Source organism: Siphateles boraxobius, unplaced genomic scaffold (assembly GCF_051911475.1).
Source record: "Siphateles boraxobius isolate OS27281-9 unplaced genomic scaffold, OSU_SipBor_1 25, whole genome shotgun sequence".
In the NCBI taxonomy this organism is placed as follows: domain Eukaryota; kingdom Metazoa; phylum Chordata; class Actinopteri; order Cypriniformes; family Leuciscidae; genus Siphateles; species Siphateles boraxobius.
The window spans coordinates 8,271,192-8,415,000 of NW_027508866.1; the positions used below are offsets into that span (position 1 = coordinate 8,271,192).

A 143,809-nucleotide genomic window follows, 5' to 3' on the forward strand; every position below is an offset into this window, starting at 1 on the left:
AAAACAATTGAACAGTCCAATACCAAGTGCAAGGCCTACACTGTCACTCCGTGACAAAGTCCTTTAAGTAAGCAGGGCGGACCCTGGCCCTTACGGGTCGACCCTGCTCAACCTCAGGCTGCGGCCATTACAGAACCGCTGGCCAGTTCCCCATAGCTGGTCTTGTGGCACAGCCCGACCCTGGGTCTGACTGACGGCCAGGGGAAAGCAGGTGAGATTGCAGATCAGGGGCAGGTTGCTGGGGCGCTGGTGACAGTGCGGCCCGAGGAGTATGGGAAGCCTGCTGTTACCCTGTACATATCGGCACCGGTGGAGGAGGAGCCGATGGCAGTGGAGCCACCATTTCCTCCCCTGGGTTCCGCACTTTCCTCAGTATTTTAGCATGCCATCGTGATCCGTCATTAAGCACGAATGTGGCTGGGCCCAGCTGGCTGTGCACCTGACAGGGCTGGCTCCAGTATGAAGCCATCTTGTTGCCCCGATGCAGCCTACGTGCTCGAACCCAGTCACCTGCGGTAATAGCCGTGGCCTTGACCCTGTGTTTCCGGTCAAAATACTGTCGCATCCGTTGCTGGTGTCTGTTTACAGCGGCTTTGGTCCGAGCCTGAGTGCTGCCGGCTGTAGGCACTGCCATGCCTTGTGGCTTAAGTCTGTCCAGTGGCAGTTCTATCTCCCGGCCCAGCATGAGGAGTGCTGGAGAGGCCCCGGTTGTAGCGTGTTGGCTGGCCCTGTAGTGCATTAAGGTTTGGTTGAGTGCTGTCCGGAATGTACACCCCTGAGCCAGGTGGGCCCGGACGCCATTCTTTAGGCTCTGGTTGAACCGCTCCACACCGCCATTTGCTTGTGGATTGTAGTATGCTGTGCGGATGTGTTTGATTCCCCTATCACTGAGGAACTGGGAAAAGTCTGCAGAGATGAACTGGGGTCCATTATCTGTCATGATGGCGCGAGGCATGCCCCAACGCGCGAACACGACTTCTAGAATGTCTGTGATTACCTGCGTTGTGACGGTCAGTCAGGACCACTTCAGGCCATTTCGAATGGAGGTCGTACAGCACCACAAGGAAACGCTGATGATGGGGAATTCCACGGCCATGGATCTCTCCACAGATGTCAAGCTGGAGATGTTCCCATGGACGGGACGACCATGGAACCGGCTGCAGAGGGGTTGCCACTGGAGGACAAGTTTTCCCACTAAGGAGGCATGGCACACAATCTTTAACAAGGGCTTCAATATTGCGATCGATGCCTGGCCACCAGATGAGATCTCGGCATCGCTGTTTGAGTTTAACAATGCCTAGGTGCCCCTCGTGTGCCATGGATAGCACACGGGCCCGCAGGCTACAGGGCACAACGGTGCACGAGCCCCTGGAGACACAAACATCACCCCAACATGAAAGTTCATCACGCACCCTTGTGAATGGTATGAGCTCTTCACAAACCTTTGCTGGCCATTCAGAGCGAATGTACGTGCGTAGCGAGGACAGTGTGAGGTCACGCTCCGACTCATGCTGCAATTCCTCCAATGACATGGCTGACTTCAAAGGCGTGTGAAGCATGTGAATTAATTCAGTCTCTGTGTCCTCGTCAGGGGAGACCATGGGTGTGGGGGCATCGATGGAACGAGAGAGTAAGTCGGCGACTACATTGTCCCTTCCGGGGGTAAATTTCAGCTCATAGTCATATTGCCTCAGCCTTTCCCCCCATCTGTGCAGGCGCAGGGGTTTATGACCGGATCCAGATGCCGTCAGCAATGCGGTCAGAGCCTGATGGTCAGTCCTAAGGGTGAAACGCCGTCCGTAGAGGTAAAGGTGCCACCTCTCTGAAGCCCAAACACAGGCAAGCGCCTCACGTTCACCCACAGAGTAGCGCTGTTCTGTTGGTGTTAATGCCCTGGAGGCGAAGGCTACCGGTCTCTCCATCCCGTCCTGCACCTGTGAAAGGACTGCACCGATAGCCCGATCTGAAGCATCACAGGTGACTAGAGTCAGACATTCAGGGTTGAAGTGGGCTAGTACAGCAGGTGTTGTGAGCTGGGCTTTCAGTGTTTGTATGGCCTCAGAACATGCTGTAGTCCAGTGCCATTGCTCTTCTTTTTTAAGCAGCTGGCAGAGGGGTGCAGTGGTCTGTGAGTAGTGGGGCAGAAAACGGAGGTAGTAGGCCGTCATGCCTAAAAATGAGGCCACTTGGGAGGCTGAGGTCGGCTCTGGAATCCTGTGTATGGCATCGACATTTGACTGCAGAGGGGAAATCCCTTTGGCTGACAAGCGGAACCCAACGAAGTCGATGGCTGGGGCAGCGAAGCAGCATTTTTCTGGATTCAGAGTCAGGTTGTTCTGAAGAAGGGCGTGAGCCACCCTCTGGAGGTGCTTGTTGTGTGTCTCGATGTCTTGAGCATGCCAACCAGTATTGTGCTCATCACCTTCTGAAAGCAGCTATGGGGGAGCTTAATCCAAAGGCCATTCGAGTGTACCGGAACACCCCAGCATGCGTCACGAAAGCAGTGAGGTCCCTGCTGGCTGGGTGGAGTGGTACCTGCAGGTAGCCCTGACGTAAGTCAAGCTTTGTGAAGACTGTTGAGCCGTGAAAGTGTGCGGTGAGCTCCTCTGAGGTGGGCAAAGGATATCTGTCTGGAATAACTGCCTTATTCACCAAACGTAAGTCCACGCATATTCTTATTCCCCCAGATTTTTTCTTTGCAATGACTAGGTTTGAAATCCAGGGAGCAGCACTGACTGGTTCAATAATTCCCATGTCCAGGAATGTCCCAAGTTCGCGGGTGACCTCGTCTCTCAAGGCAAAGGGGATCCTGCGCAGGGGCTGGATGACAGGTGACACGTCTGGGTTCACCAGAGGCCTGTGTATAAAGGCTGAAAGACAACCTAGGCTATCGAACAGACCCGGTCACCTTTGCTGCCAAGTGGAGGTTATGTGGTGACTGTCGGAGCCCGCATCATCCCGGAGCGTGAACCCCAGGCCTGTGAACAGGTCCAGGCCTAGAAGGTTGGCTCCCCAGCTCGCAATGTGAAAGGGAAAATATGGTAGGTGCTTGGAGCCATAGTGGACTGGCACGTGGAGCACACCTAGGATGTCAATCCTGGAGCTGTCATAGCCGCATAGAGCGGTGGCAGGATGATCTAATGGCAGATGAGAGAAAAACTTAAAGTAAGTGCTTGAATTTAGGAGCAATGCAGCCGCACCAGTGTCCACTAATAAGGGTAAGGTTACTCCGGCTAACTGGACGGTACATGTTTTGAACGCCACCTGACCAGCAGTCACATTTCTGATCTCTGTATAGTTGTGCTGAGCTGGTGGAGGTCCAGTGTGTTGTGGGAGCATGGCCGGGGCTGAACGGCACATCTTGGCAAAATGGTTTTGCTTCAGACAATTTCTACATTGTTGTCCTTTGGCAGGACAATGCTGTGCCTTAGAATTGTGTGATTTAGAACCACAAGTACCACATACCTCTGCAGTTCGCCTATTGTTCTGTCTCTGTGTGAATTGTACTGGGAAACCTTGCTCTGAACCCCGACTGTCATTGGCGGAGTGCATGTTGGTGTGATAGGCAGGCTGTAACTGCTCTGTAGCTTTGTCCGCGAGTGGCCGCGCGCCTGCTAGCTCAGACGTGCATTCCATGGCTGTCTCGATCTCCAGCGCTATCTCCACCGTTCTGCTTAGAGTCAAATCGTCTGCTTCTAGTAACAGCTTTTCTCTTCTTTTCTCACACGATGTCCCCTCAATGAACTGGTTCCGAAGTATTTGATCTTGCAAAGCCCCATAATCACACAAGCGCGCCATGTCTTTCAAGTTTGTCACGAAGCTTCGAACAGACTCACCGGGTCGTTGCAGGCGCTTCCGAAGTTTATACCGATGGAGTAAAGTCCTTTGGTGGCCAGTGAAATGGGTCGTCAAGAGGGAAACTGCTGCATCATAGTCGTTGGGTGTCCCGAGATTGCGAAAAATGCGTTTCCCCTCCACTTCCAGACAATGGCGGAGGAGCGCCATTTTCCTCTTGTCGGTAATGTCATCAAAGCCTAAAGCATCCAGGTAGACTGTGAAACTCTCCAGCCAGTTTGCCCATGGAACTGGAGGATCTCCGGGGACAGCAAGAAAGTGTGGAGGTGGGGGTAAACCAAATTCAGCCATCCTCGTCGCCTCTTATGTTTACAAAAGAGCCGAGACACACAGAAACCGTATTACATGTTTTTTACTGAACTCCCCTCTTTTCCCACACGCATGCGCACCATAAACATCGCGCAGCTGAATCTATCACAACCAACACAGCTAGTTTACTTCATAATAGTAGCCCCCTTGTTATTTTCCTAGCAGTGTGTAAATAAATGATTTTAGTTAATTATGTAAACACAACACTTACATAGCGTGGATATATCAGATAAAGGACCGCAAAGCTGTGGCATAAGTGCATTTCACCATGTCACGACTTGATGAACCACTGAAACGATTTTGGAAACATTATTTTAAGGTAAAAAATCTTACTTAGTGTTGCTTTAATACCTATAATTGCTAGCAGAATAAACGAAGTAAAATATGAAACCTACGAGATGGTAATTCCAAAGTATTTTATAAATATATTGGTACTGAACCATATTCATATAATATAAGTCAAATGTCACATAATACCATGTACCAATGCATGTCCAAACAGATGGTGTTAAATGTCCAAAAACATGGTAAAAGCAGTGTAGCTAAACATAATAATTGGAAGAATTATTAAAATCTATCCAAGCTGCGGTTCTAGAATTTCCAGAATTTATCAAGCAGCTAATAACTCACATGCGCTGTTTTGCTTCACTATCTTAGAATTCCTAGAATTATCCTCTGCATGGAACTTGTTTTTAGGATTCTGATTTCCTTGGAGAAATCGGAAAGGAATATATGTTTCTATTTTGTCTCCTGGTCTAAGGATTCAGGTCTATCTTTCAGCTCCATTTTAAGTTGTTCAAATTTTTCGCTAATAACATTTGCTTATCATGCTAGTCCACAGGACAAAGCTTGTTTTATAATCACTCTATTTCATATTTTGTATTGTAGAGCCAAAGCAAAGTGATTAATGTAAATTTTCCTCTTGATATTTTAATAAATGAGTCTTTCAGCTTTGCCAGGACTTCTCTCGTCTTGTTAGCGTAGATGGAGAAGAAACAGCTGTTACGGTGTACCGATCATTACTCAATCTGTGAGAGGTATAATTGGTTCTGACTACAAGCCAAGGTAAAGCTGGACAAGCTCCACTGACTTATTGTCCAGGTTGACTCTGTTGATGTAGACTTCTCCAAACATGGTCTCATTTCCTTGTTGTAAAGCCTCGGCCCGGTCAACCCACAGCTATGCTTAAGTCCATTACATATCACCTAATGTCTTGAGTTGAACCTTGTGCTGTAAACGTGCAGTTCTTAATCTCTGCTAAATAAAATCATTGTTTGTTTTTGACAATCATCTATTTCTCAAAGCCTCAGCCAAAGTTTTCTGCAATCTCTTTTCAGTCTTATAAGACTGGTCAGAAAATGTATTTTAAGATTCGAAATTTGTTCTCTTTACCCTTGTAAATTTTGACATTTATTTTGGTATTTGAAGGTTTACATGAAATAAATTTTCAATTTGAAATATGTATTTCCTTCCTTAACCTACAGTTTACAACCTACATCTTTTATATTTGAAATATATTTTAATAAAATTATAAGCAAATTCTGCACCAACTGAAATGTTCCATTTTTGAGCCAAACGTTCCACCAAAACTCATGATATTTGTGGAGCTAATGTCACTGTCGAGGCCAAGAGGACTAGGTTTGGCTGATTAACATAAGTTAGCATTAGCCCCCTGCCAATGCAAGTGTCATATTTACCCCATTCTGATCCCAAAAAGCAAGTTTTGAAGATTGCGTCCACGTGTATGATATACTGTAAACCTGTCACAGCAGTCGCTGATGATGAGCAGCAGAAATCCCTCCAACAAAATATGTGGACAGTGTAGGAATGTTAGCTTTGAGTTTGAACCCCTTAGACTCAAACACCCTACTCTATTGGGGAACATGTGACCAGCCGTGGAATGTTTCGGCCAGGAGTGAGCCATTTTAAGGGCGGCTGGGCAAGGGATTTGCCTGTAGTGCTAATCTCTATTTGGCAAGGCAGCCGGTGGACATTACATGAAAAGGACTATTGAAAAATAGATTAATGAGTGGAGCAATAAAGAGAGAGTAAAAGAAAGAATGAAAACGATTCATCATTTGTCTCGCTCTACATCAGAGAGTAATTGCACTTGGATGGAACTCTTGAACCCCTAGAAAGGGCAGAGTTTAGACGACATCAATCTACTTAGTGTAAAGTCAGTCAGACCTGTATACACTCCTGTTGGCCACATAGACAGACACAGTCATCTTTTCTTCAGTCTATCCCCTTCTGATCTGTGCAGATTTTGTTTCCATATTTATTTAATATCTATTCATCATTCGCGGATTGCGTTGTGATGAATGATGTTATTACATTTGTTTGGACAAACATTCCTTTTCATTTTGCTGTTTTATAAGCTTCCACATACTTTCGGTCAATGACGATTCAAAAGGTACATGTGTAGGCATATGAATTCCCACTCTAGTTCCAACCCGCCCATATTCACTGAATGCATAGTCACACTAGAGAGATTATTATTATTTTTTCCCTGCTTGTTTTTGTTCTATATAACCATTCAATGGTTGGATCACTTAATCGCCTGCATTGAAGTGCAATAAAAGCTGCTGTCAGTCTATACAGCTACACACAGCACATAGTTGTACAGTAAAAAAGCATATCTTTGTCATACTGTCCTTCGAGAAGCCTAGAATTAATGACAGTATCAGTTAGAGTGCTGATGGTAAAAGCATACACTATGCCCGAACTTGAAGCCGAGAGTAAATATTAGGACACGCAATGCAAAATGAGCAGGAAACATCGTGACATGCATAGAGGTGCGTAAATGTGGATTTGTGCGGGAGTGTGTTTTAGTGTATGGAAGCAGAAGAACCTCTTTGACACCAAGGTGTGTTTGTTTAGCTTCAGGCGGTTGTCGATTGAAGGAGTTTTCCTCAGTTAATGGATCCAGGGCTGATTAGTGGACTGACAAAGCTGATGGAAAACATAATGAAGGAAAAAGGCAGCTGGGTCATTCTACAAAACAGGTGAAATTTATAGCCTTCATAGTTCATACTGTACATACGTCCAGAACAACAAACAAAAACTTTATTTTTATATTATATTACATTATATTATATTATATTATATTATATTATATTATATTATATTATATTAGTAGAAATGTTGACATTGAATACCTTGAGACACAATTAGGCTACTTATCTGGTCCTTGGTGATTGCAAGTCAATGGCTACCGTCAATTTTAGAGTCAAAAAATATATATGGGCAAAACCAAATTAATACCTGTGGCTCTTGACAATTCATTGAGGTTTTATGAAGCGAAATGGATGATCTGTGCAAGAAACTGAAAATTATTTTCAACATTATTAGGCCTACTACCTGTAATACACAGCCTCTGCAGCGCAAGCTTCCAGTCGCATACTGTAGGAGCTCATAAACGTTGGGAATTTGTGAAAAGTCAATCTTTCCGATTGAGATCGCGCCAGCGAACGTAATCTTATTATTTTTATATAACTTAGATTGCGGCATCCAGGATAAGCATAAGTATGTATCACTTGAAAGAACAATACTGCACCCGCGTCTTCCCACTCTGTTGTAAGCAAACACAGCGTCAGCTCACGTGTGAGGAAGCTCGCGCTCCAGACTGCCATTAACATCAGGAACGTTTGCTGAGGCTGTGGATTACAGGTAATAATGTTGTAATGTAAATAATGTAAATTTTCTTGCACAGATCGATCATTTTGCTCCATAAGACCTCAATGAATCACCAGGAGCCACGGATATTAATTTTGTTTTGCCTACGTTTTTTTTCCTCTCTCAAATTGACAGTGTCCGTTGACTTGCATTATATGATTCACCAAGGACCATGGTTCAGCTAAAAATGTTCTTTACTGTTCTACTGATGAAAAAAGACACCTAAATCTTTGATGGCCTGAGGGTGATCACATGAACAGCACATTTTAAATTTTGGGTAAACTATTCCTTTAATAGGCTACTTATATGTCTAATAGAATGTTTAATCAAGTATAAACAATACTATTACACTGAAAAGGCCCCCATTTCATACAATGAGCCGGTTTGCGTTTCCGAAAGCATCGTAAGCCTGAGTTGATTGTCGAGACCAACGGTGGCAATTCTACTATTAAGATGGTTTTAGGAAATGAAGCCCAGGCTGTTATAAGGAAAGACTAGACCTTAATGGCTTCCATGCCAGAGATGAGCTTCAATCATTGGTTAATGCTGTAGACATGATGCTCTCAACCTGCAACAAAGATCTGATTCTCTCTCTCTCTCTCTCTCTCTCTCTCTCTCTCTCTCTCTCTCTCTCTCTCAAACGTTCAGAACAGCTGCTCTGTTTCTCTGACATTCTTTCATCTCTTTACTATGCCCAAGCTAGAGCAAGATGGATATCCCCCCCCCCCCCCCCCCCTTCTCTGCCACACAATCCCAAGTGAAATTAAGATTGATCACCATATTTGTCATCAGTTACAGCTGTGTTATCCTGGTGAAAATAAAGATTAATACTTCAAAATTACACATGATGTTGGGTTCTTCAAATGGCCAACTGGTTTTCATTTATCTTCTGTCCTGGGTTGAGATGTCATTGTTCTGAAAGCCCAACTGCTAACATCTTTATTCATATCCAGCCAAATAAACATGTCATTCATTCATTCCAGTTTAGCATAATATCTAAGTTTAGAATAGGCGCACAACATACATTCAAACTCATTCAATACTGTTTATATGTATCCCAGGATGCGTTTCATGAATTTGGCTAAGCTGTATATATTTTTTTTTGGCAAAATTTTAAAATAATTTAATTTTTTGACAATGTACCATAATTCCCATACTTCTGTTTGTTATTTAATAGTTTTGATGACTTTACTTGTATTCTATATATTTTATAATTATTCTATATTTATAGTTATATAATACATTTTGAAGGTTTTTAGTTGAGTGTGAGCTGAATTTTTTGTGCTCACACATTTTTTTTATTTTTTGGATTTTTCTTAAATGGAAAAAAAAATTCACTAATAAAAAATGATGTGTGTATAGACTTTTAACTGGTAGTGTAAATTGAGGAGCCAAAGTAAGTGCTTTCTTTCATGCTGAACAGTGTGTTTGGGTTTCATTTCCAAACACTCAGCTGAGTCCTTACAAAAAAGACTTTACCATCAACCTCTTACAGTGTCTCCAAATATAGATGGAGACTGAACTGGAATGCAAATAATGATTATTACAGTCCAAGCAGAAGACAGGAATGTTTGGGTGAGCCGTAGGGTGAAATCGAGGTGAAGTCAAAGGATTTGTGAGGGTTTTCTCAGAACATTAGATGGTCTTCCTTCTCATATTCAACTGATACAGTTCAGTCCTCTCAGGGGTTTAATGGGCTACAATCTGTGCTTATTAAGTGCCAGTTCACAGCTCTGAGTCTAGAGTTAGTTCTCCCTCCAGATTTACCCACAGAGTTGTTTTAGCAGCCCAGGTGGAGGTTTAACACATTACTGTGCTATAATATAAGACTGTAAATCAGGTTTCTGTCAGGTCTGGGTATGATATATGCAGCCTATGAATGGGATCAGCTGCCCGAGATGTGATAGACTGCTCGCCCTGTCAAAACCCAGCTCTGCTCAAATGAACAGAAGAACGATGGATCCACTAATGTATAAATCAAAGCACACGCAGGGAACCTTCACCTAAAATATAATTTACCGTGATAGATGAGTGGGGGGTGCATGGCGTGTCACTTAATTATAATAAGAAAAATAAGTATATGACTGTTTAATGATATGTCAAAATGTTTTTTGCTAGGGGAGAAGAATCAACCCTGATTCCTGATGGGACGAGCCACAATCAGACCGTTCTCAAGCACTTCGGCCAATACTCTCCTGTAAGCACTCATAATCAGTTGTAATGAGTTTGACTGCTGCCATTTGCTCTCAGTCAGGTCTAAATACATGGAATTACCTCATCCATGCTGAAATATATGGAAGCAATTAACAATTACTTGTGCTTTCAGTGGCAGGAGATAGATTGATGCAAACGTACATGTGTGTATGTTTTAATTTCGCCCTAATCAAATGGAATCTGATGTTTTCCTTGCCTTACAAAAACGTTAAAAATGGATCGAGATTCCAAGGCCGCATTATTTATTTACAGTGTCATTCGGATGTCAGAGGCTGCCGTACTTCCTGTACTGGAATTAAAATCTAATTTTTATGGTTTCTCCATTTGCAGGTGCATCGCTGAACGTTTTACACTTATAATTATACCATATTAAGTTTACAAGGTAATGTCTGTGACCCAAAGACTTGTATTTCTGTCAGATGGTGATGGCACAATGAAATACATGTGAATTAAATGACCCATGTGACTAGGCCTTACTTTATTTTAATTAGCTTCAAATGCATTGTTCGTTCTGAAAAACAAACGGTTTTGTAAATTAATGAGTGTGCAAATTTGTTGCAAATCTAAGCCGTTTTTTTATTACTAAATTAGAGGCTGTGATAGTTTAGTATTTACTATTTAGTAACAAGAATCAAACTGGACTTTGCACTCCAGCCAAGTTATTTGAAACCAAACTCATCCTTCGGAAATTGGGAGATGGGAACAAAATGCTATTAGAGTGAACGGCTGAGGAATTTAATATGGCACATTTACAAGAGCCCTCTTCTGCCAGATTATCAGAGCACGCCTGGCTGTATATTAGATTAAAGAAAACAGCACAAATCCATCACACGCTGCGTTGACATGAGAATATGTACAGCTGACCGCACTCACTCTCAGCTGAGGTCAGATTCAAGCACTAGTTCATCCATTTCGTCGGATTATCGACGCTGATCTCTGCCCTGGCCAAACCGTGGCCACCACATTGGCTCTGGAGCGATAGACCAGACTAGTTTATGTTGGCTAGCAACAGTGTGTTAAGTATGTGTGTTCATAGTTGACAGCGGCCATAACATGATAAGCAAAATAATTTATTGGTTTGAAGCCTGTTTGAGAGCAGAGGACATAGGGAAATGTGGGGAGTCTGTATGAGCAGCTGGCCTTGAAAATTACTCTCGGCAATCACAGGGTGCAACATAAGCCAAACGTGATTAAGTTCAATCCCATTCTAATAAAGGCACACATATGGAACCCTAGATGGGGTTGGCAGAGGCCCCAGTCAAACAGTGCCCATTTAAAAACACTCCCAGGGTCGCCTCCCCTTTCACCAGTCTCAGATACTAATACCCCTCACAGTGATTGTGCTGGTGTTTGTTGACTCCATTATTTAGTGAAACCTTTCTCTCCCTCCTCGGCCGTTCAGATTTGCAGCAATTACAGAGACTCGTGTTGACTTTTCCCAAAGTGCTTAACTCCAGATTTTATACTGTAGAAACATAATTCCATTACTGTATACCTTAGTCTCCTTAGGTCAGTGTTATCCTATTTAGGAGCTATTGGGCTGGGATACAACTGCCAATAGTTAATTAATTGAAACTTTAACACTTTGTTTCTGGGCTGAATTTATCAAAGCCATATTTTTTATTTTATTTTATAATATTTTGTAATTTATACAGTACTGTGCAAAAGTCTTAGACACGTTAGTATTTTTCACCCCACAAAAAGGGTTTTAAGCAAGTTATTTATATATTTTTCTATAGTGTGTCAGTAGGAAATATCAGTTAACATTCCTTTTGCCATTAATTGTAATAATCCACTGAGGTTTTTGTCTGACAACAGCCGGTGTGCTCCACACGGATATCTGATCTCACCATCATTGAGATTACATGAAGAAACAGAAAAAAACGGGACAGACAAGAAGAACGGTGATAACGTCTTTAAGACGCTTCAAGAAATCTTCCTCCAAAGCTACCTGAAAGACTACCCTTAAAACTGGACAAAAGCTGTTTTAAACACAAAGGGTGGTCACACCAAATATTAATTTGACTTAGTTAATAGAAGTTAATTGATAAATAAAAGCTATTTAAGACATTATTTTTGAAAGCATCCTCACTTAACAGCATTTTTACACAAGTACTGTAGCTTTAGAGGAGGTTTTATCTCTTTTTTTCCATGTAATCACAGAAAGACTCGATTATGGTGAGATCAGATCTTCGTGTGGAGCACCGGCTATTGTCAGACTCGATGTGCATACAAAAATGTCATTGGATTATTACAATTAATGGCAAAATGAATGTTTGCAAATGTAAACTGATATTTCGTACTAACACTACAGCAAAAGATATTAAGAACTGGTTTAAAACCATTTTTTGGGGGGTGAAAATACTGACATGACTTTTACACAGTAGTGTATATATTAGAGGTGTAGCGGATCGTTGTTGATCTGTGATCCGTACGGACCAGGCCCCACAATTCAGCATTGGATTATAGCGGATTTGCAAAGCTGAACCATTATAGAGTTTATCATTAAAGGGTTAGTTCACCCAAAAATGAAAATGATGTCATTAATGACTCACCCTTATGTCGTTCAAAGCCCGTAAGACCTCCGTTCATCTTCAGAACACAGTTTAAGATATTTTAGATTCAGTCCGAGAGCTTTTTGTCCCTCCATTGAAAATCTATGTATGGTATACTGTCCTTGTCCAGAAAGGCAATAAAGACATCATCAAATTAGTCCATGTGACCCCAGTGGGTTAGTTAGAATTTTTTGAAGCATCGAAAATACATTTTGTTCCAAAAATAACAAAAATGACGACTTTATTCAGCATTGTATTCTCTTCCGGTTCTGTTGTCAATCCGCTTTCATGAGTCCGCTGACGTAAGACGAGCTGACGTGTTATCTGGTGCGCCCGAGCTTCGTTTACAGTCTGAGGGAGACGCACGCTGTAAACAAAACAATCTTTGCAAACATGTCTAAGGATTTCGACACAGGGGAAGACTTGCATTTTTTTTAACCAGACATATTTATTTGAACCCGAATACACGGACGCACCAGATAACACGTCAGCAGCGTCTTACGTCAGCAGCGTCACTGGCCTCGTGAACGCGGATCCCCAACAGAACTTGGAGAGAATACAATGCTGAATAAAGTCGTCGTTTTTGTTATTTTTGGAACAAAATGTATTTCCGATGCTTCAAAAAATTCTAACTAACCCACTGAGGTCACGTGGACTACTTTGATGATGTCTTTATTGCCTTTCTGGACAAGGACAGTATACCATACATAGATTTTCAATGGAGGGACTAAAAGCTCTAGGACTGAATCTAAAATATCTTAAACTGTGTTCTGAAGATGAACGGAGGTCTTACGGGCTTGGAACGACATGAGGGTGAGTCATTAATGACATCATTTTCATTTTTGGGTGAACTAACCCTTTAAGGTTTATCATTTGCAAAATTTTTTGTCTAATCAATTTACACATTCACACGATTTTAAACCATTCCAACGCAAGAAGAGGCAACAAGAACACGGTAGTCACGCGCTGTATATATGTGTGTGTGTGTGTGTGTGTGTAGGGAGAGAGAGTTTTTAAAGGGACTATATTTATCCTCACGTTGTAACATTAAAATTCTTTGCATAGTTAACTAATGTGTTTAACTCAAAACCATTTCCAACAAAAATGTTGTCATGAAAGAACCCTGTAAATGTATAACTAAATTCAACAAACCAACAAATCACTGCTTTCAACAGACTCATTTGAGAGGTGCAGACTACAACAGAACTTCTAGAATGGAAATACATTCTCAGACTCGTTCAGTGATCTAGGATTCTTCAGCCTGGTTGTTCCCGGTTGCAAATCCATGGCCACTTTTAATGCCCCAGCCCCTTTAGCAGAGAGAATAGGGAAGGATGGGAATGCTTGCATCAACCTTCTCCATGGCAACATGCCTGAAGCCTGTCCTGAACAGCCTGAGGGTCACAATGATGACAAAACAGAATTTAACTGAGCACACTGCTCCCACTATTTACAAAAGTGTTGGAGGCTGGGGAGAGAGCAGCTTCACAAAAGTCCATTTACAGTACGGGTCAGTACATCTCAATACCTTTACAATTCCAGTCAAATTCTTTGTTTCCCCCCCACTGACAATAAGTATCTAGCCTCACGCCACACACAAAAGGCCGACCGGGGGTTTATGGTCTCTACTGACATTAACCCAACAGATTCTGGCTCCTCTCCATTAAACTGCTCTTTCTGTTCTCTATCAAGCCATTAAACTTCTCCCTTTCTTTTTCCGTGACACGGATCATTTCGAGTGTGAAGCAATCTGAGAGCAAGATGCGGCAACTTGCCTTTAACAATAATTAGTTCCTCTGTATGATGGAACAATCAGCCTTTTTCAGACCACCAAAAGGATTCTGCTGTTAAGGAGACATTAGCTGCCGTAACAAAGGGGGTCCCGGCCTTTGGAGCCATTCGCCTCACATTAGCTCATAGTCCCGCTTCCGTTTCAGCTTGGCTTTGAGTCAGGACACAGCGATTGGAGAAATCTCCCTGTGAGTTTGAGCTGCATGCATTATGCTTCCATCCCTGCCTAATCCTGCTTTTACAGGGGTCAAAATGAGGTCAATCCTCAGAGTATCCACACAGGACATGATGCTGGGGTTAGTGCAAACATCTAAAGATGGGAAATCTCTCACAGGGACTTGCTTTTAAAGAGAAACTAGTTGAACTGACAGAATTTTTACTGACTAACTAAAATCTTACACATTTTTTGATCAACAGCTCAAACATTTTTAAATTACAAAATGTTTCTGTACCTTTCTAATTTGAATGCAGAGTTTAGATATGAACAGTTAATAGTAATTGAATTACAAATTATTCATAAAGCCAAAATAGTCTTAAATATCAGCTTGTGCATAGCAGGAAACCAATTACAAGACATAATTAATATAAAATATATAAATGTATCTTGGCTATCCCATTTTCAAGGTGATTAGGTCAAAACTGGAGTAATAACATTCCTAAACTCCTGAATTGAATTAAATCTAATCTGCTGGAGCGAAGCAATGCTATTCAAGCCAAATCAAATATATTTATTTTGGTGATGTTATTTTTAGAAGAAGGTGCATCCATATTTAGGCATACAGTGCACAGTACATCCTCTTGCACAAGTAATAAAATATGATATAAATTAGATAAAATTGTGGTTTTAGCCAAGCATACACCCTTATAAATTAAAACCATTTTGGTTTGGATGTACAATATATTAATATATGACAATATCAGTATCAGCCAATGTTATTGTCTAAAACTATCAGCACAAGTCTGAATTTGCTGATACTGTAAAAGTTGATATTTGTAAAAGTATTTAATCTATATTAGGTTGAAAAATCTCGTTGCTATGTGGTTGCATTGAGTGTTTTAGCATATTTTGGCATATGCACGCAAAGTTTAATATAGGTCCTACTAGGGGTGTGCGATATCACAATTTTTGACCGTGGATGATTAAAATGTCTCACAATCTGCTTTTGAAGTAATATCGTAGTATCTTGCATTCTATCAGTTGCACTCCTGGCGCCTCCATCTCAAGTCAAGTCAAGTCACCTTCATTTATAAAGCGCTTTTAATAGTATGGATTGTTTCAAAGCAGCTTTACAGTGATAATATAAATTACCGTAACAGATTGTTTAGGCTTTACCACAGCTCTAGGATAAAGTCATTGTCCAGCTAAAGTTTGCTTTGATAGATTCACTTCTGTTGCGAAGATCATTAGTTATTAACTTAGGGGCCGCTAACACGACACCGTTCTAACAGAAAAACCCTTAACGCGCTCTGGGCACCCATCCGCATAAAACAGTGCCTGGTGTCTCGAGAACGCACTCCCTGAAATAGGTTCAAAGGTGCAAATGATTATCCGTTATCTCTGCGCAAACCTCAAAAACGCAAACCCGCAAAAATGCAGCGCGTCAAGTCTTCAGTCGATAGGTATGCACGTTTGAATATATATGTGTAAAGTCTTGTAGTCCTTCTCAAATCAACGCTCGACAAACTACTTGTCTGGCCTTATTTATAATACAGAAATTTTTGTCGTGTCTGCGTAGCCACGCGAACCGGAATTATCTCGAAAATGTTTTATCTGTACAGAGGTAAAGAGAAAGAGGCCTTCCCAGGGGCGAGGCTAGTGACACTTCAGGACTGCGTTGTCGTCGTGTCCAGGCGCTGGTCCTTCATCAGATCTGGATACGCCTGGATCTGGCGGACTACGGTAAACCTTGGGATAAACAGAGAGACTAATATTAGTGTAGACGCCATCCTTCTTATGATGTAACAAGTACATCAGGATTTATGGGAAGTGTTCCCGGTTCCAGCTGATCTAAACTATGCAGCCTAACATTGAATTATAGAAGTCTATAATGTGTTATGCGTTTGCTAGGCCAAAGAGATGTGTTTTTAGTCTAGATTTGAACTGACAGAGTGTGTCTGCTTCCCAGACAATCTTAGGAAGATTGTTCCAAAGTTTTGGTGCTAAATAGGAAAAGGATTTACCGCCAGCAGACGATTTTGATATTCTAGGTATTATCAACTGGCCGTAGTTTTGAGATCGCAATAGACGTGAAGGACTATAATGCGTTAAGAGCTCGCTCAAGTACTGGGGAGCTAAACCATTTAGTGCTTTGTAAGTAATCAGCAGTATTTCAAAATGTATATAATATATACATTTTAATTTAATCATAATTTTCGAGTCTATTTAAAAGAATTTTGTGGTCAATAGTGTTAAATGCAGCACTAAGATTGAGTATAGAGATACAACCACGATCGGATGATAGGAGCAAATCATTTGTGACTCTGATGAGAGCTGTCTCAGTACTCTGGTATGGTCTAAATCCTGATTGAAAATCCTCGCAGATAACATTTCTTTCTAAAAAAGGAACATAGTTGTGAAGATACTGCCTTTTCTAGTATCTTAGACAGAAAGGGTAGATTCGAGATCGGCCTGTAATTGACTAATTCTGTAGGATCAAGTTGCGTTTTTTTAACAAGGGGTTTAATCATAGCCAGCTTAAAAGTTTTTGGTGTCCTAATGACGAAGATGAATTAATGATATTAAGAAGAGGATCTATGACCTCTGGAAGCATCTCTTTCAGTAGCTTAGTTGGTATAGGGTCTAACATACATGTTGTCAATTTAGATGATTTAAGAGTTTAGAAAATTCTTCCTCTCCTATAGCAATAGGCTACTGTACAATGCGACGTATATTCACATCAAATGTTTACGCAGAGTAACGGGTCACTGCAGTTCACAAAAGTTCATTATTTGCATGTGCTTTTCTATTTCTAAATTTCTATTTCAGTTTTGTTCCCATTATACCTGTCCCATTATGATTAGTTGGCCATACTTCCCCCTCATGACATGATGACCTTCACACTTCTTTAAAGGTGTGTGTGACAGGTATGGCTATTGGCTGAGAGAGTGCGTGAGAAAAGGACGGCTGGACCTCCAAGATCTTTGTGTTTGCTGTCCTCTTTTAACAGGGTACCCGGTCATGCGTCTTCTCACTCATCATTTGAGAGTCCCTGGTGTTGGTGATAGCTCAAGCCTCTCTGACAGAGAGAGGGCAGGGGTGACTAACACCCCAAACCCCCACCTCCAGCTGCCAGGATAGGGCACACAACTGACAGAGGCGTCCTTGAGTCTGTCGACAGAACTAGCTGTGGGCGCTGAAGTACCCCTCCCACCTGCATAAGATGGCTATTTCCTCTCTTTTCCCTACCTGCCCCCGCAAACAGGCCCAAACTTAGACTTATACATAGACAACTAATGCCAGCTCAACCCCATGACTGACTTTGTTCATGCTAACCCAGTATGTCATTTTGATTTGGCATATGAACTTATAGAGGAAGATAAAGTCTGTGTGTTGCTTATTCTGGTGAAGAATTTCCCATTTAGACAGGAAGAGACCATCTCAAGACTGGAATTACACTAACACAACTTTTGCCCAAATTGTCACCCTGATTTGCAGTCTGGAGTAGTCAATGCTAGTTGCAGAAATTAGATCCACTCTGCAGATATTGGGCAGTCGGAGTTGACATTTTTACAGAAAATCATGTAGTGTATAATGGCAAAGACATTTTTCTTCACTTCAAATTATGAATCCATCCAGTCTGAGGATATAAAACACATTTGATATTTTGAGCCGATTGTTTTTATTTGTCATGCGCTTCATAGCAGTAAGGTGCATGTTTCTGAGTGAGTTAGTTTTAATTGGAAAGACTTGAAAGTCTGATATCTTTGGATCTTTATCTTCCACATCCATATCACCCTGTAGCCCAAGACTGGTTGCCCACTGAAGCTAAGCAGGGTTGAGCCTTGTCAGTACCTGGATGGGAAACCTCCTGAGAAAACCAGGTTGCTGCTGGAAGAGGTGTTAGTGAGGCCAGCAGGGGTGTGCTCACCCTGTGGTCTGTGTGGGTCCTAACGCCCCAGTAGAGTGATGGGGACACTATACTGTCAAAGAGCACCGTCCTTCGGATGAGACATTAAACTGAGGTCCTGACTCTCTGTGGTCATTAAAAACCCTAGGATTTCCTTTGAAAAATTTCCTGGGCAAATTTGCCCCTTGGCCTCTATCCATCATGGCCACGGTCAGACTGTCTTGTAAATTGTCTGAGGTTGTTTTAGTTAAATTTACAAGAAGAAATGTAGACCCTGTAGCATAGACTCATCACTTGAAAACACTTATCTGTGTTGAAAGTCTGGTTCAACGCTGATAGGGAAAACAGGAAGTAATGAGCTTGCTGCTACTATCTGCAAGTGTGTTTTAGGGTCGTAATCGACTTGAAATGTGATGTACGGGCATGTTGCTTCCTTCTCAGCGGTCCCACTTAACAAATGATTTTCTGTTACAGGATTTTCCTCGGCATGGATAAAAACACTAATGTTGTTCTTGGCCCAAGAAGTGTCTCAGCATGAAAAACCTATATGAGTCCATGACAACAGCTTGGCCAGCTAACAAGGCAGAACTTTTCTGTATACGAACTGTGCACTTTCATCATTAAAATCCTCTCAAAATACGTGCTAATCACCCGCACACTGATTTCTTGACTACCGCAAACAAACGAAACACTGTAAAACCTCCAAAATCTTACCGGCCTCCCTGTCTGGTGTTGCGTTGCGCTGTCTGCTTTCCTGGCCGAGTTTGCTCTCTTACAAACTTACAATGTCAGTCAACATGTGAAGAACATGTGCTTGCCCGGTGGTGCTCATGACCTCAAAGTGTTAAAACAGAGCTAAAGCAAAGAGGCTTGTCTTAATGCTAACCCCTTGAAAATCTGTTCTGGTCATACCAGGAGAAGCAATTTGAAAATGATAAGGAATTGAGCCTGGACTGTTTTCATGTAAGGTTTCAGTCCATCTCATCTTCTCTGTTGTTGTAAAACCTGAATAAAACAACAGTCATTCAGGCCCCTGAGTAATGGACAATTAAACGCTGGAAAGAGTTGAGCACATTGTGCCAAGCACCGAGGTTTTGCTAGTGCTAGTTTGCTACGTTGCTATTTATTGGGCTACGATGTCCAAACAAACACTTCCCCAGGGTTTTTGAGTTTGAGAGACCAGTTCTTGTGTGCCCTTTAATCGGAACAATAACAAGTGTGAGATGATTAATAGAAATGTCATGTGTAATTGTGCTAAACTGTTATTTGCTCAAGACAAGGAACTTAAATTAATGACAACTATGTTAAAACTTTGGATATACCGGTCAAGAAATAATTAGCCAGTGTGGTTTTGTTTTTGCAGTCAATCTTGCTCAACATGTCACGAAAGTCCTTGTGAATGAAAAGAAAAAAGGGAGTCTTAGAGGTTTAAATGGTAAAGAATTTTAATTAGTTTATAAATATTTCTTTTTTTTAAATTCAGCATACAAAAATGACAGTATCTACATCCACAGATAAGTGGTTCACGAAGGCCGTAATGGGTGACCCACATACTCTGTTCACATGCTCAGAGAGGTTTGGCATTTGAATGTCAGCATTTTTTTATGTTGGGTAAAAATATAACAAGGCACAACACATATAGTCCAATGTCCTTGCTGATATACGTGGAATAAATACAGGTATTCTTTCTCTAGAATTGAAGTAACCAACCAACAGATGGCAGCCATTGCAATGTTCCTCATCCAAGAGCCGCATTTGAAATTCCCTTTGCGTGTTCAGCACTTTCTTTATCTCGTCAGTCTCTTTAACAGTCCTAACTGGTGAAAGTAAAGTACCATCTGAGTTTTGAGGCCTGTATCCCTTAGAACTTGGAATGTGGAATCCTCTAGAACGTCAAGCAATTCCAATGGTTCTAAGAAGAGTGCTTAAAAATCAATGCCATGTCAAAAATAGGGAAAATGTACCTTTTAAAAAAGGGACCATGTACTGTGTAAGAAAATAGACTTAAAATCTGGATAAAAGAGCATATGCTTTTATGTTTAAAAAAAGAGGAAAAATCCTCTTGAGGACGGTGAGTTGGGTGTTTTTAACAACAAAAAAAAACATGTTCATTTGTGCAGTAAAAAAATAAAGTTGATATTTCTTAATAAAAGTTCATATAGCCAAAAATAAACCATGTCTTCCCAAAAGCATAGGCTACAAGCTGGAAAAGCATAAGACAAAAGTAAGCCTCGTTGGTAACATGCTTTGGTTATCTGTGGCCGAGTATGTCAGGTAGACAGAGGTTATGCTCCACACCCAGGCTGAATATATCTAGAAGAGAATCAAGTCTTGACATTTTCAGCTTGTTCAACCACAATGTCTGGGAATTCGAATGAGAATTCAGTCCAGTTCTGTTAAAATGAGTAGAGCGCATTCCAGATCTCCTTTAGATTAGTTTAGCTGAGAATAGGTACATGTGATGGGGGTCAGCACAATTATCGGAGCAGACCGCAGAGATGGATAGCAGACTCATTTGCACACATATTTCTCCACAGTCCTCTCGCACTTTTTGCACGTGACGTAGCAGCACCAGTGGTATTTGCAGTGGCAGCGCTCCACCACTCTCTCTGAATAAGGGTTGTAGCCTCTGCCACAGCACATCAGATCACAGCTGTCACTGCCGCTGGAGGTCTTATTGCACTGCCTGCAGAACAAACAGACAAAAACAACTTTATAGTACAGACTGTACCAACCATTCAACTCTGAAACATTATAAAAACTAAGGCTATGCAAATTAAAAAATAAACTAGACTAAGTAATGGGTTGACGACAACTAGTTATACGAGTATAGTATACAGGTGCTGGTCATATAATTAGAATATCATCAAAAATTTAATTAATTTCAAGAATTCAACTTAACAGGTGAAACTAATATATTATATAGACTCATTACATAAAAAGTGAGATATTTCAAGACTTTATTTGTTATAATTTTGATGATTATGGCCTTCAGCTTATGAAAGCCACAAAATCAAAATCCCAGAAAATTAGAATATTACATGAAATCACACAGTAATTACACAGGAATACCATGGTCATTGAACCAGGTTTTGGTTATTTTGGCAGTGTGGGCAGGTGCAAATACTGCTGGAAATCCTGCTATTTCTGATTAAATAGTACTTTTTATTACAGTTTTTCATAAAAAGTATTTTTAAAAACATATAAAGTTCATTATATATGTACTAAAACATGTATTATGTGACTATTTTTTTATCAACACACTTAAATATTAAGGAATATACATTTTTATTTAAAAAATCTTTCTATTTTCACAGTTTATTTTATTTATTATTTTAAACCATTTTTATCCAGACATTTTAATATTGAATGAATGATAAATTATATAAATATTTTCAGAACTATTTTCTATATTTATCTATCATTATCTTTTTTTACATTTGTAAAATATAAAACAGCCAATTTGTCTCACTGATTAAAAATAAATCAAACTTTTTAATAATGAACGGGAAAACACACACACACACACACACACACACACACACACACACACACACACACACACACACGCACACACACACACACACACAAAATGAGATAAATGTACTAACTGACTAGTCAGTTGTTGGACAAGTAACTCCTACCCCATCCAGGAACAAGACTTCAAAAATACATTTACCCAAATAGATGACCAAACATCTCTCTGTGACCATAAGAGCCATTACTAAATATAAGCGTCTTTTCAAACCAAGGTAAACATTTAGCTGAGCCACATATTAAACCAACAGCACTAAAACTTCTTATAGCTCGTTTAAGACCCAGTTGATTCGTACCCAGGGAACATTTTCTTCTCTTACATTTAAATCTAGCAGGAGTGGATCTTGCAGACGCCCTCGTGTACTGAAGCCTGAAGCATCTGAGCAATGAATAGCCCTGTCATAAATCACACACTATACACTAGGGGTCGGCCTGTGTGTAGCCCTCTCCGTGTAAGTGCATTGTTTTATAATTGTGTGGTGTTAATGGTCAGGGTGCTGAGAGACAGACAGAGAGCATGGCGACTATGAGAAGGAGAGAGAAGTGAAGAATGCTGTTATTTAAAACTAAAGTAAAAGTCTCTCCCAGGTCAATGCTGAAAAGCAGGCAAATATGCTTTAGGACTCGATGAGTAGCATATATTCAAATGCTGACCTGCACCAACGTGGAGTCAAAAGTCAAAAAGTTTATAATTTATGAAGAGTAGGGGGAAAAAAGCCTAAATTTAGTACACTTTCCTCCTAAACTGCTTATGTTCTTAAAGTGATCTGGTTTTACCATCAGTTTCACAATTTAACAGCTGTGAGCAGAACTTTCAATTTGACCTCCAAGTGAAAACACATTTTAAAACACATCTTTTAAACAGCGCTCACAGATTGTTTCTTTAGCGATACTGATCATCTCTAAGCCTTTGGGATTTTGTTCTGTTTGAACTTCTAATGTGCCAATTTCATTAATCACAGTCTTGTGGCCCACAAAGCAGCACGGGGGAACCCGGAGAGCAATGTAACTATAGATGAGACAGATGAGATACGCTTGTCATTTGGTCTCTACCCATCTCTCATCGCCAAATCAAGATTAGAGAACCCAACTCTGCAGGTCTAGTTAGGGTAACACTTACGGCTCATTATCTTAAGACCTTCAAAATCACAAAGAGAGGATGTGCAATGATAGCAGCTTCCTGACTGCTTCCTGACTTCATGGGTGAATCTCACATTTCACCCCCAAAATCAAATAAAAAATCAAAATAAAATTTTATTATAAATTTTTATAGTGCTGATTTTGGTGTGGAATATGACCTGGTCTTGTTCTACACAGGTTTTATGGTATTATGCTAATTGACAGCAATTGATAGAACTGACAGCAAATCAAATCAATTAAATGTGAGGACAGGAGATGTTGTAGTCACATGTTTTAGAGACAGGTATAGGGTGATGGGTTCAACAGAGGAGCTGAACCCTCTACATACCAGAGACCACCATGGAAGCAACATATGTGACACACACAGTTCCCTGTTGACATTCTCTAATGATTACAAAACACACCAGTGTCTTGTGACCAAGTGCAAAGCACTAAATATATGAACAGAGAGCGCATGTGAGTGGTCTTATCAGGACTAAGGCTGAGGATGCATACTGTGTGTTGAGTGCACCTGACATACAGCATGTCTCTAGGTTATTTGTGCACTGACTTATAATACCTATATGTAAAGCCTAAACGGTTACAATGTTCAACTGAAAATATTAAGTTTAAGAATTATAAAACATAAAGTTCCAACTCTAAATTCTGACCGGATGAGCCACGTTCAAAGACATTGTGATATAACCGAGACCGAAGAATCTATGACAAATGTACTCAGTGGGCATCTTGGTGACATCTAGGCAGATATTATTATGCAAACATTATTTAATGTTAAAATGTTATGTTAGAAACATTATAAATATTTATTCTGTAGCTCAAATCACGCAAAACACTATAGAAAAAATAAGTAAAATACTTGTATTATTACTATATATAATTATTAATACTATATATTAGTGGGCAAACTCCAATCGGAAGTGAGCATCCCTATGCCCTACTCACTCCGAAGGGCAGAGCCCTTGACGTGTAGGCAGTAGGGCACTTCTGTCATGAAGCCGTCTGGATCGCACTTGGGAAAGGGAGCAATGAAAGACCAAGTCATTTCCTCATTAGCTTCACATGGAATGTTACCACGACAAAGCTAGCTAACAACAGGAATATCTTATTATTGCTGTTAATATGATAAATGCACATTTATAATGACATTTTTCAAATATGCTTTATATGTGTGTGTGTTCCCAATCTGTTAAGCATTAAACACATTTCTTACCTATGAAACTTTTTTAAACATATCAAATGCATGACGGAAATGTGTGTAATATATCACAAGAAAACAACTTGAATTAGTCTGTTCATACGTTAACTCTAACTCACCCTCCATATCCAGATTTAAAATGAATCGTGAGGACATTACCATGAACGATTCAATTACTTCCTTGAAGTGACCATCGCATGTTCCCTTCGCTAACGGACTCGTGAAAAGATTTAGTTGTTTAGTTGTTTAGCCCCTACAAATGGGTTTGTACCTTTAAGGGTGCAAAAACACTTGCCCAGTGTCTTTTACTTTTGTTGCCGCCATTTTTGGTGGTGTTTTTGGCGATAGTCTTTTCTTCCCTATTGTGATGTATATCAAAGAAAAACAGCTTCTCAAACAAGAAACAATTTAGGGCAGGGCTTGATTTTGTCAATCAGGAATTGATTGGATGGTTGGATGTTTGTGGTTTGCAATTGCTGTGATGTCATGTGAGTGACAGGATTTCCTGCCCTCGCACCAGTACATCATCAGAGAAGAGAAAGGGGGAGTTATTTTTAATATAAATTATGAGGGCACATGAAATTAAAAATAAGAATTGTCAATTTCATGGTGACTTTAAGACTGTGAATTGCACACAGTTGCAGAAAAATCATGTAATATGATCCAATAATTCCATGTATCTTATCCAAAAACAACATTACAGAGCACATTTAGATGCAAACATAACAAAAGCAAGGAAGCTGAGGTTACTCCATTCTTACCTAAATCTATACCTGAGTCTCCACTGATAAAGCAATAGGAAATAAGCAGGAAGAATTCATTGTCGTGCTAATCTGTGTGTGCAGTGCTGGTATCAGCTGGGAGCTCTTAGCTCTGTGAATAGCTGCATTACTCACAGACTGACTCTGATAACGGTAAAGAGGACACAGTCACTTTGGAGACATGTCAAAGACACGTGTGTGCACACACAGACTGATCCTCTATGCTTTATCAGGGCTTTTTTAACAACAAAATGGTGCCACCAGAAGGAAGAGAAGAGACAGTAAAAGAGGGACAAAATAAACCTTATGAAGTGACACGCTAAAAGGCTGCATCCCATCTAATGACATGAGCATTGTGTTTATAAACAACCTAATTTAAGTTAAAATAGTTTTAAAATTTTGCATTTCTTATCAGCAACAAATCAGCATTTTATTTTATGTAATATAATATTAAAGATTTTTAAAAAATCTCAAGTTATATGATATTAGAAATATACTTTTTGCTTTAGGGCCTGTGAAAATATTGGCGGGGCATTTATAAATTTGACTCTGAGCTACCAAATAGCACATGAGCACTTGTATGAGCACTGAAGTATGTAATCTGTTAATTAGTTAGTCTCACCTGTCCTGAGTACCAAAAGAGCCCATCTTGTCATTCCTCATGCAAAAGTCTGGTGAACTCTGAAGATAAACCAGCTCGTTCTCTCGGACTGGCCTGATGTCGATGTCTTTGGGGACGAGTTGCTTGCGTGTGCCCATAGGCCGATGGACCACCTTAGTGGCTGACAAGTACTTGGTCTTCAGATCCATTGCGATGTCTTTCAGGTCCTGTAAGCCTCTCCAACAGGTCCGAATGGAGCAGGATCCAGAAACACCGTGGCATTTGCACTTCATGACCAGAGCGTCTCGCAAAGCCTGCGTAGGGGGGTTTGGGATGGATTCAGATGAAGTCAATAGTAAAATTACATTATGACAATCTACACAGAATGCAACATACTCGTGAATTTGCCATCATGTACACATTGTGTCCCAAATAAAGAAAAAAATCTACTTTGAAAACAGACCATACTCAAACTAATACCAAAAACCCCATTTCAAACCCCAAGTTTAAGAACTTGGTTTGAATCAAGTTTATAATTCGAATCAGATTCCTTGACCGATTGCCTGTCAGGTTAAGGGTGTGGTCACATGGCAGTATTTCAGTGAAATTTCGAAGCCAAAAAAGTAGATCGTCAATAGTGTAGGATTTAATAAGAACAGCTCACGGAAGTGACTGTCAAACCAAGCAGCTTTCTGTCGACCAATGCAGCAAATAAGTGTCTAGTGTCACCAACTCAAACACTAGCGAAATCTCGTGGAAACCTTTCGCCCTTATGCAAAACTCTCATGTAAATTCTTGTTGTAATGTCCCGTGAAAGTTTGCCAAGCAACAATACATGGGAACGCACCTTAAAGGGTTAGTCTACCCAAAAATTCAAATGAATTTAGGCTTTTATTCACATTTAAACATTCATAAACTCACACATCAGTTGTGGTAAACGGAGGCTCAAGCACGTTCGCTTGACGTGTGAGAACCAATGAGGTTCATTCTTGTGTTACGCAGCACGTTTGAGCTTCAGCAAGAACCAATGAGGTTTGTTGAGATTTGAGATTCTGTTTATGTTCGCTGATCAATGTTTATATCTGAATAAAAAAAAATTAAATCTGTTTATATAAACTGATCGAAATTTGGACTAAACCACTCAATTCATATGGATTAGTTTATCTCTTAAAAATTTTTTTTTTTTAAATCCACATTTGAGTACCGAAGATGAATGAAAGTCTTAAGGGTTTGGAACGACATGAGGGAGAGTAATTAATGACAGAATTTTCATTTTTGGGACAACTAACCCTTTAAGGCTTGTGTCTTTCATGGTGAATAATTGATTCCATGTGATTTCTGTGAGGTACCGCTTACCTGTCTGCCCACTTCGCTATTGTGAAGATGCATCAGCTTGTTGGCATGAGTGCCAGACTTCTTCTTAAACTTCATCGGTGCATCAGAAAACTTGGAGCCCATAAGGATACCATAATGCAGGTTATCAGCACAGCCGCCCCACCTGTACCCAGGCTCTGGTATTTCACCTGGAATCGGACCACACGAGCACAACCTCAGGTCTCCGGAGGTGCACGCCCGTGCTATAGTGTGACTTATAGCGGCTGCAGAGAGGGCGTATACAAATGCAGATTCCCTCGTTCCTTAAAAAGAAAAAAAAGCCAGATTAAAATTATTTGCTAGTATAAAAAAACATGAATTCTGAATCCTTATCACTGACTTTTTTCCCTTATAGAAAAGCAAAGCAACATGAGAAAGCCGTCAGAATGCAGTATGAAAGGATAATGGCGGAGATTACTGAACTGTTCTCACAGTGCACATATGTCATGACAAGATAATAGGTGTAGAAACTGGAGAGGCTCAGCTTGACCCCGTACAAGGTACATCAAAGACCATCTCCTTAGCGGTGCACTTATGAGAAGCAGGAGCGCTTTAACTCTTGACAAATGCGAACGGTCTATGGGGAAGGAGGGCAGTACTCTAGAACGTCAACCAGATTTAGTTTGACCATCTCCGGCATTTGGATCATGCTAAAAGCTCTTAATAAGCAAATAGGGAGGATGATTAAACCATCCGTCAAAGCGAAGCATGCATGTGTCAGCACAATGTGGAAATTCAAGACGTGACGCCACAACATTAATCCATGGAAAAGCAATGAAATTGAAATAAGTGGACAACACGATATCTCATTCTTGACTATTTTATTTAATTGATTTCATATTTCTTTAATTTGTTGACAGCTAAAAAAAATCACATCTGTGCTACAGGGGTCAGAAACAGGGTAAAAGTGTAGGATTTAAAAGACTGTGAAACTAGCAACAACAAAAAAAGGCAATTATCTGTCCATTACTGACTAACTCACTCAATAGCATCTCTCATTGAATAGAATGGATCCTATTGTTAGTCCTCACAGTAAACGCTGCTCCTCCGAGAAGCCTCACATCAAACGGAGCAAAAGAAAGAAGAGCGATGTGCAAGAATTCCATGGGTCGGAGATTTCCGGGAGAGCAGGGGTACAATTTCTTTTATCATGCAGCGAGGCACTTAGGCCCAATTGCAGCATTTAACTGGCATAGTCTTCGTTACCCGGAGCGAGAGAGTTTAAGGATCACCGTAGGCTGCTTTTTAAACCATTGCCCTCATAAAGTTTTCCCTCAACAATTAGATGGGTTCCTCAGACCTATTAATGCCTGAATGGAAACCACACTCGGGTATAAAGAGAGGTGTGTGGTCACTTAAGTTGCCTTGAAGGAACTGGCAATAGACGGACAGTGACCCTTTCGGATATTTAGGGCTTACTGTGTCTAAACAGAACATCTGTGCATAGATTTCAGAAACGGTTCACACAAAATAGGCTTGACTTGGAAATAATCCTCTTTGGACATGATTTTCTTCTGTAACTCACCTCGTTCCAGGTCCGGGAGGAATTTTTGAGTATCAATAGAGGAACAGTTCCAGCGCATGTCTCCGAAGGTCTTTTGGCAGACCTTTTTAACCTCCCGTGCTGCTTGGATGATGGTTTGCATGAGTTCCAGGTTACTCCTACAGAGCTGAGCCTGAGAGGAGACGAGGCCTGGCAAAGTCTTGCAATGCTGGGTCTTGTTGATGTGTTGTGTGGTCTGTGATAGTGCCCTGGATGAGGAAAGGCGCATGTTTCAGTGAACACTTGATGTCTGTAAACTCTATTCGTTCATTTAAATGTCTTTTGAGGTGAAGATGTTTAATCAAATTTTAAGCTAAACATGATTCAAATGTTTGGTGGTGTGAAAAGTGATCAAAATATTTGTGGCAAGTCTTGAGTTTAAACTCAAATAAACATGGTTAAAGCCAACTCTAAAATATTAAGAGTAACATCAACGTTTGCGAAATCGCTCTCGCACGCATTTAAGCTGCGGGCTAAAATTGTTCAGTGTTTCGCTCGCAAAGGCATGCAAACAACAACCCATTCCCAGAGATAATCAATCAAGATTAGACCAAATGGAAGAAGATTATTTCTGCATCACTTGGAAGCAAGAAAAGAACCACAAAAAGCAACTGCAAATGGAAAAATATGTTGTTTATCCGCAAGATGATTTGTTCATTGTTAAAACTTTAGAGAATGTACCATGGTAAAGCTGCTGTCATACAATACTAGAAGAATTTTTGCAAGATTAAATCATAGTATAAAACACAAGTCACAGATATAATCTTAGAAAATGATCTAATAGGTTGAAAGTTTTCAGTTACAAGAAATTATTGCAAAACTTCTGTGACCAAAATCATTAAAGATAAACAATATTCATTTCAGTAAGACTTTGTAGTGAAACCTGTTGAATACAAGCGTTGTTTTAATGATTCCTGTTCTATTTTACTAAAACACACACGTATTACTATTCGTGAGAACCAACCAATGCCCGCTCTACCTTTGCCTGTTTCAGATTAGGGGCCGCCACTTTATGTTCCATGATATGCTGTGACTGACAGACCGCTGTCTTAACCTCCGCACTCACACACATACACCCTCTGTCTTTGTTATCCAGGGAACACAGGTGTTTATGGCAGCATCTGTTTTGTATTTCTTGCCATGCAATATCAAGACTTTGGAAACCTCTACCAGTTTCCTGTGCATGCGAAATGACCTCTTCACATCACCGTCATGTTTTCCATTCCAATTTATCAATTATGCGAATACAAAAAATTCTGCAGAAATTACAAGTTACCTGGAAATAAGTGTTGAACTGGATTTACTTTTGACTTAAAGTACTCTGTGATGCGACTTTTTAGATTTTTTTCCTAATTAAAAGCCATTCCACTGTCAAGAAAATGTTGATTCCCAGGTTCAATTTTTTGTTACACATATTTTGACAAATCAACTTGAAAAAACTTCTTGAATGCGTTTGAAACAGTTTCAGTATATATAGAGAGAAAGGAGCAACTCACAGCCATTTGATTCCTGTGCACTGCTGAGACAGGAGCAGGAATGTGAGAAGACAGAGCAGGAGTGAAGGGAAGGTTCGCTTCATGCTGTATAATAAGATCCAGCTCGATCAGAAGACAATGATGCAGGTGCTCACTGACCCCACTGCTTCTTGACACAATTGTAATTAAAAGCCAAAAGCCATGACACTTGTTCCTTCTTTCTGTCCCTCTCCTGCTTTAAAAAAAAAAAAAAAGATTCAGATTACATCGATCACACACATCTGATGGTTGCTATGCAAGTGCACTTGACATACTTTGAAGAATTTCTTTACACACCGCTATCCTATTACTCCAAATAGTAATTTTGTATTTTATGGCTGTATTGTTATTATATTAGCCAATTCCATTGCATTACCGTTTTTTCTTGTTGTGCGGGTTTACATTTTTTTTTTTTTAAATAGCCTACATTTTAGTTTTTGTATCTCCTTGTGAGAAGCAGTTAAGAAAATACTAATTACAAAAGATAAATTATTCTAAAGCAAAACTTTATTTTTTAATAGTACGTTACAATATTTTTTGTGTTTTAAAATTGCAAAGTGTTTTCAAATACTCTGCATGCAAATTTCGGAAATATAGGTGTGGCAATTTTTGGAATGTTATCAAATGTTTTCATATTATTCCATTTGCTGGAACAGGAGGGCAATAAACAGATACTACCTCCCAGTGGACATGCTGTTTGGCCTCAGGCATGATGCTTTCACATACAGACAGTGATTGTCCAGATAGCAGAGTTGTTGTTTTTTCCCCCTCCTGGCTATAGACCTAGCCAGACAACTATACATTAAAAGTGCTATTACAGCTACAGATTTACCTAATGTATCAAATTATAGTACTTGTTATATATATTACACTTAAAATGTTTTCTGCGGTTGAACTTGCCACTATAATTTCTACTCTAATAATTTAAACGGTTTCATTTATGTAGGCTATTAGTGCTTTTATCAACAACAGATTTCAAAGTGGAGATTGTAACTTGGATACAACTTTGAATTTACAAACAATTTTAATGCAGCAGTTTAGCTTTTTTTTTATTAAAAAAATGTTTTGACTTAAAGAAGTGTAGTTTTCATCCCATGCATTATCTATAGCCTAATCTATATCCCATTAGGACAGATATAGCTACGCTTATACGTGGTTTGATTTTAATAGTTTTCAGAGCTCATATACAGCCTACATAATTAAACAAACAAATGTATGATATAGACAACGCCTATTTAAAGATATGAGCGATAAGATTATATTGTAGGCTAGGCTATGCAATAAATAGCCTAAGCAAAAGCAATAAAACAGCTGTTTTACTCTTTTAGGCTGTGCATTCGCAAATATTGCACTTTATCTTTTATCTCCTGTATTTTCACCTGGGGGGAACCGAAGTAAACTTAAAATGTAATTAGATCACACGATATAACCCCTTTGGGTGGTCTACAATATATGCACTATTGCAGAATATTGCCCTGTCAATTGATTTTAATTTGCACCAGGGATATTTAAAAACTACGACATCTTTGTATATCAAGTGTAAAAAAAAAAATGTGCACAATAAAACGGAATGCACTTTCATCCTCACCTTTATCAGACAGAGGCTGGCGTCAAAAAAATGCCGATTGTGCAAATTAATCCAAAAGTGCGTTTTATTTAAATCCAGCCAAACTTCTGCAGTTAATCCGTTTTTGTGAAGTCCGAGTGAGAAAGCATCATGCAACAGTCCAGTGATAAAGAGAAGTGTCTTGATTTTGCTGTGCTGTGCTGCTCGCGCGCTGGAGTCTGCTGGACTGACGCTGCACACGGAGGTCGAGTCTATATGAGCCCTCGCGCCACTTTGATCTCGCGCTGATGTCAGGGACCATTAGCATAACAAAGTGGTTAAGGTTACGAAGCCAAAGAAAACGTTGAAAATATGATCTGTGACACTCAGACACCTCGCTACTTTTGATACGGAATTTTAGTTTTTGTTTTTTTCAAGGCTATTTGCATTGTGGGTCATTCTTTCCTCGAAAAAGGTGCGTTTTGTGTCCCTCATGAATATGTGTGTAAACGATGACTTTAACAATGAAAATCTGACACAACATTTTATTAAATATGATATTGAAGGCAAATATTTTATTGTATTTTATTTTAATTTCCTCTTCTGTTTCCAAATTATTCTTAATTATCCAAATATCTTTACACATTTCGATGGGGAAAAAAATGTATTTATTATCTCTAGCCTATATATCATTTAGTTGTTCGTAAGTGTGCTTTATTAAAATGATTTGCAATTCCATACAAGGCTAAAAAAACGGTCATGATGACATCATCATCCGTGCAGGATATGAAATAAGCGTATAGAGGTGTGATTTATCATCACATCTTGTTATTTTGTCAGGGCATGATTTTAAATAGGCTAGTCCATCCTGTCACCATTATTATGAACAGTAGCCTAATGATTATTGAAAACGGAATATTTGTTGAAATATCAGCATTACATTTCCTTCTTATAAACCACACATAGGCTAATATCATGCAATTGGCTAGCATATAATTTAAAAACTGATACTTTGGGAAAGACAAAAGTCTTTTCTGAACAGCAATCCACGAGAGCATCAATTTCGGCATAAAATCACAGAATTCGCTACAAAGTTGGAAATATGGCAATTCCAGTGTTTGCATGGTCCATAAAATTATAGGCTATGCGGCTGTAAGCCAGAGTTTCCACACTCATGCCATTTACAGTGCTGTACACGGCCCATATTGGCCACTCCAAAAACGTCAAAGGCAATTTTCCAAGCACGCTAATAATGATTTCCACGTGATGAATACATCCCGATGCACGTTTCATATGAGCCACTATATGACAAAGGTTCTTCTACATTTCACACAATAAATGATTTAACCCTCAGAAATACTCCCAGTAGCCCATTGAAGTCCACATCTGAGCAAAGATATTTCCTAATTTATAATAATGAGCTATTAAATTATCTTGTAATTTTTTGGTCTATCAAGCAGTATAAAAGAGTCCATTAAAGGATTCATTATCCTTACAGATTGCTAATAATAAATATAAATGTGTTGAGAAAATATTTTTATAGAATAAAAAATAGTCCACTACGAGTTGTTACAGTTCCCACCACACACGCAATGGCCAAGTTAATATTTTAACCATCTAAGGTAACTGTCATTTTAATAGTGTCTATGGTGTAATAAATGTCAAGATGTTCTCTGGCCATATGCTTCTCTTATTAACCTGCGTGGCTCTCTGGTCCAAAAACGCCTCCTGCAGTGAATTCCGTAACACTCACAAGATTCCCCTGTAAAACACACCACACAACCCAATTTTCAAATAACGACGCAATTAAAATAGGACCATTAAGAGTTTTTCCACTGTTAACAGTAGCCTATCTGTTTTATATAAAGCAGGCAATTCCACTGATTTTGTGGTTAAGTGTGTGAACGTAGGGCTGTGACTGTGATTATGAATTTGAGACAAATGAGGAAGAAAGAAAAAAACAAGAAAAACAAACATCAAAGCTACAGTGCAAGAAGAAAAACAAGGCACATATGGAAAGATTAACTTGACATTTAGGGAAAATTACTGTAAAGTACTACATAACAATACAGCATTACAATAGGTAAATAGATACTTAAATGAACAATAATCTGCTCATTTATTAAATAATACGCTTTTTCAGAACAAAATACATTTCTGCAAATGTTTGAATGAGCTTATTCTGTGATGCCTCTCAAAATCCAAAGAAACTGAGTGGATGTTTCTCGCCTATTAAGTTGAATGTAACTGCGCAGATCCCTTTTGTTCGAGGTCTTGCGTGTATGAGTAAATGCCTGCCGCTACTTATTTTCCTGAACTGCATTTACTTATGTGCAGTATAACCTCGATTGAACCACTGAATGCCATTCCTTACACGTCTTATTTCATAATAAGGCGTACCGAGGGATGTTGGGAAGAACCAAATGTCATACAGACTTATATCATTCACTTCAACGAGGTATGTGAGATGGGCATGGTATTGGAAGCTGTAGGCACGACTATTTTAGTTTAATTGATTTAAGAAATAATCTAATAAAGTAATCTTTCTCTCACAGCTGAAACCAAAGCAGCGAAGAGCAGAAAAGAGGGCAGCGTGTATATTTAGAGCTAATCTGATACTCTTAAGAGGTACCACCGCCGATTGCCGAAGCATGACATTTTCATTCACCGCCAAGCTGCACCATTTCAGCTCAATATAACGTGAAATGCCCGTGGAGCTCTAATCTCGACCCAAAGCAATGGGAAAGCAAATATATGTGTCGTTTCGCTAAACTCATCTACCCACAGCAAATTATATGCAGGAATGGGAATTAGCCAAGCCGAGGGGGACGTGCCGGAGATAATAGACTTTGGACATGAATAAAAACCACAGACCTTACATTTCAGAGATTCAGTGCAATCTGACCATTGTGAATAGATGGCAGCCATCAATAAATGGGACTTATCTTAATGATAAAACCAACTGATTTATGATATGTTATAAAGTAAACAAAAATATGCATTCACATCTTTCAAAGAGCTTATTTTCAGGCAGTGAGGAGCCATAACAGGAGCGTGTTTATGGATACTTACACCCTTTTTATGAGGGACGTGAAAAGCATCTAGTAGCAGTGAGATGTGAATGGGCATGAACTCTTAATATCAGGTTAAACCAGACTGAAGACTGACTAACAGAGCTGTGACCTCCCTAGAGTGTCTCTGTTTGAGGTTTTAACATGCAGATTCTCAATTCCTCCCCATACCAGGATCAACACCACAGACACTTTGATCTTCAAGCCGAAAGTCTTACATAGCCTTAGGCTGGTTCATAGAGGGCAAGAAAGCGACTTCGGTTTATGTAACTGAAATTATGCATGGGGCAGAAAATACATGTGCTTTGAATGAGAAAATTTCTTTTTTTGATATTTCTCGTTTGAAATGTTAACTCAATTGAGTAATTTTAGATATTTTGTGGTGGGGATCCACGTGTGAAGTTTAATGCCGTTACTGATACTAATGATTTAAGGTTTGCATAATGAATCATTTGCGGCAGCTGTGCCAACTGGCCCACGCTATTTGTCTTCTATCTGAGACATCATCAGACACATTGTACATTTACCCAGACACATATTCAGATCATTCATTCTGAGCTTGTTGAAGGAGTACAGAGACACAGTGCCCCCCGTCCCCTGACGTCTCGGGTCTCTGCCCTGTTAACAGCTGTCTCCTGTCTCAGCGACTGTCAGCGGCGCAGAGCTAGAACTGCACGGATAGATCTGAGCAGCACGTCTCAGTAAAGATGTAGAGTTACCTGAACAAATAAACTTCAGTTGAAAGCAAATGTATATCTGTCTTAATGCGTCTTAGTTTAGAAAAATCCCTGAATATTGTCAACATCAGTGATGAGGTTTTATTGTCTTTTGATGCTGATTCTATAATAAAACCTGTGATCAACATTATTTACAACTTTGGAGTAGACTTATTTTTGTTTGACAACTTTATTCAATATCTTTTTCATCTTTTGCTTTGAGCTGATCTAAGTGCAACAAGATTTTAAAACAAATTGAAATGAGTCTCTTGCTCTAAAATTATACATTATAAAAAAAATTAAAGATGTATAATTATATATAGACTATATAGATAGATAAATATATACAGATGTTCATTTATTAACATATACATGTCTATTTTATTATTATATTTCATTATATTATAGTATACACATATCACATATGTATAAAATATCAGTAACACTTTTGAATAAGTTTAACATTAGTTAATGTATTAACTAAATGAACAATACATTTGTTACAGTATTTATTAATCTTAATGTTACTTGTTAATGTTAATGTTAGTTAATAAAAAAGCTGTTCATTGTTTGTTCATGTTAGTTCACAGTGCATTAACTAATTTTAACTAATACAACCTTTGATTTCAATAATGTATTAGTAAATGTTGAAATTAATATTTACTAATAAATTCTGTAGTATTGTTCATTCTTAGTTCATGTTAACTAATGAACCTTATTGTAAAGTGTTACCAAAATATCTTCATGAATGCAAAAATATCTATGTTGATTAACTACTGGTAGACCACCACAAAGAGAATATTGAAATGATACAAAATTATCATAGCTTCTTGTTTCGGTTAGCAATATATATTGACTTTTAGACAAAGTCAAACTTGTTATAGAAAAATTGAGACACATTGCTCTGCATGAATACATGGTGCCAGCAACAAATGGGTGGAATCATTACCCGTTTGAGGGAAAACATCTACACAGTACAAACAGAACACAGCAACAATGTTGATTTGAAACATTGTTCAGCAGCTCTGCGTCTCCAACAAATACGAAATCCATTTGTTTGAGACACAAGAAAGGCGGCAGCGTCTGTTTAGTGATGTCTGGTGCTCTGTGATGGAGAGTCTGTCATTGACTGGCTGTTTAAACTAAGAGGAAATGCATCATTTTGGCTCCAGCACTGTGTCCAATCAGTTTATTTAAGCTAAGGTGGGAGAAGCTTTGTTTTGGCTGTTCTTTTGAAACCTGTTTTAATTAGGCAATCTCATAAAAACAAATCATGATTTAATAGGCCGAACGAAGAGAGACCTGACAAACAGCTTATGTCGGCATGCCAGTATCCTGAGGTTTTGTTTCTATTGCAAGCATGGTGGTGCTAAAGTTCAAATGGCTTGAATGTAAACAAATTACTGTTTAGGAGAACATTTTAGGAAGTTTACATACACTAAACATCAAGAATGAGAACTTAAAAACCGCTCCCCGCAATTAAGATTCCTATGCAGAAACTTGTCAAAATTACTTCATTTTAAATTCCACGCACACTTGTTTTCAGTTCACACACACAAAAAAGCGCAGAACATGCTTTTGTGTCAAGGTGTGTGTGTGTGTGTGTGTTCTCAGGTGCTTTTTGCTGTAAAAACACTGGGACAGTCACACTCAGCAGGAGAACCCAGAGAGAAAACGTTCAGCGTCCAATTCAGACTGTTAAGAGAGTTTGGACCTGTTCTTCAGAAAGGACCATTTGTTTAGGACTGGCCCTCTCTCCCCTCTTTGAAGGCGATGGCCCCTTTCATGTACCAGATGGGAGGTACTTTCAAAAACACAAGTGACTTGTCTCACTGTATGGGTACATGCACCCGTTTGTTTTATGCTATTGGAGTCTGGTAACATTTGCTACTTCAAAGAAGTCTCACAGATATGGTTATATGCAAAGTGATTTGGAAAATGACAAAACTTGCTACAAGGAGGTCGACCTTTCATGAAAGCAAATTGTATAATCATTAACAAACATGCAGGGAACTCGATGCTCTGTGGCTTGTCACTGCAGTGTTGTAGCTGTGTGGGGTTTGATCTCTCCACTTGTAAATGATAAAATAGGTGGGAAAGACAAGGAAGTGAAGGGGAGGAACAATGAACGCTTGTTCACAAGCCAGCATGAAACATGGAAGGAGAATTAAGCTATGGCTACAAACAGCAGAAGCATGAAAGGCCTTACAGACATCGCCTTGTGTGCATCCGTGTTGTCCTGTCCACATTTGAGAGAGCGTTATTTTTCCCTCAGTACAAGATCAAAGTCTTAACCCATCAGCCGAGGAGTATGCTGGGACAGGCGATACAGATGAGATCAAATCAGCTACTTTATCAGTCAGAAGAGACACTCTTGTGGTAAGAGCATTTTCTGCTCGAAACAAGATCAAAAGAAGCTGCTCATCAACCAAAGCGAGCGAGTTATGGAGGTTTATACAGATGAGATATAACCACTGTCATTGGAAATGAGACGGCAGGCGGAATAAACTGTTCCAGCATTCCTAGCAAAAGCGAGACCAAAGGCAACTATGCAACACAAGAGCTAGAGGAATACAGTTGGCCTTAAATCAATACACAATAATCATAGTTGTATTTCACATATGCCTATAAAATAGCATTTCGCATATAGTGCTCACTTCTATTTCAGAAGAAATGGTTAGGAGTATCTATTTTAGACGTTCACAAAGCCAGCATTTGGGATTGACAACAGGTGTGTGACTCTCGTTGGATCGAATCTCTATGCCAGGAATATTGGATCCAGTTTCTTTACTAAATCCCATCAGAAGATATCCATTTTTTTTCTGTTATCCAAAACCAGTCAGCCTGTTTTGTCTGATACCCAAAATCTGTAACATTGCATTATGTCTGGTATCCAAAACTGTATTAACTAAAAATCTTCCAGCCTGAGAAGCTAACAGAAGAATCCAGGGAAAAGAAGAAAGCAGGAGACAAAGGGATGTTGATCAAAATTCAGATTTCACAATGTTCCGTCTGACCAGCACAAATCCAACAAGTGTTTTATAACAAGCTTTACAACAACATCCCAAAAAAACCTCTTATCTCTCATTAGTGATCAATAAGATTAAACAACAATTGCAAGCATCAAGGAAGAGCAAGGAAAATATGTAATATAAAATATAGAAATATAATAAAAAATGATATACATAAATAAATGATTGAATGGTATAAATTATTAATTTATAAATAATTGAAATGATATAATAAAATGAAGAAATAATGAAAAAAACAACAACAAAGATGGATGGGTTCTCTCTTGAAGCTGCACACACACATAGGTCGTCCTAGGGTTCCAACACCAACATCATGCCCAAATATGCAACATTATGGAAATAAACCATAAAAAAAACCTGCAACTGGACAAATCTATAAGCGACCAAAAATGTAAAATTTAAAAATAAATTCCATAGTCACTTATAATAAGAGGACTTACCGCATTCTGCTGCTGTGTGAACATGGCCTATTATAATAGCCTTTCACCTGATTTGCAGATTTTGTCCTATATATCCGTTTCTGAAGAACTTGATCCAAATGAAAGAATGGATTGAGCTGTCTGGGTGGTAAGGGCACAGACTTGGCAAAAGTTTTGGGTCTAGATGAACACTGATCTACTAAGGCGGCAGAGATTAACAGGGCAGAAAGAGGTAACAAGTAGAACAATAGATAAACTGTACGGACACATCTGTTTTTGATCAATAGCTTGCTGTAGGATTAAAGCAAAAAGAAACCAGAGTACCGGGTCGGTTATAAGAACTATAGACACTCCGATCTGAAAGCAAAGTAGTTGGGAGAAAAGGCTGCCAGAGCGGTAACCTAATCACTCCGAATCACAAGGTAATCCTACTTGCCCTCCACTCTTACAGCAGGGCATTATTCATATCGGCAGGCACTCAGACCTCCAACTCTCATAAGCAAATTAATCAGTGACACACATTCCTAATACTCTTGATTTAGAAAGCCAAAAAGTTCAGTTATTTCAAGAATTCTAATAGCCATATTAATGTCAGAGATATGCCCATTTTACTTCCAAAATACTCAAGTTCATTTTAAGAGTAGGGGGGGAGAAAGCCGAAACACTAAAACTGCTTGAAAACTCACAGGTTAATCCATGGCATTTAAATACATGAGAGATCTGATATTAAGGTCTAGACTTACATGCATGCAGAATACACAGAACGAAAGAAAAATAAAAATTAAGTGTTTCCGGATCTGACCAACATATTTGACATTGGAAATAACTCAAACCAAATGCGTTATTTGTTGGTGGTTCTGAGATTTTGGCTAGGGATTGCCGGCATGGAAACCTTGAAATAAAATCCTGTTAAGCCTTCTGCTTCTCTCTCAGGAGTATAGTTAAAACCATGCTCTGCATGGACATGATTATGCACCGGCACAGGTCCTACGGCATGGCCCAGCCTTGACTTCCAGCAGGAAACAAGCTCAGGAGTTCAATTAGGGCAATTCTCAGTTTGGCCAGGAGATTAGTAAGCGATTTAATATAATCAAACTGAGAGCGATGAAATATGTAAAAATAAATAAATAATAGAAATTCAGCCATTTGAAAGATTAAATCTGATTTTACAACATATTATAAGATTACAGACGAAACTTAGAATTAACAGATAAAGGAATTACAAATATTTGAAATAAAATGGTTATGACAAAAGCGGATGGTGGGAGAGTCTGAGAGCTAGAAGACCAGAGGACTCAGACGTAATCCTGTCTGCAAACAGCGCTGCTGGGCTGCCCTGTCTACAGATCCGTTTGCTCTGTGGATGAGCAGGGGAAACACGAAGAGATAGTTCTTTCACACCGGGCTGAGCAGACACAATCAGACCCTTGTTCTGAGAGGAGGGAGAGGGCAGCTCTGTTTCGGCCTACAGACAGAGAATACATGAGCCCTCTTCAGTGATCAGAGTGGAGGATGCTCCAGATGAACACACAGAGTGAAACAACGTTCAGACTGAGTGCTTTTGGAGGAGAGAGAGAGGAAATGTACTAATCCCAGATAGCAGATCACAAGAGAAAAGGTATCTTGGCATTTCAGCTGCGGCTAATGGCTCCAGGGGTTTTAAGGCTCATGTTATTAGCCTGGAAAAGGCTGACAAAGGAACAAGAATTCAGTCCTGAAAGATAGGCTAGTTGTTCATTGCTTATAATGAATAGTCACAAAATAATCTGAAAACATAAGATCGACAGTGTTAACTGACAATTAGAGGTCTATTCCGTGGCAGGAAAAATAATATAAAAATTCACCTAACTCGATGTTCACCTGAACTCTTTGGGGGTTTCTGAAGATGAGAAAGAAGTTGAACATCTAAATGTAGCATTTAACTTTGTATTTGAGTACAATGAATATCCCAAAGCATTCACAACAATCTGGCCAGATCATCCCACAAATAATAAGTTATTGCTTGTGGAAAAATGGGGAGAAAATCAAAACCACTGTGGTACGCGAAACGCATCGGTCGATAAAGACGGACAAGGACTTGGCTTGTCAGTGGATTTTTTTTTTATGTGCCCTTGGATAGTGTGATGTGAACTGACCAAACAAGCAATTGTTTTCGGGATAGATATATTTTGCACACTATTTTCTAAACACGTCGCTTTCCTAATTAACAACAGAGAAGAATAAGAGTATGAATGTATTAAAATGGTTTGATGAAAGCATTTATGAAATCATTTTAAAAAATCATGCATTTGTCTTGATACAAACTTAAACCTAAGCTCTTGGAAAAAAACGTGGTAATCCTACCCCAGGGGAGAAAAGAAAGAAAAATACATACATTCTTTGGAATTGTCTTCATTGGTCTCAGAACCGATACTCTCCTACTTTCTCTTGATTGCAAGTCATAGATTCAGTCAGACACAATAAAGTAATAAACCAGGCCTTGATTGATTTGTAGTTGCAATTACTGTGGCGTTGTCTTTTTAATAGCTTTATTTTCTTGCCTTTCCAACCATGTATACTGCCGCTCTCACAAGAAATGACCTCAAAAGGTTAAAGACTCAAGCCCCAAAGGGTGAATCATAGGTCCAAGGTTACATGGAAATGGGAGACTGATTGCTTCTCAACGACATCTCGAAATCTACTCCTGAAAACAATATTCTATGATGGATCTGCAGTCTATGAACCAAAAGACTAAAGAATGGCTGCAAATCATCGATAGGCTACAGGGGGGCAAAGTTACTTTGTGAAAAGCCTGAACTCTTAGAAAACAGCATTAAAAAGTGAAGACATTAATCATTAACTACCTTTGACTCAGTGGGAGAGTAGAGGACACTGACAGGAAGTGGTAAACAGAAGCAGGATACTTCTCCTTAGCTTTAAAAAAAAAAGAAGAAGAATCAAGGCTATAAAGACTATGTATTATTATGACTAAAGCAATTAAAACAAGGAACTAAATAAATATTTGAACAGACTGCACAACCAGCTAATGACATCAACTGTTAACTGCCAACACAATACTGCACCAATAACAAACTTCATTAATGTTACATACATTCATTACATATTTTGTATTTTTATTTATTGCAATTTTATATTACTGGCCAATTATTCAAATCATTAAAAAAAATTATACAGTTAAATTAGTTTCTATAATGTATGAAAAATCATCTAGGGAAAAAAAGTCTTGGGCATAAAGCTAAACAAAAAGATTACAGGATTGAAATGCTTACCCACAAGTAGTCCCCAAACTTTGAAAAGGTGTACACTGCCATCTTGTGGACAGCTTTAAATGTTTTGACTTTGAATTGAGCAGAGATTCAGATAAAACACTTCTATTCAATGATTTTATTTATTTTAGTCAAATATATATGGATGCTTCCTTCAAGAGGAGGGCTTCTGGGAGAAATGTTTACAGAAAAAAAAACCATTCATCTAAATAAAACTGCAAACAAATCAACATTTGTAACACGCTTAATGATACAGGGACAGACCATTTTTAGTTTGTGCCGTGGGATGACATTTTGACAGTATAACAACCATCATAATTTATTGTGATAAAACATGATTTTCTTAACCCCCCAAATGCATCTCAGAGGATTTACATGATTTGAAGTCTTTAAAAGTTCCTGAAGATATTAGGAAATTTGCAGAAAGTCTGGTCTGAAAGCGTCCATCCAGACTTTTGTCTCGTGATTCAGAGTTATGTAGGGTTTTTGCATAAAGGCACAAAGCAGTAAGGCCCCCCCAAGGGCATCCTATTCTCATTTTTTTTGGCAAGACATTGGTCCCAATTGGCAGTCCTCTTTTTCCATGCCACTTACGTAAAAGGAAAATAAAAAAGACAAAACATCAATAAAACCATTATGTGATTATACTTAAAGTGTACAGGTATAATTCATTATTATTAAGTAATAAAATAAACATACTGAAACCTACAATCAGATGTGATCTACAGTTTAGAGAATACAGAGGGACATTCTGAAGTTTCAGCAGTGTATGACAACTTAACAGAGAGCTTGTTTGGGGGAAGTTAAGTCAAACCTACTACAGAGGGTACAGCTCAGATTTCATCTTTCCCTGTCTGAGGCTACTGTGCATGCTGGAGAAGGGCAGAACTGCCAGGAGCCTAAGAATGGTTGAAATGTTGGGAAATAACTGGATGTCAGAAACTTTGAGAGTTCCAAGAACAGTTTCGGGTAGGTGTTGATGAGAGGCAGAAGGATCTTGCCACCTGTCCCTCCACCTCTGCAGCTCAGAGTGGAAGGAGTGTAGGTCAGGTAAGTCATCTTGAAACACCTTGACAAACTCAGTGTCCTTGCAGCATCCCTCCACGTTTGACATGACATAAGGCACAACCTGCAAGCAGCGAAGAGCAGACAGAACATCCTGGGAGATCCCTTCCACCTCCGCAATATAGTGCTCAATGGCCCCTTTACTGAGGTCCTCTCTGTAGTGCACATTTAAGGGTGGTTGTAGTGACGGTACCTGCAGCTTAGAAGCTAGTGCAACTGCCTCTTGAAACCAGGTTTGATGGTGCATGTCAATACTGTTCTTCGTTTCACTAAGATAGGGCAGGAGATCAGACAGGCGGTTAACAGTTTGATACACGTCATATGAATTTCCCTGAAGACTCAGACTTAGGTTTTTGGTGAGGCTCAAGATGTTTTTCATAATTACAACTGTCAATATGAAATCAAAGTTTTGGAGAGCAGAGAGGAAGCTCTGGGCCTGTGCTGTAGTTGCCTCATTATCTTGGTTTCCTTTCATCTCATTCAAGCAAAGGACGATGGCCTCTAGAATGTCTGCAGTAATTTCCAGAACCTCATGACTCAATGCCAATTGATTGCTGCTGATTTTGGCTTTCAGCTCACTGGCTTTCCTTTCGTCCTTCTGGAACAAATGTACAATAGCATCCTCTAGTCTTACCCGTCGTTGAACATCTTCAGAGAACCACATAAACAGCTGCTCTAAGCACTCAAAACTGTGAGTTATCTCTCTCAGGGAGGACAATCTGGCTAGCAAAGACTTCAGAGTTACAGGGTTCGGGAAAATGAAAGCATGAGGGAGTCTCTGGGAAAGCAAAGCTGAAGCCTGTGTCATCTGAGAGAGTGAGGCACCTGTTCTTGCCAAGGTTTGACTTCTACAGAGGGCCAAGTTCAAACCCCACTTCTCAGAGAGGACAATGGTGAGAGTATCCACAAATAAAGCAATATTTGTGGAAAGGGGGATAAATGCTAATATATTTTCACTCTGAATGTCTTGTTTGTCAAGGTAGTGTATTCCTACAGGGATATACAGTTGGCCATCAATTGCAACCTCTTCCTCAGTGACTATGGAAAAGAATTTTATCTTACATAGTTCTTTGAGCAATTCCTCTCGAGCATCAGCATTGTAGGGGGTAAAAACATTTTTTTCAGGTCCAGTGCCATCCAGGGTAATTACTTGGTCTGCACCATCATGAGCCTTTACTTCAGACTCGTCTGTGCCTTCTGATTCTGCTGCTATGGGATGATCAGTAATATCCTCAGGGGAAACAGGTGTGCGGCGGTCAGTAACACTCTGAGTAATTTCAGAGGGCTGATAAAGGCAAACGTGTACTGCCGCAGTTTCTTGGTCTGAGCCATCTGGAGCCGCTGAATTGAACTGATTTGTGCCACCTTCTGCAGCTACTTTAGGCTGGTCAGGGCCAAACTGATCAATTTCATTTTGATTCCCTGGTACTATCTGGTCAGTTCCAACTTGACTAAGTTCCACAGACTGATCTGGTACACTTTGATTCAATGCAGTTGCAAGAACAGTTCCACCTTGAACTTCTGCTACAGATTGATTATTTCCACAGGGTACATCTGCCACAAGCTGATCAGTTCCACTTTGTTCCCCGGATGCTACCTGCCAAGTTCCAACATTATCTGCTAACCCAGACCCACTTTGATCTTCTACTATAGGCTGATGAGTTGAATCTTCCACAAATACATCAGTTACAGTTTGATCTGCTGATGACTGTCCAGTTCTACTTTGATTTGCTGTTATAGACTGATCAGACTCCACTACCATGAGCTGATCAGAGCCACATTGTTCCCCCAAAACTAGCTGACTAGTTCCAACTTCATTTGGTAATATAGACTGACCAGTTCCACCTTGATCTGCTATTACAGACTGATCCTTTCCAGAGTCAACTACCATGAACTGCATTGATCTACATTGATCCCCCAAAATTAACTGACTAGTTCCAACTTCATTTGGAAATACAGTTTCTGTCTGACCGGCTTCACTTTTACCATCAACAATAGACTGATCTGACTCAACTTGACCAACTGCTATAAACTGATCAGGTACACTTTGATCTTCTGTTACTGACTGACAGGTTACATCTTGATCTTCAGTTCCAGACTGATCATTTCCAGAGTCATCATCTACCATGAGCTGATCAGATATACTTTGATCTCCTGATACTAACTGACTAGTTTCACCTTCACTTGGAAAGCCATTTCCTGTCTGAGCAGCGTCATCTTGACCCTCTATTAAAGAATGATCATTTTCAACTTGACCGACTACCATGAACTGTTCAGTTACACTTGGATCTACTATTTCTGACTGACCAGTTACACTTTGATCTGCTGTTAAGGACTGATCATTTCCAGAGTCAACTACCATGAGCTGATCGGATCCACTTTGATCTCCTGATACTAACTGACTAGTTTCACCTTCACTTGGAAAGCCATTTTCTGTCTGAGCAGCGTCATCTTGACCCTCTATTAAAGAATGATCATTTTCAACTTGACCGACTACCATGACCTGTTCAGTTACACTTGGATCTACTATTTCTGACTCACCAGTTACAATTTGATCTGCTGTTAAGGACTGATCATTTCCAGAGTCAACTACCATGAGCTGATCGGATCCACTTTGATCTCCTGATACTAACTGACTAGTTTCACCTTCACTTGGAAAGCCATTTTCTGTCTGAGCAGCGTCATCTTGACCCTCTATTAAAGAATGATCATTTTCAACTTGACCGACTACCATGACCTGTTCAGTTACACTTGGCTCTACTATTTCTGACTCACCAGTTACAATTTGATCTGCTGTTAAGGACTGATCATTTCCAGAGTCAACTACCATGAGCTGATTGGATCCACTTAGCTCTCCTGATACTAACTGACTAGTTTCACCTTCACTTGGAAAGCCATTTTCTGTCTGTGCAGCGTCATCTTGACCCTCTATTAAAGAATGATCATTTTCAACTTGACCAACTACAATGAACTGTTGAGTTATACTTGGATCTACAATTTCTGACCTACCCGTTACACTTTGATCTGCTGTTATACTTGGATCTACTATTTCTGACTGACCCGTTACACTTTGATCTGCTGTTAAGGACTGTTCATTTCCAGAGTCAAGAACCATAAGCTGATCGGATCCACTTTGATCTCCTGATACTAACTGACTAGTTTCACCTTCACTTGGAAAGCCATTTTCTGTCTGAGCAGCATCATTCTGACCCTCTACTACAGAATGATTGTTTTCAACTTGACCAACTACAATGAACTGTTGAGTTATACTTGGATCTACTATTTCTGACTGACCTGTTACACTTTGATCTGCTGTTATACTTGGATCTACTATTTCTGACTGACCCGTTACACTTTGATCTGCTGTTAAGGACTGTTCATTTCCAGAGTCAACAACCATAAGCTGATCGGATCCACTTTGATCTCCGGATACTAACTGACTAGTTTCACCTTCACTTGAAATCTTGGTTTCTATCTGAGCAGCGTCATCTTGACCCTCTACAGCGGAATGATCATTTTCAACTTGACCAACTACCATTAACTGTTGAGTTACACTGGGAGCTACTATTTCTGACTTGCCCATTACACTTTGATCTGCTGTTAAGGAGTGTTCATTTCCAGATTCAACTACCATGACCTGATTAGATTCACTTTGATCCCCTGGTATAAACTCCCCTTCATTTGCTAACCTAGTTTCTTTCTGACCAGCCTCATCTTGATTTTCTACTACTGACAGATCCATTTCAAATTGTCCATCTGACATGAACTGATCATTTACAGTCTGATCTTTGGTTACTGACTGATCAGTTTCACTCTGACCTGATGTTGCAGAATGTTCATCTCGAGAGCAATCAACAGCCTCAAATTCATGAGATTCAATTTGATCCCCTGGTACCAACGGACCAATTTTACCCTCATCGTCTATCTCTGTAACTATCTGACAAGCTTCATCCTGACCTTTTACTGTAGACTGATCAGTTTCAACTGGACTAACTGTCAACTGCTCAACTACACATTGTTCCCCTGTTGCTGTCCGGTCATTTCCAACTTGATCTTCAACTGCACATGTATCATTACCACTCTCATCAATTTCCATGACTTGATCAGTTTCGCTTTGATCTACTGACACCAACTGCTCATTTACACTGTAATCAACTGCAATGAGCTGAACAGATTCAGTCTGATCCTCTGATATTAACTGACCATCTGCTAACCCTGTTACTGTGTGACAACCTACATCTTGAACATTTATAGATGAATCACTTTGTTTCTCTATTGCTTGCTGTTGCTGCTGGTTGTTTTCTGTTTGAATTGGTTCTGTTGCTACAAACTGATCAACTTCCATGGGTTGCTCAGTTTCACTTTGGTCAACTGATACTAACTGAACAATGCTAACTGGCCGTTCTTCATTAGACTGCTCAGTTACACTTTGATTAGTTACAATTTGATCTCCTGTTACTAGCAGACTAATTCCACACTGATCAATTACTTCAGACCTATCATTTACATCTTGAACAAGTGCGATCAGTTGATCACTTCTATCATGTTCTACTGTTGTGGTTTGCATAGTGGCATCTTGGACAGATTCTGTTGGTTGGTCAGTTGTGCTGGTCGGCAGAGAGCTGCAAGCAGGGATAACTTGGGCTGCAGTGGTGGTTTTGTCTGAACTGATGTGCATTAAAGATGATGGCTGGTCAGGTGTACTTATGATGTGTATTTCTTCAGCCCTTTCTATTTCACTGGTTTCTACTGGAATTTTCTCAGGAGCAACAGTTTTAACATCTAAAAAAAAGAGACATGATTGTGAAAGAAAAATCAGAGATATTTACATCCATGTACCTAGGTTATTACTTATACTTCACATTTAGTATTACTGACCGATTCCAGCATCCTTTGCCTCTTGTGGATAACCAGAACCATTTGTATCCACAGCCATCTCCTGTGGAGCCATGGCAATCACCTCTGAGAAAGGATAGGAAAGAGGGTGTCAGAATAAAAACACAACAGCTTATTACAATACTTTGAGGGCCCATTTCAACTACTTCAGCTAAAAACAACTTTTCAACAACCATATCAATAATAAATTTTTCTTCTGCATATTTTATTTTTTTAATAATTAGTTTTACTTACCGCCTTCCATTCTCAGGTGATTAACTCTTGCTTTGACCTACATGTATAAATACAATCAAAAATAAAACAGAACAGGGTTTTCAGGAACATTACTTATTTATCAGTTTACAAAAATACTAATTAGAACATACAGCAAAACACACTGATTAGGGCTGGGCAATTTTTTTCGCCTAAAAAAAATCCCCTTTCCCCTTCCGGGATCTGATCTGGATTTCCCCCTTGGGGTTAAAGGGATAGTTCACCCAAAAATGAAAATTCTGTCAGTATTTACTCGCCACACGTTGTTCCAATCCAGTAAGACCTTCGTTCATCTTCGGAACACGAATTAAGATATTTTTGATTAAATCTGAGAGCTGGATAACTCCTCCATAGGCTTCTAAGGGATTGAAACTTGCCATCCCCGAAAAGTTATTAAAGACATCGTTAAAATAGTCCAAGTGACTACAGTGGCTCAATCTTAAGTTTATCAAGCGACGAGAATACTTTTTGTGCGCAAAAACAAACCAAAATGACGACTTTATTTCAACTATTCATTTCCTTCTATGTAGGCCTCTAGTCAGTTAACGTAGTGTGATTGCGTAGAGCTACGTCACACATAGGCTCACTATTGGCCGACGCTGGTCATGTGTGTGATGCGTGTGACGTACAACAACAGAAGCTTATACTATTACACTAGTGAACTGACTCGAGGCCCACAGAGAAGGAAATGAATAGTTGAAGTAAAGTTATTGAAATCGTTATTTTTGGGTTTTTTGCACACAAAAAGTATTTCTCGTTGTTTGATAAACTTAGGATTGAGCCACTGTAGTCACTTGGACTATATTTTAACGATGTCTTTAATAACTTTTCAGGGAACAAGTTTCAATCCCTTAGAAGCCTATAGAGGAGTGATCCAGCTCTCAGATTTAATCAAAAATATCTTAATTCGTGTTCCGAAGATGAACGAAGGTCTTAAGGGGGTGGAACAACATGAGGGTGAGTAAATACTGACAGAATTTTCATTTTTGGGTGAACTATCCCTTTAAAGTGCAATCAGAAACAAGCCAAAAAGACAAGATGGCAGGCCCTGCTCTTGTAAACAGTAAAAATGTAACATAACACAACATAAAATGGGTGGATTGGGATTAAAAAAATAAATAAAAAACACTTGCATCACAATAAGTGTATTGTGATTGTCAAAACATTTGGTAACTAAACAGAATTTTATTAAGTTTAGTGACAACAAAATACAATGACTGGTACTGTTTTTATTATTGCTTGACACAAATTTCACAATTTCAATTCAATTCTTGTGATTTGATTCTGATCATGATTCAATATGGATTCCTTTGGATAAATATTAGGTAGAGAAGATAAGTTAATGTGTCATGTTAATTTTTCTCCAAAAACAAATATCTCACCTAATGCTGTAAACATACAGAGCCCTGTCAGCTGGTATTATTATTAAAGGTTAAAAATAATATCTCAAATTAAATAATGCATTTTTTACAACCTTATAATATTTTAATGATATAGATAAAAAATATAATAAATATAATAAATATGTAATATAGTTATCACATTAAGCAAAATACTCCTCTCTATGGTAATTTTTTTAAGCCCAACTAACGTGGTCATTAAATGGCTTTCCTGAGCCTCCAGCTGTTATGGACCTCTTTCCACGGTTGAAAAACAGTGATCGATCGATTTTATTACATTTCGGTGAGTGAACTGTATCTTTCAAATTACCTACTGATCACTTGTGTTTATTTACTGTTAACTAGTAGTAAAGAGTATCAGATGTTCGGTTCATGTGCCGCTTGAACTGAGATCTGTCAGCAATCGGTCACGTCACATTTACAAGCGCCAAAATATTGTTTGAATTTCGTAATTAAATTGACAGAATCTGAGAGCTGAGAATTTGTTTCAATCTCGGTCTTGTTTGTCAGTGTCTGTGTCCTCTCTGCTTCATGACATTTCTCTGCGTGAGAAAATGGATGTGTGGCGTGAGAGCGTGTAAAAGTGACAATTGAGTGAGTCTCATGGTGAATTCTTGAGAGTTGGCAGCCCTACGGATTCAGTTTGTAATTCAGTTTTTGGCGGGTGTGCTTGTGCTACCGCGGTCTTGTTCATTTGCAATGTTGTTTGTGTATCTCTCTCTATGGCAAACGCTGATCCTGTTCGGAACTACGGGAGCCTAGAGGGGAGCGTCATTGGATGTTAAGGAGAAAACCGATTTTCATTCAAACAAGTCTATGTAAACTACACATTCGAGTTAATCGATAAAATCTATTTATCCTCCAGGCTTACTGAATACAATGAATTATAACAGTATAAAGACTAAGAAATTTACCATACCAGAGCAAGAAATTGATGACTTTCCGGATCACCATCCATGCATTTCTCAATCACCTCCTCCAGGCTCTGTAGTGTCTGGCGATGCATAAGAAGCATGACTGCATCAGTCTTGCTGCCTCTGCTGTAGATACCATCTCGAAGTAAGGTCCTCAAGGCATTTAGGGTTGTCTTCATTAGATCACACTCCATGCTAATGCTAGGCAACACAGCCACAAGCTTAAGAAGGGTAGCAATGTTTGGAAGGTTTTTGGCTTCATTATGGAGCAGAGTCTCAGAGATGGAGGTGGGAGGACAAATATCTTGATATTTCTCCCTCCATACTGTGGCCCAGGTGTTGATGTCTTCTTCAACCGTTTCTGGCTCAGGGAGATCACTAAGGTATATTGTGTGCAGTTTATCTGTGGATTCTGGGAGAATGGGAAGAGGGTTGCACGTTGGAAGAAGAGACAACACTTTCAGGGCTTTTAAGTGATTCTCTGAGAAGTTAAACTTCATTTCTTCAATCAAACCATTTAGAACTGGTAAGCTAACTGCTTCCATGTAGAACGCTTCGGGTGAATCATAGCTACTAACAGATTCCGGATATGACAGCAATCCTGTAACCTTAGTTGAAAGCTCCACAGCCTCCTCAAACCAGGTAGAATGCACTGCACTCACATTGTCCAACATTTTGCTAAGAGAATCTATTATTGGCATAATCTTCTCAAGCTCACAAATAATGTCAGCAGGGTTTCCGCAGCGAAAAACAGTGCTGCAGTTCCTCAAGGGAGCGCAGGCGTTCTTCAAGATGACTAAGGGAATGACAAAATCGACCCGTCTAATAGCTGTGCACAGGGTCTGAGAATGCAGTGACATGCTACTACTCCATGACCCACTGGAGTTGGTGCTCACAGAATCTAAGCAGTTCAGAGCTCCCTCTAGCATGTCCACCAGAATATCAAAAAAGTCTTCTCTCTTTTTCCATCTAGACAAGCAGGTCTCTGGGATCTCTCCAAGTGCTTCCCGTGGGGTATTCAGAAGCCCATCCATGGTTTTGGCAAGCTCACTCTCTAATTTGGGTGACTGGTCAAAAAACTGTAGCAGATCCTCAGTGGTCTCTAAAACCTTTGTAATGTAGGCATTCTGTAGGCTTAAAGCCAGCCAGTAGGCAAGTCCACAAGATTCACTGGGAGTGTTCACAGCTAACGGATAGCTCTCTAAAAAGCCCAAAGCCATCTTCCTGAGACTTTGGCTCCCCGTACCAATGCACATGATGGATTGGCCACGACAGCACCCCATCTGAAGTCCCCACTCATCCTCAAGTGTGGTTGAAAGAGCTTTAGCTTGCAAACCCAGATCAGAGCTTTCATCAAAGGGCAGAAAACCTATGAGCTCCACTTTAGGAATGCAATCATTTACATATCTAACAAAGAGTGGTAGGAACTTTGCCGCGCCCACTGAGATTGCTCTATCAATGATGATGGAAAAGAAAGGAGAGTCCAGAACTTCAGTGAGGATTATTTCTCGTATGGCCTTCACAATACTTTGTAGCATTTCCCCTTCTGAAAATGATGTCCCTTCCTTCTGTACCCAATGACATGAGGCAAGTTTCTGTACAACAGCATCTTGCTCTGTTTTGTTAAGGTCGATCCAAGAGCAGTTTCTCCTTGCAAGTATGGCTGCCTGTTTGAAGACTTCTTCACAGTTCCTTATGTTATCTGTTGGTTCATCAGAACGTCCATTCTCATCCACAACCTGCTCCACATCTTTAACCTTTACATGCTGGTCCTCAGCAACTACTTCTTGGTTTTCAGACTGCTGCTGAGTCTCTATGCTCTCTGCTCCCTCTTTGTGGATATCTGCTTCTAGAAGGCAGTGTAAACATTATTTAGATAATGTACAAGTTTAAATTAAACAAATATTACATTAATGAGACACACATCAAGGATTCAAAAGAAAAGTGAGTCCCAAAAATAACAAACCACTACCTGTTATCTCAGAATTCACCACTAGTGTTCTGGAGTCTTTGTCCTGTGAAAAGAAGTACTTGTGAATAAAGCTGAAAAAAGCAATAAACTAATAATTAGAGATCGACCGATATATCGTTTTCCCGATATTTAAGCATTTTCCCATAATTGGGTATCGGTTTTGTAATATCGTATTCACAGATAAATTCACCGCCATCTCAAGGCCGTTTAGAGAATTGCGCGCAAGACCGCCATCACAGCATAGCGTCTTAGGGGAGAAGAGCCAACAACGGTGTTCAGAGGTAAAATATCTTGCATCCCTTAGGGTGCTTTCACACCTGCCTCATTTAGTTCGGTTGAATCGCACTAGAGTTCGTTTTCCCCCTTAGTGCGGTTCGTTTGGGCAGGTTTGAAAGCAGCAATCGCACTCGGGTGCGCACCAAAAGCGGACCAAATAAGCGTACCGAGACCTCCTCGAAGAAGTGGTCTCGGTATGCTTTCAAGCGAACTCTGCAGCGGTTCGTTTGTGGTGAGAACGTGATCCGACCTCGAACAGACCCAACTGCCAAAGAACGGCGCATTTTTGGACTAAACCAGCTGCCGTAGTCAAACAAAATTATTATTTAGATTGTCAATAGCGCTCCCTTTAATAAGCCATGACTGACTTACCGCATTCTGCACTAAAATCTCATCATAAAGACTGAAGTTGTCCGCACTGCACAGTGAATTTCTAATTTATATCGAGTCTAGTCTTTGTTGTTTATGGGGGGATTTGCGAATGGATAAAGCTTGTGCTGATTCTGAACATACATTGTGAGCGAATTCTCCGTATGTCTGCCGGATTTTCCTCTTTGTTTACGAGTTCTACTGGAATTTTCCCGCACGTTAATTCTGATCAATTTAAGTGCAGTTGTGGAAATGTGTTCAAGACACATCTGGCCAACGAGGGATGTGGATGTTGTCACGTGACTGCATTTTGGTTCGTTTCATCAACCGATTCAGACAAGAGCAATCAGTTTGGTGTGAAAAGGAACCAAAACGCCTGAAAATGATACAAAGTATAATTTTTCACCCTTAGTCCGGACCAAATGAACCGAACTACAGGTGTGAAAGCACCCTTAATTAATAAACTTTATTTAAAGGGACAAAGTGTAGTTTTTTAGGTATTTTATTATCTAAAATCAATATTTTTATTCATAAATATGTCCTCAATGGTGTACAAATACCTCTGCCAATTATCTGACTTATCCTCGTAAACGAAGAATTTATTATCTTAATATACATGTGACGGGTAGGTCCACGGAGGCTTCCATGTCGTTCCGCCATCTTGAAAAACTATAATAACAGAGAGGGTCAAAAAGTACTAGGCCAACGCGTTTCCACAACGTGTTTTCGTTCAGAGCCAGCGTCACGTAAATGAAAGCAGCAGAAACGGAGGAGCAGAGCAGTGAGAGGCGCTTCACTGCCCCGGCAAAGTTTAAAAGGCTGCACTGCACTTTTATTATTCATACTGTAACATTCGTTTGTTCGTTGTGTCAAATTGCAGTTTGTTTGAAATAACAAACCTGTTCACCCGAAGGAAAACTCGACGAAGTGCTATTAGAAGACATCCTGTCATAGCTTTTTGGTACATAACAGCTACCGTAGATGCAACACGCATTTGAAAAAGCGAGGCGCTGGAGAGCACAATTCGTTTGAATGCAAAATACAATTTCACCGCTAGATGGGAGAACTTCCTACATAATGTCCCTTTAACATAACAGCCATTAATGATGTTACATAAATGCTTGTCATGTAGTTTAAACTTGGCACTAAAAAATAGAGACTCACGTATTCACTCACTGGGTTGATGCTCAGGAAATGCTTCAGCATGGCAACTGCAGCTTTTGACAAAATCAACTCATTTAAAACGCCTTAAATTATATTAACGTCTACAATATAACATTTATTTTGCTAATAAACATCTAAATAATTGCAGCTCTATGGAAATAAATATCTCCACGAGAGACGTTCTGTGTAAAAGCACAGATAAAAACAGCGCTCCGTCACCAGGTAGACTATTTCATAATCTAGACCGACAAAAAAATTATGAATAATTCTGATAACAGGCCAGATGAGATGGACTCGGTAATTGTGATTGTGTATTAGCTGTTTTGCGCTATGTTTGCGTATTCCAGTGAATATTCCAGCACATTCCATTCTCTTCACTCTTTGGCCTATCAAACAACAGATAAACCTTTTAAAACTGTAGTTGAATGCTTATATTTATGGTGAGTTGATAGACTCCCTTGTCATTAATTTATGTTCTCCATTTGAAAACATTAGACTTTGTAAATGTATTTTGCCTGTTGTTAATATGCTGTTGTTGTAAATAAAAAACATTTCAGAATTATTTTTACATGCTATATTCATTACCAATTTGTTTACCTTATCAAATTATTTAAAAAAAGACACTTTAGTGACAGTGCACTGTATTTTTTTTTTAAATGTGCACTCTTTCAGACTCTATTTATTGATGTAGAAGAGTGTTCTGTATGTGAGGGAGTGAAATTGCAAAATTTACAGTATTTAAAAAGTGTTAAACAGTTTGTTTAGTTCAGTGCTATTGTTATAATTGTCAAAAACAGAAATAAAACAAATAAATATCAGTTCTATATATCTGTTATCAGGCACAAAAACATGCAAAAAAATTTTATCGGTTATAAATAAAAATCAATATAGGTCGATCTCAACAAAATAACATATGAAGCAACGTTTTACTCAAAATAGTTCAAAACGATTTTTAACTGATTCTCTAAACCAACTTAAAATATGAGGTGATATACTGCATAATCATTAATGAAACTTTACAAACCTTCAGAGTGTCCCTGTTCTCTACTTCATCCATGTGGATGTCATCTGCAAAGTTGGCAAAGTGGGCATTAAAGTTGGCATGAACTGAAAATTCACCTTATTTTCTTAATGGATGTTATTGATCTTTATGTGGCCAACTTATCTACCAGTAAAACAATATCATAAACATGTATGCACACAACACACAAATACTTTTCCCTTACTCAAGAGAGGGAAAAGACATTTAGATAGAGTCTTTTAAAAAAAGAAAGAAAAAAAAAACATTAAGAATAATCATAGATTACATACCTTCTGTTTTTATTTCAACAGTCCTTCCTAGGGTTTTGGATTCTTTGTCCTGTGGAGCACAACGGACATTAGAAACACAACAGGAAAGCAAATGTAAGATTTTACACAAGCAACTCATTTTTACAAAACTGATCCTTACCAGGCAAATGCCCTCCAGCGTCTTAGGAGTTAGCTTTATGCACTGAGCAACCATTCTGTCTAGGTCTCTGTTAAAGTCAGTGCCGATCTGAAGCATGGCTAAACAGGGCAATCTATCCATGGGTGAGGTGTTGCTCAAGTAGTTTTGATACATTTTATGCCGCTTCACCTCACCACAATATTCCAAAGCTGTGCTTGGCAACACACACATAATCTTCAGCAACGTATTGATGTTTGCAAAGTACTGCATAAGGGGTAGACGCAGAGTCTGAAAAATGGTCTCTGGTATGGTTACACTAACCACTTTCGTTTTCCACTTCACTTTCCAGCAGCTCAGCTCCGTGAAGAAATTGTCAGGATCTGGAAGGTCACCAATGTACAATGGAGGTTTTGACTTAAGCGTTTCAAAAACATAGCTCATTGTCACAGAGCATGGGACCAAGGACAATAAGTTGAGAGCCTCCTTGTGGTCATCAGAGAAATAATCTTTCACCATGTTTATCAGGTGGTCAACTAAAGGGACACTCATTGCATCTTTGTAGTATGAACCTGGTTTCAAAAGGCTGTCCCTTGGAACAATCACACTATCAGGCACTTTAACCTGCACACCCAGACTCTGAGCAAAACCACAAGCTTCATCAAACCAGTTCTGATGGAAAACCTTGATGTTGGTCTTCACTCGGTTAAGTGTGGCCACAATACCACTGATCTGGCTGAGCTGCGAGGCAGCACTAAAATGGTCTTTCTGTAGTGCTGCACTCAGTTCTCTGGTGAAGGATGAAGCATTCTTTAACGCAACAATTGCCACAATGAAGTCAAAGTCCCGAATTAACTGAAGTAGCCTTTTGGCTCTGTTGGATACTGCCAAACTCCATCTTTGTGGTTGACAGTTGTCAATATTTTCAAGCCAATCTGCCAGAGGCTCCAGAATCTGAGCGAAGACTTCGTAAGAGTCATGCTTTTCAAGCCAAGAAGAACAGAATTTTCCTTGAAGCTCATGGATTTTCTCATAGCTCTCTCTTAGGCCTATGGCTAAGACTTGATCTAACTGTTTCTCAAGGGCAGGCATGCTGTGAAAAAAAGACACTATCTCCTCTAATGTGTCTATGGCTCTGATGACTGCAGCAACTGGAACTGACCTTGACCACCAGGTATTGAAAGAGTAACATGAGCAATGTGTGCATATAGCAAGAGGATACTTCTCCTGTATTTTACATGCAAAAGCCTTGAGCTTGTAGGACACTTCACCAGAGCCAAGGTAAGCTTGACCTCTGCAGTAGCTTAAATCCAGACTCCACTCATTGGTGACAACATCATAAAGTCGTTCGCAAATGGCCTCAGTGTCAAGAGTAACCTCGACAAATCCCATAAGCTCAAGGCGCATGACATCGAAACTGTCAACAAATCTGAGGAAGATGGGCAAGTAATCAGTCTCTCCAAATCTGACAACTCTGTCGATAAACAGGGAGAAAAATGAATTTCTGACCTCTGAAAGAATCCTATCCCTAACAACATCCTCACACACTTTAAGGACTTCATTCATCTCAGATTTGGTCACATATTCTACTTCTTGATCTTGATCACCCTGAGTGTGTCTGCTTTGCCTGCTATATGCTGCAGTGACAGCAGCCTGTAATGCAGATTTTAATGCCTCTTTATCAGTTTCTGCACACTCCGGTGGTTTCGGTCTCTCAACGTCCATATTTAAAGTCATCTCTCTTTGTTCTTCCATATCTTCTTTAGAAGCGTCATTTGTACTGGTTTCTGGAACTGCATAGAGGTTAAAAGAAAGAAAGAAAAATCATCAACTGCATCTAATATAAAATTCAATTTAAACAGGTTTGAGCTGTGAAAACAAGATGACTTTAACATTAAAATAAAAAGGCAGAAGTAAGAAGTTTTACCTGATGGTTGCACTTCCATTACATCATCCTAAAGACACACACACAAAAATGGTGAACAGCAGGTTACATATTTGAGTTTGTTTTTGCGATTATCTCCTGTAATTAAATGTAATTTAACACAAGTAAAAAAAATTTTTTTTTAAATTAGTCAAACATATGTTTACCTCCTGTAATAGCTGCAGGATTTCTGGATATTTCTTTACATACGCCTCAACCATTTCCTCAATGCTAAAGTGGACATCTTGATTGACATAAACAAAGGCCATATTGCTCAGTCTTTTTTCCACTGGTACTTCTTTCATGTAGGTGTGATACCGGTCCAGCACCATGTCGTACTGCCCATACACATCTGAATCTGCGTGGACACAAGGGATGGTGCCCAGCACTCTCAACAGGCTCTGTACATTTGGGTAAAAGCCTATATCTGGGATCTTGAGGGTCGCAAACACACTAGTAGGAAGAATCCTTCGCTTGCTAGCATGCCTCCATTTCACTTCCCAACAGCCCAGCTCGTCATAAAAGGAGTCAGGACGAGCCAAGTTATTCAGGTTAGCATCAGCAACTTTGTCTTTGCGGATGCTAAAATTGTGGTCAGCCATATATGAGGGCACCAATGACAACCATCTGAGGATTCTTGCCATTTCAGTGCCAAGGACTCTTTTGACTTCATCAACAAGGTATTGCAAAACCTTCTTGCTCAGTGCTTCCCTGTAGTAATCCTCCAATGATGTTTGTGGTTTCTCTGTGCCATCACCATTTGTCACCATCTCCACTGGCAAATTGACAGACACCCCCAACTTCTTGGCTCTGCCCAAAGCATCGGAGAACCACTTCCTGTGAAAAATGTCAATCTCCTGCATGTGTTTGGTGAGAAGCTTTAAGGCGTTTGAGATAGTGTACTGTAAAGTGCTGCTGATGCTGATTATGCCCCTGAGGCTGGGGTTCAGGATGCTCACACAACACAGAGTGTTTTTTAAGACCACAAGAGTAATGATGAAATTAAAGTTCTTCAGTTTCTCTTTCAGCTTTAGAAGCACTTCGACAGTGTCTGCATCCACATCCGAAAGGGCACTGGTGCACATCTCTCCAATGCTGCTCAAAAGCGGCTCCAAGATATCAAGCATTGTCTGGAAAGCATCGGTGCCATATTCCCAATGGTTCTGGCAAGAATCCTTGACTCGGTCAACCTCACCTTTGATGTGGCTGTATGAAGCGGTGATCTTGGAATCAAGTTTCTTCGCCAGAGTTTCTGACTGCCTAATAACGGCAGCGACCTGCTCTACAGTATCAACAACGTCTTGAATTGGAAGGATAGGCATGGAGCGAATCAACCACATATTGAAGGCGTAGGGTTCACTGGGGGACAGAACTACCTGTGGAAAATCCCGCAACATCCTGCAGGCGAGATCCTTCAGCTTCTGACACATGCTACCTGATGACAGGTAGGTAAAGCCACGGCAGTGCTCCATCCGAAGGCCCCACTTGTTGCGGATCTCGGATATAAGCATTAGGAACAGACTGTCAGAGTCGACATCACAGGGAAGGAATCCCATGAGGTGTTTCTGTGGGAAGCCTTCACCTGTGACAGAGCGGATAAACAAAGGAATCTGATCCTTGCCCTCAATGTTTATTTTGTCTTGGAGAAGTATGGAAAAGAAGCGTGCAAGGCGCAGGCTATTGCGGATCTCCTCACGCATCACATCTTCACCTAAGTTGAGCACTTCTTTTTGGTCGATCTTCTCTGCAAATATGGTATTGACTAAAAGCGGCCCAGCTGGGTCATTCCCCAAAGGCTTAACAGAGTTAAGAGATGTATTGTTGGCAATGCTGAAACCAGTGAAGGCTAACGTCTCTTTGAAGTAGTCTTTCAAAGTTTCCTTTGCTTTGGAAATAGCAGGATCCTCCTCTGATTCATCATGTGCAGGAGGATTTTGAGCTTCAATGTTCTCTGCTGAGTCACTGTCAACTTTAACTTCCACCTCTGTCACAGCGGGGTTTGAGTTATCAGTGGAACCTTCAAAACAAAAAAAAGGAGAGAAACAAAATAGCAGAGAATCCATGGTAATTAGTTTGTGTAATTACAAAAAGAGGAGAGAATTAAAAGATGCTGAAATGGAAATGCATTATCTACCTTTTGTTTTCTTTGTGACAATCGGCCCATCTCCTGTCTAAAAAAAAAAAAAAATTAAATTTTTGAAGTCAACACTACAATGTGTAGATAACACATTGTAGAGATGACAAATAAAAACAATGAATAATAACAATAAAAAGCGAATACATTTCTTTACAGATAGCTACAATTTATAAAATGCTTGTTGGGTAAGGGACCATTGAGAACTATTACAAGCATGAAATTTAATTTACATGAAATGGTGGAATCACATTTACATTCAAATGGTAATCTAAACAGAACTCAATCCCTAAAAAAAAAAAAAGGGTGAGTAATTTGCTCCATTATTTTATATTGCTTCATAAAAGTCTATATTGTGTAAGATTATGCTGAAAATTAGTTTTATGCCGAGTTCAGTACGCAATGCATGCAAAAACTGTTAGCTCAGAAACTCCACTTGATGCTACTATGTGCTAGGTTCACTGTACCACTCTTTACAAAGAAATCCATTAAAACCTGTCCGATGCAGAAGATTTCACATCATCTTTAGGCTTACCAGATTTTGGTAGGTCCTTCTTTTCAGGAGTTGCTAGAGACCATGCATTACTGATTTACTAATAAGATTCTGAAGTGTAAATCAGAGACTTACTTTCTCCCTTGTCCTTTTTCTGTTGCTAGTTTGTGCTTTGTCCTGGTTAGATGCAAAATCAAATATAGTAGGAATGGCATCATCCTTCAAAACAGACTTAAGATCGCTCTGAAAAAAAAAGAAGTTTTCTACATTTCACCACACAGGGGTATACTGTGACATGGGGTTGGGGCAGGGACAGGGATTATTATTGGGTAATAATAATAATCCATTTTAAGAAACAATCAAATTCTTAGAATAGCAAAATTTTACAATTTTTTTTTTAATAAGAACAATCTAAATACATTTAATTTAAATGCAAAGTTTACTGTAATAGTTTAACCACTAAAACTTACACTAAAGCATGTAGCACAGTTTGCCTACTATCATCTTGGGAAACATGCATAATTTCATAATTCTTTAATAACCTAGCAAAATAAATGTGGTATCTATCAAACATTGGCAATTGACCAACATGCATGCTCTATCTAGACCTGATTAAATCTGTTTTCACACAAAACTCATTTTAATAACCATGTAGCAAATATAATTTGACATTTACAAACACATGACGACATGTCAAAAATTGTTTGGGGGGAGACACAGACACATGTCAGCCCACTGGTTAACACTACACTTGTCAATACTAGGAAACAAATTAATTTGACTGGTTTTGTTCACTTACATCAAGCAGATAATGCCAGATGCAAAGAAACAGAAAATGCTCACTTACTTGCTGACATGTCATTGCTGCCTCAAAATGTTTTGAGCACAACTTGTAGTTCCTGTGTAAATCTTCAGCGGTTTTGGTCTCCAGATCTGGTCTGTGGCAGTTACCCACCCATTGTTTACATCTAGAGATATGAGGTAAGGTTACTGCAGTAGTGCCAAAAATTATGTTTTAACATTAAAAACCTCAACTAAAACAAAGCATCTTTGTTTAATGAATGTCACAAAATACCAAATACCACAAAACGAAACCAGCAAAGCACAAATAAATCTATAAACAGAATAACGTATTCTGAGGGAATTAAATTCCTGCCATTTTGGGAAGGGCCTGATGATGGCGAACGTGCACAGGACTCGTTTGCTTACAGTAACCCCATAAAAGTTTAAGCAATCACTTTGAAGAAACACGAAAGGAGATTTCATAACTGCCAGTTACAAAATAAACCTTTGCAAAACAAATCACTTCATAATGATTAATGATAGCAACATGATAAGCCTAAACGGAAAATACGGGTTTAATGCATTCAATGGATCATTGCAAAGGGGGGCAGAAGCTAACCAGCTAACAAATAAAGCTAATTTGCTCATTCTTTACTTAAATAAAAATCTAAACAGGAAAAATGTAACATTGATTAAATTGCGACTGCATTGACGCATAAAAGGCTGCACTCACCGATCAGGATCCAGCGGGAAACTAAAGAAGGAAACGTTGGACTGGTCCGCACTCTGTTTGCAGTTTGCTGCGGCACAGCATTCGGGCATTTTGGACTTAATCATAATGAATATTGCATTGCATGGGTCCTCCAGCGCAAAATGAGATGCGTTGACAGCAAAAAGAGCGCGCGCGCTTCTACACAGATTTAACGCTATCGAGCGATTTTTCCAATCGTCTAGTGCATTCTACTGGAACTTGCTCATGGCCGAAATGTTGCTACTTTCACATAGGAATCAACAACCAGGAAGAACACCTATGTAAAGCGGAAATGGACTAAACTGAGGACGGATCCCCCCAAAATAAATTTATCATCGTCATTCGTTCCCATTCTCTCGTGCATTTACAGAATATGTAAAAAACAAAACAAATGCACCACAAATGATTAATAATAATTACAAGTGATAACTCAAATACAAATTGTTTCCCGTTTCCACGAGGCGCCAAAGCGGGGCTTTTTTTGTAACCCACGTGAACATTCGAGGTCACACCCATTTAATAACGCTTAATATTAAGTCAGAACTATTTTATAGGTGTAAGTATGCATGCAACAATTATTTTAACCCCACCGGTAACATTTGACTTTGAAGGATATAATAAAAGTTATAATAAAATATAACTTATTTATAATAAAAACAACAACATTTCATATTATGGCTACAGATTTTAATTTCAGTTTGCTCTTCTAAAAGATCTCATAAAACACAACCACCGTTTACATGTATTAATATTTAAATAGATTTATAATAAATTCTGTTTGGTAATTATTGTTTCCCAGTTTACTATTCTATTTCAGTATTGTAATTAAGTGATTTAATGTTGTTGAAACCTTTTTAGAAAAGGCATACGATTTGTTTTGTAGAAGGATTTAAACTAGTTTTTCGAGGAGTAACATGCTTACTTTGCTGAATTTAAATTTGTAAATAAATGAATGATTTAATATGGCATCTTGAAGCTGTAATTATAGGCCTCAGGATTAATAAATAATGTACCAGTAAAATAACCAAGCTTTGTGATATGGCAATAAAAATCTTTAGTAAATGCAATATGCATAACCGTTAAATCTGTAATGCATATTTTTAAATTCTTTATAGTAATATTATTAAAAGTAATAACATAGTGTCAAACAAAGGGTATTTAACAATTTATTTGACCATCCAAATTGATTTAATATAACATTTTACCAAAGATGAAGAACAGAAAACATAAGATGTTTATATTTTTGCAGAAATGTTTTTAATTCTGAAAAACACAGAACAATTTCAAGACACAATCATGGAGCTGGACAGGAAAATATATTTTTAATGTTTTCAAATCAATTCAAATTGGGGGTACATGTATTTATACAATGTTAAATGAAACAGTAGGACAATAAGAAAAGGATTGAGTCCTGGTAATCTTGGCTGACTGTACATGAAGAGCAAAAGTAACAAAATAATAGCTGCAAAATTACAAGCTGCTGATTGACAAGCAGAGTCATCATACTGCCACAAATAAGTCTGTACTGCTACTCCTGTAATCAATCACGTTTCTCCGATGGCTCACTATCTGGATACATTTTCAAATATGTCTCCACCATGTTGTCCAAATCATGCTTAATAGCAGAGTTAATATAGAACAGGGCCATATTCTTGTTTCTGTGATGCACGGGTGTATCTTCCAGGTACGTTGTCAGTCGTTGTTTCGCAGTGCTGCAATTCTCATTTGTCAGAGCAAAGACCGGCAGATTGTACAGGACTTTCAGGAGAGCACACACATTGGGGAAGAACTTCACATCGGACAGCTGGAGTGTCTCGTAGATGGTCGATGGCAATACAACATCTTTACCTCCATGCTTCCATTTGATCTTCCAGCAGTGCAACTCGGCAGGAAAGGTGTCCGGGTTCAGCAGGTCATCTTTATAAATGTCTGCACTGGTCTCCTCTGTGGTGTTGAACTTCAACTGTCCCATGATGGCAGGGACAAGTGACAAGGACTTCAAGGCCTTCAGATGATTTTCAGAGAAAAGGTCAGCGAGCTCCTTAATCACATGGGTGACCACAGGAAGGGTGACTTGCTCTTTATAGTAGATTTCAGGTTGGATTTCCTCACCAGACGTTGGTCGTTTTCTGAAGTACAGCCTGGGAACTTTTACCGGGATTTCAAGGGCTGCAGCCAGGTTGACAGCCTCCTCGAACCAGAACTCATGGTAGACCTCGATATTATCGTAAACCTCATTCAGAGAATGCAGAACAGCAGTTAGACTGTTAGATGCGAAGAAGACCTCATTCGTTTGCCCTTGCAGATTCTTACCAAAGGCTCTGGAGAAAGAAAGGGCGTTTTTCAGCACCACTAACGTCATGACGAATTCAAAATCGGCCAATGCCTCGGATATGATGAAGGCATTGTGCGCCACTTCATCGTTCCATTTGTGATCTTCGTTGTCATGGACGCTATCCATGCAAAGCAGGAGAGACTCCAGAAGGTCAACAGCTACTTCAAATGTATCGTGCTGCTCGGTCCATTTCGAGGAACACGCCTCCTTGAGGACACTGGCTTTATCTTCATTTCCCTGGTAGTAGATCGAAATAGCACTATCCAGCTGATTTTGCAACAAGGGCGATTTACTGAAAAATGCATCCAGCTTTTTCAGGGTAGACATGACGAGATGCACTGCTGTGAACGTCATTGTGTTCGCCAGGCAGATGTTCAAGGAACAATTGGAGCTAGGGGTGAGAACGGCTAGTGGGTGTAGCTCAGCTATTCTGGCCACCACCGCTTTGACCTTCGTAGTGGACACACCAGAACACAAATACGCCTGTCCTCTGCAATACTGCATGTCCAGGCCACATTTCTCGGTCACTTCAGCAACAAGCCTCTCGGTGATAGCCTCCACATCACCTTCGAAGAGCAGGAATCCGACGAATTCCTCCCGGAGGCTGTTGGTCTTGTCCACAAAACGTACGAACAATGGGAGATGGCTCTCTCTGCCTATCTCAACCAGGTTGTCTACAACCAAAGAGAAGAAGCGTCCTTCTTTAACATCAGCCAAAAGCTCTTCAAGAATGCACTTTTCCATCACTTCCAGCATCTGCTGCAATTGAGTGGAGGAGCAGTACTCGAGGTTTACAGGCGACCCCTCAAACTTCTTTCTGAGGAATTCGTCGCCTGCGTTTATCCGGTACTCCAGCAGTGCCTGGAAGTTGCTGGGAGTGAAGCTTTTGCTTCTGGGTTCTTTGTCAGAGTGCCCATGCAGAGGGATGTTCTGTGTGCCCATCATCACGACAACATCAAACAGAGACTTGAGATACTCTTTATTCAGCGTTTCCTCATCAATGACCTGAGGGCTGCTGTCAACCCCATCACCATTTTTGCTCGCACTGATCTCTTTGGTTGTTGTCTCACTATTATCTTTAGATTCCTCACTTTGGGAGTCCGCTAAAAATGTAAAAACAACATTTGTGTAAATTTAGTAATCATTTTGTATTGTGGAATACATGTATATATAAAGAATGCCAAATAGCTATATTACAGCACTACTAAAAAATGAACACAGTTTTATTTCAAATTTCAGATTTTGCTAGAGAGGTATGTAAATATGTGAGAAAAACTATATTGCAATGCCTAGATAGTTCTGAATCATAAAACAAAGACACAAACAAAACACAAAAGCAACTCACATTTATTCTTCTTCGCTTCAGGGGCATCCTTATTTTCAGTCTGTTAAAGAATTTGGTATGTTTTTAATAAACCACTCACATTCAGTATTTATACAAAATTGAATTTCAAATTTACTTTGAAATCTAAAGAGATATAATAATACAGTACACTATCAACATGGATTAAAACATGCTGAGCAACTAATTACCTCATTATTTGACCGTTTGAAGGAAGGATTGTCAAATATGGTTGGTACCGCAGTATCCTTTAGTACAGTCCTGAAAGGGCTCTGGGTAATAATCACAATAATGTGCAATGCAATAAGTTAGTAATCGCACACTATTTATTGATGGAAAGTTGTGATGTCAAGCTGTAGCGTCCAATAGTTGTACATGCTATACTTATCTATACAGCAATTTCTAATACTTGTATAATTACTATAAATGCATTTTTTGAATGTTAGATTTTGAAAAATATTACATTTAAGTGTAACAGCACCTAAAGCATAGCCTTTTTCCATTATACATTTACAAATTCATGTAATTTTAAAGGTTTTAAAACTAATTTTATATTTTTAAAGTAACTTACGGTTTTGGTAATCAAGTTGGGTTCAAAGTGCCTTGCACACAGTCTGTGGTATTTGTTCAGATGGTCCGGCGTTTTGTCTTTCAGGTCTGAGCGGCTGCAGTTTTCCACCCACTTCTTACATCTAGGGAATAAATATGACATGAATGGAGCATCATAGCAGTTATTAAGTACAATGATGTAAACATGTAAGGTTCTATCTGTGTAATATAGTGCCTATTTTTGTCTTTCTACTGTATTACACAATGTTGATTGTGCCTGGCTGCTAATACACAACATTCACACTGAGATCAATAAAGTTCATATAACGTTTACAGCATATGACAGATGAATACATTCAATCTGTGTTGTAACAGCCAGTTGGGCTAACATATAGACTTCCCTATCCAATATGAACAACAGTAGTGCTGAGTAAAACTGGGCTGTCTGGTGAATAACTTTTAGTTCTGTAATACTACTACTTTGTGTAGTAACGTTATATAAACACTGTTTCAAATATGACAGACTTGCATCTGATATTTAAGCAAGCTAACTTGCTCAGGATATCTCTGCATAGTCTGTACTGGTAAATAAATGAAGTTAAATGAAAGTTAAACGCGAAATCCTATCGTCTGGCTAACAAAGAGTAAGATAGATGAGGAAAACATGTGTAATACCTCTCAGGGTCCCGTGGAAACCTGAAGAACGCCAGCACCGAGTGAGTGCTGTTCCGGGAGCAGTTCAGCGCCGCGCAGAAATTAGGCATCGTGCGTTCACTCTGAGTCGAATCTTAATAGCGAATCCAGTTCATTTGACTCACTGTTATGATATTCCGTTCAGAAAGTTTTAAAAAATTAGTTTTATAGACTAATAAAGCGGTAAATTGATCTGCACTCTAGTGCTTTGTGTGGCCTGGAGGATAAGCGCGTTGGAGTTCGTCTCCGTCCCACAATGCTTTGCTCTCGCAACGCGAGTTCAAATTCCCAGCCAATCAGCGTGCGCTTACGGAAAGCAACTGGCGGCAGTTAGGGAGGAACCTGAATAAATCATAGATTCGAATAAAAATAATGTTATGAGAAATGTATAAAGTAACCGCTATCACAAAAAGGAAAAAAAAATTGACTTCAAAAGAAAAAGTCCAGTCACCATTTGATTTCCTTGCATCTCTCATATAATAAACGTGAATGGTGACTGAAACTGTCATTCTGCACATCTCTATTTGCAATTTACAGAAGCCAACATGACAGTGAATAAACTACATTTGCCATTTTGAACAAATAAACCCTTCAGTACGTAATAAAATCAATATTTGTAGTATGTTAATAATAACACTGAGGATCTTTTTTTTTTTTACAATGAAATATTCTTTATTAAGATGTTTTAGGTCATAGTAGTGATCAAAAGAATGGTTAAAATACAGTTGAATGCTCATCTTGCCTTTAAAAAGACATGGTCAGTATGGGTTAAATTAAATCCTCATTTGAACAGTTTAGTTTATTAATACGATAAATGACTGCACGTTCAAAACAATTACACATTTAAAAGTGAGAAAATTAACAACTGAACAAATAACAATTTCAAACTTCTTACAAACAGAAATTACATAAGTGAAGGGCAACACATTCTTTGGTTTGATAATTTTTTGATACTGCCCAAAAAAGACCAACAACAAAACAAATCCTACTTTTTCCAACCGTGTCAATTTTCTCACCAACAAAAGGAGTGTAGAGTTAAAATGCAACAAAATACAGAAATAGCTCTTTATATATACACACTGCATGAGCCTTGTTAGCATAGCATATTTTCACAATAGTGCCTATAAATCAAATTATTGTCATTAAACTTAACCCATTGCAGTTAATAGATTACTCCAAGTAGCAGCCGAATGCAACAAACACTTAAATATTAAAATAAAGCGTTTTTAATAGTAGCACATAGAATACTTCAAATGTAGGCGTTATATATGCTATAAATGTCCAATTTGAAAGTGACATTAGTGTTGTATGAACTTATATTGTTTAACTGCATACTTTCGCAAAGTCTATAGGCTGATCAGGAAGGTCTTCGAGGAGAGCCGGGTTTTTTCTATAGATGTAAGCACTCGCATCTGCATCGTCCATCTGCACCAGCTCAGCCAATGAGGAGACACAAGTGTCATGGTCATTCAGCATACCTGGCAGACGAGAGGACGTGCGCTGGATTCGTGTTGATCGTCGCACAGGTGTCAGAAACTTTAGGTCTTTGATGGTGCTTTTGCGTCGCGAGCCACTGGCTGATGCGGTTTCGCAATCGATTCTCTTTTTCACGCTAAAAGGGGATGAAGAGAAAACCAAATTAATATTTAAACATCATAAAACCCGTTCACACCTAGGACAATAACTATAACAATAATTCTAAAGTTTTAATAATCATTCTAATTACCCCAAACTCACCTTTGCAGATATGGAGTCGTTTTCACATTGTATTTGACAATGGAAGCCCCTGCCATCTCTGGTGTGGCACTCATCTCATCATCACTGTCATCTTCACTCTCAAATGCCTTTTTCTCCTTAGGTTCCTGATCATCCTCCTCCATCTTTATGTCAGCCTTCTTAGTGTCCTCTGTAGTGTCGCTCTCTGAGCTTTCCTCATATCTCAGTTCTTCCTCTTCCAGAATTTCAAACACTTCATCCATTTTGTACTCCTGCACTTGTCCTGCCAACGCATCAGCATTTATGCCTGTTGAAGATGGGCAAAAACATGAGCAATTTATGAAAATCACATCACAACTACAAATTGGTTTACTCTAGTAATATTATACTAGAATTCATTTGCAATTACTGCAAAAAGAATTCACATGAGACTCACCATCTTCACAGGATGAGGGTGTCTCCATTGCCTCCAGTTTATCGCACAAGTTTATCACCAACTGTAAGACAGAAATAAGTTATAAAATGACTATACAAATGATCAAGTGTGTATGTGACAAATAAAGACTCTTATAGTTCTTACCGACTCCATCCTTATCTCTGGGTCGACCGGCAGATCCATGTCACTGTTGTCCAGCAAGTCTAGTGTGGTATTCAAAATATTGCTTGCTCCGGTAGAATACACTGGTTTATTGTTGGGGACTTTAATATTATCAGTTTGGTTGTTGGTCTGCAATGCAGGGGTTGGTTTTACAGCCTCAGTTTGGATGACAGGATTAGACTTGGCACCAATCGGGGCTTTGGCTTTAGTTTTAGGCTGTGGAGCTGGTTTTTGTGAAAGGGTTGCCGACTTTTCTGAGACCGGAGGCCTCTTCAGAGTCTTTCCCTTAGATGCCAGCCACTCTGCAAGCTTTGCTCTGAAAGCAGAATATAAATTAAACATTAGATAACCACATTAATATATCCTTTGCTATCAGTGAACTGTCACACTTGTCTAACTATACTTGATAAGGTTTTGCATGCAGGATATGACTGAAGTTTCTAAAATAATCAACCATTCAAAAGTTTGGTGCTATGTTTTTTTAAAGAAGTCTCTTATGCACACCAAGGCAACATCTAAATTTATTTGATCAAAAATAATTTAATTTAAAATAACATTTCAAAACATTTTACAATGTAATTTATCCCTATGATAGCCAAGATTCATTTTCAGTAGCCATTTCTCCAGTCTTTAGGATCACATGACCCTCCAGAAATAATTCGAATAAGCACATTTTCTTATTATCAGATTTTAAAACAGCGCTGCTTGATATTTTTCTGGAATCCATGATATCTTTTAATCTGGGTTTATTTGCAACTTTATACATTACTGTCACTTATGATTCATTTTATTCCTTGCAGAATAAAAGTATTAGTTTCTGTCTTTTTAATTATAATAATCTTACCTTCTTAACTTTTTTAATGGCAGTGTATATATACACAACTCACCTTCTCTCTTCAGCGGTATTCATTTGCACTTTGTACTGGCTGACTGTACTAGTGACAGGTCTGCGGACATTCTGTTCAGTGGTGGCTGGTTTGGGTTTCGCCATCTCTTGCTTCTTTGAAGCGGTGGGTCTGATGGCCGAGCGCCCTGTAGCCAGAGGGGCTGGCCTGGGGGGAACACAAACCCGCGGGGCACCTGCTTGAGAGATGGAGCCTGGGACCTTCTGAAGTATCCGATTATGGGAAACTGACTTCTGGACTGGTTTTACAGTGGCATTCAGCAGGACATCAGAAACAGATTTCGGTCTAGATAAGTTGACCCTGGGTTTAGTGGACGCCGGCAGGGAAGTGACAGACTTGGACCGGACTTTAGGCAATTCAGGTTTTGGAATCACTTTAATTTCCGTGGTCTTCGCATCACCACTGGGTTTTCTGAAACAGTCTATTTTAGACTGTACCACACGGCCCTTATATGTACCAGGTTTGGATTTCTGAATGGCAGAGACAGTAGAAGGAGGTTTTTGAACTTCTTCCACAAGCTTTCTGTGTCTTACAGTCTGCTGCGTACGGAAGGCCTGGCTTAGTGTGTTGCGCTTTGTAGGATCAGCATCATTAGTTTTGGTCTTCAGTCTAACATCCTTTTCTCGCTCTGTTTTTCCAGAGTTATCCTCCTTAAGATCATTCTTTGACTGAAGAGGTAGCGATTTATTTATCACTCTTTGTTTTGATACAATACTGCAGACTTGTTTTTTTGGGCCACAAACTGGTTTATTGTTCTCCTTGTTATTCTAAATATAAGTAATAAAAGAGTAAAATTGAGCAAACTACACTTCATGCATACTTACAGACATTTTACACATGTACATGTGAGAAATAAATGTTCTAAATCTATGAAAGAGCTGGTCTGCTTCACAAATGCAATGTTACCTTTCTCGTCACCATCGACTCCATTCTGTGCGTCAGGGAAAGGACAGTTCTTCAAAGATGATGATGATCTTCCCTGCAGAACATCATAAAATGTTATTTTAGATTTATATACTAAGAGTAAACTAACTTTTTAAGTTAACTTTTGTTTTTTATTTTATTTTAAATTTAAGTAAATTTTCTTGTTCTTGACTTCACTTTTATAAAGAGTTAACGTTATACAATACATGATTGGGACTTTTTATAACTGCATTTTAGTAGCTGACAATACCCAAAAGGCTCCTGCATTTAATAAAATATGCAATACACTAACGTTAGTCTCAAAGCTAGATTTGTCAAAATTTATGACAAATATTTCATACGTCTATTTCTGATGACGCTAACGTTAGGTAACGTTAAGAGAAAACCATACTTTGTTTTAAAATGGAAACAGGTGGTGGAGGCACTCAGACATATATGATACCTATAAACATGTTGAACATATTATCTAAAAATAATCAGCGGGTTAACGTTACTACGTTACTTTACCAAATAAGTCCCTATTATTCTAACACGCTTCAAAAAGATGGCAATACTCATAAATAAATGCTAACGGTTGACATAACTACATCTACTTACGTTATCTGAGGCTTCTTCAATCAGTCAGGCAAGACAAGTATAGGTATCTCAGATTAAAAAATGAATTAGAAGAGCATTTATCCTAAACCATTCACAAACAGAGCACGCTCTTTCAAACAGAGATTTGAGTTCAGCGCGGCGAACTGTCGGATTGGCGATGACCGTTTGTGAGTCACTCTAGCCGACGGAATGTATTGGCTGTTTTTGATCACGTGATAAAACTAGAGTCGGCCCCACCCCTTTTCTGAAAACTGGGTGCTGCCTGATTTGAACCAAAATAAAATTCCTCTAATAACTGCTTAGTGTTTTGGACGAACGAACCCACTTGACCTAAATTCCAGTCTAATCACATTAATGTTTAGTGAAAGTTTAAAAAGATGAGAGGTAAATTGTGTTCATGGTTTTTGCTAGTTAAATAACATACGCGCAAGGACAATGACTTATCCAACATGTAGCATGTCTTTGAAAAGTATTTATACTACACCTGCAGTGCATACCTACAAAATGTAGCTACTCGATTAAAAGTTTGGACGCATTCTCAGTTCATGTCTCTAGACTGGAGGCTAGTTGTCCACATGGGTCATAAAAAATCACATTCAGCCACAAGATGGCAGAAGATTCCACAATCTTGATGCCCTTAACCAGCTCTACGATTCGTATTAGAAGCCCATTTAAACAGTATGACTGTAAAATTTGCCTTCATTTCAGTGTATGATAATGAGTAAATAAGGAGCTTATATGTCTCCAACTGTGACCTCAAATTGCTTCCCTCGAGGTTTCCACTTTAATTAATACAATATATAATTCATGAGACATTTTGCTGACAGCATGCTTTTGTGAGGTCTGTCACACATGTATGGTCATTCATGCCCTTTATTCATTTTAAATAAAGAAGGGCAACTAATTTACGTTGTATGTAATTGTGTTTCTGGACTCATTTCGATACCAAAAAGAAGGTTGGATAACCAAGCAAGCATGATCAACATTTTGGTTATTCTGTTTAAGTGGACATGGGCCATGAAAAGCATTGTTTTCTGTTATGCACAATAAGATTTAAAATGGACATGGCTCTAAACATCAAAAACAAAATCAACCATTCCCTGTTTTGTATTTAATCTACACTAAACCTTGTCACATACTATCAGGCAAATTCAGTGAGGGATAATAGAATTGCTACCTTTATGTCTATCACAATGCATCTTGAATCTTTTAGTCACCATGAAATCAAAATTGACCATTCTTCTTTTAGGGAATATTGCAGTGTTTGCTATAAATAATATCATCATGCTATTATTGAATAGATTATAGCCTATGTGCAGATCATTACTTTAAAAAAACAAAACATGCACGCTTTTTTCTTGTTTGAGAAGCAGTTTCACTCAGAAATACATCACAATAGGGAAGAAAAGACTATTGCAACTTATTTTTAATGACGACTTTAAGGCTGGAAAACACAACATGGCTTTTGCCCAGATTTTTGCCCCGAATTACAATGCTAGTTGGCGAAAATAGCTAGCTGCTGATGTTGGGCAGTTAAAGTTGACATATTATGCAGAAAAGTAGTGTAGTGTATGGACATTGGGCACAGAATCCGATTCTTTAGCTTCAGACTATGAATAGCCTACTATCACTATGAAGACATTGGGCCCTATCTTGCACCCGGCGCAAATGACTTTGTACACTGACGCATGTATCATTCCTATTTTACACCCGCGCAAAGCGGACTTTTCCCTCCACAGACACACGTCGGTTAACTAAGAAATACACTTGCGCTCCCCGGGGCGGTTCAGCGCAAAGAGGAGGCGTGTTCCGGCGCAAACTTTCACTCATGCTATTTTGCTGTTCTATAAAACAATTGCGCCACTGACCAGAAAAAAACTAGTCTAAAGTCAATGGCGCGTTGCGCGTACATTCAGATGCTATTTTAAGCGCGTTTGCTTGGCCATAATACAGAGTGTGAACAACGCGCATACACTGTAGATTATTCTCTCATCTACACAGATGCATTTAACTTTTTGCAAATGATACATTATTATAAGGAAAAATTTTAAAACACGAGGGAAATCATTGTTGTGTCCATGACGATGGGGAAAATAGCCATAAAGCTTACACATTTACCCAAATTATTATATGCATGTTTAACCGAAGCTAATTTGGGTGGGTTTGTCCCATCCCTAATGTCACTTCTCTTTCTTTTACGGCCCTGACAAGAACATTGATCTCCTCGGCTGAGAACCGATTCTGAAGCGCCTGGTAAATGCGCCGTTATAATAGTAGCTATTGCGCCATGGAACAAGCGCACCTCGTTCATCATGCTCTTAAAGGGAATGTGATATAAAGCTCTTATTGGTATGTTTCCCGTGACGCCCAAACCACACCTATGAATAATGAAGCTACTTCAGAACCCCTTTTAGATTTGCGCCAGGCGCAAGAGGCATTTATCCCGCCGGGAAAATAGCAACAGCGCCGGGATCCGCCCACAAAGTTACTTGCGCTTTGACACTTGCGTTTCAGATCGTTAAAATAGGGCCCTATATGTTCTATTTCCTAGCAACAAAGGGACATGTTTCTGCATGAGTTTGTTGTGTTCAGAAAAACTTGAATGTCTGGTAGTGTGTGATCCTCAGTCATTCAGTGTATGATGCCTAGTTTTTCTCTGTAACCTTTTACAAAGTCAGCAAGTGCATGTTGCCTACTACCTAGTATGTTATAAGTTGAACAGATTTTCAGTGTATTCCAGCCTTCCAGTTATCGATTGTTGTGAAATGACCTCAGATAAGTTCATTATTTCTATTAAGATCCATTCACACTAAGAACGATAACTATAAAGATACTAGAATTATAAATATTGGTGTCCACACCAGCACACGATAAGACGATAACTTCCAAAACTAGTTTTGTCATCGGCTGCTTTAAATGCTTGTGCTCCTCAAAGTTGAATGGATTCAGATTGCCGTCAGATTTCGATACCACACCAGTCTAAAACAGTGTTGTGAATATGAAATATCTGGCCAAAGGCATCTGACCATCTTATTCGAGACAATACAGGTGTAGGAGCAATGGGACATGGACCATATAGTGAGGTGTCTAACAAAACTATTGATGTACGAAGAAATCAGAGCAGTGATGAGATGACCTTAATACATATGGACAGCTTGTTTTCCCTGAAGTCAGCCAGATTCTGCTTGTCTTTGCTGAACAAAGTGATAAATATATCAAAACTCCACCATGTGTGACATTGATTTTCTGTTGCCTTACATTCACTGCAGCTCTCCAACATTGGCCTTTTCTTCTCACTGACAGGTTTAGCTTAATCAAGGAGGAAACCTTGAACCTTTCCTCCACTCAGTCAAGTGTTAAACCAGGGGGAGGTTTGATGAAATGCTGTGATTATCGATAACAGTTCATCTTATTCAGGCAGGCATATGCATTCCTAAAACAACAGCTGACTGCAGTGTGTGTGTGACGGTTTGCTGATAGTGCTAAATGGGAACAGCAGATAGTCAATAACTTCTGATCAGCCTTTACATCTTCCTGCAGTGTGGATCCCTGCAGATTCACATTCCAGCGGCGAATTCTCCAGCACTGCATCTCCCTGTCGGAAATGAACACTAGGCAATCCATCATTCGAAAAGAGAAAGATACAGGTTAAAAATACACAGATCATGCAGATAAGAAATGACGTTTACCGAGTCTCTGTTTAAGGTTAAAATAAAAGGCATTAAAAACACAAATGCACTAACATGAATGATTTATGCTCAACAACTGAGTTTAAATCTCAGTATTTATTTACAAATACAGTGAAATTTAATAGACATGTATGCATGTGATATATAAAAGTTGTAAATAACAGACAAATATATCAGACAATATATTGTTAAACATACAATTGGGAAATACACAGTCTGTTTGAGATGTATATTGTTGCAGCGGAGACATTTAAGTCAATAGCAGGACATGATTGAATGCATGATATAGAATAGGTTATTATAATATCACAATGTACTAAAATGCAACAACTTAAGCCACCAAGAATACTGTTCTTACACAAACAAAACAGATAAATGAGAGTAATACAGTAAGTCCTTTTCAACTAAAAAGGTCAAACGTCAATAGGCCATTTGACACATTTCTTTTTGATCACTTCAAATGCAAAAGATTCCAATGCAGGTCAAAGGTCAGTCACAGAAAAATTCTCAAGGGGGAACTGCCGTGGAAAGGTCAACGTTCAGTCATGTCTCCTTGTATATGATAAGTGTTAGGGAAGCGGACTGGATGTACAAGCTCTCTGAATCGGAGAATGAAAGTCATGCCCGTATATGTGGTGATCATAGTTTCCTCTACTGTTGTTTTGTCTTCCACATGTTTAGTAAGGGTAGTGTTTCTGTTTCTTCCCTGCGAAACATGCCATCCACGTGCACAACAGCATGGCCAGCACAGCCCCAGCCCCGGTGCAATAATAAGCCCATCCGATCTCACAAGAACCTGGAAGAAACATAAACCACATATTCAAAAGTTGGCCTACCTATTTTTAAAATAAAATAAAATGTATTCATGTATTTTAACCATGGTACAGAATTTCTTTACTTTAATAATTTGTGGAAATTAGATTTGTGGAAGTTAGTGCGCGCACACACACACACACACACACACACACACACACACACACACACACACACACACACACACACACACACACACACACACACACACACACACACACACACACACACACACACACACACACACACACACACACACACACACACACACATATATAATGTGCAAAATCTAGAAATATTTGGGGTTGCTAAGATACATTTATCAAAAATGCAGTAAAAATAGTAATATTGTCAAAAGGTACTACAATTAAGAATAACTGTTTTCTATTTTAATATATTTTTAAATGTAGTTTATTTCTGTGATCAAAGCTGAATTTTCAGCATCATTACTCAAGTCTTCAGTGTCACATGATCCTTCTTATATCATTGTAATATGAGGATTTGGTGCTCAAGAAACATTTATTATTATTATCAGTGTTGAAAACATTTGTGCTGCTTAATATTTTTGTGGAAAAAAAAATTCAAAAGAACATCATTTATTTGAACATTATAAATGTCTTACTGTCATTTTTAATCAAATGCTGGATAAAAGTATTAAGTTCTTTAAAAAAATCTTACTGATGCCAAGCTTTGAAATGGTAGTGTATATAAATTGTAATAAGTCTCATATACTGTAGATTGATATCTAATATTTTTAAATTTCGATATTGGTACACCCCTACTTTGTCTTCTAGGCCTAAATTATAATGTGAAATTTTGCATCTCAATATATATACCAACGTACCAAGATCGAATTGGTCAGAACTGTTGCTGCAAGTCTGCCTGACCTCTTCACTGTCCCATCCTAAAGGATACAGGGCACATCCAGATCCGATCAGCAGCCCTGCGGAGAGAAAAATCACACTATGAATACAAAGAGACCCAAACATACACAAGAAGTAGAACTTTAAGACATGACTAAGAGAGCTCACATTTCCCCGCTGTGAGGAGAAGAGCGTGATATCTCCTGAAAAATAGATGATAGCCATGAAAGCCATGATAGCTTCATATGCATTCTGTCATCGGTCTGAAAAGCTATTATTTGTTTTACGGCAAACAACGCAGGATCATTAGCTTGTTTTTTTCCCATTTGAAACAGATACTCTATCACACGCAAATGCAAACACACACCTCCGCAGAGACAATAAAGCACAAATCTTGTTTTCATCTGGGCTCAAGATCCAAACAGCCATGAAAATATGATAATGAATGCAGCAAGTTGCTTATTTATAAATGAGCTTCTTGGGAATTATTTCATATTTCCCCTTTCATGTTCTTATAAATCGAGCAAAAATAAACATTTTTTGTAATTCCCACCACAAATATATAAAAGTTATAATATATAATAGTTTCACTGTGGCTCCTCCTCTCTAGTGATCTAGAAATTATATGAAAATAAGTAGATATACAGTGACTTTGCCTTGTCTAACCGTGTGCATGGAACATATTTAGCAGTTAGTGCTGTTGTGTGCATACTATGTGTGCCATGTTATTTGGTTCTCTTTGTGTCTGCTTACAAATGATGGGTGTGTGATCATCTCAAGTTGTCTGTGCAGAGTAGTTTTGGTCTGAGTCTGAGATAATGAAAGGACAGAGGACTGAACACAAAGAACACTCCCACACAGCCGTGCAAGCTAAGTAACAAAGATCCCAGTAACAAAGATTATTTTTGGAATGAAGCACTTTCATTTGATGTCATGGATATTCTTTGATATAAAAAAGTCTAGATTCCGACATTATTATTCCAGTTCTATAGGAATCGCTCCAAGTTATACGTTTCAAAACTTGCCTTTGTCTTTAAAATTCTTCAAATGTCTTCTTTTCCCTGCATCCATTCAAGCAGGCCTGAAAATCCATTACACTGAGTCAGGCACTTATAAAAATGACATTCTACTTCAGAGTTCAAAATGACAAAGGAATACAGAATCAAGGGAAATAGCCTTTTACGTGATTCAGTTTCCTGTATCCTGCAATCAGAGAAGTTATAAACGAGTAATCGATAAGTCGATATTGGGCAAGTCTATTATGTGGATGTGAGAGCATGAAAAGAATGCCAACTTATGCAGAAATTAACTTTATGGATTGCAGTGGCATACTCATTTAACTCGCTGACACGTGGTTGAGCACGTATGGTAAGGTTGCGAGTACAGCAGTTCTCCTTGACAAGACAGAAATGGACTGTTGCAGTACTGTGAAACAAGGAGGTCCTTTGGTCACAGAAAAAGTGAGGAAAAATTGACAGTGATAAATTGAATAAGAGGGACGGAGAGCTGCACACTCAGAATATGAAAAAAGCAGCTTATTGGCCTGCAATGGGCTTCTGGTTGCACTGTGTTTTCAAAGTCATATTACCACTAGCATTGGGAAAGTTCTTAAATAGTTATAAATATACATGCCTGAAGCTGAATTACCATATTCGGAAAAGCACAGAAAATGAATAGCGCATTCTATGGAGCCCCTAAAAGGACATGGTTTGGCTTGCTTACATTAATTGCCCAGGTAGAGGATTTTATGCGCAACAGGTCTTGAGAGTCATTGACAAATATATTATTTTGTAAAACGTGTGGTCAGAACAGCCGCTTCCTATTCACAGAGTATGTGATTGTAAATTCTAAATCGAAAGTGAAAAGCGTGCGCGCATTCCAAAGTGATTTCAGTTACACTTTAGTTGAATGTGTCTCTGTTACAGTGTAATTATACATTTAAGTTCTGAGTAATAGTAAATAACTATGTGTACTTACTATAGGGTTAGGGTAGGATAAGGGTTTGGTTTAGGGTTGGTTGAATACAATTATGCCTAATTTATGGTTATTACTACAGTAAATACATGTAACGTGTAACAAGGACACATTAAAATAAAGTGTTACCGCAATTTCAATACCCCGCATATTGATTACGACTCGGATGCCCGCAAATTATATACAATATAATTACTCAACTATATAAATATGCGAGACGCAAAAGCATTGAAAGCAAAAAGATTGAAAGTATTTTTACTCCCATCTCATATTTTTTCCATTACCATGTCCCTTTATAGCCTGGCTCCACCCTCCTACGTACTTCCGCTCAATTTTCATTTTCCTTCAGTACTAGGTCTGGGATTGTGCTGTAGTCTTTGGTTTTCTCCGATCAATTTTTTTACCGGGCCAATCAGTGAACAGAGGGAGTGGCTGAGAACGATGACGTTTATGTTGTGCGTTTTAACAAAAGTTAATTTTAATCGAAGGGTGTGCAGTAAAATATAAAAGTGCTCTAGATAACTACATACAAAACAGTATGCACTACGCAATGCTTAGTACAAATATGTACTACACAACTAGACTAAACTAGGCACTATGCACTACAAAACAAGTATGCACTAGGTAGAATTCCCTGCAAAAATGTACTACACAACTAGACTAAACCAGACACTGTGCATTACAAATGTAGAATATAATAAGTAGGATGCGCAACAAAAATAGTATGCATTGCACTAGTAAGTCTACATTACGAAAAAAAAAAAAAAAACGAAGCATAAAAACTAATAATCATGAGGTAGAGTGCATGAAATTGTGTGCAAAGCTGACTACTGCAGTTGCAGTTGTGCATGTGAGTAATATATACTGGATCTGAACAGATTTAACACAATTTTTTTTTTATCTAAAAGTGAAGGAAACAGTGGATACATTGAATCATTAGATAATGATCTCATGAAATGGCATGTGTGTGTTTACTTCATATGTGTTTGAATAACAGGATGAAAAGGAAAACCATTATGTGTACTGGGCAAAGTCTCTTATCTGTAGCTGCTACACATATGGAGGAAATCAGTTATAAAGATGCATGTGAGAGAGAAGCAAAGGAGAAAAGAATCGAGCATAGGAGACACTACTTCTGAGCATCTCGTCTCTAAGGATTCTCATGTTGCTCAAATATAAAGATCAAGCTCTACCCTGAAACCCATAATCCTGTTTTAAACCCTCATCTAAACACGATTCTCAGCCTGCATAGAGAGTGGCAGGGTTTTGAATTTTCATTCAGTCCACAAAAACAGTGATCAACTTCAATCTTCTAACTCTCGCGTCACATGCGTTGCTAATACTTGGGCTTTCAGAACCCTGAAATAGAATGAGTATATAGTTTTATATCAAGTGGATTAGTATTCAATTCAGGGAAACCCAATTAAGTGCCTAGGGAAATGGTATGATGCATCCTTGACCGACAGATGCAACTTTTCTAGGACAGAGAAACAGGCAGATGTATGGCTGAGCAAGATCGAGGGGTCAGGACTGCAAGGGAAGTTCAAGACCTGGCTCTTCCAGCACGGTCTGTTACCACGACTCATGTGGCTACTGACACTTTATGAAGTACCTATGACAGCAGTGGAAGGAGTCGAGAGGCGAGTTAACAAACATCTTCGCAAGTGGCTCGGAATCCCACCAAGCTTTACGTCAGTTGGGCTATATACCAGGTCTGGTCAAGTACAGCTACCCCTATCATCAGTGATGGAAGAGTTCAAGGTGGCAAAGTGCCGGTCTGGGATGATGTACCAAGACTCCACTGATGAAAAAGTCAGAAAAGCAGGCGTCACTACGAGATCAGGACGCAAATGGCGGGCTGACACATCAGTGGCGCAAGCGGAAAAGCGCATTGAAGCTGAAGGACATCATTGGGAACCCATCCGTAGGGAGGCAAGGACTCGGGTCCACCCACTTCCAGCAGTGGGGTAAAGCAGACCCAGGGCAGAGGAGGGACATGATTCAAGCCGAGGTCCGACACCTGGAGGAAGAAAGTGCAAGGCCGGCAACATTCATTCAGTTCATCAGAGAAGGGGTGAAACCACCAGCCCCTGAGAGGAGAGAAAAGAGCATCTTGCAAGTAGCACAATCCTGGGAGATGAGGGTGGACCTGGGAAGGAAACTAGTCTTCACCCAGGTTGTGCAAACATCACTGAGGCCGGACGTGGTCCTATGGTCTGAGGAGGTAAGGAAGATAATCTTGATTGAGCTGACGGTCCCGTGGGAAGACGGGTGCGAGGAGGCCTATGAGCGGAAAGCCACTAAGTATCAGGACCTCGTTGAGCAGTGGAGGGCCAAAGGGTGGCAGACCTGGCTATTCCTGGTTGAGGTCGGGTGTAGGGGTTTCTCGGCGCAGTCTGTGTGGAAGACACTCACAGCTCTGGGTATAGCAGGAAGGGAGAGGAAGGCAGCTGTCCGTAGGTTGGGTGAGGCAGCAGAAAGAGTGTCTTGCTGGCTCTGGAATAGAAGGGAGGAGTTGAGCTGGGGCCAGGAGGAGGTGGGCAGTGACTGGCCATCACTGCCGACCCGCCAACTGGAGGGTGTTGTGGTTCAGGGTCGAAACACCCCGTGAAGGTTGGATGCCACCTGATGACATCATTTTTATTTGAGAAAAAATGGAAGTTGCTGCAATCGGGGAAGAAACTGTGGCTCTTTTATCCAACATAATTAAAGATTTGCATCTCAGAGCACACAGATGAAACACAATAAACGCTGTCTTGTTATATTGCGTTCGGATGCCTGGTGTTTGGGAACGCAATCATGTGAGACACTTCTGGGACATTATACCAAATCATCTGATCAAAGACTTTGGCTCAAGCATTTCAGAATGACCAAACCAACATTTGAGATGCTGTGAAATTGAAATTGAGAAATTGAAATCACATTCTCTGTTTAGGCAAAGTTTTTTGTTGCGTATTATTGAAGGATTTATGTGGTAAATGCGTTTCCATCATAGATTATGTCGTCTTATCGGATAAAAAATGTATCCGCCTCAACTGAGAGCCTACGTTTTTTTTATACGCATTTTTAGAATTTATGCTCATCTTGGCATTTCCATACATGGTTTTTTATGCAATATCCCAAAATGCACAGAAAAATAGGTGGATGGAAAACATAGCTACTGGAAGGTACATAGCTACTGATAAAGAGTGCAGAGATGTATTAGAGAATTAAAATATATATATATATATAACCAAAATTAGTAATATAGAAGTGTATTATAAACCACAATAACAATCTATAAAACTAAGAAAAAATATACACAGATATTTCATAGCATAAAAAAAATATCTTAAAATAACTTGCACCCCTGCTTGGGGAAAACAGGTTGGAATAGGTTGTTTTCTAGATGTGATAAGTAATAGCTGTAGTTTTTGTGCAACACACACGGCAGATGGTCTATTGTCAACTCTACAGTGCTCACACAGCCTGACAACACCTCAGGAAATGAGAGCGCCAACACAGGGACAGCTGAGACAACTGTCTTATCACTAAGAGCAACACCTCTGATTGCTACTCACGCAAGCTCTCTTCTCTCAGTGAGTGTGCATAGATAGGACCTTCATACAGTATCTGTACAAAGTGTTTTTCAGCGGGAACAAGACATGCTGTGGAGGAAGGGACAGCATAATCTAAATGGAATGACTTGAACTTCAAATTGCATTTACAATCCCGAAGATCTGCTGTCGGGAACGCATGGGTATCAGTCACTCATGGATTCAGTAAACACTCCAGCACACAATGATAAGACATATCTCTTATCCTGACAGCAGACAAAAGTCTCAAAACATTCCACTTTTATCTCCACTGCAATCACTCACCCCATCCTCTCTGTCAATTCAAAGACTTTAGTAAAAAGGAGAGAGGATATCACATCAAAGAAATATGACAGGTTGGCAGATTTGGCATTTTCTGTTGCCATGTTAATTTTTCATGACCCTTCCTGAGACCACAGAAGGAAAAACAGGGAAAATGCCTTTTTTAAAGTAAATTTCATGATTTTAAGAACAATAATAATAACAATAAGAATTATATTATATACAATTAAATTATATACAATACATTTTTTCCAATTTAAAAAGTCCATTTCATAATTAAAAAGCCCCCTAATCAATCAATCAATCAATCAACTAACAATAATTATAATGAATAATGTTATTTTAACTTTTGAATTATTTAATATTTTAATTTAAAGGTTTACTATGAAACTTTTTTCTTCAAAATCAATACATCATCAATCCTTCTTTCAAATGTGTTTTTGTCTTACCCTGATTCACTGTGGTAAGCCTATTATAAGTGTTTATATTTTAGACAAGATGGAATGGTTTTTGCAAGAAATTGCTCACAACCAGTATCCAGGTTTTTGCAAGAAATTGCTCACAAGTAGGCTTGGGTATCAAGTATCGAGTATCGATTGGAACCAGAAGTAGCTTTGCGATTTACCCGGTATCGTTCAAAAGTTTAAATTTCGATTCCTAGTTTCGATTCACAGTCCGCTGACCGGAAGAAGAAACCGCTGAACACCAACAAAGAAGCGTCCACTGGAAGTGTTGGCATAACCGAGCGAAGCAACTCGAGAGTCGTCCTAATGCTGCTAATAGCGCGTCAAATTCGCGCCTACCGCGCGCCTACCGCGTCTAGTTATACGCTTGAGAGCTTTGAATCAATTTGCGCGGACAAGAGCGAAATTGACGCACGTAAAAAAGGAGTGTTCGCGTCTATATAAACATAGACATTATAAACTGAAAAGCGGGCCTGTCCCCCATTCGCGCCACAGGAATTTTTTTCGCGCGTAACGCGTCTTTGCATTGAAATCACTTGCGCCAGGCGCTCTATTCGCGTCTGGTGTGAACGCAGCATCAAACCAAGGCATGGATATGTTCCAAAAGTGCTCTCGACGCCGTTCGGAGCACAGGTTATTTCGCTGGTTGCTCTCTCCTCGCCAGATGACGAAGGTTTTACAAGTTGTTTCTTATTGTTTATTTGCTATTCTCTACTAGGTTAGCCCATAAGTGGGAGCACGGTAAAATGTTTAAGTACCTGCATCATCATACACTCATGTGTAAATGTGTTTTCATGAGGTTTTCAAAAATAAAGCTCTCTAGAGGAAAGTGTACCCCTGTGAAAATATATTCATAATTTATAATATTTATATTCAAGTTCATAGATTTGATATGTATATTGTAGTTGAAAACAACCCTGTGAGAAATTAATAGTAAAGTTCATAAAAAGTAAAAAGTTCATAGAATTAAAATTGATGGAGAAGGTTAGACTATTTCCTTCAGAAAGATCGTTGGTTAGCTAGCTCATTTAAAATATCCTAAACTTTTTTGACCCTGCCTCTTAAAAGAATCGGAATCGAGAATCGTTAGGAACCGGAATCGAAACAAGGAATCGAAATCGAAATCGGAATCGTTCAAATTCAAACAATTCCCAACCCTAGTCACAAGCCCGTGTCTCGTCATATCCATAAATAGAGAAAAGTTGCTCCAGGCTATTTTAACGCATATATGGAGTGGGAATGACATAGGTTAGTTGTCACAATGAGCGAGAAAGGTTGACATGGACATGCTAATTCTTGAGCCTCCGGGGAATCACCTGTTTAAAAATCGCAGAACGGAGAAGAGTCTGCTGGCAAAAAGAGAATGCGACAAATCTTGTAATAAAACAAGAATCAACATTTGATTGGCTTTTTGGAGATGGCGAGAACTGAGGTATTTGAAATGTTGGAAAAGCGACTTGGAGATGCTGTTTTTATTACTTAACAGGTGAGTAAGGTATATATGTTATTGAACGGATAAATTGCCTTATGTAGCTCTCTAACAGAGTTCATTGTAAAAGCATCTATTGATAAGGGTCATATTCATCAGCATAGTCGCGTACAGCCTAAGAACAACCAAAACAATGTTCTTCTGCAAAATGCATGCGATTTTGTTTTTTAACCGCTAGAGCTCCAAAAGTTACATAGTGGACCTTTAAGAAATATGCTTTAATTTTCTTTTATTTGTAACCAGTGTGAAGTTATAAAGTCCATTATAAAGTCAATCTTTCTCAAACAAAAATACTTATTTAGTCAAATTATGCCACATACTAGCCAAGGTTAAAAAAAAAGCCAAGGTAGACGAACAATGTCAGACATTTAGCATCTCATTTTGATGTCGGCATAAATCTGCCCCTCTTTATTAAAAAGCCTTGGCAGGCTGCGACCGCTTCGATTGAGAACAATCCCAGCCGGTCCTCATTCTAACGTTGGAAGCCATTCCTCAGAACTGCAGTGCGCTGTCCTGACATAACCATCATTTTCGAGGAAGGGAGGCATTCATACAGTGCTAGTGGGTCTTATAGGCTTTGGGATATTTTATCATAGCTCTTTCATGAACTGGATGTCTGGCTCCATGCCTACCCTGCACTCTTGCTCTCTCCTGCCACCCACTTACATTCCCTCTGCTTCTCAGAAAAATAAGCATCTCCAAGACTGGGGAGGAAGAAGAATTGTGTTATGCTGGCTTAAAGATGAGCCTCTCTGCCTAATCATTTGTTAAGTGCTCAGATATACTTTGGACTGCATACTGGACAAGACAATCCAACAAAGCTTGTCCTGCATACTGGACAAAGACAAAATATTGATATATCTCTGCTGACTTGAAGATACAGCGTTATATATTTACTCCTAAATATATTCTAAATATATTTACTATTTAGCACCAAAACTTTGGAACAATCTTTGGCTTAGCATACATATTACACATCATAGACTTCTATAATTCTATAATTAGTTAGGCTCCATAGTTTAGATCAGCCGGAACCGGGAACACTTCCCATAAATCCTGATGTACTTTGTACATCATAAGAAGTCTATGCTAATATTTGTCTCTCTGTTTATCCCGAGGTTTACCGCAGTCCGCCGGATCCAGGCCGGATACGGATCTGATGAAGGAACTGCGCATGGACATGACGACAACGCAGTCCTGAAGTGTCAACTAGTCTCTCCCTTGTGAAGGCCTCCTTCCCGTTACCTCTGTACTGATAAAACGTTGTCGGGATAATTCCGATTCACGTGGCTAAGCGGAAGTGATAACAAAATCCTCAGAGCCACCAGGCACTGGTTTAGGCAAATGAGCGGCTGGATCGCATTAAAGAATTTTCTGTTAGAACGGTGTCGCGTTAGCGGCCCCTAAGTTAATAACTAATGATCGTTGCAACGGAAGTGAATCAATCCAAACTAACTTAAGCTGGACAATAACTTTATTCTAGAGCTACTGTAAAGCCAAAACAATCTCTGTCATGGAGGGCGAGGTATTCAAAGCACATCAACTGAACACAGGGGTTCCTCAGGGTTCAGTTCTTGGACCGCTCCTCTTCTCCATCTACACCACATCATTGGGACCCATCATAAAGACACATAGTTTCTCTTACCATATGCTGATGATACACAGCTCCACCTCTCATTTCAACCAGATGATCCCACAGTAGCTGCACGTATCTTAAGCTGTCTGGCGGACATCTTGGCATGGATGAAGGAACATCACCTGCAGCTCAACCTGGCAAAGACTGAGCTTCTCATTCTCCCCATCAAGGTCGGTCAGAAATCTTGTAGTAATATTTGATGACCAGCTGACCTTCACAGACCACATTACAAAGACAGCTCGATCATGCAGGTTTGCAATGTATAACATCAGGAAGATCAGGCCTTTCCTAACTGAGCATGCATCACAACTTTTCGTCCAGGCCCTGGTTATTTCTAGGCTTGATTACTGCAATGCTCTTCTGGCTGGACTTCCATCATGTGTTACTAAACCTCTACAAATGATCCAGAATGCTGCAGCCCGCCTTGTCTTCAACGAGCCCAGAAGGGCTCACGTCACTCCTCTGTTCATCTCACTGCAGGGGCTACCACTCGCTCCTCGGATCAAATTCAAAGCTTTGACGCTTGCTTACAGATCTACCACAGACTCAGCTCCATCCTACTTTCACTCCCTACTACAAGTCTACGTCCCTACCAGAAGCCTACGATCGGCCAAGGAGCGACGGTGGTGCCATCACAGCGAGGCACTAAATCACTCTCCAGAACATTTTCATTCACGGTTCCATGCTGGTGGAATGATCTCTCCACCCTTGTCCGTAATGCAGAATCCCTGACATCATTCAAAAGACAACTGAAAACTCATCTCTTCCGTGAGTACTTAACATAAAAAAAAAAAATATATATATATATATATAAAAAAAAATCTTCTCTTTTAAATCTTTCCTTCCCTTTTAAATCTTCCCTCGTCTGGCTTTTGCAACTCTGAGCAATGCCTGAACTTTGTATTTTGAGCACTTCTTGCGTTGTTCTTCCCTCTTCACGATGACTCGCTTGGTTTAGTCCTCAGATGTAAGTCGCTTTGGATAAAAGCGTCTGCTAAATGACTAAATGTAAATTTCCTATTATCACTGTAAAGCTGCTTTGAAACAGTCCATATTGTTGAAAGCGCTATATAAATTAGGTGACTTGACTTGACTTGACTCCTGTAGCTAATGCAAGCATCACGTTTACCATTGCTTTTACTTTGAGTTAGTGGTTCGAACCACTACTTATTATTATTATTAACACTAAGTGTTATTTTAGTATTATTATGTGTATAATATTATAGGATTAATTCATATTTAATTAATATTAATATAATTAATAATAAAAATATAATTACAATTTATATCTAGGTTTCCTTATAATTTTAGTTTATGTGCTTTTGTCATTTTTATTCGTTTTTTTTTTTATATTTAGCTTTAATTTACATTTTAGTAAATTTAGTAAATTTAGTACACTTTAGTACAAATTCCAGTTTAATTTCTAATTAAGTTTAAGTTTTTCATCTAATATTTTATTTTATTTCAGCTTCAAGTAATGTAAACTATAGATTAGTTAATAATAACACTGGTTTAAACCAAAGTATTGCATCTCAAAAACATACTGAATGATTATAATAATTGAATAATGATATTAATCTGCAGTCACATTTGCGAAAATAGCCCATGTCCAAAAGCTTGCAAAAAAAAAAAAAACCAAAAAAACTCTCATTCTGATCCATTCCTCTTAGACATAAAACTTTTCTCATAAATTATTTTATCACAATTATTTGTATTATTGTCTAATTATTGTCTAAACTCTAATCTTGTTATTACAATAGATAATTAATCGGTCAGTATAACAAAGTTATTTCGGAAGACTTTAATGACTGCTGAAGGGTACAAACTCAGCAGCTGCAAAAGCAGCCTGACGTTTAGCAATGCTACTGTTGCCTCTATCAGGAAAGAGTGTCAGGTCAAAGATGAAAGGCCATGACAAACGGGTCAACGTGAGGTCTGCAAGTTTAGACAAAGTCCACTAATGTTCTCATGAGCAAGCACTTCTGAGGGATGATGCGGCTCCAGGCCGGGTGTCACATTAATCAGCAGAGCCTATACTGAGGAACACAAGAAGACATGTTGTAGAACATTTCCTTGTTTTTGTCTATGAAATGAAAGTAAGTGGGGTCCAAAACAACTTTTAACCCCAGTGATTTTCATTGTAAAGGACAATTCCAAATTCCAAATAAAAAAGTAATCACATTGCAATGTTGCTTGCGTTTATTTTGCCACAAATCATTAGGAATATAATTTGGTGGACTTCAACAACTCTCCCTGGCTAATAAAACAGACCTATAACAGAGGCAGTTCTTGGCTTTAGTGTCACTCATTTAGATATCTGAAGGCTTCATATGACCAACCTTGGTCTCCCATGTTCATGCATCCACTCCTGTCACTGTTAACATCAGTGTGTGACATCTTGGCTGGAGGATCTGATCACAGATGGCTCCATTATGGCAGCATATGATCATACCCACACAGACCAAAGCCAATTCAAACCTGAAATTAAAAAAACAATTCAAACCTGAGTCTTTTCAGAATGACACAACATTTCTATTCCACACCATCTTCCTGCTAAATATTACAGAACTAGTTTTCGTTTCAAGTTTGGTCAGTCCAATCGAGCTACTCCTTCCACAGATTATTTGCTTTAAACTGAAAATTGTGTCATGATCTTTCTAACCTCAAATCACTTCAAATTAATTTTAATTTAAACCAATCGATCTCCTCAAACCCTGAAGGAAATTGTTTTTTGCTCATATTTGCTTCAGAAAATATGCATTTTGATTATTCAACCAAGTATTCTCTAAAGGCAGAGGACTTTCCCAGACCACCCATAAACTCTTGAACAGGATTTAGGATTGAGGATTACATAGGGAAAACTAAGGCATTGTTGTCCTAACCCGCACACTAACTGGGTGTTTTGAGACAAGAAAGCAGAAAGTATTTCATAAACAGGTTACGATCTGAAGTGCTTCTAGAGTCTTGCTTTCAACACCCCAATGATTTCACTAGTTTCAACATAATGTTCTTGCAGATGTTGAGTGTTGCTTTTCTTTTTAACCCTAGAGAGAATGGAAAGTTTATTGAGTTTGGTTGAAGTCAACACTGGAAACATCTGGATGCAGTTACAACACAGTGCATTCTCACACAGAGGAGAAGACGTCATTCAGGAATCAGCAGGAGAGAGTTGAGAAAAAGAACCGATGGGAGGAACCTTCCCAAAAGACCCACAACTTCTATCAATTCCAGATGTTAAATGACAGTCGCAAGGTTCTCAGAAAAAGAACAGAGTTCCATTGTTCTAGAAGAAGCTCTTAGAAGTGAATAAATATATAATAATAAGAATAAATAAAGATATACTGTAAATAAATAAACTTCACTCATTACCCATGAAGCTTGTATGTTAAAGGAATAGTTCACCCAAAAATAAAAGTTCTGGCATCATTTACTGAATGTATTTGTATTGTTACAAACTTGTAATGTACAAATGTTGAACATAAAATATATTGTTAATAACATTAATAAAATAATGTTTTTGTCCATACAATGAAAGTCAAGGGAATCCAAAATAACTTTGGACCACACACACACACACACACACACACACACACACACACACACACACACACACACACACACACACACACACACACACACACACACACACACACACACACACACACACACACACACACACACACACACACACACACACACACACACACACACACACACACACACACACAGACACACACACACACAGACACACACACACACACACACACATGGTGAACTATCCCTTTTGAAGCTAATAAAATACTTTTAACAAAGAAATAATGACTGTTTCCAAACAGGTTAAACCCATCTATTATTGGTCAGCCAAACAGACAGCTCCACCCCAAACTCATGCCATTGATTGAGCCAACGTTTCTGTTGTCGGGCAGGTTGGACAGCACAAACAAACAATGCAATGTTTTGAATTTGCCAGTTCACACTTTCATTGTGGGAATCAACCTACACATTGCTTACTTATAGCTATCTCTACATATTAAGATGGTATTTTAATACTTTTTTTAATACCTTAAATGCAAGTCCACATTTAATTCAAATCTTAATCAGTACACTTAAAAATTTTCCCTGCCTTTTACTTTGTTAAAATGGGATTTTAATTGCTCACATGTAAGGTTTCTGCCATGCAAAAAAAGTCTGGATCCTTTTAATATCTTCTCCCTTTCAAGATGATTTAAAATAAGAAAGGAGCTTTGATCATGGAAGAGCTGTGGAGCAGGAATCTGAAGGGTAAAAAGAGAAGGGAACGAATGACATCAAAGAGTTATGGAAAACATGTAAAGGTGGATAGGAGGTGTGAAAAATCACTCCCAGTATCATACTAATGAAAAATGCTAGCATGAAGTGAGGTCCCACATTAGGAAGGAGAACAGTAATTTACTCTTCATCACAACCGGTTATGTCCCTACTAAAAGGAGAGAAAAAGAGAATTCAAGGTCACCGCCTAGGAGACATGCATCACAAGTAGAGTCATCATCAGCTTGGACGTGGGAAAGAAAATCCCAGTTAAGCTCAGAGGAAATAGATTGCAGTGGGATGATATCAAGATACCCTAATACAATTTCACTTTCTCTTTCCCCTGTGTAATATTCAAGGCTTGAAACTCTGGCATAATAGTAATGAAAAAATACCTCACCTAGCCTATATAGCAATAGAGGGTAAATTGGATTTATTTTGTTCCTGAGTTTATAAAACCAGTGATATTTTTGTAAAATTAAATCAGGAAATAATAACATGCAAAGCTATAGTGAAATAAACAGACCCAGAGGTTTCAATGAGAAACATTAGTGAAGATGTGAACATTGACTTCAAAGATACGCCAAAGCTTGATGAGACAAATAGAGAGGAAAAGAGGAAAAGAAAATGAATTTTTAAGGGAAACATAGATGATGATATTAAAATGAGATTTATGGGGGAAGGGGAGTTTGACAAGGAGTGTCACATGTTATTCTGGAGGATAAAGGTCTTCAGAATAAATGATCGACTAGATTCTTACATTTTCTGAAGTCATTATTCATAGTTACTCTCTTAGTGGTTTTTAGCACATCGCTAGGTGGATGCTAGGGTGTTCTGGCTGGTTACAAAACAAAACAAACTGTACAAATTTATAAATAAAATAATAGAAAAGAATTAAAAACTATATATGTTTTTAATATTTAAGCAGCATGATTTGAAGTGTCACTAAATAGGTATCAGTTATGTGCCAAAGTTGAATGCTTATGGTTAAGGGTTTGTTAAAATCCCTAACCCTGAGTATTAGCAATAAGTCCAAGCAAGCGCCACTAAAATGATGCAAAATGCACACACTCCTACTGACAGAAAACTCTGGTTACAAATCATGGAAAGACTGCCAACTAGAAAATTAAATCTCTAGTTTATAGTCCACTGCTCATGCGAAGAATTGGTGTGTGTGTGTGTGTGTGTGTGTGTATCTGTGTGTGTGTGTGTGTGTGTGTGTGTGTGTGTGTGTGTGTGTGTGTGTGTGTGTGTGTGTGTGTGTGTGTGTGTGTGTGTGTGTGTGTGTGTGTGTGTGTGTGTGTGTGTGTGTGTGTGTGTGTGTGTGTCTGTGTCTGTGTGTGTGTGTGTAAAAATCGTCCATCACAGGTTGTCCTACGCTGCCATATTAGGGTGTCACATTGTGCTGTGACAGCTGTACAGGAGTTCAAAGAACAGACTGTGACTGGTTCCCCCCGATTCTCCCGAGACTATGATACATTCCCCCCTCTAGAACACACAAAATAAATCAAACAAACAAAACCTCTCCTTACTACGTCTCTATACATTTTTATCAGCACAAAGAAGCATGCATGCCCTCTTACAGGTCACAGAGACACTGGGGTCAAGAGTGATTATCTTCCTATTGATCGGTGTCCCTTCATGATCAATACTGTGTCCTTATCTTCAGCTTGAGAAGGTGACTGTGACTCTTAGTGAACTACAACCAGACAGAAAAAACAGTGGAACTATTAAAATAGGCTCTCAAACAAGTAAGTAAAATAGGATCTCAAACAATGGTGAAGACAGAAAGTTAAGCACTCTGTCTTGTCTTAAGAAGCACAATGCTTTGATGCTTTGACTCCAAAACAGTGAGACGTCCCAATTATTGCATGTTTAGGCTGCACAAAACACTAGAAACCCCATCCTGAACATCTCCTAGAACTGCCTTCTCCTTCCGTAGCTCTAATAGAAAGGCAAAAAAAGTCTTATCAATCTTGTGAGTGGAGCTGATCTATAAATCTGATCTTCAATTCCCGTGCTATATGCATTTTTAAAGGGGTCATGAATTGAGGAATCAAAATTTCCTTGATCTTTTGACATGCAAGAGGTCATTATACTTTAAAAACATCGTCTAAGTTTTAGAACGCAAAACTTAATCGTTAGTCCAAAAACAGCTTTTAATGAAACCAAGCTCTGAAAATGACTCATTTCGGATTGAGTCACATTATTATGTCCGCCTCTGCTGAATCAGATCAATGTCTCTACTTTATTACATCTTTGGCCCTGCCCAATGGCAAGTTAGTGAGATGAGAAGGAGAGAAGAGCGATACAGGATCACTGGACTAAAAATAACATTACTTCCCAAAGGATCCTAATGCTAGGAGAGTACTTATTTATTGTGAATTTCTCAGTAGAGCATTATTTGTTTGTTCGGTACATTTCACTGTGGATTCTTTGGTAAATCAGTCTCGATTTCGGAAAAAAGACTTTTACTGTAAGATATGGACCCGACAGTAATGCCACAACATATAAGTAACCGTTTTAATTCTAATGCCTGATCTGTGACCAGTGATTTCTGAGAAGTAATGATTCATGTACAGTCAGACGTTCTTTGTATCAACATTTTTTATTGCTGTTTATGCGTCAGTAAATCAAGCCGGTGACTAAACTGGCAACTTTACATTGTTTCTCTGAGTAGCATGAAAATAATCTGTTATTTAAATTGTGATTACATTATATAGAAAGCGACCAGAGTCCTCCCTTTATAATCGCTGGAGCTGTCAATCAAACAGCGCGAGTGAATGACTGAGTTCTGGACTCCCGTTATAACCTGTTATTGTTAGTGTATAACAAAGGTACACAACACAAACAATTATTAATACTTCAATAGGTTGGTATATTAACATTATATCAGTTATGTTATATCATGTTCTTTTTTTACTATAAATTTAAGTTAAATCCATAAAAACTAAAATGTTGATACTGTATTTTGTTACAGCAAATTTCACAGATTATTTTTTTACAGTGTAGTCAAACACTGATTAAGTCATCAACATTGTCCAGTTTCTATAAAAGATAGTGTCTAAATGTGTTCTATTACTAGTGTTTAAAACTAGTTCTACAAATGTATTTTTGTTTCAGTGGGTTGAGACATAAAACCCAGAGACAGTGGCCTTGAATAGACTGAATAAACAATGTCTCCTTACTCTGTGGGGTTGAGCATAAACGTGCTTGTCCATTCAGCTCCACACAGTCCTTCATAAGCATCAACAAAAAATAACTTCTAAATATGTTAAACCGCTGGCCCTTGTTTTACACTGAAGAATGTTATATTTTCTGATTACTCTCTACCACTCCTGTCCGTCTTCTACTTTTCTCCAAAAGAAATCAATGTAAGTATTGTATTACTGATGCAGTCTTTCTTTTGCAGTGATTCAAATCCAATATCACTTCCCGAGGTTAAAGGAAAACTGAGGTGAGATGTTTTTTGCATTTACTTTCTAAAAATATAATTAAAGCACACATACAAAATGGAAAATCAATATATTTCAAATGACGCACATGAGGTCTATCGAACCTGCAACAACGACAACAACAACAACAACAACAACAACAAGCCTTCTGTAATAAAGTTTGCCAAAAAAAGAGTTCAGAGAATGTGACTGCAGCAGTGTATTAGAAGATACAGAAACTAGAACTACAAGATGAAGAATAGACAATAAAAAAAAAAACGTGAACAAGAAATCGGAAGTACAATTTTTAGGTGGTGGACAAAATCGTGTTAAAGAAAATAGCCATATAGAGACCAGAATATCATGGGTAGGCACTTTTGACTTAAATAAATAACCCAGCAACCATCCCAAACCCCATAGCAACCATATTAGAAATGCCCTAGCAATCGTCCAGAACCCTCTAGTTCAATGGTGTGTGTTAAAGTGACAAGGGAAGCACAATATGTTGATACTATATTGGTTAACTTCCGATATTAGTTTTGTCTTGAATAAATAAAACATCAACCACTATCAAATTTTAATTTTTAAATTTTGTAATGTTTTTTAATTGAACATGCTTATTTACTCTATTTTTACACTTAGATAACACTCACTTAAAGTTAACCTTTAAAAACAATGTAATCCTTAGCAAACATAAAAAAAGAATATCCATTTTTTTATACGGTACAATACTATTGTGATGCCAACCTCACTGTAGAGTTTAAAATGATTGGTTTTAATCTTTTATTTTTTACTTGTTTAAACAAATAGTGCAGAAATTTAATATCAGTAATTTATCACTGATTATATGAAAAGTAATTATCTGCAAGAATTTATAAAATGGAGCATACCTAGGTTTTACCCCAGTAAAAAGAGTAAAATCACTGACCTTTTGTAATTCGTTGCTTTATATGAAGACTTTGCGAAAACAGTGAAAACTAATCGAACCATTTGTCAATAGTAGCCTAAAGAAAGTGCTTGTGGAGCGCATTGTGTGTAAAGCTGTTTGTAAAGGAGGAAGTTCTAGCACATAAATAAGCTTGTCTTCTCCTCATCTGACTTCCACCATCAAGCACTTTCCAATCTATATATAACTGCACTAGGCATATTACATCTCAATTACCAGAGCACAGTCTGTGAAGTGGCCAGCCAGGGATGAAGGGTTATCGCTGCCAGGGCTAGTCATGTCATTGTTTACTTCATCGTTGCCAAGTCAACTGGTCAGAACGTAGACAGAAAGTTCCACAACTCACATACTTACAATCTGGAACTCTTCACAGCAATTACAACCATTTCTAAAAATTCAGACATCCTGTTTTATCTATATGTGAGTTGGCAGGTGGATGTTTATGTGCAGTCCTGTCTTATCACAACCCAACACTGTGAAAACAGAGACAGACCTGCACCGGCTCGGACCTGCTGTTACAGATGGAATTTTCCATGGATGACTGCCTTTTTTTGGCAGCTTTCGTGACAAATTAGCTGCTGTTTGTTAAAGTCTGCATGAGAATGTGCCAGCAAAGCGAGGACACAAAAGGGACCTGTAAAGTAAAATGTTAAAGTAAATTTGAGGACAAACCAAGGGTGCTAATTTAGAGTGTTCTTGCGCCACAGTCAAAACAAACCTGACCTGACAAGATTTCCTTTGAACACAGAGGTGAGTGTCCCTCTCGAAAGCTACTTCTGACTTGCTCTTCTGAAAATTCTTTTACCAAAAGACCGACAAAGCATGACTAAAATACCATGACAGTAACGTGCGAGAAGGCAATAAAGGGTCAACGATCTCCAGACGACCCTTTTGCTCCTGCTGTCCCCCGACAGGGATCGTCTTTAGGTTTAACCTTTGAGCTAGACCAACAAAGAACATTAGAGGAAAATAACAAGCCACTACAAAACTATTATTCCACCAACTGGTTTGAGCTTTAAACATCTTTTGTTTTCCACATAAGTTTAAATCTCTAGTTTTACAGGTTTGGAAAGACAGTAAATGAACACAGAATCTAAACTTTTGGGTGAAATATCCCTTTAATAAAGTAGTTGGGGCGAGCAGTTGTCCAAACGGAGTTCCATCATAAAACTTGCCATTCAATCCCTAGACGTGACTGACAGTCCTGAGCTCGGCTCAAGCGGGCGGCCAGCCACTGCTATCAGCCTCGTGCACATGATGTAAAGCTGCACTGTCATCACACACCATTATAGACCACCACAGACTTACACAGACCATAACTCTTATTTCAATCAGCCAGAGACTGAGGAAGGCATGGAATGGTGAGAGAAAAGAACAGAGATGAAAAAGGCCACTGCTGTGTCCTAAACTAAGCTCACGAATTCATTTACCATCATAACAGCCAACAGCTGGGAATGAATTCATTACCATAAATGCAGAATTTTTCCAAAAGCATGTTACTTTCAAAATCACACTGCAGAAAAACCTGTACAATGTCGGTGTGAGGCAGGGACTGAATTAAGAATGCTGGAGTTCTGTTAGGAGGAACATAATATCTTAGCTATTTAAAATTATAGTAGCAAAGTTCCCTTTTAAAGGAATAGTTCTCTCAAACATTACAATTATTTTATTATTTACTCACCCTTTGTGAACCTGTACGACTTTCTTTCTTCTTTATTACACACTGTCAGTAATTCTTTTTAATGTTTTTGAAAGAGGTCTGAAAATGAAAAAAATTCAGTACTCCAGTCTTCAGAAATCTTTCTAAATGCTGATGTGGTGCTCACGAAATATTTCCCATTATTAATGTTGAAAACTGATTAAACTTTTTCTGGTTTCTATTTTGTCAGGATTCTATCAATAGAAAGTTAAAAATAACAGCATTTATTTGAAATTAAAGATTTTTTGTAACATTATAATACATGAAATGAATGATACTAAATGAAAGTATTAATTTCTTTAAAAAAATGTTGTCTCTATTTTCACAATTAGACAAAAACACACCATAAAAGTATGATAAAGGTGGTCTATATATACTAAATTCCAAGTCTTTATTACTCATATAAAAGTTTAGTTTGAGAAGACAAAAGTTTATTCATTATTTACTGAAATTACATTCATGAATTGTTCTTCTGAGTCTGAGTAAATAAATCATTTGAATCAGTTCACAAAAGCAGTGTGAATGGTCTGTTCACAAATCAGATCCAGATCTCAAGTTCAACTCACTCTCAATGTGAACTCAATGATTCGGTCGCAAGACTCCTAGAATAGGAGGTCAAGTCTTATTTTTGTTTTGTTTTGTTCATAACACAAAGATATCGTATGGCTTCTGAAAACTTGCAGTATGTAGTAAATAAGTCATATGGAGCACTTTTATGATATATTTATGATATGTTTTGGTGCTTCTCTGTCCTGTTTGAAGCTTGAACACTCCAGTCCTCATTCACTGTAACTGCATAAAAAAGTGAGCAGACACATTCTTTGTTCTCTGTTCTTCTTCTACGTAAGAAAGATCATCATGAGGGTGAGTAAATGACAGAATTTTCACTACATCAGCTTCAACGGAAACTGCAGGTTACAGTGCTGTGGAGAAAAACTAAAAAAAATATTCAAACTCAAGAAAGCAGTAAACAGACTGAAAAAAATATCCATCAAGGCTCTAATGGTTCCTCAGAGATAACACATTTAGGTTGCGAAAGATGAAAACCCTTCTCTACTGAGCTTCCTTCAAACGTGCATGTGCCATCTGTGTGAATCCAAGACTTTCTTCTCTTCTGCCTTACCCTAAAAAAAATCTCCCTCTGCCACGCTTTTGGATCGGTCTCTGAGTTAGGACAGAAAACCATTTATTTCCTCTTTTACTGTAGCCAAAGAATGTCTCTGCTGCCACAGTCGTGGACCTTAGAGGACCATCTGGAAGCCTGGAACATTCCAGTATGATTGCCCTAAGGAGAATGCAGACCTGCATTCCAATCTGAGGGAGGGAGCCGGGCCGGAGAGGGACCACGCAGAGCTGGAAGTGGACTGAGCCAAGTCCGACATGGAACTTCTCAAAGTTCTTGAACACAGAGGATCCTTTGTTCACTTATCCATAGAAAGTTGGCTTTGTTCAAATGTGAGTGTGCGAATTTGTGAAAAGTTAATAACGTCTAGCTCTTGCCCTTCTGGATAAGAAAAAACTCTGTGATAAAAAATAAAAGCCATATTTCACAGAAGAAAAAAAAAATTCTGTAATCTTTACTCACCCTCATGTAGTTCCAAACCTTGGAAAAATGCCATTGTTTCAACTCAACGTCAAACCAAACCATAAATATCGAAATTATTTAACAAAAAAAGGAGGTTGTAATCATTAATTAAAAATTGGAGGTGATCAAATATAAAAGTTTAAGAAATGGTTTGATTCAGATCTTTTCAGTTGATTTTGGATGAATCGGTTGATCCATTTCACAAAAGATGTCTGAATCGTGTTCAAGAATCAGACTAATCCAGTTCTCAAATCAACTCACTGACTCAATGATCCAGTCAAAGCAGATAACAGCTCACTGGAGGGGATGATTATTACTGAATAATGATGTCGATTTCAGTCAAAAGCTATTATATGACATGGAATGAACTACTTTATCTTTATTTTTTTGAAGCTCGAAAACCTTAGTCCTCATTGATTGAAACTGATTGGAATAGAACGATCCTTATTTTTTTGTGCGTTCTGTGGAAGTCACACGTGTTTGAAACAACATGAGGGTAAATTATGAATTTTCATTTTTTGTGAACTATTCCGTTAACTGGAACAAAAGATCCATGTCTCATATTGCTCTTTGTTAGATGATGAAGGAGGAAGCAGTGCTAGATACTATTTTCAAGGGATGCTGAAGCAGACTGAGGACATGGTAGACGGGCAAATATGAAAAAGTATCAGGACGCTTCTTGTGCAATCACCCACATTCGCTATTCTGAGCATCAGAGGATTTGAAAGACCCCGCTCTCTTGTGAATCACTGCCTTTCTCAATAATGTGAGCTGGTTTCAAGATTCATGCCTCAAAGCTAAAATATCAAACTGGATTTGAAGACAGATTTTTTTATTTTTTTCAATGAATTATTCATTAATGAAAGCTTTCCTTCCAGCACGTGTCCGCCTGACTCGTCTATCTGGCCACACACACCCCCACACAGATGCTCAAAACACTGAGAACACAAACCTCTTTATATTCAACAAATCCATAGCAAACTCATTCTGAGTCTCGTCTATACCTCTCTGTAAAGTCGTCTCGTCTACACTATTCACATGTCACTTCGTCCGTATTGTGAAATACTTTACATCATATTTAGTGCTTAAAATGACCGAATATCAATACTAAAATAAAAACAACCTTTTTGTTCATATTTAAAATTCTATTTTAAATTGGTATTGACAACTGACAAAAAAAAAAGACGAAAAAAAGTGTCACAAAAGGTGTTATTTGATTTCAACCCCAAGTTTCTTTGCATTTTGTCCTTGACCTACAACGAGCAAAGTGAGCAAAGATAGCACCTTTAATTCCAGACTAGCGCAAAGCAAAGACAAAGATTTTGTGGAGCTGAAAATGAAGTCATGCAGCACACCGCTTTTCTTACAAGAATGTAAACAAGTGAAAACCAGTCAAAGCCATGACCTACATATCCTTACAGCTTTGTACATTTTTGTCACAGGAGCCAATGCTGTGGCCTGATGGAATGGTTTCAGAGTCATTTCCTTAAGGAGTCACGGAGGAATCATTTCTTGTAAACCATGTGGGTTTCTTTATAAAAGTTGAGATTGGCCAACTGATGGTGCCCTGCTGCTTTCACATTGTTTTCTCTGGAATCTGGAGAGATGCTATCATCATCTCTCCTAAATATGCCTCAAATTATGTGTGGGACTCAAATAACAAGAAAGAATAGTAAATGGCAAGTGGAACCGTCATTGCACATCTTGTATAATGGCCCATTTTTATTTTCCAAAGAATAAAATATCCCTATATTTGCACTTTGCAATGGGAAAGTAAATGCCAGGATTGGGACTTTTTTTTTTTTTTTGCATTGAGGCATTGGGACATTTCAACAAAAAGAAAATGTGTCTTGATATCCAGTGTTGCGGGAAGGCACTTTTAAAAGTAATACTTTACAATATTGTGTTACTCCCTAAAAGTAACTTAGTTAATTTTTATTGAAAGTGATGCGTTTCATTACTTTTGCATTACTTTTTCTCACCAGGGCTTGCTAGTTTGTTTTTTAATAACAATAAATTAAAAAAAAATTCTAAATGCCCTTTTCATTAGAAAGGTATTCTTTATTGCAGAAGTATAGGACATAGAAGAAGAAAGTTGAACACAAAAACGAAACCAAAAGATGAAACATAAATGTGATGTTCATCTAAAGTCATTTTTGCTTAGTATGGTTGAACTGGACCATTAAAGGTCAGCAGCAAAGATATTAGTTAATAAAGTAATATTAAATACAGATTCAAGTATATTTGTGTTAACATATTTAATTATTGCATGTTTGCATAATAGTTTGCATTTTACTATGTGTTACTTGAAAAAAGTAATTTGATTACTTATCTTGCATTACTCTCAACACTGTTTATATCAAGTTGTACTGCTGCTAGCATCTCTGTAAATTCATTACTTTAAAATTCATTATAACAACGTTTAAATTCATACATTTTAAAAGAAGCTGTGGTAGTTTCTGCCTTTAATTTTTTCATTATGCCAATGACTTCAATAAAAGAAGTTGAAAGGAAATAATTACAAACATCTCTTTCATAGCACAAAGGGTTGCAAGCAATATTAGCACGCATGGATCTACACTAGTACATCATACAGGCATCTTCTGGAATTTTATTTTCTATAACGTACTATAATTCGGAAGGTGAATCTAAGAAAATCTGTCAAGAAAAAGTCACCTTCAGAAATCAAAAGAAAGAAATAAGAAAATCTATTTTGGATATTCATTTTTTTTTAATTTTTATATTATTTTTCATGACAATTAAGTACAATTTCAAATTTTTTCAGTATAAATAAGAAATGATTTTTCACATTTTAATCAGTATGTGAAAAAAAATTATTGTAAAATATAGTTTTTGTTGTTCTATCTGCAATTTATGCCCCCCAACTCTTTAATAATACATTATAAAATCATTCGATAAACTTGTTACCTGCACCATTTAAAATAGTGAAATAGAGACTGGGGACATTAAAGTAAAGAAAATTTGGGGAAACTTTGCTTAGTAGCCATTAAAATAACATCACAGCGCAAAAAAAATCGTTAAATATAGGCTGCATTGTCTTTTATTTGAAATATAATTTACTTTTGATTTTTGGGTTAAATATGACTGGCCTCATGAGATTTCTAATCTTGCGTATCATTTAGAAAGGAGGAAATGTGGATTGAAATTCATCCTGTATTCACAATGGGCTACACCCATCGGTGTCAAGTTTACAAGACAATATCTGTTACAACTGCCATTGATTTCTGTGAAGGACAGAAACAGATTTTCTTTACCTCTGCCCTGTTCAGTTCACTAAGTGTCACTCTCTCAGACTTATTTTCTCCTTCTTCCAGCAACATTCCAAATACATTCCAATGAGTCGACGGAATTTTCAGACGGATTGACAGACAGTGGAGAAACTGAGAGTGAGACATAGTGAGAGATGTGCACCAGTCTTCTCGTCGTACTGGAGCCAGTAAGTCTCTTCCTGCTGCTGCAGCTGTCTCCATCAGCTGGATCCTGCCGGTCTTTCCCATTCACACCACCCTACACCCTCTCATCTCTCCATCCGTCTCTATCCAAGCGCCCAGGGGTCGGCACGGGTCAGCTAAAACCAGCGTTTACACCCTCAGCTAGGCCTGTTCCCACACAACTACAAATACACATGGGACGTCGCTCGGGCGCACACTCTTCCATTCACCCACACGAATGTACACCAAAATCAGCAGTTCTCAACACCCGGTCGTATCCCCAATTAGAAACATTCCAGCGTGACTAATTAAATATTGCCAATCTAGATTTAAACGAGAGAGATTTACACAGCACACAAACGTGACATATTTGACATCTGAGCTAACAGAGGGAAATCAGGAGGCAAACCCTGCAGTCCAATGTGACCGGACATAAAGTCAAGGACAACTCTGGAAAAGTTAATTATTTTCATACTTATCCTGCTTAATGACTTAAAGATAAGAGTAAAACACCATATTGTTGTGCAGTTTTTAAACTCTGAGAACATTGAACATGAAAGACAACATACATGTTTTCAAAGCTGCATTGACTCTCTGTTGGTATTCGTTGAAAGTTTACAGTTCAAGAAGTGAAAGATTACAGTAAGACAACTGCTGCCGCCTTGATTACTGAACCGTCACGTCTCAAAGCTCACTTGAGCACTTGTACACAGGGTTTTTGACACCTGACTTGTGTTTTCCTAGGGGTAAGGTTGTATAAGATTTCCCCACTGTAATTACAATGACGTGATCAATGGAGTGAAGGGGCCACAAAAACAGAACGATTGTGATATTCTGAGTCACAGCTGGACATGAGTTGGCATCATTTCTGTCACTTGAACTGAATGTGAGGAATTCACAATTATATTATAGAGGACATGCAAATAGGTCTGTATGTTTTTTTGAAAGAAAACTCTAATGCTCAACAACAAGGATGCAATTATCTTTTCAAAAATACAGTAAAAAATGTAACATTGTGAAATATTATAAAAAAAATTAAAAAATAACTTATCCCTGTAATGGCAAAGCTGAATTTTCAGCATCATTACTCCGTCTTCAATTCCTCTTTTTATAATTTTTTATGTAAAACCCTTTTATAGTCTTTTTTCTCCAACCACTGCAGAAAATGAAGGGGGGGGGGAAAAGTTATACCGGCTCTAGTGGGCATAGATATGGTTCAATGATGCATTCTTTTTCATCTTCTATTTTGAAATGCATACAGTGCAGAAAAAAACTTCAACAGTTAAGAGAAAAAGGAGGTAAGGAAAGAAAATTAGAGGAAAAAAACTGTCTTTGATAGAGACAGTAAGGCATTGCATAAGGGAGCAAATGCATGGGAGAAATTCAAAAAATGTTTGCATTCGCAAAATGTAACAAACTCATCAGGCATTTTCATTACTGCAAAGTGAGAAACATCTCCCAGGAACTGGTTGTTCTGAAAGGATATGTCCTCAGTATTTCACTAATATGATAAGAAGACATTAAAGAGTAATTGAGAAAACACCAAGAACAACTGAGTCATATCGGTAGATCTCTCAAGCGAATAAGACTCATTTTAAGGTCTTGTGTTCTTATTGGACAGGATCCTGACAGTATTTAGACGGAACCCATAAATCCTATGGTAAAATTAGTGTATAAAACATGACTGAACCGACTGTCTTTCAGGAGGGTGTGCGTGATGTATGCAAACATGCAACGGGTGCTGTGAAGCGAGACGTGGGTGTGAGAGGAAATCCAACATGATGCAGGAACGTTAAACAATAGACTTCACAAGTTCGACCTATTAATGAATGATATTCCCACCTGAAAAAGGGCAAACTGAAGATGTGACACCAATATGGCATCTGGCATTTGTCCCAGAATTAGCAAGTCTCTATCGCCCTTACTGAATCAAGTGATAAAAAAAACAAAGCAAAAGCAAAGCCCCAACTGACAAGGAAAAACAGGAAATATTTAGTTGCCCATGAATAAAAGATCACAAAGCAGGCAGGTGTTTGTATCAAAGTGTGTGTGTGTGTGGAAAAGTAAAGAGAGCACAAAGGAGAAAGGGATATGACAGGGATATGAAAGAGAGAACAGTTGCCTACGGTCCCTTATAGAGAGGTCACGTATAATGAACCTTCATTATTTCCCATCTCACTGAAATGGAGCAAAGTCACTGCTCTGAGGCAAGTCAAAAGAAGAAAGGGTGATGTAAGTCATAAGGGCCCGTGAGGGGCCCGCCTCCCCTCATATACTGCTCATTACAGGGCCAATCGCTTCACAAGCAGATCTGTTACTGCCTCACATATATAAAGATCTCGTAAAAAGGACAGTTACAAGAGCCAATTTATGCTGTGTGTGTAACCTGCTCTTTTTCTACCTGTGTCTGTGAGCAAGACTGCATTTTCAAGGCACATCCATTTTCTTGACCATTAAAAGCTTATTTGGCCTTTGGCCATATTTGACTAGTTGTCCCAAAGGAGGTCAGGTAAATTTGTGCTTCACAGACGTTTGAACAAGTCTGTTCCCCCCCACATATAACCTCTGTATATATTACTGAGCAATTTAAGTTTCTCAGCTAACGCTGGGGTCCTGTGAGAAATCGAATACCATCCGGAGAGGAATGTGTGCGATTACGGTATATTATTTTTCACAACGCCTCTCTTCATTTACTTTGACCTTTGGTGAATGCCATAACTAAAGCTTAAATTTCTCGTTTCACTGCCTGGTGAGTCTTCATGATGGATTTAGACCTTTCGGCTGACTTCAGCTTGCCATCTGGGTAAAATAACAGTTGGCGGCTCTAGTACTGCTGGTATTGCATTCCATATAAAATGAAAAGCAATACAGAAAGTCCAATCACAAACTGATCGGAAAGGCCACTGTAGTTGAAAAATCAGCTATGATTCTTACTTCAATGACTTCCTTTTCTTAAAGGGACAGTTCACCAAACAAATGTAAATTCTATTAACGTTTACTTATCCTCATGTCGGCCCAAACCTGTACGACTTTTGAAGGAAGTTTATTTCATCAAATTAAAGTCTATGGACATGATTGTATGGACACTACGACATAAGACATCAAAATATCTTGTGAGTAGGCGAGTAAATGATGAGAGAATTAAAATTTTTGGATGAACTATGCTTTTATATATAACTTATTTTAGAATTTTACCAAATTTTCCATAATATGCCCACACCCCGTCCGAAATCAATACATGAAATCATAAGACATTCTGTGTTAACAATTGTAACTCAATCGTCGTTTGGCAAACCACTCCCGTCTAAACAGTACTAAAGACATGAAAGGAAACTCTTGTTTGCCTTTCACCATTTGTTCGGTTAACAAACAAACTCAAACTGATTTTCACCAGGATGTAAGTTTGGTGTCTATGCCCAAATCAGCAAGAGGTCACAGGCTCCTCTCTTCACAGGATGACACGAAACGTAGCAACCGATTGTCAAAGCAAGCACACCGAGTTTCACTAAGACGATGCGGTCGTCGTCATGTGTTCCCGTTAAGGAGTTGCTAAGTACTTGCATCAAAGTTGCAGTGTTTCATCTGACTATCCATTTATTAAAATATTAATTCATTATACTGACAACACATCTATGCATCCAACCCATAAATGCACAGAAAACTAGTAGCCGACCAATGCCGATACCAATTAACCAAAAAGTGGGGTGGTCGATATAAATCCGATATTATATTATATAAGCAAATGGTAGGCTATTTTTTATCATTTAATTTAATGACATTTTATTTATATTACAGGACGATAAACTCAAAATAAATATCGGCAGAGTTATCATCATGGCCAGTATGTCAATCTATAACCATTTAATATGACAGTTGTCCATTCAATTATTCATCTAGCTGTCTATCATAATTTTCATCTCTCAATTCAGTCTCATTCAGCCAACTATACATCCATTCATCCAACCATTTATCCATTTACCGATCCATTGAATCTCCAGTCAAGGTCCTTGTAATTGGACTCACCTCCCACGAACTGTATCCCTCCTGCCACTCGTCCGATGGTGCGAGAGATTAGATCCGTAACACAGCATCCCATCATTGCAGTGAGAGCCACCAGGAGCAGCAGTCCGCAGCCTGTCCCCGTCACCACCGTGCAGATCCTCCACTCCAGACTCGGGATGCCCTGGAAGGAGGCGTAGCGCCCACATTGCTCCAACATAACCGTCCCACCACGAGCTTCATCCCTTACGGGGTAGGAACAGCGCCGGAATGTTCCAAATGACACTGGCTTACCCATCTGTGACCCAAGTAGCCAGTATGGCATGAAGAAGCCTACACAAGATGTGGCAGCACAAAGGAAGGACAACAGGGCCCATACCACACCTGCACATGTAAGACTGGATGCCATCGCGCTCAGCTCAAACTAAAATCTTTCAGATGCAAAAGACACTGGATTTTAGGTTGTGCACATGCTCCTAAGCCGACCGGCCCAGATCCTCCCGATGTCTTCCTGCTCGGTTACACCTGAGAAAATAGTAAAAAGTGTGGGAACATCAGTAATAAGTCATAAATCCAAGATGACAATTAAGCTCTTCAAATTGCATAAAGCTAACTGAAACCTGTTCACTTTCATATGTGCATTAAACATAGGTAAACATAAAAAAAACTTTGCCTGTTTGTCACCCAAATATTTTGATCAATGGACCCCTTTCAGAGACTGTGATAATGCGTTTCCACAGTTTTCAGCATTGCAGCTGTAGTAAAGTATCTCATGTTTTCATTTTTTTAAATTTTAACATACATTTTTAACACTATACTTTGTGTTATATTACTCACAGTAAATGACAAAAAAATTAATTAACACTGCTGCTAGGGTGCTTGTACAGTAGCTCATGGAGTATAATGGCAAATTTTACATAATATTCTCTGTTCAGACTGCTGTAATCAATCTCTCTATATTTTTCTATCTATTGGAGTCGTGGAAACACTATCACGGATTTTTTTCAGTTGCTATTGAAGCAAATGGGAATCCAAAATATATATATTTGCTGTAATCCCCCGTTTACCATTATAGATGTTTACCCAACTATGACGACTTCCACTTCTGAGAACCCAGGAAATTATAGATTTTTGATTGACTTTTCCAGTCATGCATGATTACTACTCATTACTAAAATTTCTGAGGTAGTTTTATATATAAGAGACCAATGAACAGACTTAAATTGTTAAATGCATTATTGAATAAAATGTCACCAATAAGACAAAAATACAATATCCAGGAAACAAAATACTTTTAAGACTCAAACCTCTGGATTATGGTATTTAAATAGAATGAAGAGTGTGTTTACAATTTATATTTTCACACCTAATAATATTTATATACACATGCTGAAATTAAATATTTTTATGACGTTGACATATAGTGTAACATGCTGTAGGCTACTCCATCTAAAATTATTTTAAACGGTTTTTTTCTCATTTTATTAGCATTATACATTATATGACTTCATATTAATGGAGAGACTACATGTGATATTTGTAGTTTTAAAATGTCACACGTCAGGGCCATTTAAAATTACTTTTTTAAAAAACGAGCGTATAAGAAGAGATTTAAAATGGTAAAGTTTATAATATATATATACTTTCCTCATGCGTTCATATACATTTTGACCTAAAATCTTGATGATGATAAAAGAAAGTTAATGGACACATTATGAGTCATCTTTCCATAACCATGTGGGATGTAAACATAAAGGAAAACATTATGTCGAGCTGTCATATAGAACCAGAGTCCAAAAGTGAGTCAGAAACTGATTTAAGCATGCAATAGATATCTTACATGTCTGTGTCGTTCCCTGTTTCCGATTCCACTTGTTTTCAAGATCTAAAGAGCATAAAACACGGAAAAATGTGGCGTATGCTGTCTGTTTGCTTCTATCCTGTCCTGGGTCGAGCGTCCCTCAAGTCTTTAACTCTGGCGTCTACAGTCCACTTACTGCCCGAACACATGCACGTCTCCGCCCGGGACTAAACCGAGTGTGTTAAAACGGAGTGGGAAAGCGCAAGCCGAGGCATCAATCTCCAGATCCTCCGCCCAGAGGCTGGTCTGACAATATGCTGTGTTTCCCAAGACTCCGCCTGGCTGCCGCGCGATCTCTCAAAGTCCCCTGTCAAAGTCAAAGCAGTAATTTATTGTCATTTCGGGTTTCTGTTGGAGAGTACAAACGAAATACGGTGTCTCCAGCCGTGGTGAAAAAAATATCATGTTACAAATATTTTCAATACAAATACGTTATTTATACCCTATGGGGGATAATAATTAGGCTTCATTTCACAAAATACAAATTAAGGATAAACATTAAAAATAATTTATGAAATTTAGTATATGATGATATATTTTTTTTATCATAAAATTAAAAAGCAACTAGCCTATACAATTTCCAGTTTACATAAAATGCATAATTTAGATAAAATATGCTATTCATTATGTCTGCTGTGCCACATGCAGCGTCAAATACCGATGTGTGATTGAAGGACAAATCGTTCTTTTGAGTTGGAAATTTTGAATTACTTTAAGCAGTAAACAATGAGGTTCATACTCTTGTTGCATCACATTTGAGCTTCGTAAAGAACCAATGAGGTTCATTCTTGTGTTACGCATGTTTGAGTTTCCTCAAGAACCAATGAGGCTCGTTCTCACATGTTTGAGCTTCAGCAAGAACCAATGAGGTTCATTCTCGTGTCGCATGTTTGAGTTTCCTCAAGAACCAATGAGGTTCGTTCTCATGTCGCACGTTTGAGTTTCCTCAAGAACCAATGAGGTTCATTCTCGTGTTACACAGCATGTTTGAGCTTCCGCAGGAACCAATGAGGTTCATTCTCGTGTCGCATGTTTGAGTTTCCTCAAGAACCAATGAGGTTCATTCTCGTGTCGCATGTTTGAGTTTCCTCAAGAACCAATGAGGTTCATTCTCGTGTCGCATGTTTGAGTTTCCTCAAGAACCAATGAGGTTAATTGTCGTGTCGCATGTTTGAGTTTCCTCAAGAACCAATGAGGTTCGTTCTCGTTTGTTACGCAGCATGTTTGAGCTTCAGCAAGAACCAATGAGGTTCATTCTCGTGTTACGCAACGTGTTTGAGCTTCCGCAGAAACCAATGAGGTTCATTCTCGTGTTACGCAGCATGTTTGAGCTTCAGCAAGAACCAATGAGGTTCATTCTCGTGTTACGCAACGTGTTTGAGCTTCCGCAGAAACCAATGAGGTTCATTCTCGTGTTACGCAACGTGTTTGAGCTTCCGCAGAAACCAATGAGGTTCATTCTCGTGTTACGCAGCATGTTTGAGCTTCAGCAAGATCCATTGAGGTTCATTCTCATTTTACGCAACACGTCTGAGCTTCTGCAAGAACCAATGTGGTTTGTTTTCGGCATCAAGCAGTTTTGGTTGAGTTTCTGTTAATGTTCGCTGATCAATGTTTAAATGTGAATAAAAGACTAAATTAAGTCTCTTCATCATATAAAGCAAGCGAGTCTCTTTTGGACTGGTCTCTATGGATTAGTTTTACTATCTCTTTATGAACTTTTTCAAGTTTCAAAACTTTTTTGTCAAAGTTTCAATTGCGTATCTGTCTATGGAGGGATAGTAATCTCTCAGATTTCATCAAAAAGATCTTCATTTGTGTTCCGGAGATGAACGAAAGTCTTACAGGTTTGGAACGAGTCATTAAAAAAGGGTGAGTAATTAATGACAGAATTTTCTTTTTTGGCTGAACTAACCTTTTAATCTGAGAAACATTGATGCAAACTGCTGAGTTTTAAAAGCTAGCATGGATCTCATCAATCACATGTATGCTGTCACAATGCCTAAACGGCACATAAAAACTGATGTTGCATATCAAAATGGGTCTGAGGGCATTAATGACCTCCAGGAACCCACAGAGGAGAGGGTACACTGTCAGCACCTCTTCTTGATCCATTATTATAATTTCCATCCTGCAGTGTTATTTCTCATCAGCAGTGTCTCTCTGGTGGCATTGGCTAATGTGGCTGTAATGATGTTTTAGTATTCAATATCTTCACTGCTGTTTCATGCATTTTATTATGAACCAAAAGCAACATCAGAGATTTGCTGCATGTTAAAGCAGTTCTGACCCTGATGAGAAATGCAAATTGGGGCAGCCCATCTCTACTTCTTTCCCTTGTGTAAAGCGATGCAGCCGTAAGCAGTCATGCAGAATTCATAGAAAGCGCCTCTTGCGCATGAAATATCCGGACTGAAAGACTACTTTATTTGATATGTATACTGTGATACAGCCTAGTGTTTAAAGATCTGGTCTGCAAGTGTCTGTCCAATGATTAGTTATGGTGTACTTTTGACTTCTTCTATAGTGGGATGTATTTCCTACACAGTTCAACCAGAACTTGCCTTTGAGTGGAAATCTCTCAATCGAACATTAGAGAGAGCACAATTTGAGCAGTCTCTAGACAGTCCTCTGATCTCATTCAGATTGTTGAACTCAGGTCTGTTTGAATCTCAGCATAAAGCCTTTTAGATAGACGGACCATTTAGGTTCTCAATAGACCATGGTCCTACAGAAAAACACCACACTCATTTCTGTAAAACTCTTTTGCATTTGAACATATGCCCAGCCTACTATCAATTTACAATCTTGAAAAAGTTTTCACCATTACATTGCCTCCTAAAATCTTAATTTTATTAATAATTAACTAACTATATTTTATAATAAAATAATAATACAACAGTAAATAAACAATAATAATAATAATAATAATAATACAGTTATAGTAATATTAATAATGTTTAAATAAATACCCTACATGACTGACGTTGACTACTAGTAATGGGGTGCTGTGTAGGAAACACAATAAAAGGTATTTACCAGCTAATACATTTAAAGAACTTTAATTTATGATATTTGTGTCCTTCTAGAGTTATTGCTTCATTAGCTCTTATGATTAATTAAGCACCAAATCAATTTGCAGAAGCCATATTGCTTTCCACCTGACTGATCTGATTTCAGCTCAATATTCAGTTAACCCAGAAGTCTATTAAAAGTGTAAGGAGATGCCAGATGTGTGTTCAGTTCAATAGAATGCACCTGCATGTCACAGATGTATATGACAGTAGTTAATTTAGTGTCAGGATGACATTTACCATCCTCATAAATGACATCATCTGGATTTTGTAGGCGTGAACTGAGACCTTGTTGCCCTATCAATATGAAGCATATGACTTTGATGGCAGTTTACGACCTGGGAGAGCAAAGACACTCATCAAAACCCGGCCATTATAATTATTCCCTCTCCCAAGCCACGCACAAGTGGTCATGAGCTGTCAAAACTTCATAAGAATGTTAAATAGTCTGTCTTTGTGTGGTGTAGCTGCACCATGTTGCTTAAACTGTCAAATGTGATCCACAGAGACACCATAACTGTTACCTGCTGCTAATGATGAAGAATATCACATGAGAAGTTAATGAGATCTCACAGTTACCCACACATTTACCTCATTACTATGAATACTGGAAGACAATACAGTCTCCCTGTAAGAAATTCATCATTGAGGCTGACAACGAAAGTCACTTTATAGTGTTTGCTATTGTCCTTCCCTTCTTCACTGAATTGAGCCAAGATTAAGAAGAAGGCATTTATGCTGCATGCAGTGTAAAAGCTCTCCAAGTCGCATTCGATACCAATGTGATCATTCAAACCACCTCAGAAGGCCTCATACGTAATTTTTAATCTTTCCAAATGGGACAATGTCAACATATGCGTGGAAGCTTAGGAGCACAAAATAAAATGTGGCACATAACAGCTGTTGCATTTTATATCGCAATTGTAAAAGCAATTTGGGCTACCTGATGTTTTTAGTTCATATGGGCTACATCAAGTGCAGAAACACATTTATTTGGCCAAGTGTAACTAAACACCCAATCAGATTTGTGAAGTCACAAATGACACACAGAAGGAGTCATGGAGAACAAAGGATGTTACATTATTTCAGCATGATCAGGAGTAGAGGGGTGGATATGATGGAAAAGGGCAACATAGAGTGAGTGAGTGAATGAATCAGAGAAACCGGATGACAGCTGGTTCTGTTATTCACCCTCCAGAGGTCTCAGCCATGAACCTCACAACACAAATCATAAACGCAAACGCAGCACTCTGTGAAGGAGAAAGGCACAGATAAACCATAACAGCGCTCAAATTGACTTTCACACTTTAACACCCTATTCTTCTCCCTGTAGTCTCTTTTTAGCTTATAGACAACTTATGTTTGCTTTCTAATTAAATGTCAGTGATGAATGTAATGAATAAAGATAACAATTTTCTTTTATCCCTCTCCTTTTTAATCATCATCCTTCATTTAACTATAAGTGTGTAACTTAATTCTGTGACACTATAGCGCCATTCTTTAAAGGGTTAGTTCATCCAAAAGTTCGCCCATTTAAGACATGAAGTTGTATGGAATCCTTACCAGCATCCTAACAGTGCATACACACTGACCCACTCTGTAGTCACCTCCCTGGTCAGAGTTCTGGCCGCTGGAAGTTTTCAAGATAGTATAGGCTACTCCCGGTTAGTTTCCGGGGCCTCAAAACTGTGCGTTTTTACGTGAAAAAATTATTTGCGTTTCAATGCTTGATTAATTTAATACACAAAAAACACGCCGGTCAAAATTCATACCTCAGTTTTAATCGGCACTATTTTCTTTCCATTTCTATCAATCCGCGCTGCTGTCAACGTCAACAGTGCGCACGTTCCGATCAGCTGTTCCTTAGTGTTTACACAATCGATTACGAAACGACGTAAAAAGTAGAAAATGAACGATGGTGCGAACTTGTAAATTTCCAGGCTGTGACCACAAGAATGTGCCGGGATCACCGTTCAGATTCCATCGTTTTCCCGTTTCGGATATAGCTACGAGACAGCTTTGGCTGCGGTTATCATCTCTGCGGGAGCTAAAATATCCAGAATCAAGGATTATCGTGTGTGCAGTGCTCACTTCAGCGAAGACGATTACATCCCCAACCAAGGAGGAAAAATTAAAAAACTGATTTAAAAGAGTTTTGCTGTAGCCTAGTACCACGGGTAAGCTCTATTTTACTAACCTTATGATCCCATGTCTAAACTGTACGGTAAACAAGCTGATGTTTAGACTCCAGTGGAAAACACGTGAAAATATGTCTAATATAAAAAAAGGTATAGGGATATAGGTACAATTTGCTGAGAAAACTATTTGATTGAACACACACACACAAGTTCGGCATCGGTATACTCCGGTTCATAAAGGTATCCCTTTGGCGTTGTGCTAAAATTACTTTCATCCTCATCTGTTCCGTCTGACATTGTGCTAAAATTGGTTTCATCATCAGAAGTTTCGCAGTCAGACATGTTGTCACGAGTCGCGCTATCAACAGCTGATCGGAACGTGCGCACTGTTGACGTTGACAGCAGCGCGGATTGATAGAAATGGAAAGAAAATAGTGCCGATTAAAACTGAGGTATGGATTTTGACCGGCGTGTTTTTTGTGTGTTAAATTAATCAAGCTTTGAAACGCAAATATTTTTTTCACGTAAAAACCCACAGTTTTGAGGCCCTGGAAACTAACCGGGAGTACTTTCTTGAAAAACTTCCAGCGGCCAGAACTCTGACCAGGGAGGTGACTACGTGGGTCAGTGTGTATGCACTGTTAGGATGCTGGTAAGGATTCTATACAACTTCATGTCTTAAATGGGCGAACTCTTATGTCGTTCCACACCCGTAAGACTTTCGTTCATCTTCGGAACATAAATTAAGACATTTTTGATGAATTTTTTTTTTAATTAAGACATTTTTGAGTGCAGCATGGGTCAAAATCTCTGACACGTCTAGAAAGAAAACAGTTTAGAACTTACAAAAATGTATGACCAGATGTTCTTGCATTTTAAATTGTTCAGTAGTTTTTCCACATTTCATCAGACCAAATGTAATTACAAGGAGCATGTGTTGTTTTTTCAGAGAGAGAGGCTAAAAAAAGACCACCTGACAATAAATCTCAAGGTAGCTACTTACTTGGCTTAGCCATGAACAAGCCTATACAATTAGTAGATGACAACCATGTTATTTTGCCATCCCATTCATTGGATTCAAAAAGTCAGTCATTGTGCTCCTGCTTGGGAAGTTCCTGATTTTTCTCCAGAGTAAATCATTTTATGTCACTTTGGATGCTGCATTTTAGTGGTTTGATACTTTATTTCATTTTTTCTTAATTAAAATCCTTTTTTTACTTGCAGAAGTTGAATGAGGCCCCCTACTGGGCACTGCTGTAAAGATTGGGAGCCAGTGTTCTACATCTGGTTCTGCTTCAGGATCCAGATTTTACATTTGTACAAAAGTAAACAAAAAATCCTTGCTGAAAAACTAAAGAGTTTGATTGTTCGCACAAGCTTTGACACCAGAAACGACAGAGCATGGAAAGTGTTTTTTCTCCCTATTTATTTTGACGATTCCCTGCTGACACTATCAGAACAGACCCATTGGTTGAAACACATTAATCTAAAGTATAGAGAAATGTGATATTCATTCTATATTTTTACATAATAAAATATAATCCCCCTCCAAATATATATATTATACTGTCTATTAATATTTAATGTAATGTTGTGATACTAGTTTAGGCCTAAAAGATTAAATGGATCAAAAACATTACAGCTAAAGACAATTTAAACCAAGTGCACCAAGATCATTAAAAGCTTCACCAGATGAATACAAATACCATTGGAGGATAAAGTTGTATTGAATCATGTTAAAGCAGCATCATAAATTCCAGTGTTGAAATAACAGCATTTCTTATTCTTTTCATGCTCACTACTTCAAAGTAGTATAAAAATAGATGCGCCAACAAGCCTCATTCTTCTTCCTTGTCCATACAGGTGTCCCAAGGATAAATGAAAAGTTTCACTTGAAAACATCAAGCCTTTTAGGGAGTTAAACATGCAGCTGGGCAGACGGTTTTATTGCTTGACGAAGGCTACGTTCCATCCAGGAAATGGCCCTCTCGTAGAATTCATGCTTTTTGATGCACATCCAGCTCCATGTTTCCTCAAATCACCCCTGCGCTCATGCCTGTGCGACTGCCATTGCCACTGAAATATATAAAACAAGATCCTGACATTAAACAAGTTTATTTCAGATAAAGCGAGACACACAATACTTATACTGCAGTATAAGTGGCAGCAAAATGACAAAAATGTGTTCTAGAGCAAACAGGCATGACTTGATTCATTCTGTCCTATCATGCTTTTGTAATTTTGTTTACACTCATCCAGCTATTATCCCCTTGCTCTTGCCACTTTACTTCTCTGTCGAGTCGACAGCCGCAAGCAAGCAGCAATAAAATCTTCCTCGGTTGCATCAAATATAACTCATTAAATACAGTCTCCAGCTGGGCCCCCTGCTATATCATTTTCTACCGACACGAAATATATGTATTTATCACCCTGTGTGGGGTGAGTTATTTTATTCTAGTATAGCTGTTCTCTGAAAAGTGATAGTCTCGGTTGTGGTATATTAGTCTACTTATGCAAAAATTAATGTGCATGTTGACAAAGAACAACCTTGCTTGTGTCAACAACAAAAAAAATTGCTAAAATGGCAACTAAACAGTGAATGTGGACTCAGTCCACTAGAGGGAGATCTTTAGCATTAATTCAATATAAACAGAGGCATGTGTTTCTCTTGAAACCCAGTAGGTGACGCTGTGGGACTTGTTATAAACCCTTCCTGTCATGGAGTAGCACGGAATAGCGCACTTCCATATGTGACCCTGGATGACAAAACCAGTCATATGGGTCAAATTTTTTTTAATTGAGATTTAAAAATTGACATGAAAGCTGAATAAATAAGCTTTCCATTGATGTATGGTTTGTTAGGATAGGACAATATTTGGCCGAGATACAACTATTTGAAAATCTGGAATCTGAGGGTGCAAAAAAATCGAAACATTGAGAAAATCGCCTCTAAAGTTGTCCGTTTATCTTCGCGATTGTGCTGCATTCACTCACAAACATAAATGTTTTATACATTTACGGTAGGAAGTTTACAAAATATCTTCATGGAACATGATCTTCGCTTAATATCCTAATGAATTTTGGTATAAAAGAAAAATGTATAATTTTGACCCATACAATGTATTGTTGGCTATTCCCACAAATATACCTGTGCTACTTAAGACTGGTTTTGTGATCCAGGGTCAAACATTTCAAATACTTCCTCTGCAGTGTATAGTAGGCTATTATAAGTTACACAGTATGCTAATTTGGTTTAAAAAATCTAGTATACAAGCTGTGAAGAAGTAGCTAAAAGGAGCTTTATTTTTCCTTGTAAAATACCTTGTACTGTATTCCACAATGCAATTTGTCATTGACCTTCGATTTGCTGTGTCAAATGACCATCTGCAGATTTTAACAATCCTTCTTTGACTCATTATTTGATCAGACTGTCAAAATTGTATTAATATCGAATGTAATATACATCCATCATCAGTTGTGGAGATGTAGTTGAAGCTAAAAGGCGCTAAGGGTCTCTTGCAACACAAACTGTTATTTAAAACACTTCTGAACTAACTCTGTACAATTTATTACATCATTTCAGAGGCATCTCTATGTGTTTCAACTGCGAAGATAATTGAGCACAGCATGAATTAGAGAAAGACGTGTTTGAATTTAAAAATCTAATTAAAAGAGCTTGACCTTCACTGTCTTTTAATTTTCACTTATGACACAAAGTTTTGTTAGAAAAAAAACAATTTCTTTTTCTTTTTTTTGTGCTGACATATTGGCTGTGTCTGACTCTGAAAGCTTAGGCAGCTGACTTGTTGCCTCGCTGCCTTATCAGGCAATTACTTCGCAGACAGGCTTTGCGTGCGAAGGTACCTTAACTGATTTCAGACAGACTTCTTAGGCAGCGTAATGGTTTAAGGATCTACAGCTAAATAGAGATAGAGCTTACGTGATAACTAAGCGAATATTTAACTACTTCAATAGCAATTTCTCGCTAGATATGACATCAAAAGTGGAAAACTGACCACCAATCAACAACTTTTGAAAAAAATTGAATACTTCTTTACTATATAGTGTGCAAAAAATAGTAGCCTACGCTAAATGAGCAGTATGTCCGAATAGCTGCATCGCAAATCGCATACTCTCTTGAGTAGGCACTTGTTTTGAATAAGTAATTAGGCTACGTCACGACCACAAAAAAAAAAGATCTATATAGTTTGAGTGTGTGAAGTATGAATGTAATCTGGATGTACTACATTTGCCATGTTGTCATTATCATGTGACCTACCAGCTTCTGCCCAGCTGCCCAGCTTCACTACCATTCATTAATCCTATTCCATGTGGCCTTATGGGATAGAAAAGTGTCCATCAAATGCACACCAGAATCTCTGTGGAAGAAGTAGGTCATCTGTACTTTTTGCTTACTCTTTTATGAGTACTGTGAATTCGAACATACTTCTTTTGTCACATACTGTTTTTCACCTACTATATAGTTGGGAAGTATGCGATTTCGGATGCAGCCATAGTATTCGAAAAACAGTAGCCTGTGAAAAGTCCCTGGATGACCTACTACTTCCACAGAGATTCTGAAGTGCACATTCGATGGACACTTTAATATCCAGGGAAGCCATGAGAGGAGATTTATGAATGGAAGTAAAGCGACGCAACTGGCGCTAGTAGGTCATGTGACAGTAACAACATGACTGTCTAATGAGTTTGCAATTTGCACAATGATGCATTTAAACGTTAATGACCAAACGTATCCGTACAAAAGTTCACAATGCTGTTGCAGATTACATATAATGTGGATAACACTGAATACATATCTTTTTGTCAGGTTAGATATTGATAATTAATCACTCAAACCCCTTTATCTAAACCTCTCTACTTGACCGTCGGACTTGCACGTTTGCCATGTTTGTAGTTTTTGAAACACTTTGTATTCATGTTTGTAGTTCTAATAGAGAATCCTCATCCAACACGCAATGGGTTGTGGGCAATATTAGTTCTTAGAGTGTGCATCGATCTGTACTTCGGATAATAACCATAAAAAGTAGACCATCCGGGTAGCTTTGTAATACTCATTTAAACATACTATGATTTGGGACAAACTAATTCTAATTTTGAATACGATTTAGGACGGATAGTATGCGAATTGGGATGCAGCAAGTGTCTTATTATTGGGAGATACGAGGATCTGTGGGTCTGCCTTTTGAAAAAGTGTAACGGCTAATTTCACATATAATCACATTCTAGCCTTCACATCATTGAATTTCATTAAGAGTTGCGCAACAGTCAATCACTGTTTGCGGTTACCATAAAAATGAATGAGAAGTCCTGCAAACTGAATCATACCTGTCCGCAACTTCTCTTATAAACTCATTAATCCAAATCTCTTAAATCCAAAACGAATGTTTAAAAGCAAACATGTTGAAGATTAGCAGATGGGCTATCATTAAATGATAAGTTATTTCCTCACAAAAGTGGTTTATTCAGCTGAGTAAAGCCTCTCCTCAATGAAAAGCCTCTTGTCTCTTTCCTTGCGTACCGCAGCGTTTGCTTTTTTCGGCCAAGGTTGCTAGCTTACTTTCAAGTGGCTTTGGTAGTACGTCCAAATTTCATTCATACTACGAAAATGCATCCTCCTAAGACACCATTTTAAGCTTTCAGACGCAGCCATTACCTATTAAAAAAGGAAGTTTATCTAAGGACATCTAAGTTTATCTAAGGAAGGACATCTAAGGAGGTCAATAATCCTACTGTATGCCACAGTCATGAAATGTAACATGCTACTTGCTAGTTGGTAAGAACTGTTTTCGTAGTTGAGACGTTCTCATTCTAAAGAGCATTTGATTGGACAAAAATCTGTGTGGGATGAGTCATCAGCATTTTTGCATATACTGAAGGGTAACTTTTTCCACTTGCTAACATTTTTGAACTAGGTGTACACTAGCATATAGATGATTTTAAATCTAACATTTCTGGACTAAAAGCCAATTTTGATGGGGTCTTTAAAATGTCGCCATATTTGGCAATGGACAGTGCTGCAAACGTTGAAAGTAGACCAGAGCGCTTTCATCTCCTGTCACGCTACACTCTTTAATTGGCCAAAAGAGCCAGCCAGACTTAATTTGCCTGCATTAAAGGGAAGAGTTAGAAAGTAGGACAGAAAAATCACTTGCTGAGCTTCAAAATTGATGCTTCATTGGTACACACAGTATTTAGTTTTACATTTTGTGCTGCAGACCTCACACTGAGATGGATGGGATATTGCTGATCTAGTGCACTTTTGATTTATATGAAGACAAACAAGAGTCATATGACTTATTTCAACAAGGTAGTAGGCAATTTTTCTGTTCTGTTAGCATGGTTTGTTTAATTAGCCATAAAATGTACCCCTAATTGACCATGCTTTTGATTCCCTCAAAAGCAAGGCCTCAGTTCAGAGAAAAACCACTCTGGAACCTACTCTTCAGACAGCCCATGATCTGTCAAACCAGCTTGAGAATTATAAAGGGGAATTCACGTAGTCAAAGGGAACCTCCCTTTGTTCCATCTCTTCTGAAACATGCTGACAAGCTGAATAGAATATGTCAGACGTGTGCCTGTTGGCCACATTTGATTTTAACAGCTATGTAAATCACACAATTTGAGCTGTTATGAAGCCACTTCACAAGTTTCAAACCCAGACACTCCAACCAACCTAACCTAAATTTACACTTTTTCCCTTTTTGACATAAAATTCTTACAATAAAGTGTCTGTCTGTGAATATTATACGCAGTCTGTATTTCTTGGGAGGAAAAAAAGTTACATATGTTTAAAATTTGTTTCTCTGATGTTAACTGATGACACGTAAGTACAGAAGAAAGCGTTAGACATAGTTGCAGTTTAGTCCTCATCTATTTAAACCTATATTTGTTAGGCTTTTAGATGGATTTAGCTGGAACGTAGAGATAGAAACAAGCTTTGCCCAAATATTGAGTAGCTTTTTAAAGCTGTCAGTAAATTTGTTTTTTATTATCAACAAAGCTACAATGTTCCCTGGGTATAAGAAAATTACATTTACGAGACTATGTTGCCATGAAATCTCTGCGAGACAGTCCTGTGATTTGTTTTAGGCTTCCTGTTTTTAGGTAAAATTTCCCTCAACTTGTCTCATTTCATAACATGGCTTTCTGGAAAACTTGATTCTGATTGGTCAGTGAAGGAATTTAGCAGTCAGATATTTCACTAGATTTCCCATGGTCTATCAATGGCAAACTGTTTATCACACAGCGGTCTTTCATACAAATGCAAATGGTGTTATCTTGAGTCTCAGTAATCGAGAGTATTGAAAATCATCAGAGGATTTCAGCATTAATATTATTGCACACTATTAAAAAAAACGTAATTTTTACAGAACAAGAAACATCCAAACAAGGCTGACGATAATCCAAGCAAAAACACAAATCTAAACACAGCAGCTTTACAAGGAGTAGATAAAGACTATGACCAACAACAGACTACTGACACACAGGGGTATATACACAAGATAACAAGAGGCTAAACAGAGCACAGGTGAAGGTCATGAATCATACGGCAACAAACAAGGGCAACTGTGGAAGTAAACATGGCAGCAATGGAAACAATGGCAAACAGGCACTAAACATCATCATCAATCATCTAGGTCTTTCGCAGCAGAGGCGCCGATCTAAACGGTGTCTTACATTCCGTCTTTCTGTTTAAAAGCTGGTGTAATCATGGCAGGACAGAATCGTGGCCTATGTCAGCGCAGACCACCAAGCTGCCCGGTCTTCCGCAAGGTGATGCCGTCGGTCAGGGTTGAAAAAGGAAATAAAAAACAAGATTGGAGTAATTGGAATTCTGTCTATGTAGGGCTTGCCATATTTTATGTGATGAAGGACTATGAAGCACTTCTTGTCTCCCTTCAAACGCTCTCAGCTGATAGAATTAAGAAGGATGGGAGCCAAGCAGTCTTTTGATGGCGGCATTGATGTCCACCCCGGACATGACGCAAAGACATTCATGTCCCGCTTGATGACATCCTTAAAGCGGAGCTTGGGTCAGCCATGAGGGCGGTGTCCCATAACTCCCCATGGAAGATGGACATGGTAGATTCATCTGAGATGCCTCCTCCGGAACGCAGTGTACATGTCGCTGCTGTTAGTGAGCTTCAGCACGGTTATGTTCGGGACCTGATCCTGCCATGACAGGCCAAGGATCTGTCGTAGGCAATGGAAGTGAAAAGCATTAAAGGAGCATTTCACCCATGGGAACATTAATCTTTATTGAAAGTGGGTCATATATGTAGTCGAAATGTAAAATAAATTTCGGATTTGGTGCCTTCTTGACCGAGGAAAGACAGAAAGTAACTTTAGGGCGCATTTGTATGAAAGACAACAACTCCCACAATGCACCACATTGCAAAGCTCCGCAAGCCACTCCCACTAATCCAGAACAGCGCCTATGAGGTACCCGCCCATCAGAGAAATCACTCTTCTGTCTACAAGGCTAGCTACCACCAGAGCTTGAAATTCATTTCACACAAAATTTCTAGTTAGTTGGCAAACTCATTAGTGAATGACTCCTCGTTTGTATTTGTTTGAAATGGTGAATTATTGCATGATACCGGGATGTTCAGTCAGAACAGAATATGCGGTGCCAAACTAGGATGGTTCACACCACAACACAAACGTCCGTGTCCTCGTCTGATTAAGAGATTTCGTCCAGGAGAAATTGCCATCGTTGAAATTTTCTGTTGAAATCTCTGTGTCCGTAGGCGCACAGTGAGAGCACAGACACCACCAGTCCGCCCCAGCTCGAGCCAGTCCGGGCTACTCGTCCGCGACAGGCAGGTCTTCTGCCTCCTGTTCCTCCATCAACCTCAGCTCCTCTTCGTTATATTGGGGCTCGTAAAAGTAGCCACGAACAACTGATTCAAGCTTTCAAAATCCTCTTCTTCCATATCATATTGAGTAGCTACATTTCACCATTGTCGTAACTACACATCTGGCTCCACAGCGCCTTAGCTTAGCTTCCAAACAAGATGGAGGATATTGTTTTTTAGTTTCAGAAAGTGAAGTCCCACCCACTGATCTGTAATAGGTCTGTAGTTTGAGTGGGTCCCACCCCCTGGAAAAATGAGGAACGAGTCTATGTAGTTTGAACCGCTCTCCAAAGATATGGGACTTCCTGCTTAGAATGACGCAAAATGAAGATTTTTACATCATTATAAGCAGGAACTGCAACACTGAAATAATTTTTTCTCTCGTCTCAGGGGAAAATGAGGGAATAATAAACGACCATTCAAAAATATGACTGGGTTTCTAACGATACAAAGCTTAATGCAAATAGGTGAAGTGTCCCTTTAAGCTTGTGCTCCTGCCGCCGGTATGTAGGCCACGTTTCGCTTTCATATAGCAGGACGGAGAGCACACAGGACTCATATGCACCTTTACTTTAAGAGAAAGGTGGCTGTTGTTCCAGACGCGAGACTGAAGCCGCCCAAAGGTTGTTGAGGCACGACCGATCCTGGTATTCAGTTCAGGATCAAGGCTGTTGTTTGCTGTCAAGGTTGAGCTGAAATAGACGAATTTCTCGACAACCGACAGCACTGTGCCATTGATGGTGACGTGGGGCGAAGCAGGAACTTTCTGAGCCATCACAACTGTCTTACTGAGGCTTATGCTCCCTGACAACCACCAAAATAACACAGGGGGTAAAGAGAAAAAAAAAAGTTGAGGTAAATAATATTTAAATACCTAATACATAGAAGGTGCACGCAGTGTCATACAAAACAATAACACCATCACATGAAACTAAAATAATGCCAAAAAACATTAATTTAAAACAGAATTTAACATAAAACGCTAATGTATATAACTGATAGCAAAAAAAAAAAAAAAAGAACACAATTATTAAAATGAAAATACATCAATATTATGAAATATCACACAGGATTTCAGGGACTCTCAGTTTAGGGATTTTACTATAAATAATAGGATGATTTGTTCTTTTTAGGCCTAAACTTCCAAAATCGGTACATTCATCACACAATCATTCTTCTTTTTTTTTACAGTGCAGTGTTCCTCTTGTATTAGTGCCAATTGTTTTGTACATTGTGATAGAAATTGTGCATTGTGATTTTTTTTCTAAGAGGAAGCTCTAAGATACAGGGAAGATTATAAAATCATTTAAACTAAAATCAATATTTCAATTCATTTGTGAACAGCAGTGAATAGCATCGCTGCTTTGGAAGCTCTGTCGGGAGCTTTCCTGAATAATGACAGATTTAGAGAGACTGCACTGTAAAATGATACGATCAATAAGTTATGAAAACATGATTTTACATAGCTTTAACTCATCATAATAAGTTAGGCAATTTCCAACTTTTTTATAAGTTATACAAGATCAAATTCATTGTTAAAGGCTGTTTAATCTAATTTAAGTTGACATGACTTCCAAGTTGATTGTACTTAAAAATTTAAGGCAGCAACCTTTTTTTACAGTGTGGATCTTTAGTTTGCGAAGCTTGGTGCACATGATGTGTTTCAGGTATTCTCTTACACACACCCAGGCCCACACTAAGTAAAACAGAGCCACATGCCAAAGATAGCTGGTGTTTGGCTCTTTTAATAATACTGCGCTGGGACACATCTTCAGTGATATTCCTGTGGTCATCATGTGTTTCGGGTCTTTCAACATCATACACACTCTCTCACGTGACCCAGCCAGGGTTGACCAGACTTGTGTCCCAGCAGCACTGGCCCACGAATCACTCCACTGGATCCACAGCCACTCTCTGAGGCCTTTATTTGGTGCATTTAAAAATAATTTGTGCAAAATAGGATTCGGTGGTAGGATTAATGTTAATTACAGCTGAAATCTGATTATGGGTAAGGTTTATTTTCAGCAGCTGAAAGAGACACTCTTCAGTGTCGAGACCCCCGTCTGAAATCATATTTTCGTCAACCTTAATCGAATTTAAGTTGCGCTGTTTAAGCTAAAAGCGTCTCTCCAGAAAGTTTATAAGGGAGCTTTCTGTTTTACACAGCTCCGTTCTGCTCCATTACTAAACACCACATGCCTGCTTCATGCTGTGGACCTGTCTGCAGTGTCTCCCGTCAACCCCAGTGAAATAAATTGAGTCAACAACTCACGATTCAAGTCACTGTATTATTATGGGCAATTAGGTCGGTGAACACCACACAGTCATTTGGTGAATATTCACCAATATAAACTGTGTGTTCATATTCACCAAAATTAACTGTGTGTTAATTTTAGTGGAACTGTATCCGCAGCTACATGTAGCTGCGGATACAGCTCCACTAAAATTAAAGAATCCATTTAGAAGCAAAAAGGGTTTTGCAGCCTGATGAGAGAACTTTTTTAGGTTTAACAACAAACTATTACCATGTTCTTTAGAACAGTGAATCTCAATCTTTTTTTTTGATCCCCATCATATTTGAACTACAGAAGTATTGAACCCCCAGAACAAAATCAATTGATTGACATCATTAAAGTTCACCCAAAAATGAAAATTTCCCTATGATCAGAGGTGGGTAGAGTACCTATCCAAAAACTGTACTCAAGTAAAAGTACAAGTAGCTACTTATAGAAATATTTACTCAAAGTAAGAGTAAAAGTAATAATCTTAATAGTTACTTGAGTAAGAGCAAAAGGTATCCAATGAAAAAAAAAACGGACGGATCTTCATCTTCTTCTGACTGTTCTCCAAAATGTAATCAAATGTGTATTTCTGAAAGCATGTTTAAACTGGTTAACTGTGTCTAAGGTTGGCAAAGGCATTTTTCAAGTCGAGTTCGCACGCCACTGCTCAATAGCCTACACACACATTACCGCGGGTGTTCATTTCATAAACTGTGGACAATGTTAGCTTATTTAATCTAGCCTATAAATTAATGTAGGCTATATGTCCAAAAAAACGGATAATGTCATACTTTGTAGTAGTGCTCTCGTGGCATAATAATCTGTTTGGTTGTAAAATGTATTACCTGAATGAAATTAATCATTCATTCACAGACAGCAAGATGTTCAACTAATAAAGATCTTCATCGCTGGCAAAAATATGATGCATTTGCAGATTTGCTTTCACTATACTGTAAGTCCACACCACGGCCACTTCATCCAACGCTCTTGGTGATCTTAAATCTTCCTGTTACAACGAGTCGAGTGTGAATTGAAAGCGCTTCAGTGATTCAGTGCGTGCAGGAAACTGAACAGATCATTCAAACTGATTCGCAAACCGATTTAGACAGATCTGCTAACTTGTTTGATGAAGTCTTTGAACAGAATCGACTCAAAAGAGTGATGCGCCAAGGTCAGACTGGAAATGACCTTAGTAGAGTCACGCGAGAAATGTGTAAGGGAGGCAGCACCTGTGTTAAAAACTGGTAGAAAGTGGTCAGCAAAGAAATCTGTGGAAGAGGCAAAGGCTGCCCTTCAAATTGGGTATATCGTGGGACAGGTACAGCATGGAAGAGGGTTTTTTTGGCTCAGTTTAGTTCCTCCTAAATGGCACAAGGCAGCTTCTGTTCAAAGGAGGAAGCTGGTAGTCAACGAGGTGCGAAAGCAGGAGGAGAGGATGAGATGTATAAAGGCCATTTCCCAGGCCAAGCAGGGAGAGTGGATGAGATGGGAGAGTGTGGAACAACGCAAGATGGGCTGGCAAGACCTTTGGTCAATGGAAGAGAGTAGGATCAATTTCCTTATCAGGTCAACATATGATGTTCTCCCATCACCGCAGAACCTAAACCTCTGGGTAGGAGAGGATCCCTCTTGTCCTTTGTGTTCATCACATGCCACATTAAGGCACATTTTGACAGGATGTAAGGTGGCTCTTAGCCAAGGTCGGTTTACTTGGCGCCATGACCAAGTACTCCGATGTTTGGCTTTAGCATTGTAAGACAAGCGTAACATGACCTATAAGTTGCCATCTGTTCTAGCAAAACATTACACGCAGAAGACAATATTCCTCCGCCCAGGCGAGCAACCACCAAGAAAATGTGTTAAAACCAATTCTCGCTCAGGACAACTGGAAGCTGCTAGGAACTGGAAGATGCTGGCTGATCTTGATCAACGGCTTATTTTTCCACCTGAGATTGCCACCACTAACCTCCGACCAGATATTGTTTTGTGGTCTGGATCAGCACGCATTGTTCAACTGATAGAGTTAACACTGCCATGGGAGGATGCTGCAGATGAGGCATATGAGAGGAAGAAACTGCAGTATGCTCATCTGGGCACTGAAGCAGAACAGCGAGGATGGAGAGTCCGAGTTTATCCAGTGGAAGTGGCTGTCGAGGTTTTGTGGCACACTCAACAACCCGGTTCCTCAGAGACGTCGGATTCAGTGGCCAAGAGTTGCGTCGCACAGTAAAGAACTTATCTGAAGCAGCAGAAAGGAGCAGCAACTGGCTGTGGTTGAGACGGAAAGAGTCTGGCTGGCTGTGTACAGTCCGCCATGCTACGGTTTCGAAAAATTCTTGAAAATTTGATGAGTCTGTTGGTTTATTTGTATAGTTTGAATAGTAATTACAGTTATTACGTTCCTGTGTATTTTGCGTGAATGAGGATTGGTGTTTGGACAGATAATGTGTTTTGCGGTAGTATGCCACTGTATCTCATAAAGTATGCCACCGTTGCCACTGACCGCTTTAACGTCCGCAGTGGGGCTCGACAGCCTAAGTCAAATGGGCTGGCGCGTATGGTCGGGTTGTGGAGAGGTTGTGAGAGATTGTGGTTAGGTCAAAGGAGCAGTCTCAGCAGCAGGAGGGATGTAAAGGTCAGTAAGCTGGGCTGAGTTGAGTGGGGGACGGAGGGGGGTGACTCTGGGACGCCAGAGTCACTGTCGAGCCCTCTTGAGGTGTCGTGGGCTAGTCGACGAAACACTGATGACGGAAGGTGCCCACTTGAAGACCCTAGAGATGTCCCCTACTCTGCTCAATCCAGGCGGTTGTCAGGAGGGGACCGCACTGTGGTTGCAGCCGTTGTGTGTGCAAATACTATTAACCCCACGCAGAAGGAGATTCACGTCACCATTTGGAAAGAAGCGTGAATGGATGGAGAAGCATAGGTTACTGTAAAGCTACGTCTTAGTTGGTGCTTATCTTGGCGAAAGCCGAGTACAAATCAGCATGGACTTTTAACATCTACTGTCGTGTAATGGAAATCATTATGAATTGAGCATCGCTCATGCCCATAAAATAGATACAGCGCGCTTGGAATAAACTACGCATTTAACATGTATCGCATTAAAATAAAGTAACGAGAGGAACGTCGCCCAACGTAATGAAGTAAAGTACAGTTTTTTCATTAGAAATGTACTCGAGTTAAAGTAAAAATAAGGCTACCCACATTTAAATCTACTCTTAAAAGTACAATTTTCCCAAAAAAATACTCAAGTATGTAATGGAGTAAATGTACTTTGTTACTACCCACCCATGATTTACTCACCCTCAAGCCATCATAGGTGTATATGACATTCTTCTTTCAGGGCAAATACAATCAGAGTTATACAAAAAAAAAATTCCTGGCTAATCCAAGGTGTATAATGGTAATGGCAGTGGGAGCCCGAAATTTGAAGCCCCCAAAAAATGCATCCATCCATTGTAAAAGTAATCTATACGGCTCCAGGGGGTTAATAAAGGCCTTCTGAAGCGATGCCTTTGTGTAAGAAAGATATATTCATATTTAAAACTTCATCAACTAAAATAACTAGCTTCTTTGCAATGCAAATGCAAGCAAGTATAATTCACTACTTAAGGCAGTTATCCAATATTCAGCCATATAATTAGTTATATGGCTTATTCTTTTATTGGAACATGTCATGTTTAAAAAAATACAAATATCTGACATGGTACTACCAACCCCCTGGTAGTAAAAATACGGCCCATGCACCACTGGTTCAGAAACGAGAATTTCGAGAAGAATTTCGAGAATTAAGGAGCTGCAATTTTCTTGCAATTAAAAATTTAAAGTTTCCAATTAGATACAAAAAAATATTTTTTACAGCCTAAATTTACAGAAAAATGTATAATTCTAGTTATTTAGAAACCTAAGAGGCAAACGCTATTCATATAAATTTTGTCTCACGGTCTTCTTTATTTTGTCTTACAGTTGATTTGTGGACTGCATATTTTTATTAGAATAGATAGAGCTACACAAATGACCACATCTTTTGAGCATAAAAAGTCTTTAAGTGGAGTCAGAGGTCAACAGTTTACTGAGCAAAGCCTTTGGTTCAATGCAACACCATAATTAAATGCATAAAACCTACACAGAAAACTTCACATTCACCATTACACACATATCTTCTAAAATGCAGGATTCATCTCATCATTTAGCTGAAATGAATCTGATTTGGCACTTTAAACTCTTTTCTGGGGCATCTTGAAGGCACGTTGCCCATGGTTTCACAACCTGGTTGCAGTAGTGAGGTATTGAGGAGCATCTTTGATAGCCAAGATTAAATTGAGAAAAGCATTAAAGCCTAAATTTGATTAGGTGAGCCATAATCGAATCAAAATGAGCTTGTGAGAGTTGGCCTTGCGTCACAGATTCAACACAATTTCCTGGAGAGTGAAGGGATAGACAGCAGTCAACGGAATATGATCAGACAAAACACACCACAACAGACAGGCCGGAGAGAGACACGGCGGAGAACACGCAGAGAACACACTTGTCTTCGTCAGCGCAAATGTCAACTTTCTTTCCAGAGAGCTCAAGGCCCAAAAGTTTTGTAGTCGTGTATTCCCTTCTGAGTCATAACTTTCAGAAAATACTTTGAGTGCAAAAGAGAAAGACATCTGAAAATAACCTTCATAATGTCCATCTTCCAAAGAGTCTGAACACCACATCAAAGCCATTTTGGTAATTTCTCTGAGTAACGTTAACTATTACGACACCGCATGATGCCATTATCTCCGCCTTCCACACAGGAATATTAACCATTGTGCAACAGCTTTATTACATCGGCTGTACACTTTTTCAGATGGCCTTTGATTCAAATAATATCTCTTGCTTTTCATAAAGACCAAATTACACTCTGAAGAGATGAACTGGGCTGTAGGTCTGCATGAGCTAAAACTAGCCCACTAATAAAGATTGACCTTTAACTAGCACAGCATTTTAGGGTTGTGAAAAAACCCTCATGATTAGTCCTTTTATTCCCGTTCACACTTTCAATAGCACACTCTTATCCCCATGTTTCCCACTTTGTATCTTTTAACAGACAGAGCAATTATTGGCCTTTCCATTAGAGCAGGCTCAGCTTAATTCACTCTCCGTCCAGCGGTGCTTTTATACAGACACGTTTTGTTCTCAGGAAAGAAAAAAAAATGGAGAGCCAGAGACGGACAGACATGTGAAATCATCATATCACAGCATCTGAAGTGCCACATCCACCCACCTACTTTCCAAGTGAACGCACCAAGTACTCATACATAAGAACCTTTTAGTGGTGAATGTTCTTCTTCAGGTAGATCCGCCAGTCTTATAATATCTACACCGAGGTCTAATGTCCGAGACCATTAGTGATTGTGCTCCTATTTTTCATTTATCAATCTAATTTAATACAAATGATATTATCAACATAATTTGGGTAAAAAGTTGAAATAATTAGTTGAAATATATATAAATTTCTAAGTATTTGTTTTGTCCTTATTATACTTTAAATGACTTAAATGCTCAATATAGCCAATTTGCCAGTGGATTAACAATGTTTTTTAGAATTCAGGTTTAAATTTCACTTATGGGCATCACAGCAAGACAAAGCCAAGATTTGTGCAAAAGGTGTAAAAGTATATTATTTTAATTGTAAAAAAAAAATGTATTTGTGACATTTAGAAGCAATGGTAATAATTTAAAATACTGTAAGTTTTTTTTTTGTTAACATTAATAGGTATCAAACTAATAATATATTGTTGTATTACTTACACAAATATATTTTTTAATTTTAAAAATGCATTAGGGACATATAAGCTATGATAAAAATTTACAAAAAGCTTTAATTTTATTACAGCATTTATATTATATTATATTATTTGTTCATTGTTAATTTGTTTGTTCATAATAAATAAGTAAAATAAGTAGAAATGAACATTGAAAGAATTCATTGTTAGTTCCTGACGATACCTAATGCAACAAACCTTTCGCACATAATGTTAATGCAAACCTTGGCAAAAGACCCACTGCACATCTTCTAAGGACCAGCACCACCACCCTCGACCACACTTGTCAACAGCAAACACCTTACAAACCCCAAGAGATGGATGTATGAAACTCGTTACTTTGTCCCAGGTCTGAAGCAGGCCTGTCTGGGCCTGTCTGAGAGGGGTGAGATCTCTTACCACTGGTAGTACCTTCTCATCTGGGTGTAATCCACAGCTCAAGTATAAGGTAATTAGGTGGTGTCTCACAGCTGGTGCTTAATCCCTCTGTAGAGCACAAGATACAATGAACATGTTACATAGAGTATATATTTGTGTGAGTCTGATCTTTTACAGCATTACAGCAAGCGGGTCCACACCCCTAATTATAACTTGTTGTTCTTATTCAATAATTCTCACTTCCCTGCGGGTAAGTCATTCTCTGTGCGCTTGGAATGGTATCCGTGCGAGGTTTTAAATGGCTGTGATTCCCTGATTCACTGAGAAACTATGCATGTTTTAAAAACTGTTGCATTTAACGTGTCTGATGGTTTATGACTAAGTCAGTTCACTTGAGTGCACACACTCACAAAACAGTAATGTTAGAATGTTGCAATGACATTGTTAGTGTTTAAACAATAGTTACACACTATCGTTCAAACGTTTGAGTTGGTACGAGTTTTAATGTTTTTGAAAAAAGTATCTTATGCCCATCAAGGCATTTATTTGATCGAAAATACAGTAAAAACAATAATGTTGTGAAATAATATTACAATTTAAAAGAACTGTTTCTATTTTAACATAGCTGAATTTTTCAGCATCATTACTCCAGTCTTCAGTGTCACATGATCCTTCAGAAATCATTCTAAAATGCTGATTTGCTGCTCAAGAAACATTTATTGTCATTAAACTGAGAGGTCAAAGTAAAAAAAGAAGGAAACCCCGCAAAAGTCTTCAAATTCTGTCACACTGTCAGTTTTGAACAGTCCGTTCTAAATAAAAGCATAGAAAAATAATACTGACCCAAACTTTTGAACACACAAAAGTGTGTGTGTGTGTGTGTGTGTGTGTGTGTGTGTGTGTGTGTGTGTGTGTGTGTGTGTGTGTGTGTGTGTGTGTGTGTGTGTGTGTGTGTGTGTGTGTGTGTGTGTGTGTGTGTGTGTGTGTGTGTGTATGTGGTTGCTAGCTTATGTGGTTGTTTTGGTTTACTGCTTATTTTCACAAGTCAAAAGATATGATGTTCTTGATCAAATATGATATATATAGCCTACTCTCTCTGATATTCAGATTTTTGAATATGTCCTGGGTCTCTTTCAATGTACTTAATCTGGCAGGTATAAAAGCGTATGACTGATTGCTTAGAAAAGCAATAACACACCTCTCCTCAACAAAACCTATTATCTGAGGCATAATTCATGTCTTTTGAGTTATGCACCAAATTGTAATATTTACTGTTAGTGGTTTGTTCCCTAATCCTAAATACGAGCAACAGTATTAGTGATACTTGTCATAGCAAGCACTACTGCTCATTATTAATCCCATTGTAATTAATCACAACAGACGGTTTTCTTTTGCAACCCTGTAGCAGAACAAACAGAAAACGTTCTAGCATGCATTCAGTTGCTGATTGCATTTTAATTTAGTCTGGATTTACTTACATGCGTGAGAGTTTTTTATATATGATCTATTATTTCTCATAGTGATTCCACCCTACGGGTTTTCATGTTCCTTAAACCGAGCTGGAGCTGCAGGGTGTGGGAGTGCTTGTGTGTTATGTTGTTACCATAGCAACATATTATGATTAAAACTTATACAGGAGAGCTCCTATGGGACAGACAGCAGAATCCCATCAGCCCATTAAGACAGTGAAGCAATCAGAAAAGCTTGTGGTGTATTTGTTAAACCTGTCGGTATAGTTTACACTAGACACTGTGGGAAACTTGTTCACTTTATCTGTGCAACTTATCCTCTCAGAGGTAAAACTGAATTTATACAAAAACATGTATATTCGATAAAAACAGTATAGATTATAGTTAATGATAATGTTAAAAATGTGTTATTAAACTAAAACTATTCAAATTTGTTTTCATGAATTAAAATAAAGCTGAAATAAAATAAAATATTAGATGAAAAACTTAAACTTAAAACAACAAACAAAAATTAGAAATGCTGTTAAAACAACAAACAAAAATTAGAAATGCTGCATTGACAACGAAATAAACTAAACTAAATAAATCATGTTTGACTTGTAAGTTCCAAAATTACTAAAACTGAAATGAAAATAAATTTGAGCTATTCATATATATATATATATATATATATATATATATATATATATATATATATATATATATATATATATATATATATATATATATATATATATATATATTTACACAAAATGACAAAAGCATATAGGCCTAACAAAGCTTAAACTAAAATGAAAACTGAAAACATACATCTAAAATATTAATAAATAGCCTACTATAAATAATGATAAAATGACAGATCTCGTTCATAAATCTATTCGTTGTTACAGCTTTTCTCAGTCGCTTTGGTGCATTTCTCGAATCATCCTTAACATTTGCAAACCAGTAAGTTCATTCAACCCGATCTCACGGCAATTCGTATTTCGTAGACTACGTAGGCTATTTTACGAGGTGGCTATAATCGTACGAATTCGTACTAATGACCCACCCCTGCCCGCCCCTAAACCCGTCACTGGGGTTTAGACATGCGTACGAATTCGTAAGAATTAGCCACCTCATAAAATAGGCCTACATACGAACTGGTCGTGAGATAACGTTAATTTCTCGAAACAATTCACACAAACAATTCGCACAAACAGCACCAGACAATGGACTACCTGCACAAGCCTGTAACTTGCTCAAAATCCTTAGCTCGTCTCTCAAAAGCAAGTATTTATTAATGAACATATCTGTGCTATCAGAATGACAGTCCCTGTGTCATTGCTCACAAACAAGATAGTTAAAATGTTTAGCCACGTTGTCATAACAGTGTCACAGGGCTTGACATTATCTTTTTTGCTCACCAGGCAGTCATTGTGGCTAGTGGTTTTCCAAAGTTGCTAGTCACTCAGCATTTTCACTGGACACAATTTTGACATTGATACCTTCGGGAAAAACTGCATTATAGATAATTTTTAATATTATCTCATAATTTGGCAGCCGGTAGGCCTATAGGCTGCTGTCGGTTTAAGACCTGACGCATGGACCCATTATAGTGTTTTATATAGCCAATACTTGTCTTTATGTGCGTGCACTTTGGGTGTGCAGGATTTTGAATGAGTAAATTATGCGCAATCTCTTGCAGAATTTCAAGCCCTGTCTTTTTCTGTATAAAGTTTATTTGCTATATACTGTAAAATGCAAGTGTAATATGCTACTGTAAGTCTAAAAATGCTACTGCTGCACCTTTCAACCAAGCAAGATATTTTTAGGGGTAAGACTATTCAACAGGGAGCAAGTATAATACAGTACATGAGCTTCATGGCATTAGCAATTGATAATATAGCAGACAATTGTTCTGTGCATACTCAATTGCATGAACGTACAAAAGCATTTGCAACTTGTTTGCTTTTATGATGTGCACAAGTGACTAGATAATGTGAACAAGTAGTTTCAGGTGTGATCTGAGAAATGTATCAAAGCAACTGTGAAAAACTATAAAGTATTTTCCTGGCATATTTATATAGTTTTCCACATGTACAAATGTTTTAGATAAGTTACCAATTTGCATGTTGAGAACAAACAAACAAAGTTGGCCGCTTGGCAGGGCGAGATTTCTGTCAGAACTGTCCAGGAACTAGAGCCAAGCTCATAATGTAATATAAAATATAGCAGATCAAACAAGAGGCCAACACATGAAACTGTGTGCAATAGTAAATGTGAGTGCAAATGAGACGGAGAAGAAAATGAAAAACCTCTTAACAGGACTATAATTAAGTCTGTGAATGGAGGAGATGGAGAAGGTGGTAGTATAATTGACAGGGGACATTACAGGTAATGCATGCCAGTATAATGATTACAAGTCTGTCCCAGCATATGCTGTAAATTAGTATACACATCCTCAAAGACACATTAATGTGTCAGACACCCAATGACTAAAGACACAGAGGATCCTGGTCTGTGACATGACGGCAACATGATATGACAAGCTACACATCATTGAAGGCAGTCTGATATTCCATATTGCAAAATTTCAAAACGTCTAATAATACTTACACAAAGGTACTTTTGAACTTTGCATTCATCGACAAATCCTAAAATAAAGTATCACAGTTTCCACCAAACGTTTTAAAGGGTTAGTTCACCCAAAAACGAAAATGATGTCATTAATGACTCACCCTCATGTCGCTCCAAGCCCGTAAGACCTCCGTTCATCTTCAGAACACAGTTTAAGATATTTTAGATTTAGTCCGAGAGCTTTCTGTCCCTCCATTGAAACTGTATGAACGGTATACTGTCCTTGTCCAGAAAGGAAATAAAGACATCATCAAAGTAGTCCATGTGACATCAGTGGGTTAGTTAGAATGTTTTGAAGCATCGGAAATACATTTTGGTCCAAAAATAACAAAAACTACGACTTTATTCAGCATTGTATTCTCTTCCGGTTCTGTTGGGGATCCGCGTTCACGAGTCCGCAGTGACGCTGATGACGTAAGACGCTGCTGACGTGTTATCTGGTGCGTCCGTGTATTCGGGTTCAAATAAATATGGCTGGGCAAAAAAATGCAAGTCTCACTCTGTGTGGAAATCCTTAGACATGTTTGTGAAGATTGTTTTGTTTCCAGCGTGCGTCTCCCTCAGACTGTAAACGAAGCTCGGGCGCACCAGACAGACGTCAGCTCGTCTAACGTCAGCAGCGTCACTGAACGCGGATCCCCAACAGAACCGGAAGACAATACAATGCTGAATAAAGTCGTCGTTTTTGTTATTTTTGGACCAAAATGTATTTCCGATGCTTCAAAACATTCTAACTAACCCACTGATGTCACATGGACTACTTTGATGATGTCTTTATTTCCTTTCTGGACAAGGACAGTATACCGTTCATACATTTTCAATTGAGGGACAGAAAGCTCTCGGACTAAATCTAAAATATCTTAAACTGTGTTCCGAAGATGAACGGAGGTCTTTCGGGCTTGGAGCGACATGAGGGTGAGTCATTAATGACATCATTTTCATTTTCTGGTGAACTAACCCTTTAGGAAGGACCTCCGTTTTCAATTTGAGGAAGAAAAGTTGGGCACCAAATCTACATATAGAATGATTTCTGAAGGATCATGTGACACTGAAGAATGGAATAATGATGCTGAAAATTCAGCTTTGACATCACAGCAATAAATTACATTTAATAATACAAATAATAATTAATAATACTGCAACAAAACAGTTAATAATATTTCACAATGTTGTTTTTACTGTATTTTATGATCAAATAAATGCAGGCTTGGTGAGCATAGACTTTTTTCAAAAACATTACAAAATCTCACCAACCCCAAATCTTTGAAAGGTATATGCGTGATAGTGTGTGTGCAACCTTTTTTTAAAAATTTTTATTTAAATAAATATATCAATAAGCCAAGGCGTTAAAACAATACGAATATCAAGACAACAATGCCTGATACATACTAATGTACCACATCACCATGCATTATGTTTTTAATTTTTAAAATAAGTCAAATCAAATTAAACCCTTGTCTAAAGCCAAAGCTTTAATTTCTGGCATAACAATCTCATCATATCATCTTGCCACATTTCCCCGTTGAGCCCGTCCTAAATCAACTTCCTTTTGTCATTGCTGGGCCACAGTGACAACAGCACAGACATTCCAATGGAGTGTCACTCTAGTTAGATCACTGAAACATTCCTGTGGCAGAGCTTAGGAATTAGGCTCTCTGGACTCATTCACTTTTGGCTAAACTACAGTGTGAGATCACACACACACACATGAATATGTGGTTTACGGGAGTCTCTATAGGCGTAATGGTTTTTATACTGTACAAACTGTATATTCTATACCCTATATTCTATACTATATTCTATACCCTTACATTAACCCTATCCATCACAGAAAACATTCTGCATTTTTACATTAAAAAAAAACATCACTTAGTATGATTTATAAGCTGTTTTCCTCACAGGGATCAAATAATAATGTCCCACAAGGACAAGGATCACACACACACACACACACACACACACACACACACACACACACACACACACACACACACACACACACACAAATAACATACTCTAGAGAGGGAACAAGTACTGCATAATATCTTACGCTATGGGGAAAACCTCTTTTCCACAAGATATTGAAGCCAAAAATTATCCTTAATTTCCCCAAGTTTACATGTTAATGAAATCTGATGTAATATTATAATGCGTATTTGGCTTGCTGTCCGGGGGGAGGGCTCCGAGCTCATGATTCGGCCCGACCCCAGAGAACTCCCCCCATGACCTTAGAGATCATAGGTATCTATGAGCGGACCCAGCCGAATGTGGGGTGAAGGAGTGGTGGTGGGATGCTGAGAAATTAGTCATGAGACAGGAGGTAAGGGAAGGCTTTATTTATACTGGCTTCTTCTTGTGCTGATTGGATGATTACCTGAACATGCTCCTCCCGAACTTTGTTACATAAAACTTCATTTCACGAGTTTACATGTTAATGAAATCTGATGTAATATTATAATGCGTATTTGGCTTGCTGTCCGGGGGGAGGGCTCCGAGCTCAGAATTCGGCCCGACCCCATTCTGCAGTTGAACTGACAGCTCGCTGACGCAAGAATTATGCGAGCGTGAATTTGTGGAAGAGTTTAACCGTTCACCCGGGAGGGCTCTCGCAGCGTCCGACGGGAACTTATATGCTCACGGCATCGGACGGGTAAGCCTCGCCAGGTTGGACGGAGGTCACCCGCTGGACTCGGTCGGAAGGGCTCGAACGGCGCTTCGAAGGGGGGCTGGGGCACGGGAAAGACCCCTCACGTCCCGACGAATGGGGAGCCCACCTGGCAACACGAGCGCGGTCGTCCGGCAACGACTAAGACGGGCAGACTCTCACAGCAATTCGAACGGGAGGGTTCAACCACCGTTTTGGAAGGGGGGCGGAACCTGGCCTTCGAACGGGTGAGTCATCGCTGCGTGCGAACGGGGGAGTCTGCATATGATTGAAAAACGTACCCTATGTATATTAAGCGAGCGTGCAAGCGGCGAGCCCAGATGTAATCAGAAGGTTTGGTGTAAACGGATGTAACTGAAATGAGGCGCAGCAGGTGATAATTATAATTTAATTAATTAGTTAGGGCTTGGTGAGCATTTCTGATGAAAAAACGGCTAGACCTAATATAGGTTTTGAAGGCATTCGATGACCAGCGACCGAGGGTTTTGATTTGTTGTTGGGAGAGACCTTTTTGAGCGGCTGTGGTAGCTGCTCCGATGCGGAATGAGTGGCTAGAGAAATGCTCTGCTGTGATGCCGGATTTGATGAGGACTGCTTTAAGATGCTTTTGGAACCAAAATCTCGTAGCTGGATGATTGGAGTCGTTAGTGAAAAGAGGGTCGAGTGGGTATTTGGACGAGGAAAGTTTGTACTGCAGGTAATTAAAAAGCACATGGTACGGTTGTATGGGAGTTTGTAGATTGAAAATATAAACGACGTGACCTCTTTTGTCTCTGTCCGTTTTGCTTTGTTTAATGAAAAATGATATGGTTTCATTATCTACGATCTGAAGGTCTGACATAGTGGGATGGATATTTGGGTCGAATAAGGAAGTGATGGTCAGTTCGGAACAGCGGAGGAAACCGAAGAATGCTAGGATGAACATAGCTTCTAATGTATAGGCGGTGTTGGTGGAGTGGTATCCAAGACGGAGTGATGAGATGCATCTGGTGAGTATATCGATTGTGATTGGTTGTCTGGTATCTGGGCGCGTGGGGCGGTATTTTTGGATTCCCTTAACTAGAATGGACGTTTGGGAGTTATTTATTGCAGGTGTAGGTTTACCATGGATTAATTTATGGAAGAATTGAATGCCGCTTAGATAACTTTTAATGGATCCGGCTTGGAGACCTTTAATACTATGAAGATGAGATATGAATGAAGTAACTGTTAAAAGAGAAAATTCGGGAAACGACAGGTTGTGAGAGAGGTGGAATGATTTGAACGATTTCCATGCGATGAAATAGGTTTGCAGGGTTCTGGGAGAAACGGCTTGGAGGATGGATTCAATGGACGTGTCCAGGAGGGATTTTAGCGGATGGTTTATGGGAAGATCAGCTGCAAATAAGGAGGTACTGGAGTTGGAGTGGGGTCTGCTTCTGGTGCCAGCATCCTGAATTTCTGAAAAGAGAAACGGGAGAGAGAGTCAGCGATTTGGTTTTGAGCCCCTGGGACGTGATTTGCAGTTATTAAGAACTGGTCGCATGCGGAGATCCATATGAGGCGTCTGAGGAGTGGCATAAGCGCAGGTGAGCGAGAACGACCCTTGTTGATACAGTGCATGGTTGCTTCGTTGTCGTAATGGATTTGGATGCTTTTGGTTGACCATTTTTTCCCTCATAGGGAAGCAGCGACGACGATTGGGTAGAGCTCGAAAAGGGCAGAGGAGGCTGAAGACTGGGGTGTGTCTAGGAGCTGAGGGGGCCAGGGAGACGCGAACCAGCGTCCTTGGTAATAGCCGCCGAAGCCGATCGAGGGAGCTGCGTCTGTGAACAGTTTGATATCGAGGGGGAGAGAGATAAAGTCGTCGTAAAAAAAAATTAAGCCGTTCCACTGATTGAGGAAATTAATCCATAATTTTAGCTCGTTTTTTGACTCGCCAGAAAGGATGATCCGATCTTCCAGCGCATGAACAGATGAAGAGAGGGCTAGGAGATGCGCGATAAAGGGTCTGCCCTGTGGAATAATGCGCATCGCATAATTTAGGTGGCCCAGCAGCGAGAGAAGTTCGCGTTTTGAACAATCTGTGCTGTCTGTAAAATTAGAAGCGATTAAAATTATGCGATCGATTTTTTCCTTAGGCAGTGAGGCCTGGAATTTTGCTGAGTCCAGATTGATGCTTAAGAACTCGATGGATGTAGTTGGACCCGATGGACCCGGGTCCAACTACACCCGATTCTCCCGATTCTCCTGGGCTAACGGAATCCCTAGCTTGGCGAAAACTTTTTTCACTATGAGGAGGTGAGCCTCGGGGATGGTGTCGTGAGGTGAAATTATTAGGAAATCGTCGAGCAGATGGAGAAGATGAGGAATTGCATAATTATTGGAAAGGATCCAACATATGGCTTCAGAGAGAGTGTCAAAGATTTTTGGGCTGCTTTTCAGGCCGAAAGTTAAGCCCACGGCGAAATAATACTTTTTCTGCCATTTTACACCGAATAAGTGCCATGAATCGGGGTGGATTGGCATTACTTTAAAGGCAGAGGAGATATCTACTTTTGCAAGCCATGCACCTCGTCCTGCTATTTTAATCATGGTTATGGCTTGTTCGATATCATGATAGTTGAGAGAATACTCTTTGAGAGGGATGAGACTATTGAGGCTCGGATATGGAGAATAATGGGGGGCTGAAAGGTCGATTATCAACCGCTTTTTTTCCCGAGAATTTCCTGGTAGCCACGCCTATGGGGCTGATGCGAAATTTGTCAAACGGGGGGGCCTCGAATGGACCCATCATGAAACCGGATTCAATTTCTTTTTTAATTAGCTTATTTACTACTCCAGGCTCTGCTAAGGCGGACTGAAGGTTAGGGCAGATAATATTTTGCGTTGGATGGCTTTCTACACCGGGTTTAAAGCCTTGAATGAGACCTGTCAGTAAATAATTTGTGAAGTTGGCATTTGGGTGGTGTGATAATTCTTCGGCTAGACGGAAAACATTCACAGGAGTTGAGAGATAGTTTTTTGCGTTTTTATTGACAGATCTTTTGACTGGGCATATCACGCGGGCGTGTGCGCCGCCACAGTAATCGCAGACGTGGAGAAAACGACAGCGTTGTCTTGGGCATCTCCCTTCATTGAAGTTCCTACAAACTTGTCTATCGGGTGTCGAGTATGGTGCTCTAATTGAAAAATCTTCTCTTGCGTGGCGCGGAACGTAACTTGTGGATTTTATGGCATTCTGCTCTGGGCAGGGAGGGATCGATGGATTAATTTGGGGGCATGCCGTGGTGGCATGGATTGTGGATCTGCAGATTGCGCAAGAGATATTTCTGCACCAGAGGAAGACTCGGTTATGGAGATCAGTGTCCAACGCTCCCCAATAGGGACACTGATTCCACTGGGAAACGCGGACGGCGCATTTTGCGGAAAACAGCTTGTGGTACGTATAAAAATGACTACCCCCGTAAGACAACGCGAGCTCCGCAATGATAGACAGATAGTCGTTCAGCTCGCGCCGTCTATGGGGAAAAGACGAGCATATGATTTCTGTATAGCGGCTGAACGCGATACAGAATTCGGCTAGTGACAATGAACGTGATGTAACCTGTGAGTTATTTTTAAGAGTGACTGAAATGTCGCCGCAGTCTACTTGGCGATTGGACTCAGCTGGGGGAAACAAGGACAGGAGAGAGCCCAAATCAACATCTGCACCTGCTAGGATTTGAGCTCTGATGTTGTTCGTCACTGGAGGAGGTTCAGTTGCTACTGCATTCAGAGGGGCTGGTTGAGGAGTGGCTGAGAAGAGAGAGAAAGGAGAACGCACTTGGAGAGGGTTAAAGGGATGGGAAATCGGGGCTGTGGCCGTTTGCCGAGGCATCCTCACGCAGAGAACGGCCCCCGGATTAGGTGGAGGAGGAGGAATAGGAAGAGCATAGTGTGGAAAGGGGAGGGGAAAGAAATGCGCCGGAGATTGACCAGCTAACAGAGGCATCCTCACGTTAGGGTGAGCACTTGACGCTTGGGAAGGAGGAAAACTGAAAGAAGTAGAAGGGAAGAAAAACGTTTGGGGATCGTGTAAGAAAGTGGAACTGCCGGGATCTAGAGTCTGAGGTACCACAATGGGAGGGGCTGAGGAGGGGTGTTGACCTGGAGGAGATTGGCGCCCATCCGTGACTGGTTCCTGGGCGTGGCCCAGGCTAGCGGAAGGTCTGTGACTCCGTGGCGCGGGGGCGGAGCCCAGCGCTGCAAGTGAGGAAGGAGGTACTGCGGGACGAGCGATCGGGGCCCAGCGAGCCTTGCTCGTTCGAGCCGAAGGAATTGGAGCTGAAACAGAAAGGTGAGAAGATTGTAAGGTGACATATAAATTAAATAATTCTGCTTTTTTCATCCTGCGGGAGAAATTTGCATCAGAATTAATTAGGGCTTGTCTTAGCCCCTTAACTGTCCACTTCCCTATGGGAGGGATGTTAGGGGGAGCTGGAAGGTGGGAAGACGCGGAGGAAGACGATGATGAAGATGATGAGTTCCTCGCTGGCGGTGGTGAGGGGAGTCTTCGGCGTCTTGGAGTATGCGGAGAGGATCTGGCGGGCCGACGTCCCCTGGTTAAGGATGGAGGCTCAATGTTGTCGTTGGCTGCTGGAGAAGGAAGGGTCGCTGGATCTGCGCTTTGCGGTGGAGATGACTCCGTGATGAAAGATTCATCGTCGGAGGGGAAGAGCTCTAACTCGGACATGACTGCACAGAGGCGGAGTCAGATGCTGAGAAATTAGTCATGAGACAGGAGGTAAGGGAAGGCTTTATTTATACTGGCTTCTTCTTGTGCTGATTGGATGATTACCTGAACATGCTCCTCCCGAACTTTGTTACATAAAACTTCATTTAAAAAGACGCTGCTCTTTTAGGAGAGAGAGAGATATACAGTGAGAGTGTGAGTCGCAGCGGCGAACACACACTCTTAGCAGTGAAAGGATATAGACGCCGGAAAGCATAGCAGGTACGGCGGCTGAAGGTGGCGAGGTGAAGGCCAGCGGCTTCAGGCTCGAAGGCTCGTCCCGCAGAAGGCTTTCTGTCAACGGCGTGGCTTCTCACTCCGGATCCAGCGATGCAGTAGTGCTTCTCTGAAGACATGAAAATCAGTTTGTATCAGCCAGTCGAGCGTATTTATAGGCAGAGGCCACGCCTATTCTGGCGGGACATGACGAAATGGGTGCAAAGCGCCCCCATTGGGTATCACGTCACGCAGGGCCTCTCTCGATAGGCTGCTGCTGTTGCCGCAGGGCAGCCAATAGGCGCGCGAGCCGTCTTGCCTATGTCTGCATGCTGCCGCACAGCGTTTTACATTAATTCAAAATTAAGGATAATTTTTGGCTTCAATATCTCGTAGAAAAGAGGTTTTCCCCATAGCGTAAGATATTACACAGTACGAGAGATACTCTCGTAAGAGAACTCCCAATTCACCACTTTGTTTCCAGTTCAAAATTCAAAGCACATTTTCCATCCATCTGCCTGTGCGTAAGAACTGTACAGTACTGTCTATTGTTATATTGGAGGCATACACAACATACACAATTTAATATATATTATTTTAAAAAATCAAATATTTTATAATTATCACTGCAATATTACAATGTGCAGCACTAAACAGCAGTTTATTTATATTTATCATATTTAAAAGATACACAGACAAATCGACAGATCGAGATAGATAGATAGATAGATAGATAGATAGATAGATAGATAGATAGATAGATAGATAGATAGATAGATAGATAGATAGATAGATAGACTTTCTTCTTTCAAAACATCATAATTTCTTGCTTCCGTCAGCAGAGTCATTGTCTGAAAGTGGAAGTTCATGTCTGCACACACTGCTTTCTCCATTAGAGAGGGGCCATCAGGAAAACCAGATTAATTCCCATAAGCTGTGCCACAGGCGGGCGCCAACATTTCTCCTGGGCCTTTCTCTCACCACGCTGCCCAGTCAGATCACGGGGAGAGACAGCGGGAGGCTGAGGGACACAGGGTGGAGGCCTGGCTCTCACCTGGGGTGACTGACATCAACAGTGGGCCATGTGGGACACATATGCATACATCCACACTCACACACACAAACACACACTGCATGACGCCAGTCCAGGAGGCGTCATTGGGCCTTATCATGTGATTAAAGAGCAGGAAGCGATGAGAGGGTGGTGACAGCGAGCTGGACTGATGCACAGGAGGTGGCCAATATTAATAATAATACTCTCCCTAACCCACACAGGAGATAATACCAGATCAACAAGACACATAATGCTCTCTCTCTCTCTCTCTCTCTCTCTCTCTCTCTCTCTCTCTCACACACACACACACACACACACATACACAAAAGTTTATGAATTTTTGAACAAAAAGAAAAATAATACATTTTTACCCTGAAACACAAAACCAGTCGCAGGGGTACATTTTTTTTTAATTGAGATTTATACATCATATAAAAGCTGAATAAATAAGCTTTCCATTGATGTATGGTTTGTCAGGATAGGACGATATTTGGGTGAGATGCTATAAATGTTTTATATACAGTAGATAAATGTTTTATATATTTATGGTAGGAAATTTACAAAATACCATACATGACCTTTACCTAAAATCCTAATGATTTTTGGCATAAAAGAAAAATCAATGTCAATGTATTGTTATTTGGCACAAATACACCCGTGCTACTTGTGACTGGTTTTGTGATCCAGGGTCACAATTATGAAAATCATTTTTTGCAGTGTAAGTGTCTTTGAGAACATTTACAAAAACATATCTACAAAAAAAATCACAAATGTGAA

The 143,809-nt window shown here is 39.1% G+C and overlaps 5 protein-coding genes and 1 long non-coding RNA gene across 12 annotated transcripts in view; all 6 read right to left on the reverse strand.

Annotated features, from left to right (window-relative positions):
• Nucleotides 1-19,893: 19,893 nt before the first annotated feature.
• Nucleotides 19,894-31,951, reverse strand: wnt11 (wingless-type MMTV integration site family, member 11). Of its 2 annotated transcripts, none has more exons than XM_077242362.1 (6): nt 31,720-31,951; nt 30,114-30,324; nt 28,600-28,826; nt 27,057-27,337; nt 25,722-26,014; nt 19,894-21,152 (listed from the first exon to the last, which is right to left on the reverse strand). In XM_077242362.1, exons 2-6 carry the CDS (start codon nt 30,194-30,196, stop codon nt 20,978-20,980), a joined length of 1,059 nt encoding a protein of 352 aa, XP_077098477.1. In that variant the 5' UTR covers nt 30,197-30,324; nt 31,720-31,951; the 3' UTR covers nt 19,894-20,977. The 2 variants fall into 2 exon arrangements, with proteins under 2 accessions (XP_077098477.1, XP_077098478.1); XM_077242363.1 differs by having other exon boundaries at nt 30,114-30,327; nt 31,720-31,929.
• Nucleotides 31,952-42,284: 10,333 nt separating this feature from the next.
• On the reverse strand, nt 42,285-62,250 carry LOC143749819 (uncharacterized). 5 transcript variants are annotated; one of them, XM_077242367.1, is made up of 15 exons: nt 61,983-62,250; nt 61,314-61,434; nt 60,602-60,709; nt 59,974-60,010; nt 58,007-59,856; nt 57,843-57,870; nt 55,940-57,708; nt 55,801-55,849; nt 55,514-55,557; nt 52,681-52,723; nt 50,714-52,557; nt 48,377-48,413; nt 48,125-48,208; nt 46,592-48,028; nt 42,285-46,540 (listed from the first exon to the last, which is right to left on the reverse strand). In XM_077242367.1, the coding sequence occupies exons 1-15, from the start codon at nt 62,084-62,086 to the stop codon at nt 42,999-43,001; spliced, it is 11,097 nt and encodes a 3,698-aa protein (XP_077098482.1). In that variant the 5' UTR covers nt 62,087-62,250; the 3' UTR covers nt 42,285-42,998. The 5 variants fall into 5 exon arrangements, with proteins under 5 accessions (XP_077098482.1, XP_077098481.1, XP_077098483.1 ...); XM_077242366.1 differs by having other exon boundaries at nt 42,285-46,251; nt 46,303-48,028; XM_077242368.1 differs by having other exon boundaries at nt 42,285-44,961; nt 45,319-48,028.
• Nucleotides 62,251-63,240: 990 nt separating this feature from the next.
• thap12a (THAP domain containing 12a) lies at nt 63,241-67,208 on the reverse strand. The gene is made up of 5 exons (XM_077242369.1): nt 66,902-67,208; nt 66,249-66,369; nt 65,869-65,949; nt 65,681-65,720; nt 63,241-65,438 (listed from the first exon to the last, which is right to left on the reverse strand). Exons 1-5 carry the CDS (start codon nt 66,988-66,990, stop codon nt 63,541-63,543), a joined length of 2,229 nt encoding a protein of 742 aa, XP_077098484.1. The 5' UTR covers nt 66,991-67,208; the 3' UTR covers nt 63,241-63,540.
• Nucleotides 67,209-67,564: 356 nt separating this feature from the next.
• Nucleotides 67,565-71,804, reverse strand: LOC143749821 (cytoskeleton-associated protein 2). Its single transcript, XM_077242370.1, has 7 exons — nt 71,660-71,804; nt 71,045-71,117; nt 70,121-70,905; nt 69,216-69,549; nt 69,072-69,132; nt 68,657-68,942; nt 67,565-68,531 (listed from the first exon to the last, which is right to left on the reverse strand). Exons 2-7 carry the CDS (start codon nt 71,066-71,068, stop codon nt 68,243-68,245), a joined length of 1,779 nt encoding a protein of 592 aa, XP_077098485.1. The 5' UTR covers nt 71,069-71,117; nt 71,660-71,804; the 3' UTR covers nt 67,565-68,242.
• Nucleotides 71,805-75,429: 3,625 nt separating this feature from the next.
• Nucleotides 75,430-107,991, reverse strand: lhfpl6 (LHFPL tetraspan subfamily member 6). The gene is made up of 4 exons (XM_077242423.1): nt 107,687-107,991; nt 105,871-106,371; nt 77,006-77,104; nt 75,430-76,144 (listed from the first exon to the last, which is right to left on the reverse strand). The coding sequence occupies exons 2-4, from the start codon at nt 106,253-106,255 to the stop codon at nt 76,026-76,028; spliced, it is 603 nt and encodes a 200-aa protein (XP_077098538.1). The 5' UTR covers nt 106,256-106,371; nt 107,687-107,991; the 3' UTR covers nt 75,430-76,025.
• A 6,337-nt stretch (nt 107,992-114,328) lies between these two features.
• Nucleotides 114,329-143,809, reverse strand: part of LOC143749852 (uncharacterized) — a 34,207-nt gene continuing 4,726 nt past the window's right edge. For both annotated transcript variants that reach the window (XR_013207080.1, XR_013207079.1), the window contains exons 3-4: nt 130,281-130,367; nt 114,329-114,995 (exon numbers count right to left, since the gene is read on the reverse strand). This is a non-coding gene — a long non-coding RNA (uncharacterized LOC143749852). The remainder of the gene's footprint in view (nt 114,996-130,280; nt 130,368-143,809) is intronic.

Coding starts and splice junctions, on each gene's coding strand:
- lhfpl6 (XM_077242423.1), bottom strand. CDS start 106,255: ATGGCATCCAGTCTTACATGTGCAGGTGTGGTATGGGCCCTGTTGTCC. Junction 77,105..105,870: donor AGGGATACAGTTCGTGGGAG/GTGAGTCCAATT, acceptor TTCTCTCCGCAG/GGCTGCTGATCGGATCTGGA. Junction 76,145..77,005: donor TTCTGACCAATTCGATCTTG/GTACGTTGGTAT, acceptor TGTTTCTTCCAG/GTTCTTGTGAGATCGGATGG.
- wnt11 (XM_077242362.1), bottom strand. CDS start 30,196: ATGAAGCGAACCTTCCCTTCACTCCTGCTCTGTCTTCTCACATTCCTG. Junction 28,827..30,113: donor TGCACAGGAATCAAATGGCT/GTGAGTTGCTCC, acceptor TTCCTCATCCAG/GGCACTATCACAGACCACAC. Junction 27,338..28,599: donor CCTCCCGGACCTGGAACGAG/GTGAGTTACAGA, acceptor TTTCTTTTTAAG/GAACGAGGGAATCTGCATTT.
- thap12a (XM_077242369.1), bottom strand. CDS start 66,990: ATGCCTAATTTCTGCGCGGCGCTGAACTGCTCCCGGAACAGCACTCAC. Junction 66,370..66,901: donor TTTCCACGGGACCCTGAGAG/GTATTACACATG, acceptor TTTATTCCCTAG/ATGTAAGAAGTGGGTGGAAA. Junction 65,721..65,868: donor TCAAACGGTCAAATAATGAG/GTAATTAGTTGC, acceptor ATTCTTTAACAG/ACTGAAAATAAGGATGCCCC.
- LOC143749821 (XM_077242370.1), bottom strand. CDS start 71,068: ATGGAGTCGATGGTGACGAGAAAG. Junction 70,906..71,044: donor AGTCGATGGTGACGAGAAAG/GTAACATTGCAT, acceptor ACTTATATTTAG/AATAACAAGGAGAACAATAA. Junction 69,133..69,215: donor CAGAGATAAGGATGGAGTCG/GTAAGAACTATA, acceptor TCTGTCTTACAG/TTGGTGATAAACTTGTGCGA.
- LOC143749819 (XM_077242364.1), bottom strand. CDS start 62,086: ATGATTAAGTCCAAAATGCCCGAATGCTGTGCCGCAGCAAACTGCAAA. Junction 55,558..55,800: donor TGTTGAAATAAAAACAGAAG/GTATGTAATCTA, acceptor CCAACTTTGCAG/ATGACATCCACATGGATGAA. Junction 48,414..50,713: donor GTCATCAATTTCTTGCTCTG/GTATGGTAAATT, acceptor TTATACATGTAG/GTCAAAGCAAGAGTTAATCA.